The sequence below is a fragment of the Platichthys flesus genome, chromosome 21, assembly GCF_949316205.1.
Source record: "Platichthys flesus chromosome 21, fPlaFle2.1, whole genome shotgun sequence".
Taxonomy (NCBI): Eukaryota; Metazoa; Chordata; class Actinopteri; order Pleuronectiformes; family Pleuronectidae; genus Platichthys; species Platichthys flesus.
In genome coordinates, this window is record NC_084965.1 from 9,553,664 (window position 1) to 9,696,915 (window position 143,252).

Sequence of the window (143,252 nt, forward strand, 5' to 3'; positions counted from 1 at the left end):
ACTGTGTGTGTGTCAGCGGCGCCAAACACACAGTTGTGTGTGTGACGCCTGTAGGTACCTAACTTTTCTTATTGCTAGTAAGGAAAATAAGTGTTTACTTGCTGAGCTTGACCTGATCCCTGTGGTGGAGGAGAAGAAGAGCAAAGAGAGTAAGGCCTGTGTGGTAATCAGCACCGCTTATCAATATCCTTGTTCCCCTGCTTCTTCTCTCCTTTCTGTATCCTCCCCCTCCACTCTATTTCAGTTTGACTGTGATTGACATGACAAATGCAAAGACGTTGCATATGGATGTTACACACACACACACACACACACACACACACACACACACACACACACACACACACACACACACACACACACACACGTATACACACGTATACACACACCATAAGGCTCCCTGTCAGGTATTGAAAAGTCAATGCTGGAGAGCAGAGCTATCACACATGGTTACTCATGTCTGCTGCTGCAGTGGCTCCCAGCAACAACTGTGTGTGTGTGTGTGTGTGTGTGTGTGTGTGTGTGTGTGTGTGTGTGTGTGTGTGTGTGTGTGTGTGTGTGTGTGTGTGTGTGTGTGTGTGTGTGTGTGTGTGTGTGTGTGTGTGTGTGTGTGTGTGTGTGTGTGTGTGTGTGTGTGTGTGTGTGTGTGTGTGTGTGTTTAACTGTCAGTCTGAGCCAATTCACTCACCTGTGACGTCCTCATTCTGTCTCTCTGTAAACCATCACTCTCTCAAAGGCCGCGGCAGTGCACACGTGCACAGAGTGGTATCAGCCATGGGCAGGTGCTGAGATCACTGACTTCTGAAAAAGGATTTCTCCTTCGGCAGTTTGAACATGTGCCACATATTTTCACACTAAGTAATGAATGCTCCCCCTGTCTCTCTGTGTTATTACCTGTGTGTTATGTTGGTCAAAGAGGGAGAAAGAGGCATAATGAACAGAGTGGAGGGAGAGAAAGAGAGAGAGAGGGGAAAAAGAGCTGAAAGTAGAGGTCTCTTTTTTTCTTTTGCTTCCTAAGTTGTGAGTTTTCACTCACAACTCATCTCTCAGTGTTTCTGGGACATCACAGAGTTTTGTCGGAGTGACAGAGATGATGAATCTTGCAGGACACAAACTCCCACACAACTGGGGACACCTCTCGGATGCAGGGAAGATGCATTCTTCCATCTAGTGGCCACACTGTGTGAGTGTGTGTGTGTTTGCACAGATGTATGCACTGATAGACAGATCGGGGTTGGTCGCAGTGTTATAGTTGAAATCAATATCATAGGTTTCTTTTCCAAATTAAGTGAAAATACATTAATATACAGTAAAATGCTTTTATTAAAAATATTAACCAATAAATAAAAGTTTTAATCTGTAAATAGCAGATTTGTCGCAGGAATATTTAAGTATTTAATGGTTTTGAATGTTGAAATGCAATGAATTAGAAAAAATACACATCTATTGCTGAATGTATATAGTTTTATCTGTATTTAAAACTGTCACTGATTTAAACTAAAAATGAAATAACCTTTACTGTAATTTCCCGGTAAGTGAGTTTGCTGGCAGCCTTTTTATTTTTACAGTGTTAAACACTCGTTTTGGTAAAAGATCAAATTGATGAAATGCTTTCATCTGAATCATAAGTTTTCTAACGTCGGCAGAGATATCCCTGATGACATCATAGTTATATCATCAGTGTTAACCTCATTTTGGGACTGCAGAAAATATATTTACAGAATCTATAGTTACAAACTGAAGGCTTTGATTTTTAAGTCTGTTAAGGGTCTACCAAAAATGCCTACAAATTGGCACACTCTTTTCTTTTAGATACTCTCTTGCATGTAGACTAATTCACTAGAGTAGACATTTGATTGATTGTTGTTTTCATGTTATCTAATTGATCATAAAGTATTCCACAGTCATTATAGAAGTCCTGTCTCATGAGGCTGAGGACTGTTTGCGAGCAGAAAGTGCCAGTCAGGGCCCGAGCTGCTGTTGGCAGTTAGAATGACATCTTAATCAATGTGTCTTGATAAATATGAGTTAACAAAGTCCGAACATTTTAATTCAACATCTTGATTCATAATTGTATCAGCAGGCTGGATCCTGACTCCCTGGTGAACTCCAGGCCTTTTGATCTGTTGTCAACACCCTCCTCCGGGGACACTAATGCCCTGGCAACAGATTCTTGCACGGTTGCTCATCAACAGTGTGTATGTGTGTGTGTGTGTGTGTGTGTGTGTGTGTGCGTGTGCGTGTGTGCTCATTTGGTTACAGTCCTGTGTCCAGGCGAATAGTTAACTGTATAATTGTGTCACTGCAGTTATAAGTGACAGCTGCGTTCCTCACTTCAGACAATCAGGAGACAACCAGGAGAAATAATGTTATGGTATTTTTATTTATCACATTATAATTGTTCAATAACGATACAAAAATAATGTGTTTATGGAACAATGAATGACACAGCCTCAACTTTTACTACACACACACTCTTACTTCACATTCACCAGTACCTAGATGTACCCCAAGTATTAATGAACAGCTGTTCCACCAACACAAACAAACAGACCCTAGACGGAGACCTATAGATGCCATATGTTTGAACTCAAAATGCTATACCAGTCATCTGGGGAATGAACAGAAATGCTGGAAATTAAATATTATCCAAAATATCGTTTTTTTCCCTTCTGTCCTCTCGGTTACTTAAAACCCCTCCAGGCCTCCCCTGCATATCTCAGATTCGCCCAAGGACACTGTCATGTCTACCACTTAATGAGCCACTGTGGAAAGTAGGTGGTCACTGAGGTCACAGAGTCACACAACTAGTTTCTCTTTCTCTCTGTTTGAATGTTGCATTTTCGTGTTCTTCCAGTTTCTGCTGCTGTTAAGGCACAGCAGCTGGCTCCCACACAGCAGGTGAGGGGTGGAAACAGGCTTCTTCATTAGAAGAGCTCTCCGCTTGATAAATGCTTCAGGTTCATAGGCTGTGTAGCTGGACAGCCACTTAAATATGTTGTGCCGCGTCTGCAGAGTGTGATCTCAGTGATATTTAAATGGTTTATGGAATGGATGACACCTTACATAATCATTTAGTTTGACATTCTAGCATAAGCTCAGTGAGAGCTTTAAATTGTTCTTTGTCTGTCATTTAACACTTAAGGTGATGCATTGATACTAAACTCATCCGTCGCTGCAGATCCTTTGGGGACACGGTCACATTTCTTGCATTCATGATTTAGTGTCATTTCAGTGGTATTGGAACCACTGGGAGAATTCAAATGGAAAGAAAATGAGACAAGAATAGGATTCAAAATAATGTCATAAATATTGGCAATACCATCAATAATAATTGAATGTCAGATTTATTTCTAAGAAACTGTGCCTTCTGCTGTATCTTTATGTTCCCCTTAATGGTGTGTGTGTGTGTGTGTGTGTGTGTGTGTGTGTGTGTGTGTGTGTGTGTGTGTGTGTGTGTGTGTGTGTGTGTGTGTGTGTGTGTGTGTGTGTGTGTGTGTGTGTGTGTGTGTGTGTGTGTGTGTGTGTGTGTGTGTGTGTGTGTGTGTCCACATTGTATTTGCCTTTTGCTTTGCTGTCAAAACACTTTGTAAACTCTGTTTTTAAAGGTGCCATAAATATCGATATACACACACACTATAATATAATAATACAAAATACAAATACATTGAAATAAAATAAAACAAAAAAACATCATAAAAGAAGAAAAAAAACTAATATTTTAGCAAAACCTCCCATTACTAAAATAAACCTCTAATTTGGTGAAAAACAGTGAATGCAATAGAACAACAGTACATTTAAAGCTTTGACTCAAAGGAAGCGGACTCAGTCTACACATTATGTTTACATTTATATAATAGTTCGATATATGCGCGTTGAAATATGTATATCATAGCAACTCCCTGATTGTGACATCACCTTGGACATCGCGCATGAGAACCGACGTCAGCGCGCTCCCTGCGTGCCCTCGGCGCCCCGACGGGTAGCGCATTACGTCATCACGCATCGTTTCCAAACAATACTGACGGAAAAGCCACGTTGACGGTCCAGACTGAAGTGAGCTCCAGAATAACGCTGCAAGGTTCGAGTCGCGTGCCCACGCTCCGGCCCCATCACCTCGCCTCAGAGTCCCGCTCGCAGCCGACATGTCATCCCCGCCGAAGGAGAAGGAGAAGGTGGAGACCAAAGGAGGACACCCCCCTGCAGGTAAAGATCCACGGGCTGTCCGCGCTGCTGCTCACAGCCTCACTCCAACAGGAAGGCCTTTGCTTTCTGCAGGACCTCGCAGCTAAAAATCACAAATCACATGACGGTGACTAACACAGAGGCTGAAGCGGCTGCTGACAACGTGACTGCGCTGTCACGCACGCGGACACTGGGACATGCTTCGCTCGTACATTTCGTGCATTTCCTCACTTCCTCATCCTAAGGGAGAGCTCTGCAGCGCCAGTAAAAAACAGGGTGTTCCTGTGCTCTTATATAAGGGTTTTATATGTGTAATGGTCTCTGCATGGTGGATGACTGCATGGAGGTCATGGAGGGGGGGGGGGGGAGAAAGATCCTAAGGTGTACGTGGACATGAGCAGTGTGGCAGGGCACTGGGCCACAGCAGCTGCAGGCCTGATACTGAGATAACGAGTGGGACCTCGCTCCTAACCTGTGATTACAGAGGAGGCCCGGGGAAGCAGTTTAACCAGGCCTGCAGGTGTTCTACTGTCTGTGCGTGGCCACTGACATTATTACTACTATTAACTGGGGAGACGTCAGAAGTCCTGCAGCTGCTCAGAGTTCAGTCTCTTGCTCAAGGGCACAAGTCTTTTAGATGAGGGACTCGCTTCACACTAGCTATGCCTCCCTGTTGTACTATTTACCTATCTAATAGTATCTGGATAAAACATAATACAAGAGAGAACAAACATCACATAGAGCCTCTAGTGAGGGATCCCTCTCCCTTGATGGAGGCGCTGCGTGTAACAGATCATATCAACAAAATACCAGTATTTACATGATTCCTGTGAAAAGACGGAGTCCAACGTGCATGGAGAGATTTATTAAATTCATCAGTCGTAATCATAATCCAGGATCAGCTGTCACCACGATCCACACAATTATGATTCTATTTTAGTAAGTATAAATGATCTTATGTTACTCATCAAGTTCTAATGTTCCCTTGACAAGGAAAGCACAAAATGCTATGTTCTATTTTAGTCTCCAGACGCAACTTGATTTAAGTAGAAACCTATAGAATCAAAAATGTTATAGGCTTGTATCTTTATTAAAGGAGATTTGGACAAACTACATTTAGAACTTTTTTGGGTTAGGGTTAACCCTAACCCTAACCCTCAGTGACTTTGATTGCTCATATCTATCTTTCCCTCACAATGCTTTTTCAGATCCATTTCTCTGTGACCTACATTAAGGGAGATATGACCAGTCAAAGTCCCAGAGTCCCTCCAGAATGTTTCTTAGCCCATGTCTCCATTGATTAGGATCAATGACACATGACCTGTTGCTTCCATGGGTTTCTCATGTGACCAAATCAACAGTTCAAATGTCATTAAGATCCACGTGTCTGTTTAATATCAATATCTTTGTACTTCCTAATTTTTCTACATTTCAAATGAATTACGCTTATGAGCTCTTGAGGTACTGGCCTTTCTTGATGGTTTTTCTCTTCTTTGTTTGTGTGTTGCAGTGAAGGCAGGAGGGATGAGGATAGTGCAGAAGCACCAGACGGCTGCCATCCCAGAACCACTGCCCAAAGAAGAAGAAGAAGACGACGAGGAGTACGTCACCACCAGGTAACAAACCCATGCAGTCCTGCAGAATGACCATATAACACCACCAAAAACAAACACAAAACCAACCACAAAGAGCTAAAACTACTAGAAGAGATGTCAAACGAACAGAGAAAAGACTGGAAATGGCCACAAAGATTTTGAACATTTGCAGAAAGAGAGAAATGACCACACATAGACACAAAATAACCATAGAGAGATGTAAACCAGTTTGACTTAAAACGATGGCAAAGAGACACAAACAGCTGCAGACATTTGCTAAGTGTTTCCGAAAGGACCACAAATAGACTCCGGGACTACAAAGAGAAAGATACAAGATGCGCACAATGACTGTGAAGAGACAAGAAAAACAACTGCAGTAAGAAGCTTATGACCACAAATCACTGCCATGTCACCTTCAAGTTTGAGTGTCTCGATCTCAGGAGAGGTGAGGAGCACATTGTGTCCCAATCCGTCTGTGCACAAGTAAAACTGAGAGACCATCGAGTGCAAGGTTGTTAGTAAGATAGAACTCCCACACATATAATAAACAACACCACGGCTGCTCTCACGTTTCAGTGGAGCTGCACTGTATGGCATCCTGCTGCAGACCCCTTGTGTGCTGTTGCCACAGCATAGACGACTAATTGAGTACACAACATAATTGGTGCATAATTACAGAATTAACATCTACAACCCATTTAGCAGTTGCTGTTGTTTCTTACAAGCAGTCTCTTTTGCATGTTTTGCTCGAATCCATTGTTTGTACCGAGGTAGAACAACTGTGTGATTTGGGTGGCGCACGTTCATGCTTATTTTCAGAGTGTGTGGGTGTGTGTGCGTTTTTCCTCCCTGAAACAGATACGAAGAAGAAATCAAGTCTTTTTGTTTTTTAAGATGAAGAATTCATATTTTATATAACACATAATATTGGAAGAGAGAAATGGAAAAAGGGGTCACCTATTTATATTCTTATTCAAGTGTCCTTCCAGTAGAAACTTCTGGAAATTGTAATGACTTTTAATTTTCTATTTAATTCAATGCCTTTATCACCATTGCACAGTGGAATGGGAAATTACGTGTCCCAGTAGTACAGATGGCAACATAACTCACAGTTTATAGTCTAACAAATCAATATGAAAACCAACAATTAACAGTTTAAAAACTTACACCACAAACAACACATAGTTAACTAGTTCAGGAAGAGCAAAGTGGCTGCATCTTTTCATAAAAAGCCTCCTGTGGACAGGTGTTGTAAACTAGCATTTATGCTAATACACTGTAAACAATGCATCTGGTTCGTCCAATGACATTGTCATGTCCATGTCCAAATAAAAAAAAAAAAAAAAAAAAATATTGTATTAGTTTATTTCATTATTAAGTCTTTTTAAATTTGTGTTTATGGAGTTTAATGCTTTATGACAATCCAAGCTCACAGTGTAAAGCACATGGAGCATTTAAGAAGTGTGCAAATCAAATTTTGCTGCTTTAACTGTGGAAACGTCTTTGATTCTAAAAAAGAAAAACACTGTTATGTTAATTCTCATATTTGTCATTTTAAATGAAAATCAAGTAGCCACTGTTCTTTTTATAGAATAGTGATTACGCCCACATACGTCTACTTAATATTCATGACAGCCCGTCGGCCGTGTGCGTATTGGTACAGGTGGCATGTTCACACCACATATCAGTTGGTGTGTGTATTAATGAGAGGTGATAAATGGGAACTGACAAGCAGTGCAGCGAGCAGAGTTCAAGAACATTGCCAACTGTCAAGAGTTTTCCTGTGTATGTACTTCATGCGTGCAACCTCACATACAGATTAGATTATTTATTGTATGTTATGCTCCCCTTCTCTTTGCCCCAAGATGATTGACACAAATATAAGTAGCATTTACAAGTACAAGTTGAAAGTTTGAGGAGGAACTTGTCTTGTTTTGTCCCAGCAACAGTGCAAAACCCAAATATATTCAGTTAACAGTGATATAAAGCAAAGCAAGGCAGCAAATACTCTCATTTAAGAAGCTGAAAAAGACTAAATCATTAATTTAAAGTTGAATTAAATATAAACTTTATTATTTGTGAGTGGGAAGACATTCCAAAGGGCAGAAACTTCATGAATCAGCATTCACATTTCAAAGAAATGGCTCCCTACTGTTTTTATGATTGAATTATCTTCTTTATTCCTTGCTTTGCTTCTCACTTAGAGATGCAACGATAGAGCAGCCAGCGAAATGCCTAGTGTAAAAATTCAATATAGAATTTTGTGGGTGGGAAAAAAACAGTTCTGTAAACTGGCTACAGAGCCGTACAGTGTTTAATAGCAGCCTGAATATTTATTCTGCCAAATATTTCCTCTTTATACGTTGCAGTCAGAGAAGAAGAATCATGACTGGGGCTGTGAAAATAAATTGTATAAATAGTGCGTTTTAATCACAGAGGAACCCCATTTTAAATCGGCCTTCAACTTGATTAACTCCCTTTGGCCCGGCTAGTTTACCTTTTCCCCGTGAAATGCTCATCTTGAGCTAAAAATTATGTGTTGGCCCCTCCAAGATAAAATGCAGAGCACCTGCACAGCATCAATAAATAGAGTCAGTGAAACTCTCTCACACACACACACACACACACACACACACACACACTCTGTCCCTCTCTGTGTCACGGTGATGGACGTCTAGCAGGTGGCTGCTGGGTAAATTTCACATTAGTAGCAGCCAGTGAAGCGTTGTAGTCAGGGGAAAACCTGCCGCACCCAATCTAGCTGAGATGGACAGATGGGGCAAAGAGGGAGAGATAGGTGGCTGGATATGGCAAGGAGGAGAGGGAAGGATTATTTTGGTATGGCGGCCAAGGGATGCCATGGAGATTGAGATGCAAAGAGGCATTCCTCAGTACGAAAGGGGGTAATAGAAGAAGGGAAAGATTGGCTGGGGGGGTGCTTGAGATAAGGGCAAGATGGCATATATGGAAGCAAGGTGGTGCCCCAGCAGATGCTTCTTGCTCACCACCCCCCTTTTCCATTGGTCAAAAAAAAACTACAGAAACAGACCAACAATGGGAATGGATTCAATCGGATTTCCCAACCGGGTCACATGACGGGTGTAAATGGGATCCAGTTCCGATCGGCAGGGATGGAAACATGACACCCCTGTGAGCATGCTTCTACTGGCAATATGAAAGATGACAATTAGCTTTTTTGGTGGGTTTTACCTGCATTTGTGATACATTTTTTGATTAAGATGCATTTATTAGTCCAAAACACGTGCACAGACATGCAAAGGCACACTCATGCAGATAGGGAAATTTAATCTCTGCTTTTGACCCATCTGGTGCAGGACACACAGAGCAGTGAGCGACCATGTACGGCGCTCGGGGAGCAGATGTTGGGGGAGTAAGGTGCCTTGCTCAGGGGCACTAGACAGGGTAGGGAGACTCTTGGATTTTTGGACAGATCAATCCAGGTTCGTCTTTTGTTGTCTCTCTGTGGAATCGAACCAGAGACGAACCAGAGACCTTCTCTGCCCATAGTCCAAGTTTCTGCCACTAGACCACCGCCTCTCCACCAGTGATGTTACAGTGAGAGTTTGAGAAGAAGGAGATGGTAAAGGAGCTAAATAGATTGAATGTGGTTGTTTCTGTGCAATGTGTAAAGACAACCTGATCATGGGCCACATGTCTGTTTGCGCTGTCACCTCCCCTACATGTTTGGTCGGGAGGTGAATCTATTCCCAGCGTTCAGAAAAAGACGGGCTGGTGCTGCGTGTGTACGCTTTTCACGGTTAGAAATTGCAGTCGAGTGTGCAGGAGGCCGACGGCTCATGGTTAAAAAATAAAGTTGAGAGGAGACAGGCAACAGGCGTAAGTTTCTATGGCAACCACCACCTCGCCCACGACAGCAAGATTCCTGCTCTGCTGAGGCGGACGGAGAGACGGGTGGGGCAGTGTTGGTGGTGAAGCTAAATATAGACACAGTGAAACCAGGAAAAAAAGGCATTCATGTACATTTGACTCTTTTTGAGTTATTTGTTCAGATTTGGATCTTGTGCTGTGTCTCCCTCGCTCTTCCTTTGTCTCCCCCGTTGGCCTCCTTTCCTCCAACTCTTCTCCTCCTTCAGCACAAAGCAAACTCCTCACCAGGATTCCCCACAGATCTCTACTGCCCCCTGCAGGCCCCCCTCTGTCTCCGGATGTAGCCACACAACCAGAGCAGAGATCTGTCACTTTTGCTTTGTCTCGTGTGCCCTTCTCGAAGTACGGCTTTCTTTTTGAGAGGTGTTGGTTTTCATATTTCTTATAGCAAATGCTTTTGAGTTGGGTCTAGATTCCGGTCTGGCAGCACATCGTGCCATTTTCTTAATCTGGGATTAAATGTCTTCAAACTGATTGTCTGCTGTCTGTTTGATAACCACCAAACAGAAATATGTAATGTGTCTTTACAGTATCTATACATATTTAACCACCAGTCAAGTGTAACAGTCTGTCTTACTTTAAATAAAGTGCTTCATACTTTTGATGGAGTCTCTCTGACAGGCTGACACATCACTCATGTTTTGTCTCTCGAGACAGATCTGACTGCTCCATCTCTCAGACCTTAAAAACCCCTCCAACAAAAGGCAATGTTTGACACCAACATGACTAAAATACAGTAGTTTCACACCTCCCCTCCCTTTCCAGTCAGTATTGCAGGATTTTTCCTCAGATTGATCATGGTGCCAGACCTTCACTTTAGATGCTGTTACTCTACATATGTAATATACGATGTACAGGTTTTTGTGATCCGTAGAAAACCAGCTGACTGGGCTGTTTTCATCGTTGTAGGAGCTGAATGTTTACAAGCTAGTTTACAGCTTGAAGCGCTCGTTGGATTAAATGAGGATCTCGTAATGCCAGCATGCCATTTTTCTCTCAACCACCATGGGTGTAATAAAAGCAGAAACTCCTATGCAGCATGATCCTCCACCAGATGAAAGTTTTTCTACATAAACATACGTGATCAATCTCTCATTTCTCAGATTGTTCTTCATCTGACTTCATCTATTCTCTAGTTCTGTTGCTCATATATATTTTTGTATTATTTAAGATGACTTTGTAGCCAAATGTTCGCTAGATGCTTCAGAATTAAAATGAATGAGAAAAAACATTGCTTATACAGTATTTGCTCTGGCTTGGTTACGTTAATTGCTCACAGGAGGAAACCATAGTGATACACACAGCACTTCTTAACAAATTAAGGCTGTGGAAATTCAACAGGTCTCTTCTTTGACGTGTTCTCAGAGGATCCCACGATGAGAGCATGTTTTGAATTAACAACTTTTTCAAAATTGCATTTACTCAGTTTAAAAATAGAATATACTTGTAAAATGAATGAGCCTTATAATGAATCTCAAGGCCAAGGGCCCCCATGGCTACAGGGTGAGGGGCCCGGGCCAACTTTGTACTGATCCACCATTGGATGTGTTAATGACATGATTCTGATTGGGATCCGGCAGAATCAATATCACGCCCATGATTTGAGAGTAAGTAGATCGTCTAGCATGTAGATACCAAAGGTACCCGCTTACTATGTGTCCATGTGTTACTGTCTGTACATCTTAGCTAAAAAGGTTAAAGCATTTGTTTCGTCCAACTTAAAGGCCTTATACCAAACCATATGTTAAGGTGCGTGTGTGTGCAGGCAGCAATAGGAGCTGTCGAAATTGACATCAAGCACTCGATTTGATAAGATTAGTTTATTTCCCAAACCCCACATTCACAAGCGGTTATTGAGGAATTCAACTTATCCGAGCCTTAATCTATCAGCAGGGTAAATACTCTGAGATAAGCGGCAGAGAAAACTGCCAAGATGTTGATTGAAGAGATCCATTTCTAAGTGATTCGCAGATGTTTTGGAATCCGAAGTTGTGTGGATTCCGACGGCTGAGGTTGCATTTTGTCGTCCGTGTCCGAAACTTTGAATCTTTTCAGCATATTTAGGTTGTTAATGGGGTAAGCTCAGAGCTGGACACGCTTGCTGTTATAACTAATGTCTTTGACTGGTGTTTTGAAGGTGGCTACCAACCGTACTCTTTTGCCCGGGGGGGGGGGGGGGGGGGGTGACGATGTCATAAATTTGGACGCCGCTCGTTTGTCATGTCAAGGTCGATACTTACCTCGGGTTCCACATTTCTCCTTCTCAAATTTTCCCTCCCTCCATCCTTTCCTCTACGTCTGAGTGAGTGCTCGGCTCCCTCTCTCCCCCCTATCGTTCCCCCCTGCCCTCCTTCTATTTGCTCCCATGTCCCTGTGCCCTCTCATCTCTCCTTGCCACTTTCCCCCCTCCTCTCTCCGCCCTGACCTGCCTTCAGCCTTTATCTCCCTTCTTCTAATTTCCCCTTCTCTTTCCCAAATCCTTTCTTTGTCATCACCTCCCTTTTTCCCTTTTTCCCTCTCTCCCCTCCTCTCATCCTGTCAAGCTTTCATCCAGAGGCAGTGAGCCTCGGTGTCTGGCCAGGATGATTTGGAGCTATTTAAGCTACTGGCAGGTCCATCCGAGTGTGTGTGTGTGTTAGTGAGAAACACTGTGGGTGTTATTTGTGAGGACAGGTGTGGATGTTCGTGCTTGGTGTTGGGCGACTTCTTGGGGGAGCCTGACGTAGCCAGATGGGTAACCTTTCAATAGCACACAATCACCAGAGAGAAAAGCCAAAGATACACACTCTGCTCAATGTCCACCATGTTTTTCTACTGATATGTAATTTTCATTCTTTCTCTTTCTCTCTCTTTCTTCTGTAGCCCGCCAAAGGCTCCTGTTATTGTGTCTGGAGTGGTAACAAAGGTAAGAGACACACACACACACACACACAACGCCAGTAATGTTGAAGTAAGCACTATGATCTGGTTTATATCTGGGGCATGAGCTCTACATGGAGAGGTAGAGGCTCAGTGTTGTGATAATACGAGAGAACGGTAAAAAAAGGAAGAGAAGGGACTTTTTTCTCTCCACTGACGCCAAGTGCTTGATCACTGTGGGAATGGTTTTGTTTCACTCTATAATATTCTCATAATAATAATGGCTATTTTATTATATGTAATAATAGCTGTTGTAGTCTGTATTGTGTGTAGTCTCCTAAGACATAACACCTTACAAAGTTACCATCACAACATTTGCAACTTCAAAAATGATTTTAACCGACACAGCGTCAACGAATTGTATATGTTACAGTGGCACAGCCACACTTTGAAAATCGGGTTAAAGTCTGTGGACAGCTTCAGCCATTTTGCACAGTCGCATATTGACGGCTTGTCGTCCTTATTGGAGCAAAAAGCTTTAAATCAATACATGCTTGGGGTAAGACGTGTTTCAAGATTATGTTGGGGTTAAAACGCATTGATAAACACTTAGAAAGTCCCTCATTAGAACCATAATTGATTGGTTAGAATCCCATCATAAGAAGGCATAAATTAATACGAGAAAGTTTTAAAGAGAAAATAAATGTTGTTATAATGAGTGTGATAAATAATAAAAGCTATATGAATATAGTTTTCCTAATAGGAGAGATATATTGATATCAAACCAAGTTTAGTTTTATGGATTTTTGTGCATGTAGTGGAAATAATTTGATAAATTATCTTATATACCCATCATTTGATTGATAAAATATCATTAGAACAGAGTTAATTTAGAATTTATTTCAGTTGTTTTAAGATGTAGGGTTGGGCAAGTACGAGTAATGGTTAAAGTAGAGCGAGGAAATCAAGGAAACGGCAATGTAGTGTCTTTCCTCAGAAGTCATGTGGGGGTGCGTGTGTGTTTAGAGAAGCGTCTGACTGGCTGAATGGCCCTGTGTGGGTCTCTCTGTGTGAGTGTGTGTCTGTGTGTGCTTGCAGAAGATAGCGTTGATATCAGTAAGTTGGCAGGTCTCCCATTTATCCCCCTGATCCTCCTCTTGCCTTCCCATTTGCCCCCCTATCACTGCCATCAAACCCAGAGGCAAGCAGTGCACAAAGCCTCAGAAAAGCCTCGTAGGAGCTAAGTGAAACCCTTGTGTGTGTCCCCTGGGAAAAAAATTTCTGGATATGTATTTTCTGTTTTTCTCTTGAATGGTAGACTGTGTGAGGCACTAGATCTCTGTCGTCTAATAAACGCTATGGGATGAGTCTGGTCTAAGTTTAGACCTGGAAGCTGGTAGTCCTGCTGAGACCTAAAAGGAGTATTTTCATTCTTTAATTTTTTTTTTGGACTTTAAGGAATTGATTCTATAAAAAAACAGCAAATATGCTATTTCTTCTCCAGATAGATTGAAATAGTGAAAATGAGGTAGGACACCAGGAATCGTAGTGTGCCGTAGTAATGGCGTTAATTTGCGGCATTCCCTCCTGTACGTCTGCATCAGTGGGATGGAGATGAAGAGAAGGTAGAAGCTTCAGAAGAGAGGATAGGGCCCTAATGGAGGTCGGATGCTTCCACGTCCCCATACAGTTGCTATACAGTAGCTGTGGAATTGGCTTTAAATCAAAAGAACACACATGTGCACACTGAATGTTTTGTGCCCACCTACACATATTGTGCAGACATGCAGGGGGAAAAAAATTGCACAGCCGCCCATACAGAACACAACCGTGCAGAGGGAGGATTAGGGTCAAGCAAGGATAGGGTGGGCGAGTAGAGTTCAGGGAAAGGCTTAAAGACGCAGCCAATGTGTGTGTCTGTAAGTGTAGAGCATCGATTTAAATTGGCTATATAACTTTATCCAAGTGGAAATCCGAGGAACTCAGAATATGAATGAACGGCGTGTCAGGTTATATTAATGGTGGAGTAGTGACCTTCACATATGGCAACATCTTGACAGATGTACTGTAGTTCACTATTATAAATTATCGTCAATAATAATGATCTTAATTGTGTATGCAGCATACAAATGTGTGTTTATTATATGAGCATGCTGTGCCGCAGCTGTAAACTCTATTTATCCACACAAACTAATGTTTCTGAGAGGAGCAGATATAAAAAGAGGGAAAATCCCAAAGAAAGCTGGTATGTAGAGATTAAAAAAAAGAAGTAAGGATGACTAGGAAACAAGAGGAACTGAGTCATAATCGTTGCAAGTCCATGAATAAAAAATCAAATGTTTTCGAACCTGAGCTGTTTAGGATCCTTTTTCTCTGAATGGGAGGTTGAGTATGCAGAGAAATTGAGCAAGGCATTTCCTCATTGTTAATAGATTATCAGAGGCATCATATTTGTACCTCATATTCATTTCACACGTAACTTTTCTCAGACCAACATTGTTAAAGCTCTGAAAAGAAATGTATTCGAAAATTTGTGTTTCGGCCGTTGATTAAATTCCAGATGTTTTGTCTGTGTTTGATGGTCTTAGTGCAACAACCACATCACTACTCTACTGTTTAGTAGTAAAGTGGATGAATATTAATGGAGCCGTACGTTGTTGCAGTGGCAGATTCTTTGCAGACGAGTTGCAGCGAAGCTCATGGGACATGGGTGGTGTCAAGAAGAAGTTCAGATTCAATCAGCTGACAAATGTATGATCACCGGGAGTGAAGCGAATGTTTTCCCTCGAGGTTTGAGCGCCGAGTCACACCATAATGAAAATAATCTAAAATATGAAGCTCTTCGTGTGCAGTTAGTTTAGCCGCTGTTTCTTTACGCTTCATGTGATGGGGAAACTGCTTCCAAACTTCCAAACTGATTTGGTCTCATGTGACGTTTCAGCGTTTTACTTCTGGTCATTCTGGGATCAGCTTCATCTTGTTTAGTGAACACAATATGCTTGAACTAATAATAAGGCTAGGGCCTGTGAGGATTAGCATCCAAGCCTTTTATACCGTGGCCCTGAGAGCTCACACACAACACATTCACATGGAGAAAATATCTTGAGGGCTTTGATCTCTCAGGGCCCACCGTACTTTTGTGTTGAAAATCTAAGCTTTAAACGCAGGCGATTCTCCTCTAACTGACTCTATTCTGTGCAGGGTGACAAGGACTTCACCCCGGTTGCTGCCCAGGTGGCCCACCAGAAGCCCCAGCCTGGTGTCCCCAAGCTGCCCAATGTCCAGCAATGCAACCAGCACATCCACCAGCCCCGCAAGTGAGCCAGACACCAGGCTACAATGGCTCCGCTAACTCCACCAGCCGGCCTTCCCAAGGGAACACACATGATGAAGACGTTTCGCCACTTGGCACAGAGCTCCCCCTAAATAATTGAAGTATAATGTTTTGCGAGCCTTTTGTCAGCAACAGGCGCCTGATGCTTGTATAGCCATTTTAGAAGTCCCACTCTTTATACCCTTGCTGCAGTGGTGCAACTAAGTTCTGCAATTTTGGATCCACTTCTTAAGAGAGGTTGTTATAACAGTTGTACAGTCTTAATATGATATAAATGGGCCAAGGGTCTTCTAAAGTGGCTATTTTACTTGGATTCAATTGCGGAAAAAATTTGTCTTATATCTGAGGCAACTCCCACTCCACCGATTTGCTCACAAACACCACGTCACCGCAACCAGCCAATTACAACAAATCTGTCAATCAGGCCAACTAACCAACCAATCACCTCGCAGTGATGAGCCCAGGCTCCAGCCTTCTACCAACAAGCTTCCCACACCAAAAGAACCAATCGACGAATCCAATAGGTGGACAGACGTCTTGCACTGTTGCCACAAACCAAAGCATCTATCTAAATTGCAAGAATCAGTTCGATGCCAGTGCATCACTGAGACCGTTGCCAAAGTGCATGTGCACAGCCTGGACCAGAGGTAGTAGAAGTAGAGCGTTGCATGAGAGTCCTAACCCGTCATTAGCCCAAATGCTGAGGTTACCAGCGACTGACAAGCATTCCTTATGATACCTCCCCCCGTATTCCCAACAGAAATATCCATCAAAATATAGATGTGATTCATAAGCAATCAGAGTTTAGAAATATATCCACACTAGAGAAGCAACTGATTTAATAAATGTCCAGTAAGAATAAAAGAGACGACCCATTTTTCTGTAATGATGGACGTCATTACCCAAGTAGTTTCCTGATGCATGTCCTTAATGTTGTGACTCAATATGGCTACTTACAATTGTAGCAGAAGTAAACAATGCTAATTCCCTCTTGCTACAGTGTCCCCCTGTTCTTACCTTTAACACAGGAGAGTCTCTCTCTCCTCTGATCCGCTGTCCTAGCAATGTCTGCTAATATTAATGCAAACCTGCTTCGTAGCCAAAAATGTCCACGCTGTGCAGCGCACGCAAACATGCACCTTCCCTTTCCCTTAAGCACCCATCCCCTTACACTCAAGTGTCATTTGTTGCAACAACAAAAAAATGTTCAGGTTTCCAAGAAGGAACAAAAGGAAAGAAAATTACCTTACCAAGAATGAATGATTTCGTATGTTAATTTAATTCAGTTTAAAAGAGTTTTATTTTTGTTTTGCTTTCTGTTCTTTTTTTTAATTATGAGTAAATTGTTCAAATTGTATAAATCTTTAGTCGACGAGTGGACTTGGGTAGTAGGTGTGGTTGTCATAGTAAATAAAGATATTGACTATCTTGACATTTCTTTTTAAGCTTGTCTTTGGGTGAAAGGGGCGATGACTGAACAGAAATCTTGTTTTGTCACTTAAACAAATTATTAATAGCTCACTACTACATAAGGGAAGTTCCAAGCTGGGACATTTTATACATTTTAAAGAAAAAAAATGTTTTCATAACGTTCAAGCTCGTCCTCTTGAGAATTTGAGCATCCTGTGGTGAATTAGCACCCTGCTCCAAGGGATGAGGGCTCAGCTGGTGTTTTCAAATGAAAACAGAAGCATCTCTCCAAGAGCTGTGTGTTTCCCTTCAACACACACACACACCCACTGGGGACCAGGTGTTAGCGCATGTAATCCATTTTTACGCGAGCATCTGTACCAAGGTGTTCTGTCAGCTTGTGTTAGCCCAATAAACCAGCCAGCGCTGGCTCAGTTGGTACGAGTGTGTGGCGGCAAGCTGAACCCCCCCCCCCCCCCCCCATTACAGCAGACACAATCTCCTTGACTCTCCGTGTTTGTATGTAGTTCTCTCAATGTGGCAGACCTCTCATCCCCTGCCGTGCTCTTAGACCGACTGGAGGAACGCAACAAGAGTATTACCGCTAGAATATGTCGTACAGTCCTTGCGCAGACATTTCTGGTTCTATGAATTCCACAACAAAGGACCAAATTGGACCCACATGTCGTCTAAATGACTTAGCTTTCATAGCTAGTCTTGTCCAAAACACTGAGAATTAGGATCACCCTTAATTTCAGTAGCAGCAACAACAACTATCTGCCCATGAGCAAGGCACTGCCATGAAATGTAAGTGTAATTGGGTAGGTTTATCCAAAACTCCTTGTAACCATGACTCCGCAGGTAAAAGAGATTCTCTATCTATGGCGTCAGTTTGACTCCAAAACAAGTTTTTTTTCTGCTCGTCTTCCACCGACATAAAAACAATCAAGGTTATAGCACTTCACTCTCAGCACTGAGGCATTCTCGTTTAGCTGCACTTTATAACATTAGCCTTGAGTACGCACCACTAGCCGCCGCTGGCCATGTGGACCCTCAGGGAACATTAAAACTGGCTTTGACTAGTTGGGACTGAAGATCGTCCATCCGTGCCTCGGTTTGCTCAGGCAACAGCAACAGCAGCAGCAGCAGGAGGAGGAGGAGGAAGTGTTGTTTCAGTCAGGTCAGGACCACCTGGGATGTGCACATATTCGTGTTGATAAGGCAGCAGGGCTTACGTCACAGAGTTACTGTGACATTTCAGCTACAGTGTTACCAAAAACCAAACAGTTTTCTCCTCCTACTTTTGAATATTTTTAAATCAATGTTCCAAGCATCACACAGAACCGTGGGTGGCACTCATCAAACAGCATATTTTATGTCAAACTAACCCATTTGCTGTCATGTTACTGTTTACAATATAGACGGTAGACGACAGTACTTTTAATTTTTTTCCCCTGGGAGACGTTTTTTTTATGTGTTTGCATCAGAAACATATGCTCTGCTAAGTTTTCCCTACTTTTTATCGATAAGGGCCCCCCCACTTTTAATATAATTTTCAGTTTGTACGTTGCAGAGTTAAGTTCAGGACGTGATCATTTATTCATACTTTTCAGCCTTTTCAAAAATGGAATTCATTAATAAGGACCTACTTTATCCTTGATATGTCAGAGTATAATTTCAATACCGAGGGGGGGGGGGAAATCTAATTATTTTGCACCCACATCTTGAAGAATGGGACGAATTACATTTGAGGTTTGATAAGATACAGAGAAACTCATTGTGACTATCAGAATAAGAAGTCTGACTATAAGAAAATGGCTCGGGTCATTTATCCTGCATTCAACATGCCAACTATTGTCCATCTACCCTCTAACGTATGTATTGTAACACGTTATTTGTTTCACACATAGTCACAATACTTTGGTTCATTGGCGTTAGAGATCACATTCAAATTGAAATTTAACTATAGCCCTCTCACGTTTATCAGGATCTATACTCCTGCTCATTCATGTAATCAACCAATCACAGGGCAGCAGTGCGGTGCATGAGCGTGCACTGACACAGGTCAGGAGCTTTAGGTAATGATGTGATTGTCTGTGCCGGACCGGTTGTTCTGTGTGTCTGAAACTGCTGATGTGCATGTGAGACTAGTCTAGAGCTGACGGAGAGGCTGCGGTGACTCGCATAACCACTCTTTACAACAGTGGGTGGGCAGAGCAGCCTCTCAAGAATGCTCTACATGTCCAACCTCGGGGCAGATGGGCCACAACAGCAGCAGACGATGTTGGGTTCCAGTCGGCTGCCAGCCAAGAGCATATGTCTGAGGCAGCCGTGTGGCCCGGGCTCTCCGACATGGACTGGACACTTTAAGACGTTTAGCCTGGTCTGCTGAGTCTTGATTCCTGCTGAGGCGCACAGATGGTGGTGGTGGTGGGGGGGGAGATGTGGTGTCGACAGCATGAATCGATAAACCTCACCTGCCTTGCATTTTAATTAAGTTGTATACTTGTTTTTTGGACTTATGTTTCAGCTATTGTATATACTGTAGTATACATGGATTATATACTCCTACTTGATAATATAATGCACATATCCCTGCCTACCACATATATCTTATTACCTTTCACCAACGAGGATACATATGATTCCGTCTGCTTTTGTTTATCTGTCTGTCTGACAGTTAGCAGGTTTACGCAAAAACTACCACGAGTGGGCTGGTTCAGAAAAGAATCCATAACATTTTGGTGTGGATCAGACACGTTCAATGGACTGATATCTGAGTGGGCTCAATTTTTTAAAATTTGAATGTGGCTTCATAAAGGGACTGTTGGGCCCAGGCAGAGGTATGAACCCTTCATAGTGTCATTATAGTTTATATTTTATACTTCAATTAAGATCTGAATATGTTTCTATTCTTGATGGGAGTAAGTGTAATGAAACACAGATTCACCCTGGTTATCGCTAAAGTATATCTGGTTTTGACTCTGCCAGTGGTGTCATGGTGCGGGAAATGTTTTCTTGAAAAATAATGAAATACATTTACCAAGTGTCAGTGGTGTTCTTAATAAAGTGGTCAGTAAGTGTGCTGTAGCCACTGTAACTACTGTAGTCATGTATGTGATGCAGAAGTTGGATAGAGATTTGTGTCATGTGCACGGTCGGGGGCGGATCCAGGGGAGGGGCCAGGTGAAATCTGGTTGTGCCTAACAGAATACTCTCTCGTCAGACACTGTAAAAATTCTAATAGTAAATATGACAACTTTTATTTTCTAAATTTTGGAATTACAGCATATTTTTTGAAAAGAAACAATATCTAAGTAAATATTCAATGATGTGGTGCTCTGTTCAAAGCTATGGAGGGAACTGTAAACAAGTATTGACTTAAACGTGCACATTACTGAATCAGGAATTGTGCATGGATGTCCTTTATGAGGATTATCATCAATACCACTTACATGTACTGTATGTAACATGCAGAAATCCTCATATGTAGTTCCAAAACAAAACCAGCAGGGGGCCCCTGACAAGGATTCCCCCTCTCCAGGTTTGACAGAAGCATCCAGTGGTGATATATAGATTCAGATCATCCTGTCTAAACATCGACCAGCAGCGTCACAGCACGATGACATAACGGACATTGTGTCACTGGGTGGCGCCCCGCTCACTTGGCCACTTCTGAATTTCCTGTGAGGGGGATTGGGGTCGCGGCGGCGGGGAGGAGGAGAGGTGAGTGGGAGGTGGGTGAACTGCTGAGCAAGGCTGTAGCGCTTCATAATCTCAGGTTACAATCTAAGCCAACAGCTGTTTGAGCTACAACGTGACCTAAATATCATCCAATGCATTCAGGGGTAATGGCCTCTCTCTCTCTGTCACTCTGTCTCTCTCCTCTCTCTCCTCTCTCTTTCAACTGCATTCTGCACTTTCACAGGTTTACAAAAAATATCGTAAAGGTTTTATGGAAATGCTGTAAACTCATTGACAACACCCTTAACGAGTAAAATATTGCAAATAAATAAAGCTCTTATTCATGGTGGGAAGACCTAGGATGTTTCTCGACGTTAAATATGTTAATCTCGCAACCACTTGTTCAGTGTGGGACTTCCGCAAATGTGCTTGACTTTTGTCGCGTTCGAATGACTTCCTCTAGGCAGAGTGCCACTCTGAAGTCATTGAAGTTTATTTGAGGAAACTATTTTGGGGACACTATTGCCCTTAAAACCCCCTAAGCAGCTCATCACCATATATATTAGACGCACACTCTTGGATGGTACTTAAAGTGCAATCACCACAATGAGTCAGGACCGTGAAATTGTGCTCTCGAAAAATCCAGACAATGTCACATCATCTGCTTTTTCCCCAATTCTGGTTCTGTGTGTTTAAACTTACAGCTGAATTATTTTCACTCTTCTAATGTTAAAACAGGGAGACAAGCTCCCTAATAGGAGAGCCGTTCTTATCAAAGGGTCCATGAGCTACTGATTATTTCTTCAGCTCTACTGCCACACTGACTCTGGTTCAGCAGATTCTCAAACTGGATTTTTCTCATTAATTACTAAATGCTGACACAGCAGTCACACTATCGTTTTACTCTTTCTTTATTATTCTGCAATTTTGGGCCTTTGGTCGCCAGGGAGGACTTCATGCTTCACCAGGTTGCAACCCTCGTCCGTGTATAAAGATGGATGACGCGACTCCACTATCCAGAAATGAAGCCATTTGGAGCCAGAGTCTGCACAGTAAATCAAAATGTTTCACCTTGTTTTAATCCACTGTAAAATGAACATTTGATCAAAGTACCTAGAATGACAGAAATCTTCGTTGACAAAAATGTATACGACAACCACTTTTGACTTTTTAGTTTGGTCCATGTCCCGTCTATTAATGCGGAGGAGGTGGGATTTATAAGGTAAACTGCAGCCAGCCACTAGATAGATGTCGTCCATCTTTATATCCTGTTTATGATTCAGACATCGAACCGTTCTGGACATGGAGGCTCATTTTCCAACTCTTCATTTTTTTTTGAATTATTCGTTTCTATACTTTTCCTAACATTTTTGGGCTTTGATCCCAAAACAACTATTGCAAACTTAAAAAAAATACTGCATATTAACGACATCAGTGTTTAAGTTTTCCTTTTTTCAACTCTTAAATACTGCAATTTCTGGATTTATAATGGCTGTCTACTAGAGTGGTGACATTACGCACCACAGGCCTTACTGTCACATGGTGTGTTTCCATTGTGACTCAAGCAAAGTGTTTCAGTAACCCAGCATTCACACACACACAAGCATTTTCAGCTGGATAAACATCATTTCGTCTTTTCCAGGATTTTCTGAGGCATTTGAAGTCATGATAATATTACAACACATCCAATGTTACTGTCAGCAGAGGTGTTTTATTTCGTTCACCTCCTCCTCATCGCCTCTACACCGAATGCACACATCTGGGAGTCGTCGTTGCATGATGCCCAAAGAGTCACTGATATAACCAGTGTTAATGGTTTTTTTGCAATGTAAACAGTTCATGGGAGAGAATTTTGAAACTTTCTTCCCCCCTGGCGAGATGCAACAGCACAGCAGTGCTCTACATGTCAGTCTTGATCCCAAAAGTTAAGACTAGAAAACACAACTATTTACACGTCAGTAGGTGAAAAAAGTTCAAGTTGAATAAAAAATAAAGTTCTCTAATATCTAATATAAAATATCTATAATCAGTATCAGTAAAATGTATCGTAAAGCTAAACAAAAAACATTAAATATTGCTGTACAATGACATTCAATTCTATAAAAGTTTACGTTTCACATTCTCAGGCCATATGAAATGCCCCTACCAGTATTCTCCACTGTATATTTTAAAGACATTATTCCACAACATCTTCAATGAATTGCTTCTGTTCGTTTAAGAAGAAAGATAAACACATTCCTGCTGTGGTTACAGTCTGAGTGAGTGTGTTTGTGTATTGATCTTCTGCTTTACAAAAACACTGGTGTATCAAGCATCCAAAGAGTAACAAAAAATAGATTTGACCGTCCATTACAAAGCAATAAATATGAAAAATAAGTTACCTAAAACATTTCAAGTATTAAATCCCCCGGGTGTCGCTAACAATCTAGTGTAAAACCCCTTTTGAAGAGGCCAGCCTGCATCTCTGCTCAGAAGATTTCAGGATGCCACACAGAGCAGACTACTGCAACCTTCAGTCTACCGTCCTCTCCAGGAACACTGCTGGTAATTCGAGTCTCCTCCTGAGCGTGAAGATGGTTGCAAACACCTTGAGACCAAACAGTTTAATTTTATGGCTTGTCCAGCATAAAACTCTATTAAGTTTAGGTTTACTGAACATCATCACATCCTTTGAGGCTATCATATTATTTCCTTTTCCCTGCAGCGAGGTGTCTCTTGGTTATGGCCTCCAGCCTCCTCCTCTCTGCCTCCTCTGCTTTCTTCCTCTCTTCTTTTAGCTCCTTGTACCTCCACTTTGGTATCTGCAGCAGGTGCCCACCTCCGTCTTTGGCGCTGCTCTTCCTCCGGACCTTTTCTGGTTCGTAAGTGGGTGCGGGGGCCTTGGAGACCCTCAGTTTGGGGATGCTGAAGCCGGGCCTTACGCTGCTTCTCCTCAGCACCATGTGCACAGGCAGAAGGCTGGTTCTCCGCAGCTCCAGGGCTTCATTGTAAGCCCCCAAGCCCAGGCTGGAGCTCCTTTGTCGGGGCACCAGGCTCTGGGGTTGGAGGCTGGCTCGGCGGTCTGCAGAGTTCTTGGCCACGAGCGTGATCCGGGAGTTCTGGAAGAGTTTGAGGTGTCCATCTGCCCTGTCCGGGTTGACGGAGCGGAGCTCTTTGGCGCGCTGCTGGCGAATGATCTCAGGAACTGCATAGTGCCGTTTTCCAACACTTGGGGGACTGTCAGGACACACCTGAAATAAAAATCAGTCTCTCAGTGGTTTGACTTACTCACTATAATCTGGTTGTATAATATCAATGGCACTGCAGCACCAATAGCAGAATTCCTACAGAGGTAATTTTGGATAAATAACCTGCGTATCGGAAAAAGACTGCCGTTAATTATATCCTTTAATTAGTATCAACTAATCCCATGAAAAAGCTGTTTTTTGGAATTAAACAAAATGTTGATTAATGCTTTTTAATAGCATTATTACCACAATAGTATCAGTTAATTTGCACATCACTTCTCTGAAACAGCCATGACAGACCCACATTAATGCTAAACACACAAACATAAACTGTCAAATTTCAAGCCTGTAGAAAGGGATTTTCATACCGTGCAAGATTGACTGGCTCCTTTATAATGGAAATGAGCATGTATAAGAAAAGAGCAGGCACCTCCTACTATGTATGTGTGCAGATGCCACCAGGAATAATGCAGAGGGAGACCTATTCTTCCTTATCCCACACAGTAGTGTTACTCATTGGTTCACTTTATCTCAGCCTTTGTTTCAAATGTGCTTGTCGTTGTGAGGCATTAAGCAACAAACATGTGTGATTCCTCAATGCTGAGGAAGGGATCTGGTGCTCCGTAACTCACTGTATGGCACGCCACAGCAATGGCGGGGCTCCTCATTGCCGTCGTGATAGAAACCATGTGGTCGATGACCCCCTCCTCTTCGGGGTTGGTGACATTCGCGATGCTGAAGACGCTCCGAATGCTGTCGGACAGGCGCTGCAGACAGCCCCGGGGCTCCTGGGATTTGGTCACCAGTGACGTCAGCGGGGGCCACTCTAGACTGAGGGGGAGCAAGTTTAGACATAAATCCGCTGCACAGAGACACTGAGGGTAAGTGACTCTGACACAGGCTGTGCTTATGATGTGGCTTACAGCTGACTAACCCCTTTTACCTGTATGATTCACAGAATTGGTAAGGAAAAGGCCGCTCCATCAGACGTGTCATCACCCAGGCGGTTTCGTAACGGCCCGTAAATAAGGCCCAGTCCCTGGCAGTCATGTGGCGCCCGAAGTCTTTGGCATTCAGGGCTGCCCCTGGTGGACGCAACAGAGGAGAGGGTGGATACACAAGTATACAGGTTAAAAAGGATAAAAAGGCAGACAATGTGTTGGTGGCTGTGCTTAGAAGTGATGACGAGGGGAAAAGATTGAAGATTCAAAAATGTGTGTCTAATTATTCAAGAGAACTCGCACACACCAACATGCAAATCTCACAGGGCCAAAATACACAAACATGTAATCTAATCTCAATCTTTATCTTGATGTCAACATTTGCAATTTAATATATGTAGTATGATGAATGCATGACAGCCAAAAGGAAAAGTTAAAAGCCAAAGACTGTAAGCCAAACTGAATAAAACAGAATAAATGAATCGGAAGGTGTTGTGCCCATCGTCAAAGTTTAACTGAAATCCTGTTTATTTTAAAAACCTTGGCCTCTTATAATTTAATTTGTTCCAAAGGAGAGTTCTCATTTTATAACTGCTAAAACATTTTCTAATCGTCCATCTGAAAATCGGTTTCCTGAGCTGCTGAGATTTGATAAAGCAAATACTTCTCTCGAAATCTGGCCAGGGAATCGAGGCAATGGGTTAAATTTAGAATCTGACAGTGCAACACACTCGATTCCGACACCCAGTCTGTTTTTGTGTTTGTGTGAAGGAAATCCGACAGCTGCAGTTTTGCACATTTGCCTCACCTGCCATCATGAGCGAGCGCACACACTCCACTCTGCCCTGCATGGCAGCTTTCATCAGAGCGGTGAAGCCGTGGCAGTTCCTCCTCTCGATGTCCAGCCCAGAGTAGTAGTTCAGCAAATAGTTGGTGATGGTTATGTGGCCTTGAAGGAGAACACGACAGAGGGAGGTATTAATTATTGGTCACATTTCCACATCGTCCACCAAATTTTGGACAAAACCACATTCACAGCAGTACCGACGTGTTTTTTTTTATGCTCGTCTGTGTGTCTTCACCCGTGTCAGCATTAGTCAGCATGCGGTGTGTATTTGTATCTGCGTGTGCATGTGTTCACGCTGTACTGTAAATGCCTGTGTGACTGTGTATCTAAGCCTGATATATTACTGTGTCCGTCTGCGTGCGTACGTGTGCAACTTACCTGCTTGAGCAGCAGTTATGAGAGCCGTGTTCCCCTCGCTGTCCTGCCAGTTGACATCCAGATACGGACACTGACACAGGGCTATGACAACATCCACATAACCCTGGTAGCATGCGACCAACAGCCCTATCTGTGATGAATAGGAAAGTGAAAGGACACAAAATAGAGATGGAGGAGTTAATATACAAGGCAAAGGGTGAAAGGCTTATGTTAAGATTCAGCAAAAAAAATCCGGAAACAAACAAAACAAATTGCCATAGGAGATAAAGCCAGGCTGCAGTAAAAATGCTGACATATAGAAGTTCCAGGAAATAAAATGTGATCATAGCGGTGCATCTTTTAAAAGTGCGACATCTGCTGTGTTTTCACTGAGAACCTGAACTACCCTGAACTCGGTGGAAAAATAAGCTGTCTCTGCTTCTGTTGCTGTCTTTTCAGTGAGCGTATGTATGTATGCGTTTGTTTACCTGCGTGTGTTCCTACCAGAATAGGAACCCTTTCATGTGTTGTGTGTGGCAGGATGTGTAAATGTTAGTCCGTGAATGGGAGTTTATGCCCGTTTTTGGAGGGTGTTGGAGTCGTGGAAATTTTTTGTAAAAGTTGAGTACCTTCCAGAGGGTGCACACAGTTTCATCGGCCAAAACAAACAAATTTACCACCAGAGGGTGAAGAGAGATGGGGGTGGGTGGGGGGGCTGCATGTAGGATCTGGGAACACGGAGTTCTCAATAGATATGTTATGTAAAATGTATTTCTACATACACAGGAAGAAATGTCTTTCATTATAGATGGTCAAAGCATCAATGGAATCTGGAATACATGTTTTTATACAAGAAATCAGTTCACAATTGATGATTTTATGTAAATTATAAGAGTAAGAGTTTAATAAGAGAGTATGGAGAACTAGGGGGTTTTCAGAGAGACCATAGCTACACCTAGGCTAATGCCCGATCTCACCATGTCAAAGAATCAAATCCACTTCAAAAGTTATTCCTTAAATAAGTTAAGTTACTCCTTTTCTTCTGATGTGTGATTTTTCTTTATGTTCATGAATGTGGGTATGTAAATGAATGGTAGCGGCATTAACTTTTGGAATCGGTCCAGTATATGGCCTCTGCCAGAAGCCACGACGTGACACGGCAGTGGCTCCAATGCATTCTCATGGGGCAAAATGTCCACTAAAAGTGCTTTTTTCACCAATAAAATGGTTTATTGTGGCTCTTTGCTAACAGTATGGAAACATTAAACATGTCTCACTCAATGAGAAGTCTCACTCTCAAGTCTCCTGACGTCTCAGTTGATCCAGGTAGATGGAGGTGGAAAGGAGAGTGAGAATTAAAGAGAGGACTTTGGATTTTTATCAGAGATATTCAGAAAGTGTTTCTGATTGAATGTCGATGAGGCTTTGGACTTCAATGAGCTTCTTGTTAGAGCTGGAGCACATGGACGAGGAGCTCATGGACGAGGAGCTCCTACTAACTGAAAACCAAACAAAGAGAGAGAGAGGCAACAAGCAGAACTAGCTGCTGCTCAGTGGCAAAGCTCAGAATCTCAAACAATGTTTCCAGACTGGTAGTAAAGACCTAGACTAACAATTTGAGTCTTGTATTTCTAGCTACTGTCTCAGATGCACCTACACATTCCAAGAGAACTTTATCAGGGCCAACAAATCTACACACCCACATCTATAAACACAGGGCCCAGGTTGAAAAATATGAGAATTCCCCTTTAAGAGGCAGCAGGTATACAGGAGCCTGCAGCCCTGCTCACTTATGTGTACACATCACCACAAGCCACTGCAGTGGAGCACTGAACATATGTTACACAACACTATGTGATTATGTGTGTGAAGAATATTTTACCATGACAAGTTAAAAACTTCAAATTTGTTCCACATTTAATTTTCCTTCAGCAGACTTGATTTATGAATTTACACACAATGTTCTCTTCATAAATGTATTAAATGTAACCCCCTTAAAGAATTTGTATTCTTGGTTTCTAAGCACACTGTGTTACTCCACTGAATTATTTTTCCAAATTCTGGTATGAATGTGATGAAACGTTCTGTCTCTCTGAGAAGAATAAAACAAAACAAATGAACAGGATTGACACGGAGAGGGCCTGAAGGTGAAAACCAGTTTACAAAGTTTGTGCCAGCCTCTCCCGTGTCTTTCTACGACTCCTACACGCACGCACACACACACACACACACACACACACACACACACACACACACACACACACACAGAGCTATCCTTATTAGGGCTTTGCATTCATGGTGAACGGCCAAACCCAAATCTAATCCTTAACCTAACCAGTAACCAACATCACCACTTACCTTAACTATGACCTCAAAAATGTAATTTCGCCTGATTTGTACCAGGCTTCGGTCCCCATGAGGTCTACTGGTCCTGACAAGATCAGTGATTATCATGGAGAATGTCCTGAGGTGGTAACAAGAACAAGTACCAACGCAAACACTGAAGTATGTGAAATTATGAAGCTAAATGTGGAACTCCAAATTCTGAATATCTCCTTTCACCAACGTTAAACGTAAAATAACCTATAGTGTTATTTAACAAACATCAAGATTGTATGTCTGCATCATGTCACATCAACATGAGACCAATCTAAAGCACATTTTTCAAGACAATAAAATATCCCCATAACATGTGATGGTCTGATGAATCCTATTACCACAGCTTCTTGTCCAGTTGCTGTAGGGACTGCTTCCCCACCGTCTTTATTTCTGTTAATCTGTATCATAATGAAAACACTGTTTCTTATAACAAGCTTTTACTTTGCTCAGCGGCACAGGCTCAGTTAAAAAAAGATACAGGATACAGCTGCAGTGGCCCTGTCATGTCAATAAACTTAAAAGGAAAAAGTCACTAACTAATAATACGAAAATAAATTGTGTTGCAATTTCTTTTAAGCTTTTGTGTAGTCGGGTTCATTGTTTCCCATTATTGTCTATTCAGTGGTGGCCCGCCATATTCCAATTTGTCCTGCCAGGGTTTTAAGGTTAAACAAAACTTGTATTAAACATCTCTTAGCGAGATCTGTGCCACATGCTTGTGGTCCGTAAAGTATTCACCATACACGCAGACTGTCAGGCCTCATAGTTTCAGCTGCAGTTGTGGAACTCTCATACGTTTGTATCTCGCTCTTTTATCTGAGTACCTGTCACTCATAATCTGTTGAGCCTGAAAGGGGCATTCATGCTTGTGCATCCCAGTTATCACAGTAGATTTAATTAATTCTGTAGGAAATGCTGATAATGTGCTCAAAGCTACACATGACACGCTTGGTGTCATGTACACATATAACTTACAATTGGCCCCCTGTGTCACTTTTGGCGTATTTATGGCCCCTGATTTAGAAAATCCTCAATCTGTTTACCTGTAAAATGAAATGACAGATGTAAAACCTGCCTGGCTGTCATCCAGCTCCTGATGCAGTCCCGTTAAGTCTTCTCAGCCCTGAGAGTTCTAAGGTGGAGAGAGGTCCTGTGGAATAACTGGCGGATTGTGTGGGAGAAATTCACAGTGGCACCGCGCCAGAGAACTCTATCTGGTTAAACCTAGACACACACATGAAGACCTCGTATGTCTCTCGCTCACTGTCTCACAAGCACGCACACTCATACTTGGCAGCCCTCCAGCCTGGCAGTGTTGTGCTTCAGAAACATGCCCCGCAGCGCGTCTGGACCAATTTCATCACAAAACGTCCTATTTTCTCTGTGATAGGAACATACACACACACACAGGCCCTTTTCTTCAGTTTTCCACTTGGCACACCTTAATCATACAACAAACTCACAAACTACAACAGAATTGGTCATCATGTTTGGCTGCAGAGGGCGCTGTCCCTCAGTAAAGGTTACATAGTGTTGCTTTAAAGCTGCTGAAAAAAATGTAGTTAAATATTTTGGAACACTTATCCTGATGCGAAAAAGTATTCTGGTTGAAAAATTTAAGTATCATTAGTATTACTTCAGTGATCTCTCATTCAATCTGAACACAGATACATACACACAAGAATTCTGAACATCTTATGATTAGCCCATGTCGACACATAAACACAGGGAAAGACACTAACATACACACACACCCTCAGTAATCTGGGGATATCCAGGTCTAAGAATAGAAAGGCTTAGCCTTATCAGTGAGCCAGACACAAAGAGAGGGGGAGTATTTACTGTTAATGTGAGAAGGCTGTAATGATAATTGGCTCCAACAACAGTGACACACTGCATCCCATATATATATATATATATATTATAACTGATAATCAATTTACAGTTTCCTATAATGGGTTTTAAATTGCAGATAATCACATACTTGCCCAGAAAAATATTTTTTTTACGAAACAATTTGCAGTATTATCCAAGACAGCATCCCAAACAGGGAGGAGCCTGCTCTATCTCCCCATTATGTCTCATATTGGTCTTTCACCATGTTACCAAGAGGCTGCCATTTTTCCTAAATAAAGACTGACTTTTTTCAAGTAAGGACTGGTCTAAGCCACAAACTGTATATAAAGATTGAAGACATCTATATCGCCACCTGGTGGCTGGCTGCAGCATAGATCATGAATCCTGCCTCCTCCATGTTAGTGGGTTGGACATGAACTGAACAAAGTAAATGGTTTCTGTCATTTAAGGTTGTTCTTACCACAGGTTTAATTTTATTGATACTATAGAAATGCGGTGAAACATCATGAATGAGAGCTGAGACCGACTTGTATTGGGTAACGCGTCGTCCATCTCTACAGACAGTCTATGGTCGCAGCTAACTCCTGCAAGTCATACGAGCGACCAACAAACTGTCCCTCTGTACAGACCGAATACAAAACCTAGCATCCCTTTAACAATCTATAGCACATCTTTGTCTTCAAATAAAGGCATCAAACACACACACACACACACACACAAGCACACACACCCTCTAGACCACCCTCAAACACACACTAAAAGCGTCACAGATACACTGGGCCGTGTTTCTGTCAATAGCCTCCCTGTAATGTTGTCTTTCTGTCTGCAGCTGGGCGTTCACACGGCTGTATCAAATCAAATGTGTACGACTGCCGCTTTGATTTTTCCACTTATCTATATTGGCTAGCAGCATCATGCTCGCCAGACCTCTGTGGTGCCAAATTTCTTTCTTTCCCCCACGTGTCCCTCATTCAGTCTGTCTGCCTGTTGACGTGATGGTCGATCCGCGCTGGTCGGCGCTCTCTTTGTGCATCAGACACTCTGTGGCCGACTCTGTCACATGCTGTCTTAACAGGCAGGGCTGCAGTGTGATGTATCTGTAATGGTTTGTCACTGTGTGTCGGCCTATTTGCAGAATCTGGTGTGTGTGTGCGCGTGTGATTGACAGAGAGAGAGAGAGGGGGGGGGGGTTATCAGACAGCCAGGGTGGCCTCATTCAAGTTGATTGGATTCTGTGTGTGTCCGTGTGCATGTGTGTTTGTGTGTGTACGTTTGCATTGGGTTTAATGCTTATGCACTCCACGAGGAACACATACTGTCCTGAACAGGGTCAGAAGTGCCAGTGGACACCAGTATTCATCTGATGCATTATATTTAAACTCACACACACATGTCATACTTTCATCAGGGATAACCCCTCATGTTGAGTGACTTGTTCTCTTTTTTACATCTGACAAGACATTGCCAATTGTTGTTGCATCGCGGCAGACACAACGCTGAGAATTGAGAGATTCTGAAGCAGAACTAAATTTACATACCTCCATACGAACTACATCATGTATATATTGTTAGGTTTCTTGTCAAATTTAGTATTAATGCTTTGCTTAGTGGAAACTTCCTGTACTCTAATAGACAAACCTTTCTGCTAGATAAGTAGTTAAGTAAGCCTAGAAAAAGACTCTCAAGTTAAGATTAGAATGACATTTAGAAGAGCACATATTCCTCTGCCAAGGCCCCAAGTTCCCTAAATATGCCTTATTTGTTTCAACAAGATCCATGAATTATTCCCTGTGAAAATTTAAAAAAATCTTAGAGATTATATTACTAAAGATTCAAGTCATTGGTTTTAGCTGGACATAACCCTTGACCTCCCTGCTTGTATGAAACTGTGAACAGGGATAAGACATAATTTTGCATATCAGATATAACAGATTAGCCAGGCTATAACACTTAATATAATTTGACAAAAACCCAGTTTTTTTCTCTTGAAAGACTAACAAATCATTATACTGAAACACTCCCTATAAACTGCCGACCAGAGGAAAGGGAAATTGAGCACATGCTGTAAATGGTCACCGCCGGGCCTGGGATGTACTGAAGCACCTCTCTTTGTCTTACACACATCACATAGTCGACCTGTCTGCTATATTATGATGTTTCAGGATGTGAAACACACACACATACGCATGGACACTAATGAGCCTTGCAGATTCATATCAGCATGTTTCCAATATTCTTATTGTGTCTGAGGTCAGCAAGTGGCGAGTACACTATGGCAGACATCCTGGTTATCTGTGCAAACATGGAACCTTCTTGCTTTGCCTCTCAAACTGAGACACACATTGTTTGCAACCATTTGTTGTGAGGGGGCTTGCCAAATTAATCCTCGTGCCTGTAGGACCCTTGACCTTTCTCTGTTGGTGCATTATGTGCATCTTTTTATATTCTGAATAAACACTTGTATATCTGCACACTGCCTATACTACATACTCTACAATCACAAGGAATGAAAAAGCTTAAGAATCAGGGGGATCTCAACAGGAGAGATTTTTGGGCATTCCAGTGATGTCATGTTACTCTATCTCCCCATGAGTTCATTGGTGATTACATCCAGTACATTCAGGGAAGAGGTCGGTTTGTAGAGAAGAGGAGGTGAAACGGATGAAGAGACAAAGATAGATGGGTGGGGGGGGGGGGGGGTAGCCTCCAGGTTAGAGGCCCAGATTAGTGATGTAAGGTCAGGACTATGAAAACAACTCAGCTTCACTGAAGAGCTGATGTTCCGGTAACGACACAGCATTGTACAACTGCACCAAAACAGCATTTACACTGTACTGCCACTCAAGTTATTTCCAGTCGTGTAGCATTAGTCACAACTAGTTAAGATGTCAGCAGTTTGGCTATAGTCCATGCCGAGTGTGCAGTTTAACAGCTTTTAAAAGAAGTACTTGTTTAGTGTTCCTACATTTATTTATATGTGTTATTTTTCTGTTATGTCTGTCAAACTAGAATATACAAGAAGTTCCACGGCATTCATTCTTTGTGTATATTTGTTTTTCCAAGGGATTAACAAGAGTCAGGTCAGACAACAATGATAATAATTGTGACTTCCATACAGTGTTAGTAGCACACAGATTTTACAATATAACAACATTGTATAAGTTAAATGGTATTTTTTTAATGTACTGGTATACATGCAAAGTGCAGGTATCTGATTCTGTAATTAGTATAAAAGCTAAGCGATGTATAGTCAAGTGTGCACGGTGATGGTGAATCTTGCTCTCTCAGCTTTCCCTGGATAAAAAGGAGCCCAACGCTAATGTATAATAACACAACTACACTGAGTCACAACAATGCACATTAATAAGAGATTCAGCACAGGCCCCAGTGTCAACTAATTCAATTAGTATTAGCAAAATGTCCAGATGAATGAAAGCTGGTTTGGCAGTCCATAATTATGGATTTATCTCTCCGCCCTGGACTACAGTTCTTTGGCTGCAGTGACCTTTTTCTACAAGGTGCAAATGGAAACATGCTTTACATATATTGATGTTTTTTAAGAAAGCAGTAATTATTAAATTGATAAATGACCTTCAGTGAAAAATATAAGATATTCAGTCATTGAGGGGAAAAAACAGCAGAGGCCTGGAGTTTTTTATCATGAAATATTGCAGATTATCAAGATTATCCCCTTTTTCCAGGCAGTGACTAAACTAATGTATATTGGTAAAATTGTAAATGGGAAAAAAATTCCCTCCTGGCTCTATACCTTAAGTTATTAGAGAAAAGTGCAATTATTTTATTATAAACTTTTAAGTAATTGCCTTTAAACTGTAAACTCTCCTGTTCATGAATTCAGACGTATAGGCTACATTATGCACATACAGTATAATATATATACATATATATAATGTACACTATATACACTACAACTATTTTTGTGGATATCAGCATGGATGATGGAGGAAATTAGTTCCCTCGTGCTTCTGTAAACTGCTACTCAATACTTCATTGAACAACTTGATACGTGGGTCCTGGGTCACAGAGGGTGGGGATGGGGGGGCAGGTAGAATACGCCTTTTCTTTCCTTCTTCTCTTTTTCAGAAGTGAGTGTGTTTCCCATCCACTACCTTATATCCTATATGTCCTCATTCAGACTTTAGGGAGGGAAATGGGGAAAATGTGAGCTGCTACTATCATTACTGTGGTTTGTGAATAAGTAAGGTGGCAGCTGTGACCCAACTCTCATGTACCTTAACAAATAAAACAAATAAAATCCCTCAGATAGCCCGAGATTAGTGTAACAGAAAATGCTTCATCCCTTTTGTGGAGTTCAAGCTTTTACGAAATGTTTTTATCCTGCCCTTAATGACATTTTGTAAATATATTACACAAATTGAGTCCAAATATAGAATATGAAAATGCAGTCTCACAAACAAAAAACACACACAAAGTTAGAGTACGCATACTTTCACACACACAGAGGAGTGTGTGTTCTCCTGACCTTCGGAGACTTCAGTTTGTTTTTAAAAGCGCTTGTGGTGGCTCGCTCTCTGAAAACTGAGGTGGGTCATTGCAGAAACATACAAAGACAACACTGATATTGAGCAGATTATTAACAAACATGTACAAGTTGAAAAATGTAGCATTTTCAAGCCAACTGGCAGAAGAGATATAGAATTATTAAGATGTAAATAACTTGAGTTTTCTTGAGGGTTATCAAAATCACAACTATTTCAAATAGAGGTCAAATCAGATCCTCCTCCAAGGCCTGGGAATAGGTGAGTAAGTAACTGCAGCAGGCTCAGGCTTAATTATTCCAACGCAGACTGACTGCGAACTTCTTGTCTGAACCTGTTGTACCGGGTGGCCGAGGCTTCAGTTTGATAAACAGATATAGTGTGACACATTTAGTGTCCAGCCGAGGAAGAACACTTTATAACCTTACCTGCTCCATAGTCGATCAGTTATGAGATTAAATATGCTATGATATGTAACCGGAGCCAATATAAATGAACCTTGTCCAACACACTGTTCTTACAAGATAAAAGATTCATGTTGTGAACAGCTGTGGTGTGTGTCTGTTTTGTGTATGTTTACGTGTACTCGTTTTTGTTGCCTATTTGGGAGCTTTACTGCTGTAAATAGTGACCTTGTTCTGACCAGTAGACCATGGGGACCAAAGCCTGGTTTAGGTATGAATTGGACATGGTTGACATTAGGGATAAAATGTGAACTGGGGTTAGGTTAAGGTTAGAGTTAGGTATTGGTGATGGTTGAATTTAGGGATGCCGTTTTGGTTAAGTTGTCCACAATGATTGGAAGTCAATGCAAACTTGTGAAGTGTATCTGCTGCAACCTGTGTGTGTGGATTCAAGATGTGTGTTACATATGAATTTCCTCATACCCTGTTGTTCTTGTCCGACTCCTTGACCTGCTCCTCCTTCACTCCGTGTCGGATCATGATCCGGACGATGGCCGCGTTGTTGGTGCAGCACGCCTGGAGGAGGGACAGGGGCTCCGGGCTGTCCGGGGACGGGGTGCGCTCCGAGTCCGCAAACGCATCGTCCGGCGGGTAGAAGGAGTCGTCGGACAGGATGCTGCAACCGTCATCCAGGTTCTCGAAGTCCACTTCTTCGAATTCGTCCTCCTCTTCATCATAGTCCCCATCCTCGCTCGGGTAGTCATCCTCGGAGTTGGACGGGGGCTCCTCCTCTATGGTCGGGTGGACCTGAGAGACGTTTCCCCCGACCTTTTGCTGCTGATGCTGCTGGAGCTGGAGCTGCTTGACCCGGACGCCTCCTCCATCCCTGTCGTCGGTAATCAGAACCATCTAACACCGGGGTCTAGGGCACCGTCCTCGGGGTGGAGCGCAGCCTGGCGCGCTGGGGGCGCACGCATGGGACGAGCTGTCTTTCCAAAACCAGACTCTGGTGAAACTATTACATCGTCTGCGGGAGCTTTAAGTACACAAACCCCTTAATCTGCTGAACCATGTACAGTCAGAGCGTGTTCCCGATCATCCCCACAGAGCCGCTGTCACCTGAGATCTGAAGCTCCCACAGAAGTGAGATCTTTGCGCCGAGCGGTGTTTTGTCCGGAGGAGACATGCATGGAAGTAAAGCCTCTGGAAAGTGGAGTCAGAGCAGAAAATAAAGAGCAGGATACACGACTGTCCCACGTTGGGTGGAGAGAGACAGTTCTGTGTCAACCTAGAGTCGTGTAAGCCGATTAGATGCGCCTGGGACCTCTCTCTCTCTCTCTCTCTCTCTCTCTCTCTCTCTCTCTCTCTCTCTCTCTGATAAGGGATTATTGCTCTCTGTAGAAGCACCAGTGAACTTTAATATGTATATATGTGCCTGACTAACTTTACTGTTTGGCCCATTACATAATTCATAAATACAATGTTTAGCATGTCCTCCAGGGAGGTTTCTCTTGTCTGTATGCCTGTTAGGTCACATTAAGGGTCAAGAAATCTTTCCTCCTGAACCCAACATGGAGCTGGTTCCACAGGAGTCAGGAGAGGAGCCCGGTTTGGTTCTATCTCCCATTCTACTCTTGTAGAAACGCCAAGCCCACGTTCATAGAGAGGAGATGATATGGGGGCTATAACATATGATGGAGCTTGATCATTAATGGCTTAGTATAAGGAAAATACTTTTTCAAATCTGGATTTTACTGGAATCAGTGAAGCAAACACTAAGTAATATAATCTTTTTCTAATTCCTGTGACTGCGCTGATTTTTGGAACATCCTGATAATAAGTCGTCCACGTGGATTGTAACTTACACAGAACATTACATGTAATTAAATCATTCACTTTGCTGACATCAGCTGTTGTGGAAAGAAATCAATTGCATAATAGTCCCAGTGTGTGTAGCCTTATTATAACTTCATCTACCCCCTGCTGAGAGCTCTACTCTCTTGTGACTCGTCCATCTCCATGGTACCATTCTGCTGCCGTGTGGCTGACAGCCAGTTTCCAATCCTACAGATAGATAATTATCCGTGGAGAGTTACAACTGTCTGGTCGAGCCACACATACAATCAACAGAGTAAAGATACATTTTAATTCTCCAGTATTAGAATTAGTTGAAAGTTTGTTAAGTAAGAGTTCAGGTTAAAGTCAGCGTCCTAATTTTAGTAAAAAGCTCATGAAGTTGGTTTCAATCCATGATTCACTTATACATATCTCATGAACACTGCGGGTATGGAGATGTTTCGCTGTGTTTTATACTGTAATGCAGCTGCACTGTAATGTTATCACAGAATATGTGCTCATGCAAGTGAAATATTAATATCAGGAGAGACCAGGAAGAAAAAGGAGCTCCAGTCTGTGTCTAAAGATGGACGACATGTCACCACTTCCTTCCACTATCTAGAAATTAATCTAATCGAATTACTGTTGGGCTTTTGAATTAGACTGCATGTCTTTTAGCTAAATGGAACTAAATATTGGAGAAACATTGGAGATACACATGAGTCTAACATGTCCTAAGCAGTATGCAGTCCAGACAACGCCCTTCATTTTGAACACTAATATTTTCTGTTGCCTAAGCCGAGCCGTGTTTTCGTTTCTAGCAGCTTTGCTCAGTGAAATGTTCAGTGTCATAAAGCTGCCGTGAAGCCAACAATTAGCTGTCTTAGTAAAAAGGAAATATGGCATTAACCGGTATTTTCGGGGGAAACGAGGGAGTAACTAGAGTCGATTGCATTGCAGAAATCCATCGACATTTTAATATAAAACCCTGCGAGCAGCCCGGAAAGCACTTAACAGTTTCCATAAAAGCGGAGCATGTTTGGCTTTTACATTAGTCAGTCGTGTTTTTATTTTCTTTCTTGTTGAGGAGATGTGTGCAGACAGCTGTGTTGTGAAATAAAAATCAACCATTAGCGTTTGCAGCGGTTTATTTGACACCGTAAACTTGCATCAGTGGCTCCTATTTAGCCCCAGCAAAATTGGAGGAAACAATTTATACTTATTAAGGAGACAGGCGGGTTGATTTTAAAATGAGAACTCCTCAGTTCAAACAAGACCTCTCACATGTTCGTGTTTGCTCCGAGGTCTGTTCTGTGACACAGCTGGTGGGTTGTGTGTAGTTCATTCAAGGACTTCTAACATGTAGATTGAATCCCCCGCTCATATGTCCTGAGTAAAATATCCCTCAATGCGCATGCTGTTGCATTTCAATCTACTGTACATCATAGAGAAGTACAGCCAATTGAAAAAAAACAGATCTGTCCATTCACCTTGATGTAGGTGGATTCATATTCTGTGATGTGCGTAGGAATTCACGTGAGACTGAGACACAATGTAAATAGCAGAACATTTGCAACACCCTCAATTGCAGAGCCAATTGCATCAGCTCCACCCGGGGCTCAGAACAAGATCTAAGTTGCGTGGACAGATTACCACAGGGATCTGACCGGAGCCCTTCTGTGAACGAGAGAGTTCTGTCTTTTTATTATATATTCACAGCTCTTTCAGACAACTATACTTACCGAGAGTATGTCACTCCAAACTGTAAGGACTATTTTTAACCCAAACCCTTTGCAGCAGATTCAATAGAGAGGCAAAAATAGGAGTGTGTAATTTCTATGATTGTTTTGTCTTGTCTGTCTCATTTGGGCTGGGAAGAAGTAATGTTCAACAGTCATCACAAACATGAGGATTTCTTACAAATCCAGCTGTCACCCAGGGCCACACAGGTTTAAGCTTGTTGCTTGAGATGTCCACTCAGTCACTACATAACCCCTCAGATGTAATGAGACTTTACATATATAGTGCTTTTACAGTTAAATCGTACAAGTCACCAATTTCCCCGCAAACAAATGTGCAACGCCTCTATCCGGAGCACTTTTTTGATCAGGGGAAATTTGGGGTTTTGTCTCTCTGTTTAGTGGACGACCCTCTCTGCCTCCAGAGCTACAGCCACCATTACATTAGAAGAACTTCTAAGACATTATCCTGGTTGTTGTAAATATCTTTGAATAAGCATTAGCCGTTTTAGATGAAGAAATTACTAGTTTGTGAAAGGTGGAGATTTAAAATTAAACTTCTCAGTCGATCTTATTCAGGCCACATGTACCTCACGAGCACAACATGGTGGGTTTAGACCGGCTCCTGTATGGCCTCCCTCATTCAGTCATTCATGTATTTGCCCTAAAACCACAAACATCCACAGCACTCCAACACACCATGGACTCTTCTGTGGCATACCTGGAGCAGGGCGCTGCACAAAGATCTGTCTATGAGTCTCCTCTATGACACAAGCGCCGAACTGTTAGTGACTGAATAAGTGACCAAAATCCAGAGTTTATGTCTGGGTTCTGAGGGGTTTCTGTTTGTTTCTGAGAGGATTTGCTCGAAAGTGTTCTCCTCTCATATCTCTTCTATTAATTTGAACTGATTAGAAAGTCTCGAAATCACAACTTAATCAATTAAGACAGAAAGTTGTCCAATGCGCGAGTTAACAACGACAGTTAAATTCAGGGACAGAAAAATCCATAGCTCTCAAGTTAAATGGGAGAAAATGAATAATTCACAAGTGTTGATTAATCCATTTTCATCAGCCTGCAACGTTTCCTTAATTAAGTGCAGTCTGAGATGCGTGCTCACGTATGAGCACAAGACCTTTGATTTCGTTGGATTATTTTGCAGATGCTCATAGATAAAATAAGTATTAAATAATCTCACAACATTTATTAAATAGGATTAAAGAATATATACTTTTACGCTAATGAAACAAAACAAGTGTGGTTTGAAGGCAAAGAATTTCACGAAATGATAAAAGTCCACGGCACTTTGCAGATGAACCAAAGTCCACACGCCCACACAACCTTGCATGAACGCTGGTAAAGCCAGTGTGTAGGTGTCTTAGAATGTAACGGCTGCAGGATACTGCCTTGGAATTCACAGACTTCTCTTGAAAACACAGTAATTATCCTTTTTTCACAAGAGATTACAAGGTTTATTGTTCCAAGATGATTAGACTTAAAAGAAAGGGTAATGCTTTGGAGGTGATTGCTTGATTGACAAGTGTCTGTAATTTTAGGCATTTGGTTGATACTGAGTGTTGAACATAAAATCCTCAGTTTAAAATGCATTTTGGACAAATAGAGGTTGTGCCAATGGCAATACAATCCTTACATCGCGGTTCAATGTTAGACAAGCCACTTTATTTTGAAATTCACTTTGACTGTTCTTGTTCAGGCCTCGATTTGGCTCTGGCGAGGTCTGATGAGTCAGGAGGTTCCGTTCATGTGGTCCTGATTGATGAAGTCCAGAGGTTTTATCATCCCAGTTTGGAGCTCCCTGGAACATTGACAACACAATATATATCATAAGTCAACGGATGGATAATTAAAGCAAAATTAGTCAACACAAACACCTCACAATACAAAATAAGTGACACATAAATAGTTAGAAAGAATAGGCTTGTTAAGAGGCAAGGTAACTAACACACCATCATGTCAGAAGATCTGTGTTCTGCAACAGCACAATACGCCATGAATCATGTTTCCCCTGGTCCTTCCCCTTGAATCTGTTACACAACAGCTACAGGGAGGAACGCTAAAGGGGAACCTCTGTGTCCACTCTCTCTTCTCCCATCTCTTTCCCACTGCCCCGCTACATTCATCGTGTCCCTGGGGAAGTGACGTTACGTGCCAAACTGTAAAGGTTGTGCAACGAGCACCCTGGAGCTGAGACTCCTTAACCACTAACACCTTTGCAGTGACATCATGTTTCCATTTCCTGCATCCTACAACAACGGAGCTCTAAGAAAAACTAGCCCTGTTTCTCACTGTTCGCCCGACGGTGTCAGATCAGAGAGGAACAGATTGGTGATTCATCTTTATCTCCTGCTAAAATTGTGCTGATCAATGAATGATAACATGGTTTATGATTTTCTGGGTGACTTACACATGGATAAGAACTAGAATTGACTCTATTAGATGTATCTACCAGGACATATGTAACTCATAGACTGTTAATATAGATGGACAAAATGACAGCTTCCAAAAGTGAAGCCAACGCATCTCGATTGCCACCTGGTGGCTGGCTGCAGTACAGGTCATAAACCCCCTCTCTATGTTAGTTCATGGGACATGGTCGAGGGTGTGTGTTGATGGGTTCGTTAAAGCAAAACAGAGTTCTTTGAAGATATTTTGGGACTTTGATGTTTAAAACTATGATTGTCAACCCGAGGTATGGAGGGATATGAACTAAGTCCAAAAAGGCACAAGTGAGGAACTGAAGGAGACATCAATGAAATAGTCTAATTTGCCACCGCCTACATCCACTCTGTTTATCGCAAGATACATGTATACATCTCAGGAAAATACACACACACACACACACAGATGACACCTGCACTTGTGGCTGCAGGCTGCTGAGGAAGTCGTCAATGTGGTCCTGTGGCACGTCCCCGTCCAGGCGAGCCAGATAAGTGCAAATTTTCACAAAGGTGTCGAACGGGATCATCGCGGTGCAGTCCTCCTCATCCTCTGTCAGGATCTCACAGCAGGCGAACTTCAGAGAACTCCTGAGGGTCTAAGAAAGAGAACCCGACATTCAAAAAAGTGACACACAAATATACAATCAGCAATTAAGGACGAGCACAGGCCCACTTTGCAAATACACTTACATTAGACTAGCTCACTGACAGTGACCTTGTCATTACAGAACATGACTGCCCTCATGTGGTCAAAGAGTTCAATGAACCTATTCACAGCAGGAAAATGTTCCTCACTCCTCAAACTGAGCACATGAAGTTGTTAATAGTGATCTGCATTCACAGTTACAGAATCTAAATCATTATCCGCCAAGTTCTTCAAGGTATTTTCTTTGATCAATTGCTGCTGCTCTATATGCATCTACTGACCAATCCTTGGCTTAATAGAATTGCAAAGACTCACATAGTCAGAGAAGGATTTATTCTTTCTTTGCAGAGTCTGGGGACCCCGATAGAGAAGTCTGGATCACAGACGCAGGGAGCTAGTTTAAACACTATAAAACAAGATGACAGCAAAAACGCAGCTGTACTTGGTCTCACATTGGGCTTTGAGGCTCAAATGAGGCTGTATAAAGTGGTATTAGCATTTCTTTCTGGCCTTATATAACATCTCAGCCCTCCCAGAGAGCTGCAGCCCAGGAGAAAAACTCCATCCACTCAAATTCTGAGCTGAAGCTGCCCAGCGACAGCAGGGTCTCCATCTGATCCCATGCTAATCACAGACCCTCCCATTTCTTCTGCAGCTCCTCCTTGCTGCAAGTTGTCTTCTGGGACAGCTGTGGATGTAGTGAGTAGTTGTTAGGGGAGTTGAGGAGAAAGAAATCATTCAGTTATTGGTTTAAATAAACAGCAGTATTGGTTCTGGGGACCAGTGATAATGACTTTTATAATGAGCTATGTAAATAAGACACAGCAAAGATTCATACAGAAGAAGAGGAGTTGATTCTTGCTCCAAGCTGGAATATTTATGAGCACCGTCTCAAATCAACAGGACAATTTCCTAAAATAAACATCATTTTAAGAATTACAAAGCTAGTAAGTCTTATAGTAAAATCTCTTTCGTGAAGAAAGGCATCCTCACAAAGACAAGACTGTTGCTTAGGTGTTGGCCTTAAGGAAATATTAATTATTCATTTATTTGAATGGTTCCACCACAAAACGATTCCACAGGTGAGGGGAAATGGGTTAACAATAATGTAAAAATGTAATGATCCATAACCATTGCATATTGTTGCAACAATGCAACAATATGCAAATACAGGATAGATTGTGTCAATAAATGTGGATATTAAACATACATAACCGATAATAACAGACTGGAAAATATGCAGTGCACTAAATCCATTGCTTCCCTTCCAGCAGCAGCAGTGTGAGTAATTGATCATGTGATCGGTTCAATAAGGTTTGGTTCTGCTGTAGATTTGTGAAGAGCCTTAAGCAGATCTGGAGTCAGCCCAGTGTCTGTCTTCTTGGTGGCACAGTTCATCTCAGAATGTTATTCAACAGGCAAGCGCTCTCCATTACACAGTCCATTAAAGTATCTGGAAAAACAAACACACATCATGCAGTGCCTGTATATTATCTTATCAATTCAACCCAATCTGTCTGTCATTTAAATTCATCCCTAAACATGCCAATCAATGCTAAAGGAGAAAACAGTTGTTTATTGTACTTCACAGTCTTACAGTGAACTAGTGAGAGGCAGCAATGTATTTAGTGGTTTTGAGCAGCAAAAGAAGCTGTGATTACTTTAAGGGCATCCACACATGCTGTAACCCAGGACACATTTTAATTGTTTCTGTTCCTCCATGTGACTCACTTAATTGTCTTTTACGGTAAACACTACCAAGCTACAACAGCCAATAGAAAACCAGAGGATAGAAATGTCCGAAGGGGGACATAAAAGATATATTCTTGATATACTTTTGAAGTTGTTGTCTTTGATAGAAATTTGTTTAACCCCTTACAATAACATAGAGGCTCACGGGATCCAATTACAGCAAGTCAGTGCCAGGAGGAGAGATTCCTAGGTGAAAAGGGCCGACCTCTTTGTACAGTGATGCTGCCCGGAGACACTGTTTATGGTGTTGTTTAAGAGATCAAGATCAAAATGAACACAAATCCCTCTTCCCCCATATGCCTAAACCACTGCTGACAGACGCTGAGGCTTACGTTGAAGACCACAGCAGCAAGTCCTCGGGCTGCGTTTGGATGGCTGCCTTGGTGAAGCACTGGAGGATGATGGGCAGATCGGACGGGACGCTGATTTGCTGGGAGCAGTACATCGTGTCTGTCTTCTGGGGGGCAACGTTCATCTCAAAACGCTCTTTGACGGGCAAACGCTCTCCTCTATACAATGCATGGAAGTATCTGGAAAAAGGATACAGTCACATACATGTAGTGTCTTAATTAAACATCACTCAATCTGTCTGTCATTTAAATTCATTCCTAAACATGCCAATCAAATAGGCCATCATGTAGAATGAACCACAAGTTGCTATTTGAACAATGTCTCGGGAGTAGGACCAATTATATCATTATGTGTTGTATTTTTCTTTGTGTTGTTTACTATCGTTCTATAAAAAAATGCTAAAGGGAAGACACTGGTTTATTGTACTTTTACAGTGAAGTGGGAGGCAGGATTGCATTTAGTGTTTTTGAGCAACAAAATAAGCTGGTGTCATTTTAAAGGGATAGTTCACCCAGAGAGGAAGTTCCACTCATTATCTACCCACCACTATGCTGATGGAGGGGTGGGTGAAGTAGTTGAGTCTACACAATGCTGTTGGAGGCACAGGGGTAAAAAAAAACAACTGTTGCAGCAGAATCCAGTACAATTTAAGAAATTAGTGACCTAAGCTACACAAGTCAGTGCCAAGATGAGAGATTCCCAGGTGAAAAGGGCCAACCTCTTTGTACAGTGATGCTGTCCGCAGACACTGTTTATGGTGTTGCTTAACAGATAAAGATCATAATAAACACAAATCACACGTCCCCTCTGCCTGAATCACTGCTGACAGACACTGAGGCTTACGTTGAAGACCACTGCAGCAAGTCCTTGGGCTGCGTTCGGATGGCTGCCTTGGTGAAGTTCTTGAGGACGTTGGGCAGCTCGGGTGGGATAATGATTTGCTGGGCACAGAACATCATGTCTGGCGGCAGCATGTCTGCAAGATGAAACAAAGCAGTGGAGCACTTTGAGATCCAACCAATATCAGGTCTCACAGGACATTTTTGAGAAAGTACCTGGCCACGTAAAACAACCCTCACTGCCAATAGCTAACCATTAACATATAAAGGACTAGGATTCTTTACACTTCGCTATGTATTGAGGCTGTTACACTGGGGGAGTTTATGAATATGGATGTAAACAACATAAAAGCATGAGATACAAGCTCAAACAGCAACATGAAATGTCAGATCCAAGAAATGTGGTAAGTAACTGTGTTGAAATAAAGTTCCTTATTAATTACTGTATTCATTTAACCTCCATGACTATGAAAAAGAACTTAGAACAAAGTCATCAGAATTTGTTCATTCATGTACTAAACGTTCTTTAACTTACGACCTCAAACTAACTTTAGAGTTGTAAATGCCTTTTTTTCTGACGGAAATACTACAAAATAAAATAAACACAGTAACGTTACCTGTACGGTTTGGTGGTGAAATGACACCTTTTCGTGAAAATATGTGATGAAATTAGCTTGTCTATTTTAATAAGGATATTTATACACTTATGGATGTAATATCAGCAGTAAGGGCAAGCTTAAATCGTGGCAGCGGCAGATCGTAGAGACACTTCCAGTGGCAAAGGAAACGGCCACCGATATGTTAAGGCAGCTGCCTTTGATAACAAACAGTTAAGAGACAGCTACCTTTGATGATAAAATGTTGGACTTTACTTTGAAAAATCTCCAAATATACACAGTAAAAATGTCTGACATTCAGTATTTAGGTAATCAGAGAGGTCCTGAACGCAGGCATATCAGTCTCTCTCTGAACTTATTGAGCAAAGTGTTTTTACAGTACTTTGAAGTATCCTGAAATGATCTATTCCATAGGGAAAATGTTGGACTTTACTTTGAAAAATCTCCAAATCTACACAGTAAAAATGTCTGACAGTCAGTATTCAGGTAATAAGAGAGGTCCTTAACGCAGGCATATCAGTCTCACTTTGAACTTATTGAGCAAAGTGTTTTTATAGAACTTTGAAATATCCAGAAAATAACTGATTTGATTGTACACATGTTGGACTTTACTTTGAAAAATCTCTTAATCTATAAAGTAAATATGTTTGATATTCAGTACATTGATAGTCAGAGAGGTCCTGAAAACAGGCATATCAGTCGCTCTCTGAACTTATTGAGCAGAGTGTTTTTACAGTACCCTGAAGTATCCTGAAATTATCTATTCCACAGTGTTAATATTGGACTTTACTTTGAAAAATCTCCTAATCCATACAGTAAATATGTTTGATATTCAGTACATTGATAATTTGAGAAGTCCCGAACACAGGCATATCAGTCTCTCTCTGAACTTATTGGGCAAAGTGTTTTTATAGAACTTTGAAATATCCAGAAATGAACTGATAAGATTGTACACATGTTGGACTTTGCTTTGAAAAATCTCCTATTCTGTATACAGTAAAATATTTGATATTCAGTACATTGATAAATTGAGAAGTCCTGAACACAGGCATATCAGTTTCTCTCTGGAATTGTTGATCAAAGTGTTTTTGCAGTACTTTGAAATATCCAGAAATTAGCTACTTGAAGCTAAAAATGTGTGATTTTTATTTTGTAAAATCTCTAAATTGATACACTCAAAATGCTATTCAAAAAAATGACACGTGAGACGATATATACTTCTTGTGAATATAATCCAAACCATTTCCTTTTCAATTATGCATTTTGTATATGCTCCATGTCAACAGTTTATTTTGAAAAAACGCTTTGGATGCGTTTACCATAAATGTCAGTATATGCGCGCAGTGGAATTTCTGCGTCGGGTGATCTGACCACAGAGACGCGAGTGTCGGCTGGCTTCACCACAGGAGCTGGAGCTGCTTGACCCGGACGCCTCCTCCATCCCTGTCGTAGGTAATCAGAACCATCTAAGCCCCGGGTCTAGGGCACCGTCCTCGGGGTGGAGCACAGCCTGGCGCGCTGGGGGGCGCACCCATGTGACGAGCTGTCTCTCCAATCTCTGTTGTTAAATTTATTGTTTCACCTATTTGCAGTAGCTCTATTATGACATTGTCTTATTGGCAGATAGCTCAGTGTTTGCACTGAAAAATGATAAATTAATTTGATTTAAAGGTAAAACAAATAAAATGTCCAACCTAACATCTAACAAAAATAGTTCTGGTCGATCACACGTAAGTCTCAGCTGTCAATCACATCAAACTTATCAAAATACTGAGCACTTGAACAAACTCTAGTGTGATTAGAACCTCTGTAATGGAACTGATATAAAGAAGACAAAGTGGTAAAAACCACCAACAATAGATAAGCATCAAAAGCGCAAGATGGCAGCAACTGTGTCGGCTCTATTTGAGCTTCATATATGAAAAACAGGAAGGAGTGAAGATGTGTCGTCCTACTTTATAAAGACTAAAAAAAGTTGAATCAGCATGTTTTGACAATGGAGAAGTGAACTGTCATGAAACTAGGAATTACTTCTGGGCTTTGAATCAGACCTAAATGTTAGAGTAGCAACTCAACATCAAAAGCTTCCAACTGCATGAATATAGGGTTTGAATATATCAGTTACGCATACATGTGTCTTTCCCTGTTCTTGTTCAGGTCTGATGAGTCAGGAGGTTCAGTCCATGTTGTCCTGATGGATGAAGTCCAGAGGTTTTATCATCCCATGCTGGAGCTCTCTGAAACATTTACAACACAATATATATCGTAAATGAACAGAAGAATAATTACAGTAAAATTAGTCGACAGAAACACCTCCATACAACATATGTGACACATGAATAGTAAGAATGAAAAGAGGCAGGTGCTGGTCAATGCATGATGACATGGTTTATGAATTTCTGGTTGACTTACACATGGATAAGAACTAGAATTGACTTTATCTACAGGGACAGATGTGACCCAATATAGATAGACGACATGACAGCTCCCAAAAGTGAAGCCAACACGTTTCGGTTTCCACCTGGTGGCTGGCTGCAGTACAGGTCATAAACCCCTTCTCTATTCTTACCAAACAAAAAATTAAAGACAAGCATCAGATCATTTTTTCTAAAATATGGTTTCTGTCGTTTGAGTTTATTCTTATTAAACTGATGCTTGTTCAAGGGTTCATTTTCCAGCAGCTTTAAATTTTGCTTTATAAATAAATTTGACTATATAAACTAGGAGAGACGTCATGATTGACAGCTGAGACTGACTCGTGATTGGTCGAGAGTGTCTGCTGATGGGACCAGTAAAGCAGCTCCATCACCAAATAGCTAGTCTTCAGAAATGTTCAGGACTGCACTAAACTAAATCCCAAAGTTACTGGGCAACTCGAAAGTACCAGCTGATGAGCAGGGACTTTTTTTAGGGAGAAAAAAACTTTGGGCTTCATTTTCAAATAACCAAACTCAGCCTCTATGATTCTGTTTGGATGATTAATGTTTAATTTATCTTGTTTAAAACTTTCTTTGAAAATCACACGAGTAAAGTTTCTGTCGAAGTTTGTGCTAAAAACTGGGTCATGCATATCCTCATGCATGGTCTTTTGAATAATAGCTTGTGGTTGTGTGTTGTGATTGAATAAACGAATAACATCATTAATAAATTACAAACTGCACACAGCAGTTTTGATGGCTGTGATGCCAAATCTTTGATACCCAATGTCTCGATTTTCATACGCCGCCTGAAAAGAGAACTATCTATCATTATCTGAAAGTATTCTGAACAGATTAGAGATATTTTCAACACACTTTTGCGACTCGACTGTCACATTCACAGGAAGATCTGTTTAAGCTCTGACAACTTTCAATCTTTGCTGTGTCATATGGGTGGAGAGGCGGCAGTCATTAGGTTATCAGGGATTCTGTCTGTCCTCTGATCCCCTTCGACTCGGCTACAGCTGCAATCCTTTAAGGGCTAAGCTTCTCCTTGTGTGTGTGTGTGTGAGAGAAAAACAAGTTTGTGAGAAAATATGAACATCACATTGTGCACTTGCCCATTTACAGTATTGCATGGAGGAGTGAACAAAAAAACCCACTGGAGGTTTTAGGCCTTTCACACCGATTGAAAATCACATTCTCGTGCCCCTAGAGCTTATCTCTTTACCTCTCCTCCTTTTTCGTCTGCTGAGTGAAATGAATACGCCGGCGGAGGAGAGGCCAACTGCTGCGAGTCTGAAGCAGTTGGCAGAATGAGAAGTGGTGCCTATGATAAATGAACTTTGGCTAATCCCGACACAAGGGAACAGGCGATAAAAGAGGATACACACAGTCCACCTGACAGCCTGTTTCGGGCAGCTTTGTGCCTCTCTCGCTGCTCATTAAAATATTCTACACAGACTCAAAAACAGCGGCGTCGTTCAGCTGGACACTGATGAATAACAACCCACTGTGCCTGATGCTAACAATTGATGGAACCAATTTCCAGGTAATGGGACAACAGCTGTGCTTGAAGGAGCATTAGTGGGCCCATTTATTAATTGAACACTATCATTTTGACTCCTTCCTTCCTGTCGTTCGCTGCTTTCCGTCTCTCTTTTCCTCACGCCCTGCTGGAAGTTAGAGACCTGGATCGTGCCGTAACTGACATTGACTGGCAAAAAAGTGGGCCAAATACAGCATATCGTACCTATGGCTTGGAGTATTAACATCTTCCAAGAAGGTTACATTTTCATCAGCGTTTTTTTGTTTCTGTGTCCGTTATTTAGCAGCATTCAAAAACTACAAGACTGATTACAATGAAACTAGGTGGAATGATGCACTCTGGGTAATGGAAGAACTTGTAGGAGCTTAGCATTATAGCAAAATGCCTAGAAATGTTATTTTTCCTTTCCTTTAACGTTCAGAGTTAAGGTGATTTTCAGGGAATGATTCATAGATCTTGATGAGGCATGTTAACTTGTTGGGGCTTGGTTGAATTTATGGAAACTGTTGGGCCTGAGAGGAGGTGTGCGCTTTACTCAGAGCTTTTCCAGTGTTATTATTCTTGAAATATATCCCCTGCCAATCAAACCATAATGTTGACCTAATCAAACCCCAGGATAAATTTAAGAATAAAATATCCAGTAGTAAAATAAAGGGCAGCAATTGTTATTTGAGGTCCAAAAATGTCATGTCGTCTTGGTTAATACTTGAAGACATCATACGACCGTGATTACTGAAGCTAAGGAGATTTTATAAGAAATGTAAGCAGCTTAATCTAAGAGGAACTGATTTGAATGTGAAAAATAATTAAGACCGATTAAAAAAAGAGAGTGAGAGAAGTGGGAAGCATTTCTGCAGGAGATGTTAAGGAAATAGCCTGATTTGCCACCGCCGACATCCACTCTGCCTATTGCAAGATGGACAGCTATACATCTGAGGAGAATACACACACACACACACACACACACACACAGATGACACCTACACTTGTGGCTGCAGGCTGCTGAGGAAGTCGTCAATGTGGTCCTGTGGCACGTCCCCGTCCAGGCGAGCCAGATAAGTGTACATTTTCACAAAGGTGTCGAACGGGATCCTCGCGGTGCCATCCTCCTCATCCTCTGTCAAGATCTCACAGGCGAACTTCAGAGAACTCCTGAGGGTCTAAGGAAGAGAACCAGACATTCAAAAAAAGTGACAAAGAAATATACTATCACCTTTTAGGGAGGGGCACAAGCACACGCTGGAAATACAACGACCTTGTCATTACAGAACATGACTGCCCTCATGTGGTGAAAGAGTTCAATGGCTCTATTCACAGCAGGAAAATGTTCCTAACTCCTCACACTGAGCACATGAAGTTGTTAATGCTGATCTGCATTTGCTGTTGCCGTGGTATTAGCATTTCTTTCTGGCCTTCTATAACCTCTCACCCCTCCCAGAGCGCTGCAGCCCAGGGCGAAAAACTCCATCCAGTCAATTTCTGAGCTGAAGCTGCCCAGCGACAGCAGGGTCTCCATCTGATCCGATGGTAAACACAGACCCCCCCATTTCTTCTGCAGCTCCTCCTTGCTGCAAGTTGTCTTCTGGGACAGCTGTGGATGTAGTAAGTAGCGGTTAGGGGAGTTGAGGAGAAAGAAATCATTCAGTTATTGGTTTAAATAAACAGCAGTATTGGTTCTGGGGACTCTGGCAGCCAGTGATAGTTACTTTAATTTTGTTTACGGGGAGCTGAGTAATTAAGACTTAATAAGTGGAATGACAACAATGCAACAATATGCAAATACAGAGAAAATTGTGTAAGTAAATTTGGACATTAAACATACACAACCCATTATTACTCACAGCTCTGGAAAATATCTAGAGCACTGAATCTTTTGCTTCTCTTCCAGCAGCATCCTCGTCAGGTAAATGATCATGTGATAAGCTTCATGAGGTTTGGTTCTTTAGTAGACAAAGTACCTGTTTGTGAAGATTCTTAAGCAGACCTGGAGTCAGCCCAGTGTCTGTCTTCTGTGTGGCAACGTTCATCTCAGAGCGGTCTATGACGGGCAAACGCTGTCCATTACACAGTGCATGGAAGTATCTGGAAAAACAAACATAAACACATCAACATGCCAATCAAATAGGCCAAAATTTAGAAATGAACACAAGTTGCTATTTGAACAATATCTCATGAGTAGGACCAATTAAATCATCATGCGTTGTATTTCTTTGTGTTGAGTGATTAACAATCATCATTCATCACATGATTTAAATAGTTTCTGATCCTCCATGTGACTCATCTAATTGTCTTTTGCGGTGAACACTACCAAGCCACAACAGCCAATAAAATGGCATTGGATAGAAAAGCCCTATGGGGGAGATAAGGGGGAGATAAATCTGAAAAATCTGATATATCTAAATATCATCCTCTACTTTAAAAGTTCTCCCGACAGCATCTTTGTGCAGTGATGCTGTCGGGACACACTGTTTATGGTGTTGTTTAAGAGATCAAGATCATGATAAACACAAATCACACGTCCCCTCTGCCTGAATCACTGCTGACAGACACTGAGGCTTACGTTGAAGACCACAGCAGCAAGTCCTTAGGCTGCGTTCGGATGGCTGCCTTGGTGAAGTTCTTGAGGAGGTTGGGCAGCTCGGGTGGAATATTGATTTGCTGGGAACAGTACATAGTGTCTGGAGGCGGCATGGCTGCAAGATGGAACAAAGCAGTGGAGCACTTTGAGATCCAGCCAAGATCAAGGTTGAAAGGAAATTTAGAGAAAGTGCCTGGCCACGTATATCTACCCACACTGCCAATAACAAACCATCAACATTAAAAACACATTAGGGTTCTTTAGACTTCGCAATGGATTGGTGCAGTTAGACTGGAGGGGTTCAGGAGTATGGATGTAAACAACATGAAAGCATGTTTCACAGAGATACAAGCTCAAACAGCCACACACACATAGTGGTAGCAGTCTGTTTCTATAATAAAAAAGAAAATCCCCCTTTCCCCATTTTTCCCTGCATAACAAAATTATAATGTCTTTGAATTTAACATTAGCTGCTGCAGAGGTGGTGTGTTTACAGTGACAGCTGCTGAATCCACTGTAAAGACTGGGGGATAAAGACACTTATTGAGTCTAGTGTAGCATTAAAGTCGTTATCTTGTTTAGATTACGATCAAAGAGGTGGTAAATAACTGTGCATAACATTTCTATTCTGCATTCATGCACAAAACCTGTCAAACGTTTACATTAGAGTTAAAAATAAATTTGTTTCTGACTGAAATACTACAAATACTAAACAAACACACAAACATTACCTGCACGGTACAGTAGTGAATTGTGTTCGTCAAGGGCGCAGAAATGTGAGCTGGAATATGCGTGGCTGGTTCAAATAAAGGGGATTTATACTCCGTGGATCTGATGTCAGATCAGCACTTGTGTAGTGCAGCATGGTCGCCTAGCAACGCCGCTCTCTTCTTCCTTACTTTTCAAACAAGTGCTGGAGGCCGCTTGAAGCTCATCAGCGCCCCCATCAGTTAGGAGCACGTCACAGCAGATACTTTTGACTTGACACGTCAGGAAAGAGATGGATGGATGGGTAACGTAGTTTGTGCTTTTTCTCTTAGTACACCTACTATCATTACCACCCCCAGGAGCTTACGTGTTACAGGAAGCTGTGGCTGCGGGGGTAGAGCAGTTCAGTTCTCTAAACAGAAGGTCAGCGGCTCAAATCCCAGCCCTTGCCGAAGTGTCCTTGGGCAACATGTTGAACCCCAAAAAATTGTGTAATTGTAAGTTGCTTTGGATAAAAGCGTTAGCTAAATGACATGTCATTTAATGTAATGATCCATTTGTACAAACTTGGTGAAAGCACGGTACGTGGGTCGAGAAGGAGCACATTCAATCTTTGAAGGGATTCAAAGGATTTTTTATAAATTTCTTTAACACTGCTTTTGACATTTTCACCAATTCTCCAGGGGAATAATCCACAGATCTTGATTAAAGTGTCGGTAATATTGTGCAACTGGATTGAATTTATGGGGACAATCGGGCCTTGGCAGAGGCATCCACTATTGAGTACTATTCTAGTTATTCTAAAAAAAAAACAATCGGGCAGTTCTTGAAAAGACCAGTATACACAGATGTTCCAGGTCCCTTTCCCCACTCAAACCATTCTAAACAGACGTCTGTGTACCCAGAGTCCAGGTCTGTCTAAGGTTTCTTGCTCTGTAACGTGACTCGAGATCATGTTATAATTTGGCTCTATATAAACAAGAATCAACTGAATTAGATTTTTACAAATTGTTGAGCTGGAATACACACTCTTACTATACATTGAGTTTATGAAACATACTCTACTAGTTGTCTAAGAGGTTTCTTTGTGCAAGGCCAAGGAAAATAAAGTAGATGCAGGCAACGTTGACATAGTTCATTATCTGTTATGAGTCTTTATTGTCAAATTAAAGTTGAACCGTTTGCGAACCCAGAGACACACATTTGGACAAACACATTGACATTCTGCGTCCACACATTTATTGAAGTGATGCCGTAAACGTCATATTGAAGATTTTATTATTAAACAGCTTCTTGAAAATACAGGTTTACACAGACTGATTAGAACAACTACCAGTATTTGGTATCAGAAAAGACTTGGACAGTTTAAAAAAGCAGATTAACCGCCACACAACCACAACAGAAGTCGAGCAACTACGATGGACACACATGCACATTCACACAATCACTGTCAGGTCACATACACCGGCAAGTGCAAACTTGTTCTAGCATGTCTATAAACGTAGTCGCTTGTGTAGAATCTGCTCGTGAAAATCCCTTTTAGATTCAGCTGACTTAACATCTTCCGGGAGCCGTGTAATACAAACAGCGCGGTTTCCTCTCCCGACTTCTTACAGTGGTACACAGGGAAAACAGAATGTGTCTCAAAAGTAATGAAACAATTATATGGATGGAGTCTAGAGAAAAACAAACAACACAGGTTATGTGGACTAGATCCCGAGGTGGTAGCCCCCCCCCCCTTTTTTTTTACCCCATCTCCAATGTCTCTTTCTCAACCTGGTACAAAAATAAAACTGTGCTTCCCCCAAAAAACCCACCCTCGACCTTCTCCTGTGGCTTAAAAAACTATCCAGAATCAGATAACCCCCACTGACCCCAGCTCTGCTGTTCTTAACCAATACCCTATGACCTTCTTCTCCTCACAACTTATCTTACCCTTCCTTGGACAAGACTTGGGCCAAGTCGTCATTTGAAAGGCGTTTCAGTGCAGGTCTCCAGTTGATAGAATGTTTTCGCACTGTCCCTCTCGAAGCGCAAAAAGCGTATCCATCCTTGTATAATGTTGAGACTAAAGCAATTCCTCACAGAGCTGATGGGACGTGTATTTGACCCAACTCTGTGTGCGGCTGGCAACCCAAAAAGCATAGCAGTGCTCCAGATCATTAAGTTTTGAGGTGATCCAACTCTGCAACTCATATTTACATTCATGGAGTCGCTATTCTCAACCTTTCCAAAGACATCTACCGCATTGACCCAGAGTAACTGAATATATAAAGGCCCAAGTAACTGACAAAAAACTGAGAGGACATGTTAATATGGGCAGCCTTTTGTATAGATACTGGAATTTGGAATAATACTCAATTAAATCGAATCAATGTAGAACAGTGGGCCATACACAACAGTGTGAGAGCGAAAGATGACACAAGCTGGTCAAGGTGATTTTATGATCCTGTGTTGCTGTTCGATGCTATGTTCAATCAAGTCCCTGATGATTCATCAGATTTACATTTTCTTTGACTGCTGTTTCTATGAGGACTATTGTATGATTGTATGCTTTTTGGGAGACCAGGCTTTACACTGTGCAAACCCCAAGCTGGTCAGTTGCAGGGCTTCTCTCTGTCTTTCCCTGCTCCTATCTCTTGCCTCTTTTATTACCAGCAGGGGGCTTCTTGAGCTGGAGAAGCGGCCCTCCCGTGCCGAAGCCTGCGGCCGGTGGGTTCGACACGCCGAAGGTCAGGCCGGCTGAGGGGTTGAGGCCGGGGTTACTGAAGTTGAAGCCTGAGGTGCTGCTGCTGCCAAAGCCTAGGAAAGCAGAGACACACATCAGAGGACAGATACAATGTAAGAGAAGTTAAAACAATGGAGCAAACAATTGATAAAGAATACCCAGGGTGCTACAGAGATTCTAGTACTTTTGCTAAGTTGTGTACAGATTTTGTCCATCTGGTGTGAAACCCCGCATCCTAAACTTTCAACTAGGAAACTGCCAGCACACTCAAAGGATGGCGCTGCTGGCTTCTCACAGCAGAAAAACTATAAATAGTAGAGTGGTAGTACATTGTTTTGAAGCTGAGGATTAATTTAGTTTATATAGGAAGCATGTCCAATTTCTTCTAAGTGACATATGCTTAGAGAAATATAACAACTTAGGAGGTAGACTAGTGAAGTCTGTTCCGACTCTGTCATTTCTGGGGGTCTGGGTATGAAGGGGGGTAGATACAGTTTGTATGTACCTGCACTCAGACTGCCTCCTGTGGGCTTACTGGTGGAGGAGAAGGCAAAAGAAGAACCCCCAGTCCCCACCCCACCAAATCCTGGCCCACCACCAAAACCTGTGGGGAAAAGTAATACGGGTGTAAGTCGTGTGGGCCTGACACACTGGAAACGAACACAAGCAGTAGCGCCTCAGAGGGGGAACACAGGCAGGTATTAGCACACACGCACGCAAAAACAAATGCCACAGCCTGATCAATAACAGCACCATTCACACAGCCTGGCTTCTGACAGGGACACTGCAGTGTGACCCATAGAGCACTGCATGGCAAAGCAAAGGTCAGAGGGAGAGGGGGAAAAACAGGGTTTTCATACCAGCCACAAGAGAACACACCAACTATTGTGTGCGTTCAGACCACTTGTTCCCACACTGTCAAGTGGATTTGCCATATGTTTGAGTATACACACATTTGTTTTAGAATAACACGACAGATTATTCTTTTTCAGCCAAATGACTGTTCCACCCAATTAGTCACATGTGAATGTAAACAGTGACATGTTTTTTTGTTTTTTTTTCTTGTGGTGTGAACGCACTTGGCTACCATTGATTGTAACACACACGCACACATACACGTTACAAAATAACACAAAGGCTCTATCAATAATACCTGTCTGACATTGGATAGTAGGGTGTGTAAGGAGAGGGCAAAGTTAAAGGGAACATTCATTAAAAAACAAAAGAACTGAGGTAATACCTCCAAGGGTAGAAGAGCCCAAGCTACTGCCCACTGCCGAGGCAAAGGGGTTTCCAAACCCTGCCCCCAAGGGTGCCTGGGTCCCTAAGGCACGGAGAGAGAGCATATCCTTTACTCCTCTGAATGTGTTGTGTGTGAGGTCAATTGTGTTCCTCCTCTCCTCTGACACAAAATATTTGGCAGGAACGATCACCATGGCAAAAAAAAAAACACAATTCGTAACTTGATTTACTGTCTCTTGAAACTGACTTATTTTTTCACATTGTAAAAAAGCTTACCTCTAAAAAAATAAATAATTAAGGAATCCCAATAAAGCAGGGTTTTAAGAATAGGTTTGTTATTTGAATACCTCAAAGAAACTATTTGCAGTAGATGTAAAACATTTAGCCACCGTGGCATGGCTGTGTTTGCTAAGCAAATGTAATCCCATATATACATCATTACCACAGTGTATTTGCAGAATCACGCAATGCACAATGCTTTCACGAATATATGCCCTTTAAAAATATTGTCTAGACTACTATCCCTGGTATTGCAGTGCAGTTAGTATTGCTGACAGACTGGAAATAAAAAGTTGCTGCTAGTTCTTTCACTCAGAAACTTGTCTTTTTTTTCTCTGCAATTACTTTTTCTTTTTGTACAATCAAATGTCCAATTAGTCTGCATTGTAACATCAACTTGAGTCGAAAAAGAAACAAGGACAAACGTTTCTTTGTTTAAAAATGGATTTATTGTCAATTTAATATGCAAGTCCACTTACATTAAAACACAAACAAACAGTTTTGAACAGGATTGATTGTTAATTGCTAACTGCTACTGCATTAGACAAGTTTCAAAAAATTTAAGAATTTCTGAGAGTGAATGAACTAGCATACACCGAAAAAAAAAATCACACAACTGTTGAATATAGTTTGAAAAGGCACACCATATTATATATTAACTATACTGCATCAACAGGCATTGGTTATATAGGTTCAAACACATTCATCTACAAGTAAAAGCACTCAAGAGTTAGATAAGAGCTGTGGATTTGGCATCTGTACCTGCCTCTCTGTGAAATCATCAAAATAAATTAAACTTATTGATATGTTAGTTTGCCTGTGGAGGTTAATATGGGCCATTCGTCCGACAGGATCACACCAACCTTTGTGGTTTGTGTTTGTTTAAATACTTTCAGTGTATTCATAGACATTCTTTGAGATATAAAAATGACAGAGACAACACCTTGGATAAATGCGCACATGCTTACAGGCTGCAAATACATTGATTAAGTCGGACGTAGGTGAGGTGACTGTTTAACGAAGTAGTGTCGTCTTCAGGTAAACATCAATTAAGGTGTAGCTTGGCACACAACACGTCACAAGAGACTAACCTACTTCCCCACCCTAACATTTAAAACCTCTAACATGAGTCGTAGCTCCACATGTAGAAAAACCACTGCAAAAAAGGCATAATGTAAGCATCTGATCGTCAAAAAGGAGAGAAACATTCCAAACAGTAATAGCCAACCATTCAAAAGACCAGACCGTCTGGATCTTAACGTCACATTGAGCCCATTCTGGTGACCTGCTCTGCCGAAGCTCAACACACACACTAAAAAAAGAAGAAAAATACCCTATAAGCCATTAATGATTCTCTGGTTTCAGTATAACTCACGTTAAGTTGAGCACTGTAGGCAAATTGTGGCGCCAGTACTCAAGAAAGTAATAAAATCACATTGTAATTCCTTCATTTACAACCTGCTGTTGTAATGGCATTCGAGAAAATACAACTGTAAGCATTTGAATGCTGTACATGTTACTGAGAGAGATTGAGAGGATATCTACTAATACCTTAAAGGCCCAACCAGCTTTGACAGACCAATAACTATATCATATAAATCATTACTATTATGGTTGTAGTGTCAAGTGTGAATGTAGAGATTTGGAAGACAATACGTTAACACCCACGAAAGTCAAAGTTTCTGGGCAACTCTGCAATTCAGCTAACAGACATCCAGCTCAGTCGGAAACTATTTCTCAATCCCACATAACTTGTTTAACAGAGGACTAGAATGTCCAAAGCAGGTGTTTTATTAGGAGAGTATCGCCACATGAGTTGCAGCAATACACAGACGAGTGAACGCTAGCCGTCACTTTTTATTCAAAATTGGAAGGGGGGGGGGGGGGGGGGGAATTCATATTTGAACTGAAGGAGGATGCATTGTGATCCAGCAGAGGGCGCTCACTATCAGCATGACAGGTTACGTGCGCTCTTGATTAGGAGAGTAAGGCAGTTATGTTGCATTGTTTTGTTACAGAAATGGAGGATGCTAGCAAGCAGAGCCCTAGAGAGAAATTAACAAATGTTGATGAACCACATTTCTCTGTCCTCGCTCCTGTGTGCCAAAATCTCTCATCAGAATAATCTACATGAAGCAACGCTGTGTCCTTTCGACATCAAACAGTGCAACAATAATGAGATGAGGAAATTCAATCTGACCACGCCCCGTCTGTTTCATTTGACATCAATGGATCTCACTGGCACTGACGGACCACTGTGAGCAGCAAACATCTCTCTCTAAAAAATACCAGACTACCTCACCTCAACTACAAACACTTCCATCTCGCCAAAGTAAGTACAAAGTACCTCCACCTTGGATAAATACCTGAAATTACACCTTGTGAACAGCACTTTTAAGCCTTTTCAGTGAACTTATTGGAAATATAAAACGAACCAGCCCGGTTAAACTTGACAGTAGCCCTTATGTGAAACAGCTTAAATCAAGTAACAGTGGACAAGCAAACCAACACAATGGTGAGATAATACAGATTCTTCATTTTGTACATGAAGCTTAAATGATCAACTTCTGAGCTTTGTTCACAACACTTGATTATATAAAAAAAAAAAAATTGTGTATCCAGTGACAAAGAGATGGGCTAATCTTTAAAATGTTGTCAGTCTCACTTCCACGAGATTAAGTATGTGTGCAGGAATGGAAAAACATTTGTTTCAATTTTCATTTCAGGCAATTAAATAGTTTCTGTCCTGAGTCTTTTGGCACCTTTCAGCTTATGTCTGATGAGAGACAGACTTCAAACAAGCTTTTGGCTGCACAATCATCCACCGCGCTGACAAATACAACGGTCACACGAGAAAAACAGCTTGAAGTAAAGCTGCGTGGTTAGTGTTTTATGTGCTTTGATACTTGCCACTCTGCCGTACCAAGTATAAGCTACAGAAATTTACAAAAATAAATAGGTAATAAATACTGAAGAGACTAAGACATCCACTTGTGATCAGTACAGATTTGCCGTTACCAGCATTGGAAATGCCTCCGATACGGCAGAAAAATCTACATACTATCCGATACCATCTACTTAAAGTAGATAATTTTTTCCCAGATAATACTGCAATTTGCCTTCATTGGAAATCTGAAATTTGTACTTGGCATCAGCTCTCAGCAAAGGTGTCATTATCCAGGTATCAAAATCAGTATCAGAGATAAAAATGGCATCGGAATATCTCTAGTGATCATTCTTTTATGAGTCAAATATTAGAGAATAAAACACTCTTTGGCAATAGGGATTATAACTTATGCTAAATATTGACAGTGAATCTGGATCTTCTTTGTGAAGAGCCTTGTGTGTGCAATCTATGGTTAAGCAATGGATGTAAAGAGTATTCCCATTCTTACTCAGCACTCAGCACTTGCACCAAAATGCTAATTCAGAATAGCGTCTGAATGTCCTGCAACGTGATCAAATGTATTTCAATGCTGTAATGCTATTACACATTTTTTTATGTGGGGAAAACCTGTTTTTGCTTCTGAGCAAATTTTCAGACAATTGTCAAAAGAATGAAGGAGAAATTTGCAGTTTTAGCGAAAATTATTAAACTATGCCGCCTTTGTAACCTGAACCAATTACAATATTGCTTTCAAAGTTTTACCAAACATCATTCAAAGTTTACCAAAAAAACAACATTAGAAACATACTAATATACAGAGTCGCTTCAAAACGGGTGCCCTGATATGCCAATGAAATAGCATTCAAATCAGAGCCTACAAAAAAGGCTGAAAATGTGTTCAGCACATCAATGATGTGGACAACAACCATCATGGACACTACTTTACTGAACCAAGTCATTTGTTAAATGTTTAGGTAAAAGTGTATTTGTGTACCACTGTGTGCTGATGTGGCGGAAACTATAAGGTCATAACATTAGTGTGTAGGGCTCATCTACATACTCTGTGGGATTGTACCCATCCCCAAACAAACCTGTAAAACACAGGAGGCAGCGAATCATACTGCTCAGTCGTCGTCTTTATGCTGGATATTAATACTGTGTTGAATAAACTATTCATATAGATTTGATCTGAGCCTGGACCCATATGGTAATAACGAGAGAAGCTTGAGCTTCTATGAAATGTGGCGTCACAATCTTTATATTAGCTCTGTATTAGAAACATGTTTGGGAATCAGTGAAGAAAACTGATGCCACTTGGCAACATTCAATTGGAGACTCCTTACTTAAGAGCCACATTACAATAAATTGATCATTTAAACATTAACTGATCACCCGACATTCTTTTTCAAAGAAACTGTCCAATTCAACTACATAACTTCCTTCACCGATTCGACTCATTTCAATCAAAACAGACACATCTCGACTCAATGAGATACAGAAGATCTAATAAATAACTTAGATTCAAGTTAATAAAATAGAGATAGTTGGACTCTCTCTTGTACTGTTTAACTTCCTCGATAATTTCAGCCTCATATCTCACATCCCATTAGAGAGTTCACGGAGACAAAGGGAGGAAACCGGTGAAGGGATTTGCTGTATTATCAGGGTATGTATGACATTCGTTGTCTGGATGTTCAGGTTTCATACCAACACTGCCAGACACTGGTATTGAATTCACAATGTGGCCATCTATACAATGTCAATGTGTTACTGTAAGGCGCACTACACAGACAGGCCTAACAGTCAGAGACAATATGGTAAGGCAGCACAAGGGTTTTCTGCTGGAGTTTAGCGACAGATTTCTCTCATCTCTCTCGCTCTCCCTCTTTTCTTTCACTGGAGAAAGTACAGACACTATCTTTGTACCAGCTAAGGCTTTTTTGTTTTTAATTTCCTGTTATCATTCGTCTGTGCCCTTCTGACGTTTTTTGTTCCCAAAATCTTCTGTCCTCTCCAATATTGTTTTTTTCCCCTCCTCTCTCTCCTTCATACTTCTTTACAAGGTGAAGCTGAGAACTTTCTAGAACTTGAAGGCAGTCAGACCTGTAGTTGGCTGCTGTTGCTGGGTCAACGTGGCTGCCATCGCAACCGCTGCGGCGTTGGGCACACTGGAGAATGGGGTGGGCCCGGTTGTGACTCGCGGCGTGCTCTGCCACTTCCTGTTGGAGGCCCGTTTGGACTCGAAGACGTCTGTGGAGTCTTCCAGGAAGGCCCGGCGGAAGGAGAGGTACTGATGCTTCAAGATCTACAATGTGAAATATGACAGAGGATAAAAGAAAAAAGTAAGTTAAACAACATTATACTACCATGACACTGGGTTTGGAATCTGGAAAATTTAACAGAATTTTGTACAAGATAATCACATTTTACTCAACTTAAAGTTGATGAACATGAACGCCTTTGCATTCTGCGTCAGTAAACTAATTTTAAAACAATTTCAGACAAAGCTGGGGGTAGAGAACTGACCTTGACATTTTCATGAACTGACTGGAGCTGGGCAGCCTGAGCAACAAATGTCTGGTACAACTTCTGCATGGCCAAGGTCAAGTCTGGAAAGAAAACATCCCAAAATATCACTATCTGTGACTACATTAGTTTTAAATTGAAAAGTTAGTAAAAAAGAGCAAGAAATAATGATCTGCAAGAACCACTAACTGTAAGTCAATGGCAATGTAGTTCGATCAGAGTTTAACTTGGAAATTAAACACAACTTAACATTAAATAAAATGCAAATGTCCTCTCATCACTCTTTTCCCTTTTGTTATGAGACTTAATTGCAGCACCTAATGTTGACTGCCATTCAACCCTCCTAGGCTGGTCTGAATCCAGGTCACCTTGAGAAAACCCTGCTTACCCTGAGGGGTGATGTGGGAGCCACTGCTCTGCGTCGTCAGGTGGTTTTCTAGCTCCTCTATCTGCTGGCGGTACTGTTGCAACTGCACCTCGAACTGTTCAACCAGACTGCGGAAATAACTACACACAAGACAAAATTTGAATTAACGCAGAAGATCAAATTCGGTCAAATCCAAAAGTTTTCCATCAAAACAGAGTCAAACGTAAAAAGGTTTGAATACATAAATCCATCTGATTGCACTATTCCTAAACCCCTTTTGATTTTCTTGGTTTACTTACTCAGAAGGTGCAGTATTTTCATGTTGAAGTCCAGGGGGAGTCTTTTGTGTCCGCAGTGCTATGTCAGCATTTTTCAGCTCCTTCAGAAGAAAGGAAAAGAGCAAATGATAAAATTTCTGTAACTATGGACTCTGTATAACCTCAGGATTTATTTTCTAGATCCCTTTCTACATTTCAGGTCATGGTGGGAAAACAGCACACAGTTGACCACCTAAACAATTACAGCTCTCTCAAAGAATTAGATTTTTCTGTAGCTATAACCTTTAGGGAAATACCACATATATCCATTCAGGTATAGAACTGGAGCAAATTCAGTGAATTCTATTTATACTTTGAGTGAAAATATTTAACGGAATGTAGACACAGTTTAAAATAGAAATCAAGTATTGTATTTGGGCAGAAACAGCTTGCTGACGTAATCTGGGTTTCTGCAGGTTTCAATTAGTAAAAATCAAGAGTTTTTGAGTGTAACGTTGACCTATGACAAGTACAACAGATGAAGAAATATCAGAGTCCTCCAATTATTTACATTTCCTCATAATTGAAGATAAGTTGAAATAGCCTAACCTTCCTGCAAAGCTGCTAAAGTAAACCACTGGCACGAACCACCAACGCCTCACATGGAATTGTATTGTGTGGGAAACACTGACATCTCCCACTTAGACTTGAGATTGACATGTACGGTTTGTACCTGCGCCGTCTCCAGCTTCAACTTGTCGATGGCCAGAGCTTGGCGCTGCAGACCACTGGCGTTGACAGAGAGAAGCTGTTTGAGACTCTTGATGTCATCCTGGACTTTCGAGAGGCCCTTAGATGACATCCTGCTGATGTCCTCCTGAACCTGTTTCTGCTCTTTCACAAATTTTCTATAGAAAGAAATATAAAGACCATTAGAAAAATACTAAGACAACAGAAAACCTATTTTCCAGTTATACATCACCAGGGCACTACCAGCACATGTTTAGAATTTAATCAAATGTGAATGATGGGTTTTGCAAATCCATGTGCCAGCACTTGGAAAAACACATGGGCACAGGAAGAAGTCATCAACCATGTCTGCATTGAAGCAATAAATGCACACGCAGCAACACTTACTGGAAATTGTCCACATCCTGACAAATGACTGGGGGCAAATTTTCATCTTTTAGAGCTTTACTGTCCCTGAGGGAGAGAGGAAATGTTTTTCAGGATAGGAAGCAATTAAATGCCTCTCAGAAAACAAACAGCTGGTAACATCTTTTTTATACTACTGTACAGTCGATCAAGCATTTCCATTAGAATAATGCTTACTGTGCGTTGGCTCCAGACGATGAATCACTTTTATTCTCTGATGAAGTGCTGAAGTCGACTCCTCCCAGGCCAAGGCTTGGGGCAGGGGCCACTGATACAGCTGTGGAGGTTGCTAATAGAGAACCTAACGTCAAGCTGCCTCCTCCAAGTGTCTGTCCCAAACCTACAAAACCAAGCGAACACCTTATATTAAAGACAGACTTCGGTAAAGACAGTTGAGTTACTATCAAAACCACTGCAGCTACATGTCCTCAAAGTTCTATGTTAAGGTCCCAAAAAACGTTTCTTGGCTGCATTCACAAAACTACAAAAACATTTAAGGATGAGCTTCAGTATGAAAATTAGCTTTGCAAAAAACTTTCATTTAAATGATATGCATTTTCTCGTTTTGCCAGCTTTCTGCATCTCACCCATAGAGCCTGTGTTGGAGAAGAGCCCCCCGCCCAGTGATGGGCCTGTTAAGGCTGCAGTGGTGGTTGTTGTGGCTGCACCAAGACCGAGGGTGAAGGCTGTGGCTGCAGGCTGCTGCGGAGCCATGGATGTCAGGACTGACCCAAACGTTAAACCTGCCCCAGCAGGGGCTGACGAGGGCGCGGAGGCGGTGAGTGAGAATGGTGTTGCTGAGGCGGTGGGTTTGTTGAAACCTAGGCTAAAGCCTGTGGGGGCAACAGAGGTGGCTGGAGCACCTAGGAGAAGTGTAGAGGTACAAATTAAGTATAACTTAGTTAACTTTCAAATTTCCTAATGCTCAAACATCTCAGAAACACAAACATACCTAATGTAAGGCCTGTGTTGGGTGCAGCAGTGCCTGAAGGGGAACAAGAACACATTATGAGATAAGGCTGCAGGTGCTATAGTACAAGGAATCTTTTCAAGGATTATGTTGCTGATGATGTCTTTGACCCGTTCAGGCTCAGTATTTTCATCCATCCTGATTGATCTGGGGTCAGCGCTAAGTAGAGGTCTGAACACAGGCAAGTGTGTCCTAAATGTGTCCATGTGACCGCATTCAGAGTTGGTCTAGAACCTCCACTCAAAAAATAATGAACAACTAGACGTGAACCTGTGGATTTGGATAATCGCTGCAACCCATGTTACTATTCATTGATTTGTTGGATGACATAAACACAACAGCCCCTTCTTTGTAGACCTGTGTGCTGCACATGCATTCATTCATTCAGCCTCCCCTGACCCCACACTTTCTCCCACAACACTTAAACATCAAACATATCGAAATTATCAGATTGAATTGGTTTGGTCTTCGGGAAAACCAACGACAGGTCTGATTATTTGCACACAGTGAGATCTGATCCCGAGCGGTGGCAGGAAATGTCTATTTTCATACCAGGTGCGAACTGGGCCTGTGTCATGGTGTTAGTTTGGGCAGGCGTGTTGAACGACAGCCCTCCTGCGGGCTTCTGAGCGAAGAGGCTGCCGCCCAGGCCCTGAGATTGGGTGGTGTTGGCTGTGGCGGCCTGGGGAGCTGCCGCTGCGCCGAGAGCGCTCCCGAAGGAGAAGCCACCGGTGCTGGCTGCAGGTGCACTGGACGGGAGGAAAGACAGGGAACTTATTTACAGGGTATCAGAATAAAACATAGCAGGGAGGAATCGTCTATCATTGGATTGATGACACAAAGAGAAATACAATTTATTGACAAACCACTTTAGTGATGGAGCTTGTAAATTGCCACCGCATGAGGATTTGAGCTTAAGAGACATTTGGGAACTCAAAACAGTTGATTTGAAGAGCACCTACTGTTTACGATATGCATTGGGATAGAAATAGAACAAACTAAATGAGAATCGGTGACGTGTTATTCAACAAACAGTCACGCAACTTGAAGAGAAACAAGACTTCACAAACAAACACCGGTTTAGTCCGCCTCTGGGCAGAGCTAGCTAAGTATGCTAACTGACAACATGTCATCACCTGGTTACTGCTCCGAAGGCGAACCCCCCGCCCGCGGTGGCTGGAGCCAGGGTCCCCGATGCAAAGTTGAAGCCGGACATTGTTTATTTCACATTAATCACCGAGCAGCTTATCTGGACTTCAGCCTTTAGCCGATGATGATCCAGCATCACAGCTAACACGCTAGTTAGCCATGCGTGACACCGGCGTAAGAGACGAATCTGAGGTTTAATCTAGACTCGGAACATAACAACAGGAACACGGAGGGGTTTAAAACTGAAGTCCACTTTGTTTCCGCTCTTCTTTTCTTCTGCTTTAGCTCTGTTTAGTTGCCAGACGTCACAGTTCGAATCCTCGCGTGCTGCTTCTTTTCCTATTGCCCGCCTGGTGGTATTTCCCTCAATGCTGTTGCATTTCGGGTAAACTTTCCTCCGACTACATTAACCGTCGTCCATGTCGCTTGTTTCCGCGTCGCGTGATTTACATCCGATCTCTAGTACTTCCTGATGTTCACGGCAACTTACTTACGATAGAGGCACACACATTGCTTCCGGTACTACTTTCAAATTAAAATTAATAAAAATATGTGACGTACGAAAATATGGTATTTATAATATATACATGTATTGGAGTAATATCAAGATTGGTATTGTTGTTAACTCAGAATCTCTATGTCGTTAGTTTTTGTACTTTTTGTCATCACTGTAAAAAAATATATATATTTACACTCCATATGCTGCTGATTATCCTTTTTGTGTTTTTCAGAACATTTATTTTAAACGTTCAAACTGAACTAAATGTTTTCTATAAATACTTGATTGCTATGTGTTTTCTTTTAATAATAAGAATAAGAATATGAAGAATAAACTTCATTTCTATAGGCCTTTTCACAGTTACAAGGTGCTTTACAAGTAAAAAATATGAATAAATTAACAAACGATTTCATTTATTGTCACTACTGTTTTTTAAATCATATCCTACATTATGCAAGACTGGATACAAAACAAAATAGGGCGCGAGGCAACACATACATTATTTCTTATTTACTCAAGTACCTTAACACTTACATATTGTGAAATATACTGCTATTTAATCAATGCAAGGTTATTCATATTTACTTGTACAAAACAGTTTATGTATTTGCAACCTTAGTCATCTCAATGCACTAACTTTTATTTTTGAAACCCCACACCTCACACGCTGACGTGAGCACCGGGACCTTTACGCGGATGGAGGAGTGACAATAATTGACAAAATAAACACAGAACCGTGTGTCTGCGAAAAAGTCCGGGCGGTATCGCGCTGCACCTTCAGCTGCCGCGTTCCCAAATGAACGACTCTGCACCGGAGGTTGTCGCCTGAAGCTCTCGGTGTCTCCGCCGCTGTCGTTGTTTCTCACTCGCGGGGGAAAGAAATGGAGCACATCCGGACGCCGAAGGTAGCTAACGTCTCCAGCTAATCGCGAATGGACGGGATTACAGTCAGCTGCTCGGCCTTGTCTGCTTAATGCGGGGAAGGAGGATGTTTGCGATGTGTGTCGTGTCGGTGACGTGATCACCTGATAGCATTGTTCAGACGACATGTGTGTCTGTGAATGTGTGTGTGTGTTAGCCTGGTAGCTAGCAGGTGTCGCCCGCAGCTCAGACGTGACGTGCATGGATGAGCTGTTTGTTTTCCCTCTGCAGCGCTTCCTGTTAATCAGTCAGTGCATCCAGAGTGAGGAAACACCAGCGGGCTGCATGCAAGCTTAATGTCAAATACATTCATTCATTTTACTATCTGTTGTTATCCTAGACATAATCAAAACAACCAAGGGCTATGTTTCTTCTTCTTCTTCTTCTTCTTCTTCTTCTTCTTCTTCTTCTTCTTCTCTTAGTTTACTGACAGATCACAAACAATTTAAGGTGCAAACTGATTATTCACCCTTTTTTCGACTGGCTCAGCCAAATCACATGAGCATCACTTCCTGAACTCCAAAGTGAGGCCAAACAAGCTCCAGAGCAAACCGGAGGCCTCGCTGAGCATCCCCAGAGAAGTCCCCGATCCAAAGTTGAAGCCGGACATTCTTATTTCAAGAGGCGCACATGGCCACATATTTTGTCAAATATAGGATAACAACAATTTCTTCAGTATAAATTAATTTCTCCCTTATTACTTCTGATGCCTGGACCTTGAGTATTGGCTAATACTAATTACCGATCCGTTACGAGTACATTTACAAAGTATTAACTTGTGTGACATATGTTAACAGCTGTTTGCCAGTGATCCTGTGTGTGGAAGTGATGATTGTTTTATGACCTGGCTCAGGTCAAACCCTTTAAACAAATACAATCAGAGCAAGATTGACGTAGAACTCCTTTCGTTACGTAGTTTTACAGTTTAACTACAAGAGAACACAAATGGATAAATCTAGGAATTCACAATAATAACTAGTTACAATCACTTTTTTTAAACCTTAAAAAAGCAGTTCCAAATGAGTTTGATTGTTCACTGACTCGGAATAGACAGAATGATTTCGCTTTATTTCCCACTCCTCACCCGGATGTTTGTTCTTGCTCTATATGAAACTTCAGTGTGCGAGGATGATCTGTGTGGAACTGACGCAGCATAAATTGCCAGAAAATAGACCCAGTAAAGCTGGACTGTAGATCCGTTAAAAAGATTTGGGAGTCATTTAAAACCAGTGTTCGTCTCCAATGTTCAGCAAGAAAACTAAAAAAATATCAAGAATTCAGTGTTTTGTGTATCTGTTACAGTGGCCTCTCCTCTGGTTCCGGGATCATGGGTAATATGGGCTTCTCTGCAGGAAAACCACTTTATCGCTCAAAACACATAGATCAATGTAATTAATCACCACATGTGACTGCAGAGGGAGCTGTTGCTTTTAAAAAAAGATAATGAACAGACATAATGTCCTTCTGATTCAGTCAAACTCGCTCCTCAACTTCCTAATGAGAAGAGCCGGCTCAAGCGTTTCATCATATCTAAGAGGAACCGGGAAATGGAAACCAAGGAGAGGATGTATGTCTCAACAACTGAACTCTCCCTGTGATGAATCATGCTATTGGACAGTTTGCAGCCTCAGCTACAAACAGTTCAAATACCTCCGCCCAATGTTTTTTTAGAGTGAGGGTTACTGTTAACAACCAGTATACTTTCTTCAATGAGAGAACTTGTTCTGATGCCTTTGAGAAGTGAAACGGACTGCACATGTCCATGAAGAGTATTTTCTAACAGTTTCTCAGAGTATATTTCATGTTGGGATCTTGTAAAGGCCTAAGATATTTATCTAGAGGGCTGATGATAATTGGAAAGCTTTCTCTTTAAATGTAACTTGTGTGTTTTAACTTTTAAAACAATTATTGCTAAAGTATGATGTTCAAAACTACCGGGCCGATAATTTTTCTGCCTTTTTAAGGAAGTTGCAAAAGTCGCTAATTGTTAATGATTTGCGGTTGTTCTTGCAGGTGGAGCAGGTGCGGCTGTTGGAGCGTTTCAGCAACAAATCCACGAGCGGCACCCTGTACCTCACAGCTACACATCTCATCTTCGTGGAGAGCAGCTCTAACAACTCAACCTCGGCCGGACAGGAGATCTGGGTGAGTAGATCTCAACATATTATTTGTGTAAACCCACATTAGCAGGATTTCTGCTGTGTAATTTTGCCAGTAGTTTCCCAGAAACTTTTTTTTTACCTTAATCTGCAGCTACTTTAATCTGTTTCTGATCTCATGAAAGACACTGTGTATAGCACTGAAATACATGCAAGTTGTGTGTCGGTGTGTTGGGCAAACAGGTGGAAGTATGCAACATTGTCTGTTGTAAGAGCAAGTTGGGTAGAGGTTCAAAACCTCATTCGACAGTAGCAAGATGCCTTGGGAAGCTCCTGTGCGTGCATGGGAAGTTTGAGTGTGTTAATCGCATCCACCTGAAAGAGGATTACTGTTCTAGCCCCATGAGAGCTGGGTTATCCATGACTGACTGCAACATGTCAAAAGGGCATCCTGATTTGCTGGTGATCACCTCTTTTTTATGGCACAATGGCAAAACACTGGCAGTTAGTGAATGAATTAGAACAACCTTAAGATTATTGGGAACAGTGATAATAGCGCTTTCATTTCTACTAATCGTCTGCTATAATTGTCTAGTAATCCAGTCAAATAATTGGAGGCAGATCCGCAATCCACTGAAAGTAATGAACTCTCTCTCTCTGTCTTCCCTGTAGATTTTGCATCACCATATAGCCTCTGTGGAGAAGCTGTCCCTCACCACCACAGGCTGCCCGCTGGTCATCCAGTGTCGTAACTTCAGATTGGTGCATTTCGTGATACAGAGAGAGCGAGACTGCCACGATGTCTACAGCTCGCTCCTGCGTCTTCTACGGCCTGGTGCGTGTCAGTGTGTCTGTCTGTGTTCCAATGTTTGTTGCTGTCCTTGCCCCATCCTGTCTTATAATGTTTAATATGTCAACACACTACATTATGAAAGCACTCATCTTCTGGTTGTCTTCTCCTCCACACAGTGTCCTACCCGGAGCTCTACGCTTTCTCCTACAACCCAAAACAGAATGACCAACAGAGAGAAGAGGGATGGCAGCTCATCGACCTGAGGGCAGAGTATGAGAGGATGGGTGTCCCCTGTGACCAGTGGCAGCTCACCGACGTCAACAGAGACTACAAGGTGGGCAGTCGGCTATAAGTTGTAAACCATCAGGTTAGTAGTAATAGGTTAAGTAATAATTAACATTTTATTAGCTTTAGCAAGGAAGAATTTAGGAATTATTGACTTTCTTCATCCCCACAGGGAAATTCAGTTTTCTTTCGCAATCGGTTTAAGCAGCAGTGACTGAGACCCCGTTTAGACCTGGAATCCATCGCGACTGATCGGATCCACAAGTGGTTAGCGCTAAGAGTTTCTCAGCATGAAATGTTGCCTGTAATTTAAGGGGGTTCGGGCTACACTCTTGGAAATCCCAGCTTCTTTGCCGCTATAAAAACAGTATCGGCGGCATTTCTGATGCTGGTAGGTTGTAATCAGCTGGGGTGGAATGGCAACCCACCCAAATACACATGCTACATATAGAGCGGGGAAGTGAGATCCAATCCCATGCAGTCATATGAGATGCAGGTTGAGTGTGTAAACAGACGATCTCTGCGCTGTCCACTTTGGATCAGATCAGACAGTGACCCACATCCTTCCTAATCAGAACGAACAGATCCACACCATAGTGGAGGTCAGTGAAAGGACATACATACGTAGGAACTAACAAAGTTAGAGTGACAAAGCTGACCAACCAGGAGACGTCGCTCAACATCTCTCTGTGTCCCTTTGTGTGACTGTAATTGTGATGTTTTCGTGTCTGGTTATTCCAGGTGTGTGAGACGTATCCACGAGACCTGTATGTTCCCATCGCAGCCAGTAAGCCTATCATTGTGGGGAGTTCCAAGTTCAGAAGCAAAGGACGCTTTCCTGTACTCACATACTTCTACCAGGAGAAAAAGGTATATTATATCTGCCATATTTTTTATTCATATGTTTGCTTGTTGTCTTAGTTTAGAGAGAATGTGAAAACTGCTGCTCAGGGTGTAGCAAGTAGGGTATCATTTGGCTCTGCATGAATGTTGGAGGGTCATGACAAAAATAATTTGAATCTCTGTTTGAAACTGATTGAAATTCAGAGAAATTTTCTTTTACAAAAAAAGTGCCTGAGGGAACTGATGAACACACAACATGACTAATATTGAGCCCTGAAAAAGCAAAACCGTATCAAACACATTTTCCAGCACTTAACCACAACATGATTTATTCATTTTAAAATAACAATGATAAGAATTCTCAACTTGTTGCCACGATCGCACACAGACACATTATGACTCCTAATATTCCAGGTTTCTGTCCTGCCCATATTATGAGGGACTTTCTTTAAAGTATCGACTTTGTCTGCACTTAATCACTGTGGTTTATAAAGACTGAGTACAATCACAGCCTTTGTACTGTACCTCAAAATGGCTAGGTGGTAGTTATCGATTACCCTTTAATGATCGGAAAGCTCCAACACGACAAAAAAAGTAGCTGTTAAGTTGCTGTAGACGTTTGGATTCCTTTTCAATTTAGTCAACACAAGCTCAAGTCGTTAAATTATCGATGATACATAAAGGGAAGAAATGAATGTGATCCAATGATCAGTGTTGGCTTATTATTTAGCTGCAGTATTTTGTACAATCCCCGGTTCTGATTGGTATGGACTTGTTCAAACTGACAGGCAGCAGTGTGTCGATGCAGCCAGCCTCTCTCTGGCTTCAGTGCACGATGCTTGGAGGACGAGAGCCTGCTGCAGGTCATCAGCAAAGCCAACCACAACAGCCGATTCGTCTACGTCATGGATACTAGGCCGAAGGTAAGGTGTTGACAGCCAAACAAAGACCCCCGGAATAACCTGTCCAAGGTTCATAAAACCGCGTCATGGTTTGTTGTTGTTCTGTTTCTATAAGCATGAACAAATGAATATCTGTTCACAGGAGTCTTGCGATTATTCTTTTTTTTTTAACTGTACTTTCCTTCCTGCAGTTGAATGCGCTCGCTAACCGAGCAGCGGGTAAAGGCTACGAGAACGAAGACAACTACTCCAACATCCGCTTCCAGTTTGTTGGCATCGAAAACATCCATGTCATGAGAACCAGCCTGCAGAAACTGATAGAAGGTTGAACACGTTACCAAACAGACAAAGTGCAAATAAAAGGGTAACTGGTTAATCTGACGGTTTCTTTCGGTTTGTGCCTCTCAGTGATTGGGAATCGCTCTCTCTCCATGAGTGACTACTTGGTTGGCCTGGAAAGTTGCGGCTGGCTGCGGCACATCAAGGCCATTGTAGACGCCGCCATTTTTCTTACCAAGGTAACTTTCACCGGCCCATTTCCACTTGTCCATCATAGTAATTTACAGCCAAAGATTGCTCCCTGTTCCTTTTAGATGAAAAATCGCTGTCAGAATATTAACTGTCTGTCTTCACTGTCGATCCCAGGCGGTGACGGTGGAAGGAGCCAGTATATTGGTTCATTGTTCAGACGGGTGGGACAGAACAGCCCAAGTCTGCTCTTTGGGAGCATTGCTCATGGACCCTTACTACCGTACCATCAAGGGCTTCATGGTACAACACACACACACACACACACACACACACACACACACACACACACACACACACACACACACACACACACACACACACACACACACACACACACACACACACACACACACACACACACACACACACACACACACACACACACACACACACACACACACACACACACACACACACACACACACACACACACACACACACACACACACACACACACACACACACACACACACACACACACACATTTTGTTCCATGAAAATAGAAAAACAGCCCTAATTTGTTATTTATTATTCATGACATTATACTGAAACGATAATCTTAACTCTGATCAATCACTTTGTCGGGGGAGAAAAAATGAATGCCCCACTGCCCTTCCTGAGTAATAGCTAATTACTATTTTTTAGGTTGGACATTGCCCAAATTTAACCTTTTCATTGAACAGATTTTGCTTTATGAGAAATCATTGTACGGTATTTTTATATGCATTTTCTTTGAGAGCCCGTGCCCTTCGTAGCACTCATCTGTCATGTACAATGAGCAGAGGAGAAATCAGTATACGGGGAGGGGCCCTAACCCACCCTAACCCACCCTGATAAAACATCAGTTGATGTTTTATCAGGGTGGGGTCATCATGGCTTTATTCACAAAACAAAGACCCTTGGAATCTGCTGAGAGGCTCTCAAGCTTCATGAGACCATGAATTTTAAGTCCCTGAGCGATACTCGTAAAACCCTAACTCACAGCTGATCTTTAAGATGAACACATTTGTTAATTCAATCTTCTACATACATGTCTGCTCATCCATTAATCATTACACAAACGCAGAATTTCCATTACAAACCACAGAGTGTAATTTAAATGTCCGCTCGATGTTTATTTTTTGCGTCATACTTGATCTTCCTTTGCATTTTTTTGCAGGTACTGATAGAGAAAGACTGGATCTCCTTTGGTCACAAGTTTGCAGACAGGTGAGCTTTGAACTGGTTCACCGTAGAGATCTAGCTAAATTTCAGATCTAGAGCAAACTCCAGCAGGATTATAATCATAGTCACCCCATTTTATTTTCATTCGATATTCCACTTATCTATGTTCTCGCTTCCTCATCACTTGCCTCTTCTCAGAGAAGACTGCTCAAAACAGCTAATAAAACATAAAATAAATTAGTAATAGTTCTATATTTTTGTTACTGCTGTAGCGCTACAGAATTATGAATAAGATCTTTGCAAAATAAATGTTAATCATCTAACCCTTATATTTATTGATTATTATTGCTATTGTAGGTGTGATCAGTTGGATGGCGATCCAAAGGAGGTTTCTCCGATCTTCACTCAGTTCCTTGAATGTGTCTGGCAGCTAATGGAACAGGTCCCACAGGTTTGTGCTTTGAATGAGCTGTATTGTATTGTAAAGCTTAAGTCAATGTACAGTATGACCCTAATTCGTCATGCAGTAATTAAATGTTTTTAACATGTTTATACAAAATGTGTACTCAGGCATTCGAGTTTAGCGAGTGGTTCCTGCTGCAGATCCATGAACACGTCCATTCCTGTCAATATGGAAACTTCCTTGGCAACAATCAGCGGCAGAGGGAGGAGCTGCAGTGAGTCCAACATGCACACATTTGTGTCAAGGTTTTGTTTCATGCGTTGATTGGTTATTTCGCACGCAACAACATAATCTACAATTATAAAAGGGCGAGAATATTTACGATCTTAAAGTGAAGATCTACAGACGGATCCAGGACCATGATCTATACAGATACTCCTAGTTGAAGTGGTGAAGGCAAACATAAGCAGAATAAAAAGTTGATCTGGGTCAAACCTACAAAACAAACCTCCGTTCAAACATGTCAATAAATGTCTATCTGTCTTATCTCAAAGAAATCAAACAACCACCAACCTCAACTTGGTAAATCAAATATTATCTGTTCATTTAAAGAATGGTCTCATTGTCCTATGTCAGTAGCATTCTAATGCTGTACCAGCCTTTAACAAACATTCCTGGTTTTGTTGGTTGATTGAAAGTGTGATAGATGATATTTCCACATTCCAATCTCTAACCACGTCGTCTAATCTGCTGCATGTTATCAGGCTACCAAAAAAGATTAATGTAACAAATGGTTTTAAATCCACATAAGGTAGTTTTGATGAGAAAAGTCTTTATATTCACTCATGTATATACTTTCTGTGTTTGATCTCATATTTAACCTCAGTTTTGTGGTTCTAAACATTCACTTTGTTTGATGGTGTTCAAATGTCTTGTTTGTCTCTTAAATGTTTTGTGCTCAAGGCTCAGGGAGCGGACGCACTCGCTGTGGGCCTTTCTAATGAGCGAAAAACAGAACTACTTGAATCCGTTCTACAGCCCTGCATACTCTGAGCTGCACCCTGTGCTGGAGCCTTCGACCCTGCCTTACCATTTCAAGTCAGTGCGGCCTTCCTCACCTTCCCGGCTGTTACATATGAATAGTCCTGCACTTTGATTGTCCCCTCGCATTCTATGAATGGAGTCTTATCTATATGTTTTATTGTGTGCGCCTGCGTTTCCAAGGTTCTGGAGGAACATGTACCACCAGTTCGATCGCTCCATGCACCCACGTCAGTCTATCCTCAAAACCATTCTGACTCTGAGGGAGAACAGTCGCAAAGCCGAGAGCACAATGCAAGCACTGGAGAGCGTGAGTTCACAAAAAATGTTGTTCTCTGAAGCCCATATTCAGATTTTATCATTTTGCATGAACACTGTGGATAAATAGGCAACTGTTTATACCTCCGGCAGGGCAGTCCCCTTATAAGGCCAAAGTTAAATTCACTAGGTCCAGTAATTTGGATCTGCACCAAAGAGACAATTAGATGTTGTCCTGAGGTAGAACAATTACACCCACATGATCTTAGTTACCACACATCATGTTTACTTTACAGAAGCATTTTTAGTTCAGGTTCATTCGAATGAAAACCCATCTGCATTACCATCACAACATTTGTATTAAATTTTGAAACATATTTAAATATTTAACTGTTAATTTTCAATTGAAATATGCTGTAATATTCAGAGAATGTGTTGTTTTACTCGCATGGATTTGTTTTCCTACTCCTCTGTCTCTCTTCAGAGGCTTCAACAGCTCGGCGTGACCCCAGTCGCGACCTCTGAGCCCCCTGTGGCTCCCCCCACCAGGGACCAGCACTCCAACTCCCTCCCTCCGCGTCCAGACTCCCTCATCCTGGGGGCACCCATCAACCACAAAGAGGTGCAGCGGCGGGCTGAGGAGGACGAGCAGGAGGAGGAAGAGGTGGGCGAGGAGGCCACGGAGAGCACCAACACAGAGCGGACTGTTGAGGGCAGCAGTGGCAACGATAGCAGGAAGCACAGCTATGGGGAGCTGGAAGGGACATTCAGCAGCGAGCTGTCCAAGGAAGAGCCGGCCGTTGTCAGTCTGGAGTTTGGTGTGGCACGCATGACCTGCTGAGAGCGAACGGGGGGCTGCTGTGGGATACTGAGGGACAGGCGTGGCTTGGCAAAAGTGTGTGCATGTCAAGGGGAAGCTGTTGCTCTGTATGCGATTTTGTGTTGATTACGCAGGGGTCCTGAATTGGCCAAGTGAATGAAGTCGTACGTCCTTGTAGTCTAAATCTCTATGGAAAGCCTCATCATTGTCACATATTGCACCTATTGGAAAAAAGGCTTCTTTTTTTTTATTAATGTTTAAAAGCACTATGAGGAGGAAATGAATAGAGAGGAGAATAAATTCATCTGAAAAATTGTCTGCTTCTAGTTTGTTTTTATAATCAAAATTATATTCCTATCAACGTGTCACACTACGCAAGATGAAAATACACACAGACACTTTTTGGGCACCAGAAATATTTAATTTCATTTGATTCCAAAGGCTTGAGTCCAAACTAATCTGAATGTTGCTAGTGACCTGAGCTCATCTGGCTCAGATTGGACAAACAATTTAAATATTCTAGTAAATAATGCTGAAACAAAAATTGTGTCTCCACTGCTGTATCTGTATCTGGCTCAACTGCAGTTTGATTTGTGTTTTAAGTCGTCAGCTGCCAGCTTGCTTAATTGACAGTAAATCTTTTACAATGGACCAGGGTCCAGCTGTCATCTGTCGCCCTCATTGATCATTTAATCCTATTTTACCTATCGCATTGATCAGATAATCTCTCTTCCTAACGCGCATTGATCCCAAAATCTTATCGGTCACCGTCTCTGCCATGTCGTTGATTTATGCTTTATGGCAGCTGACCATGATCGGGGGGGGGGGCACTGTCTCATACACACACCCACTCACACACAACAGACAAGGCCTTAGGTCATGAGTTGGCTTGTCAAATAAAAGACATGATTTGCTGGACTGTTTTTAAGTTCTCGGATACGTTTTTGAAAGCTTAGCTCAGCAATAACCCCACACAGCAAATATATCACACTAAGTGTATCTGCATAAACTATAATCTATAGGGTATTATCTAATATCATCTATAGTTTTTGCCATGTCTTGGAGCAATACATCATGGGAACATGTATTACCCAGGGGATGTAGCATGTGAATTTTGGCCAAAAATTCATATTAATTTTTCAGCTAAAACGTATTTTGGCTTAAATTTGTTGCTACAGTAATTCTGTGTTAATTCCAGACTACGGTTGTAAGTCTTGCGTCATGTCGAAGCTCAGAAAGGATTTGATTAATGTACTGTGCGAGCAAACACGCTCCACAACCAATCAGGCTTCAGAGGCACATTTGATGTGGAAGCTTGATGGCGTAAGTAATGTCAGTCAAACATGTTTCTGTAGAGTGCAAATGTAAATAGCTCATGGCAGATAACCAACAATATCCATGTTTGACATGTTTTAATTACCATATGGATTTTGTGCTCACAGCTCCCTTCTTCAGAAACCAGTCTTCACCATCCTCCATCACACTGTTGATAAGGGGACAAACTTTAGCCTCAGACAACTCAGTGTCTGAGTTAATAAAGGTGTCGTTCTTCAGCTACAACAGCTTTCAGTACAGATGCAGCCTGACAGTACAGTGTTATGTGTGTTCGCCTTGTGTCAGCTCTATTCCAAAGCTCTGTCAATTGAAAGCAAAAGGGGCCCAGTGGTTGGTGCAATAAGTACCCACACGTAGAAGAAATATAAAGAGGAGGGTTTACCGCAACGATTTGTTTCTACCCTTCCGTTTTTTATTTCCATTTCTTCCGCCAACATCCAGATCAGTAATTTGTATTCATTGTTAATTTGTCAAATTAATTTATCATGAAAATCCTTCAGGGTAATATTTGCTTAATTTTCTCCAGCATTCAAAAAGCCTCTCTGGAGTCCCCAATATCTTTACTTTGTTAAGTGGAGAACCCACGAGGGTTTGAATCCACAGGTTTTGTTCTGATCTGCCTCCTCCAGGCTCTCTCTCCCACTTTCACACTCAAACAAAAAAGATGCTAAATCTGCACCAAACTTTAACAGGCTCTTTCCTGACCCACAGCATCCTTCTACCAAGTTTCAGGGTAAGCCGATTAGTAGCTTTTGCATTATCCTGCTAAAAGCCAGTAAACAGGGTGTAAACACCGTCCTTAGCCGAGGAAACAAATACCAACCAACTCATTTCCGTGTGTTGAATCTCCGCTGAGTTTGATCGATGACTCCACCCAAGTGCTTTTGTTCTTGGAATTGACCTTTCACTGGCCAGCTCGGGTTCTCTGGTGGGCTGGAGGGTTCCCCACCCCTGCTTCACGATAATCCGGTGTTTGTGACAAGGTTGGAATGCTGACCAAATGCTTAGTCTAAGTAAACACACCTCGAGCACCGTGGCTCCTGGCTCTCTGCGTTCAGGCAGGCGTCCTCATGTAGCCTACTTGTGCATATTATCTCCCATTAAACATTGAGAACAAGCTGCTGCTGGGCTCCGTCAGGGTCCTGAATCATTCAGATGTGCAGCACATGCCATGCTGGTAGAACACTGAAGACAAGGGGGAAACACTGCTTTACTTACACTCAAAATAAACACAGGCTCATTTTTTTTTCATATGCGTTGGTTATTGCATAGCATGGCCAACCCTTCCTTTGGGGAGCTCCAACTCAAATGGTATATTCCTTAAAGTTTGGTTCTGAGATGACTGGCTGTGGGCAAGCAGGCCGTTTGAGGGCTCTCGGGTGTGTGTGAGTGTGTGTGTGTGTGTGTGTGTGTGTACAGATTTTGGAAGTGTTTGCAGAGTTTGTTCTAAGAAGGATTAACAACAGTTAGTACCACTCCCTGTTGATTACTAACAGTAACAAAAGGGCAGAGAGGGTAATCCCAGGGGCTTTACTTACTTCTGTACATATGCACAAACATGGCGCACACACACAATATAGCTTAGTTTAATCGGTAGCTGGACGACGATGATGAAGGGCAATCACACACACTCACAATATCATTTATATCTGATTAAATACTAAATGAACACTATCAAAGACACTTCAAAGCATCTCCCAGAGATTAAACATGATGTTTGAGGTTGCACTTCAAAAATCAGTTTATCTACCTAGTGGCAACAATGGGTATCATAAATTGGATGATAACACATGGTTTAAAAAAAGAAAAAAAAAATTGTAATGTAATTTAGACTTTTACAAATCTGTGTAAAGGATCAGGGTTCGGATTTATAAAAGAGTGCGTAGGACCCTCGCTTCCTCCTCATCTTTCCATTCGCATGCACACAATGCGCAGAACCCCGCACCGGTGTCACGTCAGTATTTATCCATTTAGAGCATCTGACCGATTCCCTAACATCAGTGGATCCTCACCTCCTCTCTGGGATATTATTTGCAAAGTTTCTTCATTTCTTGTAAGTGATCTCCTCTGCGTCACTCAGTCACGTTTACTGCAGTGAATTATTGATACACGCACAGTGTTAGAAAAAACTATTAAAAGCTGTTAATGACTCAGCTCCGTAACTCCACGGTTAAATCTAATCTGGACGTAATTTGCTGTCAGTTGTTTCATATATTTTTTTAATTAAAAGGCTCTTGTTGAACAAATATGTCTGCTGCTACCCGTCAGACATTTAAGTGGCCGCATAAACAAGGGACCCCCAGGACACCTCAAAACATTGACTCAACAGTGTGGAAGGATGCTGCTGCTGCGGCAGCTCAAGCTCCCACTGCTCCCACTGCGGGACTGAGCTGGGGAGCTGGGGCTCTTGCAGCAGGGCTCACCGGGGTGAGGGGGGCGGGGCACTCAAAACAGGTACATCTGAGGAGGGCTGTTTTAGACAGGGTAAAAGGGTGCTGTTTTAAATTATTCTGTGGTATTATGACCAAAATATGTTACAGACATTTCATTAAGACCCCAAGGGACCATATCAACTGTGGTAAAATGGGCATAATATGTCCCATTTAAATTCGAAGGAAATTTGAGTAAATTTCTTCTTATATAATATTAGTCATTTTGTATGGGACTGCATTAGTTCCACTCAGTATACCTACGCATTGGTTATTAAATTAGGCATTGCTATATATCAAATAAACACATTTTCAACGTAAAACTGTAATTGAAGACCTCTCACTTAAGATGGAGTATACAAATAAGGGAGCATCTAAATTCTATGATTATATTTACATAGAATTTCCATAGTTGTAGGGCCTCAAAATATGTTGGGAAAGGGACTTTGATTGTGTGATCTCATAAGAAAACTAAATATAATTCTTAGGAGTTTGATTATGTTTTTGTTTTGCTGTGTTGTTTATTGTGTTTTGTATTTTTATATTTTTTGTATTAGTTGTCTGGCAAGATTTGAATATTAGTTGCCGGACTTCAGACTTTTCTGTCATGGTTGTTCAACAAGGCAAGCTAATTAAATTATGTTCAGGTGACAGTGGAATAATCAGAGGAGGCTTTACATGAGGAATCTCTTTTGTATTTCTATGCAAAAACAAACACCTGCGTCACCTTGTAATCATTTGCATCACTGGAAGATTTTGCATTAGAGGCTGGGACTACTTTATTTTAAATGCAAATAGTGAAACACTCACAGGAACAGGCAAGTTGCGTTTGGTCCCTGAGCTCGGAACGACAAGGTTCGACCCCGCGCACATAGTTATTGGTCGCACTCATGTAAAGAGAGTAATGCAGTAGGCTACTTGTAAAGATAAGATAAGATAATCCTTTATTGGTCCCACAAAAGGGAAATTTGCAGTGTTAGAGCAGCAAGAGAGCAGTCAAAAATGTAATAATGAACAGACATGCTATATATTCTAAATATTTGGAATAAAAACTAATAGATACAGTGTGAACAGAATATACACAGTGAAATGGGCTTGCACGCATAAACCATTGAATTGCACAGGCAGGAGAGTAGTCCCTCCAACACTGGATTGTGGATGAAATTCAGTGTACAATAACTACATGTCAGGTCCAGTCCCTTTAAACTCATTCTATCACTAATTTGGGCAGTACTTTGCGATTTGAATGTTATATATCCAGCATCTCGTCATCTTATTGAAAAACATACTCAATCCATCCATCTATCTATCCATCCATCCATCCATCCACCCATCCAACCTCTCCTTCGTTTCTCTGTCATACACACAAACCCAAGTGCTTTTAAATACAACATCAATATTGATATCCAGCAGCAGAGTGTTTGGGGGCGTGAGGACACATTGTGTAGATGCAGACATTGTGCAAAAGTTGCACAGGCTGCATCGCATGCCCACACACACGTGAGCAGCTATATTATTAGAAAAACACAGCGCAGAGGCAAAGAGAAATGTCCTCTAACTGTCCCACTTAGTGTCGGGATTCCCTCAAGGGGCTGAAATGGGAACCCTATTTAGAGAAAAAAAAAGAGAGATGGGGGTGGGGGGGGGGGCTTCTTCTATTGCATGTGTGCACTTTGTCTTCTCTCTTACAGCTGAAAAGACACAGCAGAGAAATTAATCATTAGGGTTGGGAACAATGCACATGTTGCATATTGCAAATGTAAATCAAATTAGAAATGTCCATAGAAAGCCTATAGAACACAGCTGTCTCTAAGAAAATTTTCTTTTCGTGTCTCGGTATCTTCCTCTCAACTGAGGATTTCCCACCAATTTACGATAACGCATGCTTTACTGTCGTCGGAGGGTTTGAAACAAGCATGACAATGTGCACTTCCACCCCTAGGACTCTGCGAATATCCTTTGTCTCACCGTGTGATAACTGAACCCACTCCTCAATCCACCAGCCATCTGCTGCTCAGTGTCAGCTTCATGTCCACCCATCAGCCAGCTGACCTGCTGTAGCAGCCTGTAGCTGTAGCTGCTGGCCGTGGCGTGTTCTGCTTGAGTATCTGATGTACCTGAAAAACTGCAGCCTGGGGGACTGACAGTCTGGAAAGCGGGCAGGCTGAGGTGACTGACTCGAGGGCAATTTATCCTTCTCATTGGCGGGAGAGCACAAGGAAGATATACGCTCCAGCGCTTCACTCTGGGGAAGCCCACAGAATGTGCTTGTGTTGGTGTGAGGACGTCTGTGGATCTGTGTGTGTGTTGTTGCCTTGGGGGGATGAATGCAGACATTGTTTGATAGCAGTGGGCTGGAAGAGGAGAGTCTAAATGCCCACAGCGACTAAGGAGTAGAAGAAGGAGGAGGAGGAGGAGAGAGAGAAAAGGAGCAGGGGAGGAAGGGAAGGTGGGGAGCGGAGGCTTGTAAGTGGGTCGGGGTATCTGGGAGATTCATGGGGGTTGGGAGGATAGAATAGGCAGTGAAAAGAGCACCCATGGTGGATCACTCTCAGCACCAACAACTGGAGAACTCAGAGATGTACCTTCCAAAATAAGTGGCTCAAGGAAAGCTGTGAAGCACCCAATCAAAAAAAATTATCTTTTAAATTAATCTCTGTAATAAATAATGTCAAACCAAACGAATCTCAGAGCCCATCGGCTAAAGTCTGAGGACAAATTAGCCTCTAGGTCCAATGGTCAATATTTTGGGGTATCCAGAGTAGACAGCTTGTAGCTTTTCACCCTAAACTATTTACAATCAGACGAGTCCATGCATCAAACATTTCTCCACACAGAACACAAACATTGAGACTTTTGTAGGTGTCTTAGACCCAGATGACATTTTAGATTAACAAAGCCTGCTCAAACATAACTGGTAAAACTGAAAACAAATACCCAGGAGGCGTTGGTTTATTGTGGTTACAAACACACCGACACATGGACGTACCCAGTCAGCATGACAGTTAAATATAATGTCATCCCTCTCAGACACCTGGCCCTGTGTGTCCATATGGAAGAGGGCCCAAGGCCATATGGCCTATGTTGTGTGTCTGGCCCAAACTGTGTTGGACGAATGTCTGAGCTGGATCTGAGTGTGTGCATAGCAACACTGAAATATAATGGTTTTCCTTTTTCTAAATCCATATCCCGGCTTAAGCCCACTCATTCTGTTGATCAGCAGGTCTTGTATTTCAATCCTCTAATTCAGGATTGTGACGCGCTTATTTAGTTTACTTTGAGCTTTTCCGCTCTCTCTTACACACAGACACACACATCAGGGCAATATGAAGTGTGTGACGTGAAGAATTTGTAATGTCATGCGCCAGTTTGCAAGAAACTTGACCTACCTACCAACTAAAATATTTATTTATGTAAAACTTGTTGCTATTACATAGTTAGCTTTCATTTGTTTTTACATTCCTATATCGATAATCAGAATAAAATCAAATTCTGATCAAAATCAAATCAAACAAACATCCGAAAAACGCGATGATTTGCCATTCCAATTCCATAACTCACTGAGAGAGTTTGCATAAATATATTAAACTCATGTTTAATCTTTCATATTGCATCGGTGAGTGCTTGTCTCCCATTTGCCAAATGCACTGAGATGTGTGCAGAGGGAAACCTGTGCAGAACCAAAGGGACAGATGTAACGGGGTCCGGCCTCGTAGATTGATGAACGGTTAAATGAAATGAGCAAACGGTGCATTGGATGTAGGATGAGGGGAGGACAAGGATGGGGGGAGGGTGGGGAGGAAAGAAACTGGCACCCCGCCAACGTTGACGAAAGCTGCTTAGCCCACCCAGTTGCCATGGATACAGTAGGAGCAGCACCCGGAGAGAGAGCGAGAGAGAGAGAGAGAGAGAGGGAGGGAGGGAGACAGGGAGAGAAAACCAGCAGGCGTGCATTAGAGTAAGTCAGAGTGGGAGTGTGAGGACCAGACAGCAGGGTGGAGAGAGAGGGTGAGTGTGTTTGTTGCCAGAGAGAGACAGAGAGAGAGAGAGATAGAGGGAGAGAGAGAGAGAGAGAGAGAGAGAGAGAAAGAGAGAGAGAGAGAGAGAGAGAGAGAGAGAGAGAGAGAGAGAGAGAGAGAGGATAGCAAGGCAGCTAGAGAGCTCGAGGGAGACGATAGAGTGGGAGCGATAGCGAGAGCTAGATAATGGAGGTGCAGTCTGAGTGCGTAGAGCCTCCTGTGGCCCCTCAGTGTGACCCCCAGCCCACTGGGAAGATCAACAAAGCTGCCTTCAAACTCTTCGGAAAGCGACGCACCGGCTCCGGGATGGCCAGCTTCTTCTCCTTCAGGAACAAAGGGGCCACAAACAGCGGGAGCAACGGGAATTCTGACAATGGGAATTCTTTGAATGGGAATGGCTCGGCGTCGGAGCTCATTAGGAGTAAAACCCACGATGGACTAATAGGCTCAACCAACGACACTGATGGACAGAGAGGGGACGGGCTCGCCAGCCTGGAAGCTGGCCCGGTGAGGTCTCTCAGCAAATCCCTGAGTTTCTTCTCTCTACTCCGACGTGGGAGTTTTAGGTCGACTGAAAATGGGGGGTCGGGACTTGTTAGAAGAGGGAGGGGCCTAAAGGGCTTCTTCAGCAGCATGCGATGGAGACGAAAGGAAAAAACTAACGAGGGAGATGGGGTAGAGGTGGAAGGTCCCAAGGAGAAGGATGGGGATAGTACCCACTCTGAGAAGGTAAAGGATATTACTCTTACCCTTGAACCACCTCCGCATCATCACCAAGAGGATGGTGGGAATGCAGAGGCAGAGCCTAACCTCCGAGCAACAGAGACTCCGATTACTACTGTTACCATGACACCACCACACTGTGTTGCCATGACAGGGCCATCTGTTGAGCCAGACTCCCCCGTTCCTTACACACCCACTGACTCGCCGCTGCGGCCGACCATTCAAAAAGCCAAAGCCTCAATTTCCAGCCTCACCCCCTCTCTTGCTTCGCCCCCCTTGGACCGCTGCAGCACGGGTGACCCACCCTCGGAACCTTCGGTGGACAGACTCTGCTCTCTTCTCTTCAATGACGTCACATCCCTGAAGAGCTTTGATTCACTGACAGGCTGTGGGGACATTACTGCCGATGCAGACGATGAGGGTCCGGCAGGTAATGGGGGCAGTGGCACGAGCAGCAGCAGTAGTGGCGGAGGAGGGGGGCCTGTGGGAGCAAGTGTTGGGAGAGCGGTTGGTGTCGCTAGTGCCACATCCCGTGGATCCCCGTCCAAACCGTCTCTACCCTCCCAGCTGAGCCAGCCCATCTACTCTGTTTCCTTAAGCTCAGGGCATGCCTCCCTCCCAGCCAGGGCTCGGGCTCCACCTCCACCACAGCAGCACCCAGCTGGTAGTGGTGTGGTGGCTTACATGGGTGGAGGGGAAGAAATGGCAAGTCCAGAAGGAGTGGACGATGCAGACATGCAAGGGCTCTGGCACATGCTGCCCTCCACGGGGGACAACTCTCCGGCTTTGCCCAGATTGCATCAACCTCCCTCCACCACCCCTACTTCCACGTATCCCCCTCGCTCCAACCCCTCAAGCAGCCACCTTTCTCTTGCCTCCAGGATTTCAGAACGGAAGGTACCCCAGGTGAAGGCATTGGGGCTGAGCAAAATTCCAGTCGTCGGCGGAGCTGCAGTCCGGCCAGCTAAAACCTCCCTCCCTCACCCACATGGCCGCCATCCAACATCACCTGGGGAGAAAGAGCCACTCAGTGATGAGGGCTACTGGGACACACCCTCAGCAACCCCCACAGCGACGCCTGATGAGAGCAGGCTGCAGCGTAACCAGAGGATGGCCCTATCACGCGACAGCTACTCTGGAGACCAACTTTATGACCTTTATGATGACCCTGAGGAGCATCGAGATGATGAAGAACTGGAAGGAGATGACGATCTAAACAGTACCCCTTCTCCATCTACTGAGTACAAACTAAGCCCCACATCCCAAACAACTCCTCCTTCTTCCTCCTCCTCTTCTTCATTTCGATCGATGAAAGGCAGCGCCAGCCTTCCACGTGACTCCAAAATCCCAGTAAGCAACAAACAGTCGTCACCACCCCACTCTGTGAGCCAGTCAGGCCTTTCGTCCGTCCTGGAGGCTGAATCCCAACCACCAAAGACCGAGGCGCCTCCCCCAGTCCGCACCAGAATTCCTGTATCTAAGGTGCCTGTCCGTCGATCTGGAAACAAACCCGGCAGCAGAGGAACTGCCCACAAGAAGTAGTTTCTGTCAAACTGGTAGTTCTCCCCCACTATGGTCTGGGCTTGAGTTTGTACCTTGCTATGGTGCGGTTTATGCACAGCCAAAAGTTTTCCCACACGCAGAAAAATGTTGAGCTGTGGAGTTAACAGCCTATAAATTCCTCTCAAATCTTAAAAGCACTCACTCCTCAAGTGTTTTGGCTTTCGACGACGAGAATGAATGGGCTTGTTCGCTTGAGAAAGTCACGAGGAGACTCCAAAAAGCTGGGTTCACACTTCATGGCCCCTCGCAGGAACATTGGAGGTTGACTCTTGACAATCCATGGCCATGCAATAGACACATTTGCCTTGTAGCTTCCTGGAAAAGCTCCTGACTTACTGACACTTGGATTCAGCTCAAGACTGCACACTGCGATAAAGAAGGAGAAAAAACAGCAGAGCACCTTTTTTATATCTCCTGTTTTCTTATGGAATTCCAAATCACATAACTCAATTTACTCAGAAGGACCTCATCTAAATGAAGTTTTTCTAGTTGTTTTGAGTTTGTCATCTTGTCTAATCAGTAACAAAGTACCTCCTAATCCTCTGAATTTAGAGCCAAAGTTTGACGTTCTCTAATAGTCTGGCATAATCTCAACAACATCCACAGCCACATTTTTTGTTTTGCTGTTGTATGTGTATTTTACTTTCAGCTCTCCTAGTGACTGCACAGTTTATTCAAACTAAACGTGCATATTTCCAAATGAGTTCTTAGATCTGAACTGGTTGTAAAACTTTGCAGCTACAAATACAGGAACGCTTCTCTGCAGAAGGCTCCAGTTTGTTGACTGGTAAAAAAATGTATTTCGGAAGTTTGGATTAAGCCTGTGATATTTGGATCTGCATCACTGAATCACTGGAAGTACATCCATCCATCAACCTCTGGGATTTACAAGTGTTAAGCTACAGATGGAAACCTGGAAAACTATCGCAATATTCTACCTGGAGGGATCCGGTGCACTGACATAACACACGGACACACACACAAAAACCTTTTTTCTCCATCTCTGCATGCAGTGCCACACACATGCACCCGGCACAAAGGTCAGGAACATCATCTAACAAAGAAGGATCTAAGACACACACTGTGCAGCCTTTGGCCTTTTTCTTCGTAGCTACACTTGATGACTTTCTTCTCTAAAGACACATGCACTAACAACTGTTTTTTTTCTAGCTAGAACTTTCTCTTTCACTGTATTTCATACTGTTTTGTAAGCCCTGTTTTCCTAGGTCACATTGCACAGATCTTAAACTGTGATTGCACCAGTTTGTCTATAGTCCGCCCTCTATCTGTAAAATCTGGGGACTGATGCTAACACAGAGCAGAGTCCTTCACCCCCATTTCCTGGCTTTTGTACTTGCCGTACAACCTCATTCTAGGATCCGCTGTTAGCTGCGTGTGAATCGGAATGTAGTTGACATCATGGTAGATCATTGGTCAGCATATATTTCCCCCTGTGTTGGTGTGTTTTCCTCTTTGTCCCTCTTTCTGTGGGGGCAAGACAATGGGCGGAATCCACTATTTTCTAAGACCCCCAGTGTTTTGTAAAACGGAAACAAGCTACTGCACAGTGTGTGCACTTGTATTAAGAATGAGTAGTGTGTGTTGCAGTCCTAAAGGGCCTTTGTCAGTGGCTGAGTGAGGCAAGTTACTGGGGGCAGAGTGTTCTCCATCCATTAGATGAGAGAAAGGCGAGTTTTCTCTAATCCGAGCCACAAGGGGTTCCAATGACATTCGAGGGTCGTTCTAGTTCATGATAGCTTTCCATCTGGTTTAGGAGCCGAAGATTGATCCAAAATGCTGCTCCAGGTTCAGGTATCTTTTCATCCTCCTGATGGTTGAGCATAGAACAGGCCCCGGAGTAACCTCCCAGGTCTGCGGTGAGAGTATTTCTCACCCAGAGGAAAGGGGAGAGTAAAGGTCACTTGGATCACATCTGTTCCTGTCTTTTTGAATTTACAGTAGCATGCAATCAATTTCATTCATCCTTCCTCCGTTGAGGAAGGGATTGAAAGGAATCAGGAGGGAAAATGGGTGGAGTAATACAGGGTACAGGGTGGACAACAATAAAAACCATCGCACCTGGTAAAAATGGGATGATACTTTTGGACTGCTGATGAAAACAGTTGGCTCAGTGGTACAAAAATCACAACTGTGAATGGGAAACCACACAATCAAATGGTTGAACTAGACAAGACTTTATAGTGACATTTTATATATTTAACAGGTTTTGTTCAAATCCTCCTTGGTTAATGAATTTGTTGACTGTGATGTGTTTTGCCGCTGCACAGGGATGACATCAAACATGGAGGCCAGCAGATTGCCAAGTTGCTCAGCTCCCTCTGTTTTTGTTTTCTCTCCTTCCTCTCCTACAAATTGAGCCTCCATGTGATCACTGCATTGCAAACAAAGTTATTTTTTTTTATTTGTTATCTTTATTTAACCATCTGTTCACGGTGTGAAATCCTTTCACTTTTCTTATTTAATGAATAAAACTGTGTTTGCGCCGACAAACAAGCTCATGACTCTTTGTAACCACGTTTAGGGATTCCATTAATGCCGGCAGCTTCATGTGCTTAATCATGTACTTATAGAAAGAGAGTAACTAGACTGAGCCCTTCTCTCCTTCACTCCCTCTCCTCCATCCTTCACACCAACACATCCTGGGGGCTCAGATCCCCCAAGGGGCCCAGGCTGTGGATGGGAGAAACAGAGATGCTTTTTGTTGATGTGTGGCGTGTTGCATTTTTGTTGTGGAGCCACACTTGCAAAGAGCGCCGCTTGGCTTGGGCATAATAGGTTATCGATACATTTTATTGATTGCTGGGATGAAAGCCTGATGGATGTGTCATTGTCTGCTGTTGGACTCCAGAAGGGCAAAAGGAAAAATATATGCGGGAACGAGGACGAGCAGACGAGCAATATGACAACAAAGAAGCAGCTGACACACAGCTGATTCATGTGGAAACGGAACATGTGCATATGTGTGAGTGTGTTTGTGTGTGTGTGCGTGTGTGTGTGTATGTGTGTGTGTGTGTGTGTGTGTGATTGTGCTTAATCAACATGAAATCGAAGGTCTCATCATTTCAAGAAGACACATGTTGCTGGAAACAGATCACGTGCTGTTGTGTTGTGGGTGCAGCACATGAAGCGTATTAGGAGGAGGATTTGGTGCAGTGCGAATCCCCTTTGTAATGGTGCAGCAACACCCCCCCCCCTCCCCTCTTTCTACTCAGCTTCCTCTCTGTGTTCCTGCACCCTGAGGTCTGTGCAAAAGCCCTTACGTAAGACCATAACACTCACTTTTTACCAGCCCACCACATCAAAGCTACAGCCATGCTGACAGGGAGGACGGTGCACGCTGGTGTGCGCATGTGTGTTTGGCTGATCTCATCATTTAATCCGCTGCTGCTTTGGTGCTGCGTGTGGACATCCATTCTCATTGTGTGTGTTTGTGCATTAGTTTTTGTGCATAAATCTGATGTGCGTGCACGACAGGGAGGATTTACTGTGTGCTTGAACATAGAACAACATGTTGTGTAAAGCACTGAAGAAGAGAACAAGAGGTTTGTTCAGTTGGGAGTAGGCATCTGCGCTCTTTAAATGAAGTCTTTACTTAGCCTTTGTGACTTTTGATAAACAGCAGCCATAGGGGACTAATGATGAGATGGTTTTCACATTTAAACATACACTATAAAGCAGATGTTTCTAGAACAACCCCACATTTTGTGTTACTTCTGACGCAACATGATTTCCATTGAATTTTCACATGATCTGACTGTCAAATATAACACCATGTGTGATCCTAATACAAACACATTGTTGCGTTAAAAATGTGTTAATTCTATTGCAATGATTTGGATTGATATAAACACTCAACTTAAGTTTTTTTTATTGTGAAAGATTTGCAGGAGCAGAAGATGCACGGCTTCATTTTTGTAGTACTGGTATTTATTTGAGTACAAGGGACTTTGTTCATACAAGGCCATAATCTCAGTTGTGGCCATATTCAAATCAAAGCCTATATGTTAAAGCATTGAGCTGCAGTAGCAGCTCCTCTGTAGAACATGATGTGGAACTGAGAAGCTACATACTTTGCATCGTAAATATTAAGTGATATTAATTTGAATATTGTGCATTGAATAGAAACATTTGCAGAACTGCCTTTCTTTGTGTATATTAATTTCTTGTACATTCAGCCTTTAACAGAAATGCAAAAAATAATAAGTATGACCCTCCTAGTGTTTTTTTTTTTGGAAGATATCAACAAAATCACGACTGTTTGCTGCCCTGGCTCCTAAATGGTGGAATGAGCTCCCCAATGACATCAGGACAGAAAGTCTACACATCTTCCCCTGCAAACTTAAAACACACCTCTTACAACTATACCTTGAATACAAGTTTACACAAACAATTTAGTAGCACTTAAATGGCACTTTTAGTTTTGCTTTTTTGAAGAAATTTTACTTTCTTGATTCTTGTTGTTCTGGGTTTGTTCCTTATGGTCGATGCACTTATTGTAAGTCGCTTTGGATAAAATGTCACCTAAATGAAAACGTGATGTAATGGTAGATCTCGGCCTAAGTTTGGAATTAAAAAGGGATCTTAGGCTCGAAAAGGCTGGGGACCACTGAACTGGAGCCTATAAGAAGCATTACAAAATACAGGATATTTATATTTTACAATAGGCCGCAATAAGTCAAATTAAGATCATTTTAAATAAAAACCACAGGAACCCATTTTAGTTTAGTTCATGTGTGTGTGTGTGAGATGGAGCCTTGAGCACCATTAAAAAAAAAAAGCTGTACCCCACATTCTGCATGGTAGCCTGTCTCCAGTCGTTCCCATAGTTACTCCACTAGGTCAACCAATGAAAAGAGGGGGCTGGGCAGGAAGGAGGATGGGAGAGTACTGGGTCTCTGTTAACTGCCAGAGACGTGACTGGAGTTGGACTGGTGCAGCTTTTTTCTACAAATAAACACACAAAAACATGGCGTCGCCGATGCTGCACCGCCATATTTTTCCAGTATCATATTTGTAGGTTAATATACATATTTGGAAGTGGAGGGTGAAGCTGAGGGAGGTAGTGTGCAACTTCACCACTAGATGCAACTAGACCTTACACAGGTTCTTATATAATCCATAAACAGAATCTTTCAGTAAATGAGTAATGGCATCTTTCATTTCATCCTTTGAACAGGGTTCTGACCTTTAGCACACATCCTCCACTCTCAATCAATTCCTCACTTCTTCTCTGCACCACCTTAAACCTCATCAGCAGCCGCCACCAACATTTCATATTCTGTCCATTCTCTCTCTGTTGGTGTTGTTTTGTTTTCATCCCGTTTCCTGCCTCTCCTCTCTCGCTCTCCCCTCCATGCAGCATGGTCCCTCTCAGAGGCTGTGTTGTGTAATCCTCCCACTTGTCAATAATTCATCAGCATACAAGCTTTTGTACACACTGTACACACACTGTGATAGAACTGAGCATGCAGCAGAGTGCGATGCTGGGCAAAGGTTTCCTTCTTCATAGGGGAATACAGGTAAAGCTGGTTTAGACTGGTGCACAAGCGCGGTAAAAACAACACAGGACCAGGGTCACTTGGCTCTAGGTGCATCTCTATAGTGAAAGATTTTCTGTTTTAAAAAAGGTTTAAACGGCAAGAAATTATATTTCAATTAAGTTCCAATACTGAAAGGGAGCATGTGAGCAACAAAACAGAATGTGAATTTAATTATGAGTCACAAGATGAATGATGAGAGCATTCTACAATTTGAGTTCATAGTTAATGTTCTGATACGTTACCGACTTTCTGCTGAAACATTCGTGAGATGCAGAAATGGTCCTGTTTTTTTATTAATCCCCGTACTGAACATTGTAACAACATTTCACTATTGCAACAACACAAATTGAAATGTTTCACATTCAAGGAAACAGAATCGTCTTTCTAAAGAACACTCCTCATGAATTACGACACTCCATCTGTATATATACAGAAACAAACCTGACGACGGAGGACAATGGGAAGCTTGAAAAAATAGTTTTGGGACCTCCAAACTGGTCACTCCGGGTCTCTTTGTCTGCTGTGAAAATAACTCAAGGCAACCGTGAAGGAGGTGTAGATTTCATTTGTTCTCTCTATCTCATCCTCAGGTGCGCAAATACTCAAAGGAGGTTAGATTCCATTCTATAGCACGCAACGTGAAGAAACTTTATCCAACTTCACTTCCCCCACCCAAGATTTGAATGTCTTCTTCTGTATTTATCTCAGAATTCTGAGAAAAGATTTCGAAATAGGCTCTCTCGGGTATTATGAAACACTCAAGCTGATATATTAGTTTCTCCAATGAGAAAATAGTCCAATCTTGATTCTTGTTGTTCTGGGTTTTTACCCTCATGGTTGAATGAACTTACTGTAAGTCGCATCATGCTTCCATGCCTGGTTTCAGTTAAGTTGCAAATAGAAGTTATATCTGAGTGCGATCCCAGACAATCTTAACTGCAGCAATCAGTGAATTTTCAAAACTCACCCAGAAGACATTTGTCATTGTTGATAGGATGAGGGAATGCTCGCTTTCTACACCAGTGATGTTCCAGTGTGCAAGAACAAAATGCAAAGGTTGAAATAATTTTTCACTCACAGTTTAATTGCCTTATGTTCTAATCACTGTAATCACAGTGCTGGACCGTACAGGGGTCATACCTTTCATTGCAAAACAAGTACAATAACAACACAGCCATTCAAATGACATTTTTTATCATTCTGTACCCAGAGAATTATAACAAGCCCATTAAAGCACGCAAAATAAAACTTTTTATTGCATGGATTTTGTCATCATGGCTATATCATAAAAAAAAAGGTATTTGTATGAATCAGAAATAAAACATCAAAGCCCTCCCCCACCTTATTGACCATCTTGTCACCTACTTAGGAGCTTTTTCACATCAAGTTCGACTTGTGGTATAGCTCAAGCAACATCCTTCTCAGAAAGACGTCTCTATAAATCAGTTGCACAGCGATTTACTTCTGTATTTAGGTCTTATTTCCAGTGGATTATGGGCGAAATTAAGGCCGTTTTTCAAAACCAAAATAGATGGCTGCGGTGGCTCTTAGCTGTGCATTAAAAGAACTTAAATTCAGTGTATCTTGAGTTTTGATGAGCGATGTGTGATATTTTATGGATTCTAGGACAAACTGTCCCTTGTTTCACTCTACACACCAATGGAACACATGAGAATAGTCTTTTAATCCTCTGCCATTGTGCAACCGTCCATAGAAAGTGCGATGACGGCACAGCCACCGCCCAAACCAAACATGTATCCACCTTGTTCAGGTTTGAGCACTAAGTTATATCATGAGCAAGAACAAGAGATGTGAGACAGTAAGAAATTGATGGATGATGTCTTATCAAGTATAAGTAAAATAAAATAAACTCTGCACTTCATCGTGGTTTTCAGTAACAGTTTGGCCTCTTGAACACACACAGTGGTTTATTAAGATGCTTGTGAGAGACGGTGGTTCAGTCCAGAATCTACAGGTTCCCTTTTCGTTCAGCTTGGCGGAGCGTGAACATCCACAGTGATATAAGTGTACAGAATGTCCTTCACAATCTCCTTGACTGTGAAGTTGAGGGAGTTAAACCCATCTTTATCCATGGTCCCCCCGATATGGCTTAATTTGCCAGGGTTCGCTGGATTTTGCTCATTGTGCAAGTCTCTCGCGTGCTTGATCATCTTGTACTTTCCCGTCTGAAGGTCGGGGCGAGAAATCGACATCCCGCGGAGGCCGATCCGCCCGAAGATATCGTCGTCCTCACCGCCCCAGCCCCAGTAAGTGTTCGGGAAGCCGTTGATCTTTAGGTATTGCTCCTTGGACAGCGAGGAAACCCCACCAAAGAAGGTATCGTACGGTAGCTGGAAATTAAATTTGTCCATTGCCACAGCCAGGTGTCTGGGATTGTCAAAACACCTGTAAAGGTTCCGGTCGTTCATGGGAACCAGGTCTATGTCAGAGAAGACGAAGCAATTATAATCGTAATCTTTAAGGGCTTCCACATAGCCCACATTCATCAGTTTAGCCCGGTTAAACACTCCATCCCCATCCTGGTTGATGACATACACGCCATAATCCAACTGCTGCCTCATCAAGATAGGATGGAGGTAGTAGAGCCAGTAATTCAGGTGCTCGTGTCGGTTTCGGAATGGAATGACAACTGCAACCTACACATGGGAAATGAAATAAAATGTATGTAACTTAAATGTACAAATATAGTCTACATTTTTTTACGGTTTGTAAAAGTTTACTAGAAATATGTAATTTAGCAGTAAATTGCAGAAGTTATTTTGTAGGTAGTAAGTATCAAAGCGCAAATATTTAACGGCGAGTTTTGGTTACAGTTTTTTTTATCTAACCTGGGAAAGCAAATACAAATAAAATAAATACATTCAACATAAACCTGACGTGACACACCAACTTGAACTTCACAGTTTTTAATAAAAAACTAAATCTAAATATATCGATCGGTCTGTGTGTATAGAGGTTAGACCTTATCGAGCACAAACCTTTTCTGTGATTTCTTTCTTTAGAAACACTGATCTCGTGACATGAAGTCCATTGCTGATTTGCTCATCACGATCGCAGATGGATGATTTCCCAAACAAATTTAAAATCAAAACGTGACCACCTGAGTTTTGACACCTGCTGGTAGAACTACTCTAGAATATGGAAGTCTTCACCTACCTTGTGTTTGGAGACACAGTCCGGGGGCTGGTAGCGGCCTCCCTCCCGCAGAGAGGAGCTCACCTTCCGCCGCACCTCATCAAGAGTCAGCTTCTGACTGAAGTCCACGCCGAGGGGACCGACGAGAGCCGGGGGGTCATCGGGGCACGGCTGTGTCCTGTCCGCTGGCGTGGTCCCCTCCTCCGGCGTGGTCCCATCCGTCGGCGTGGTCCCCTCCTCCTCCTTCCGGGGGACACTCGGGGCTGGGGTCGTCATGTTCGGCTGCACCTGTTGAACAACTGCCTGTGTCTCCAGCTTGTCGTTCCCAGTGGACCCCCCGTGCTGAAGCGGGGCCTGGGGGCTGGAGACAAGGGTCCCGTTGTACAGCAGCAGCACTCCAAAGTAAGACGCACTGAGGAAACCAAAGAGTGTGAGGATTTTAAACACTTTCTTAAGCGTCGTTGAACTTGACGTCTGCATTTCTCCTTGCAAGTCAAACACAATGTCCCGAGACACCAGGCAGGTAGGTGTCTTTTATACTCACCTGCTTCCTGGTTCAAGTAGGCAGTTGAGGACCCACATACTCTTCACAATTATAAATGTATTTATAAAAACAGACTGGTTTACTAAGAAAAATACTTCAGTGTTTCTGAATGAATAGTATATATATATATAATTATTTAATCAGTTTCTAAATATTCTCCAACTACTTTTAAACTTTTTTGTTACCTATTTTATTTAGCAAAAACAAAACAAATATAATGTAGCCCATATACAGCCTGATTCGGTTATTGTTGACATATTTTTAAATGTTCACAGTAAAGTCAACTAAGAGGAAAGTATTGGTGAAATAGTCCCGTAGGTAAAAAGCAATGTTAGGACTGATGCTGTGAATTCAACTGCTATTTGAATAGTCCCTGTGTGTAGCCAAACTGCGCCCTCTACTGGTGTGAGATTGACTATGCTCCTTTTCATTGGGGACTTCTGTTCCAGTGGAAGGACAAGGAAGATCTTTTAAAAAGTTCAAGTAGACAATTAAAAAAAAAGAAAACCATTAAAAATATTATTTTACTGCACAGCAAACAATTGTTTTTACGCGGGTCATGAATAAAGGTAAAAAGGAAATTGAATAAGCAAATTCAATATGTGAAGAGATTATTCGAAAAGATAAAGGGAAAAATTTAAATAGGTGAAAATTTGCAATTGTCAAACTGAAAGATGAAATTGTACATATGAAGTGGAAATAACAAAAAGTGAAACATCTAAAATGAAACTCTCTTTACTGATTGACATTTCACATTTTGAAACTACATCTTTAAAATTTTCCACCAAGCATTTTCCATTTGGCTTTTCAATCTGTGTGTAAATAAACAGTTGTGGTCCAAAGGCTGGTTGGAGGGTTTGAAATCAAAATTTTAATAAGTTATCCCCTTAGAACATTTTCATGAAAACTTTTCTCTTAATTCTGTGTCAATAACCTCTGCTTGGTTTTGAGTGGTCTCAGATGTGTGGGACGCAATGCAATGACAGCCGATCAGAGCTACTTCAGAATCAGAGTGGTTTTGATGGCTCCACGTTCTATACAAGGGATCTGTCTGTCTGTCTGCGTGCCTCTCAACCTTCCTCTAGTCCACCTGCTTCTCATTGCCCAAATGGTCTGGAAAAAAATCTGCTTTTTGAAATATTAGCATTTTTATACCACAGCTTTTATTTCACAGGCCCCAAATGATAGAAATAAAGCTGAATTTGAATAGAAAATAATCAAATCAAATAAATTCAAAAGCTCTTTTTGTCTCCTTTTTTGAGGGGAATGGATGTTTCTCACTTTTCCTTTTCAAGTTTAATATTCAAGGCACGGTTGTCAGCGGTCAGTTTAAATGTGAACTGTCATCCTTGGTGACAAATTTAACGGCAAAAAAAACACAAAGTGTCATGGTGATGTATTTTCCACAGAACAGCCTCACTGGCCCTCGTCCTGGTTTCTACGAGTCACTGAAATTCTGCTGGAGGTGACGTAACACGATTCTTCCTAAAGATATTCTCATACATAATGTTATAACGATGAATATGGAGAGCACCACCTAAAATCTCCCATGGGTTTTTCTTTCAGATCAGTTCAAGTTCAAGCGTCGGCTAAATAAAATGTAATTTAATGTTAAAATGAATGCCACACCCTTCCATGCCTGGTTTCAGTTAAGTTGCAAATAGAAGTTCTGAGTGCGATCGCAGACAATCTTAACTGCAACCTTCAGTGAACTTTCCCCCAGTAACGATCAAAACTCACCCAGAAGACATTAGTCATTGTTGATAGGATAACGAAACACTCGCTTTCTGCACCAGTGATGTTCCAGTGTGCAAGAACAAAATGCAAAGGTTTAAATAGTTTTTCACTCACAGTTTAATTGCTATATGTTCAACATTTTTGCTTTCGTGTTCACCGGTAATCACAGTGCTGGACCGTACAGGGGTCATACCTTTCATTGCGAATACTTCTCGATAAAAAAAAAAAAAAAAAAAAAAAAAAAAGGAAAAAAAAGTACAATAACACCATAGCCATTCAAATGATATCTGTGATCATTCTGTACCCAGAAAATGATAACAAGAGCCCCTACAGCACATTAAAGCACACAAAATAAAACTTTTTAAATCAAATGGATTTTGGGATGTCATCATGGCCACACCATAAAAATAAAAGTATTGTATAAATGAGAAATAAAACATCAAAGCCCTCCCCCACCTTATTGACCATTCCATCACCTAATTAGGAGCCGCCTCACATCAAGTTTGACTTGTGGTATAGCTAAAACAACGGACTTCTATTAAAGACATCTCTATAAGTCAGTTGCACAGCGATTTACTTCTGTATTTAGGTCTTATTTCCAGTGGATTATGGGCGAAATTAAGGCTGTTTTTCAAAACCAAAATAGATGGCTGCGCTGGCTCTTAGCTGTGCATTAAAAGAACTTAAATTCAGTGTATCTTGAGTTTTGATGAGCGATGTGTGATATTTTATGGATTCTAGGACAAACGGTCCCTTGTTCCACTCTACACACCAATGGAACACATGAGAATAGTCTTTTAATCCTCTGCCATTGTGCAACCGTCCATAGAAAGTCCCTGCGATGACAGCACAACCTCCGCCTAAACCAAACATGTGTCCACCTTGTTCAGGTTTGAGCACTAAGTTATATCATGAGCAAGAACAAGAGATGTGAGACAGTAAGAAATCGATGGATGATGTCTTATCAAGTATAAGTAAAATAAAATAAACTCTGCACTTCATCGTGGTTTTCAGTAACACTTTGCCCTCTTGAACACACACAGTGGTTTATTAAGATGCTTGCGAGAGACGGTGGTTCAGTCCAGAATCTACAGGTTCCCCTTTCGTTCAGCTTGGCGGAGCGTGAACATCCACAGTGATACAAGTGTACAGAATGTCCTTCACAATCTCCTTGACTGTGTAGTTGAGGGAGTTAAACCCATCTTCATCCATGGTCCTCCCGATATGGCTTAATTTGTAGGGGTTCTCTGGATTTTGCTCATTGTGCAAGTCTCTCACGTGCTTGATCATCTTGTACTTTCCCGTCTGAAGGTCGGGGCGAGAAATCGACATCCCGCGGAGGCCGATCCGCCCGAAGATATCGTCGTCCTCACCGCCCCAGCCCCAGTAAGTGTTCGGGAAGCCGTTGATCTTTAGGTATTGCTCCTTGGACAGCGAGGAAACCCCACCAAAGAAGGTATCGTACGGTAGCTGGAAATTAAATTTGTCCATTGCCACAGCCAGGTGTCTGGGATTGTCAAAACACCTGTAAAGGTTCCGGTCGTTCATGGGAACCAGGTCTATGTCAGAGAAGACGAAGCAATTATAATCGTAATCTTTAAGGGCTTCCACATAGCCCACATTCATCAGTTTAGCCCGGTTAAACACTCCATCCCCATCCTGGTTGATGACATACACGCCATAATCCAACTGCTGCCTCATCAAGATAGGATGGAGGTAGTAAAGCCAGTAATTCAGGTGCTCGTGTCGGTTTCGGAATGGAATGACAACTGCAACCTACACAAATGAAACGGCTGAGTTAGCAGGGCAAAGAATGTGGCTTGACGCGTCCTGTCCAGCATGGGAAATGAAATATTAAAAAATGTATACAATTTAAATGTACAAATATAGTCTACATAAAACTAAGTTTTATAGAAATATGTTATTTAGCAGTAGGTAGTAAGTATCAAAGCACAAATATGTTTCTGTTGAGTTTTGGTTACAGTTAGTTTTTTTAATCTAACCTGGGAAAGCAAATACAAATAAAATAAATACATTCAACATAAACCTGACGTGACACACACTTGAACTTCAGTTTTTAATGAAAAACTAAATCTAAATATATCGATCGGTCTGTGTGTGTAGAGGTTAGACGTTATCGAGCACAAATCTTTTCTATGTGATTTCTTTCTTTAGAAACACTGATCTCGTGACATGTTATCCATTACTGATTTGCTCATCACGATCGCAGATGGATGATTTCACAAATAAATATAAAATCAAAAAGTAACCACCTGAGCTTTTACACCTGTTTGCAGAGCTACTCCTCTAGAATATGAAAGTCTTCACCTACCTTGTGTTTGGAGACACAGTCCGGGGGCTGGTAGCGGCCTCCCTCCCGCAGAGAGGAGTTCAGCTTCCGCCGCACCTCGTACAGAGTCATCTTGAGTCTAAAGTCCACCTGGAGGGGACCGAGGAGATCCGGGGGGTCGTCGGGGCACGGCTGTGTCCTGTCCCCCGGCGTGGTCCCCTCCTCCTCCTTCCAGGGGACACTCGGGGCTGGGGTCGTCATGTTCGGCTGCACCTGTTGAACAACTGCCTGTGTCTCCAGCTTGTCGTTCCCAGTGGACCCCCCGTGCTGAAGCGGGGCCTGGGGGCTGGAGATGTCTGTCCCGTTGTACAGCAGCAGCACTCCAAAGAAAGACGCACTGAGGAAACCAAAGAGTGTGAGGATTTTAAACACTTTCTTAAGCGTCGTTGAACTTGACGTCTGCATTTCTCCTTGCAAGTCAAACACAATGTCCCGAGACACCAGGCAGGTAGGTGTCTTTTATACTCACCTGCTTCCTGGTTCAAGTCGGCAGTTGAGGACCCACATATTCTTCACAATTATAAATGTATATAATCCTGAGACTGGTTTACTAAGAAAAATACTTCAGTGTTTCTGAATGAATAATATATATATATATATATATATATAATTTTTTAATCCGTTTCTAAATATTCTCCAAGTAGTTTTAAACATTTTTGTTATCTATTTTATTTAGCAAAAACAAAACAAAATTATGTATCCCTTAAACAGCCTGAATCGGTTATGGTTGACACGTTTTTTTGATTTTCACAGTAAAGTCAACTAAGAGTAAAGTATTGGTGAAATAGTCCCGTTAGTAAAAAGCAGTGTGAGGATTGATGCTGTGTGAATAGTCCCTGTGTGTAGCCAAACTGCGCCCTCTACTGGTGTGAGATTGATTATGCTCCTTTTCATTGGGGACTGCTGTTCCAGTGGAAGGACAAGGAAGATCTTTTAAAAAGTTAAAATAGTCAATTAAAAAACTATTATTTTACTGCACAGCAAACACTAGTTTACTTAGGTCATGAATAAAGGTAAAAAGGATATTGAAAAAGCAAATTCAATATGTGAAGAAATTTTTTTGAAAAGGAAAAGGGAAAAAATTTAAATTGTCAAACTGAAAGATGAAATTGTAGAGATTAAATAAAAATTGAAATAAGAAAAGGGAAACATCTCAAATGAAACTCAGATTACTGATCGACGTTTCACATTTTGAGACTACATCTTTATAATTTTCCACCAAGCATTTTCCATGTTTTTTTTCAATCTGTGTGTAAATAAAGAGATGCGGTCCAATGGCTGTTGGGAGGGTTTCAAAGTGTAATTTTTATTAGATATCACCTCAGAGCATTTTCATGAAAACTTTTCTCTTAATTCTGAGTCAATAATCTCCTACAGTAGGAGAATACAGTAAGACAGAGCAGATTCTTTTCTCAAGTGAATGCAATACACTTCATTCCTCACGTATCCAGTCTCACTATTAAGGAGCAAGTTCCAAACCTACTGTAATTCAAACTAATTCAAACAAACTTTATACGTTATAATACTAGTTTGATATGGTGAAATCAAGATCACTGTAATCATGTTAACACCCGGCACACATATATATGTGAATATTTTAAAATCATATCCGCTTACCTTATTGAATATGGACTTAATCATTGTCTCCTATCAAAAGTAACATATCATCTTTTAGGCTGTATTATAAACCTGCCACATTATTTGCACTCCCTCCAAAGTGCCCAGATCGGGAACAACCATCAAAGCGACTTGCCCCACTTCCCTGACACCCACCAGTGACTGTGTGTTAGGGGTCTGCTGGGGTCAGGGCCTTCTTATGTGGACTTCACCTTTGGCGTTAGCCATAGCAAAGCCTGTAAGAGGATAGATTCATACAAAACAGAAATAGTTACTAGGCCTATGACCCTTAGTTAGTCCCTCTTACTACAAGACCAGCAGGCCCTCTTTTTTGATAATCTTTGCTGAGTATCAACAAGAGGTGAACATCATATCTGCTGAGGTCTTACAGTTTGGGGACACTACCCCCTGATTGGACAGTTAGAGTAAATATGTCTCGGTCAACCAATAACAAAATCCGTCGGAGGCCTTCGCTCACACTCATGGTGCAGGAGTTACATCAAGTAACTACTATTTCTTATGACTTGACATCATGTCCATTCCAGGGTTCACTGATGCTAAGTGAGGCCTGCAGTGTATTCCCATGCCCCGTATTCTATCTGCTGATTATATGTACATAAGCCGTAGCATTAAGTAATAAGTAGTGTTACTGACACTAGTAAAATAAGCAAACGTTCCCACATTCCCTGACATTTTCCCAGGACTTTGATGGAATAATGCTTTCTGTCACCATGGGGATTCCGCTTTGTTTTCATTACTGCCTCAGTTATGTGATATGCAGTACACGGTTAATATGTTGACATTAGACTCAAATTAACTCGGGTTCTCGGGGGTGGAACAGCCTGAAGAGCCGAGCCAAGATGTTACGAGACGCTGTTTGCTCAAAAAACGCAGTCTGGTGTAACAGTTTTCTTACAGCAACTGTAAAAGCTGAACTATTTAACCCCTTAGAAACCAGACTAAACAGGCACTTTTTCCAACCTTGTAAATTGCATCATCTGCTTGAGGTCGATGTCCCAGAGGTTAGTGGGGAGGAATTTAATTTTCAGATTATCAATCTGTTGTAAATGTAAATTTTTTTTTAGTTCTAAGAAAGTTTTGCTGGAAACAGATGTGTAATTACAATAAGAAAGTGTAAATTCACGAGACACCTAGGGGAACACGTGGGGTTATTTCGTGGGAGGCCGCAAGTGATTCTGCTGCCAAACCTTGAATGGACAACATGTGCGAGTCTACCTACGAGTGCAGTTTTACATATAACCACTAGAGGGTAGTCTTGTATCACCAATAAACAATTGAAATGAGCCTCAATGTAGTGAAAGGGAATTACAGCATCCAACACAAACACACACACACACACATACACACACATACACACACACACACATATATTTATATACACACATACACATACCATGCACACCCATTTAAGTGAGTGTTCCTATACACACACACACACACACACACATCCATCTTTCCCTTCTTAACCACACACTTTTGGGATAAATGTGCCACTGTTAGCAGAGAAACCTGATCCCAACGCCTCTATAGAAGGAATCCAGCTTTGGTTTGAACAATTTAATCGAATTTCTTTCTTTCTCTTCCACCTCCACCCACTTCTGTCTTTTGCTTATTTTTGTTGCTCCCACCGATTTGACTTTTAAGAAGGAGGACATACCTACGGAGAGACGTTCACATGCAGAGTAGGAGCTTGTTGGTCGGACTTCCAAAAAAAAAATGAAGCTACGCAAGACCGGTGCACCCCTGCTGCTGATTCAGCCGCACGCTGTGGCATCTCCTTTCGAGCGGGGTGGGCCTGCTTTGTTTGGGACGTTTGTCTTGGCGTGCATGCTTGTGGTGTCAGAGGGACATCTGGGCCTGTGTCACTTCTTAATTAAATAGGTGAGACAGAATCGTAAAACAAGTGCTTTGCCTCTTTCATGCAACCATTGATTTTCTATTTCAGGCTTAGACGAAAAGTAGTTTCTTTGAGATAATTATCTGTTCACCACTGACATGCAGATTCAGTTTATTTATGCAAATACCAGGACTTTCTCACACTCAAACGGACTTACTTTGAAGTGGGTCACACTCAATTTGATACTGAAAGAATTGTGAATAGCATGGCAGAGACGGCGGTGGTGCCAAGAATATAGTAAAAGCACTAGGGCTGTGGTGGAGAAGACACATAGCATTGTTTTAAAATATATATACTGTATATGTAACATGCTTTTGTACATTTTCTTATTTTAAATGTCAAAAGTATCAGTTGCCGTTTTAGTCGAGAGTCGACACTCAGAAAATATCCAGAGCAAGAGCCAGGCCAACGCATCTATTCTCCCTCACCATTCACTATGTGAATAAATTGCATACATTCAGTGTATTATTATTTGCAGTCATATCGACAGACATGAACACACACACGCATGAACATTTATACTCAACCACAGCTCTTAAAACAGCCCTTACAGCCGAGAGAACTCAGCAGTTTAGTGAAACATGATGCCCAGACCATAAAAGTGTGTCTGTATGTGTATGCGTGTGTCTGTGTGTGTGTGAGTGTGTGTTTGCTTGGTTTTGAGTGGTCTCAGCTGTGTGGGACACACCGCAATGACAGCCAATCAGAGCTAATTCAGAATCAGAATGGTTTTGATGGTTCCACGTTCAGGGAACAAAGCAGTGTGTGCGCGTGTGTGTGTGTGTGTGTGTGTGTGTTGTATGTGTCTGTGTGCGTGTGCATGTGTGCACACCTCTCAACCTTCCTTTAGTCCACCTGCTTCTCATTGCCCAAATGGTCTTGCAAAATCGGCTCTTTGAAATATTAGCATTTGTATACCACGGCTTTTATTTCACAGGCCCCAAACGATGGAAATAAAGTTGAATTTGAATAGAAAATAATCAAATCAAATACATTCAAAAGCTCTTTTTGTCTCCTTGTTCGAGGGGACTGGAAGTTTCTCACTTTTCTTTTTCAAGTTTAATATTCAAGGCAGGGTTGTCAGCTGTCAGTTTAAATGTGATATGTCCTGCTTGATGACAAATTAAACGGCAAAAAAACACAAAGTGTCATGGTGACGTTCTTTGCCGCAGAACAGCCTCACTGGGCCTCGTCCTTGTTTCTACGAGTCTCAGAAGTTCGGCTGGAGGTGAAGGAACACCATTGTTCCTAAAGATATTCTCATAAGTAGTATTTTAATGATGAATATGGCGAGCACCACCTTAAATCTGTCTAAAATCTCCCATGGGTTTTTCTTTCAGGTCAGGGCTAAGTGCAGATGTGGTGACTGTGAAGGCCATTTCATACTTTGTCATCTTTCTCTGGAAGAGGACATTTATAAACGGTCAAGAGTGAAAATTTATCAAATTAAGTAAACACAGTAAATTTCACACACCTTTTGGGTCAATGCAGCCTCAGCGCAATTCTGGATTAACTACACCCAAGGGTAAAAAGACAATGGATTTTTATTTTATATTTTAATATTACTGTTGGGTTATTTGTACAAACTAAGGTATATAATTTAATGTTGGAAACACTTTTTATTTACTCTAAGTCCTTGTAAACATTGTGTACATGTCACTGTCTTACTGGTGTAACTGATTGTTTTTAACATGCAAGTCCTGTGCAGGTTTGAATGTCCTACGCCTTGTAGCACAATGTTTTAAAGTAAACTTGTGCATGACCTGTTCTGTCAATAAGTGAACCAAGCCTAGAACATTAAGTCATATCATCTGAGAGTGAGTGTGACTGTTTGGAAGACATGTCATCCTGCATTGTTAGCGCTGCACCGACATTAATGACAAGGAAAATCAAAATAAAGTCTATTTTTGTTGACCAACGAGTCATGGTGTGTTACTGTCCCCAAAGGCTGTATTTATCTCCAGTGGTCTGAGCCGCCAAGACCCTAACAATGACATATTTGGACAGGAACAGGAGACCTCATCCTTCATGGTTACAGAAATGGCTTCTTGAAAGAGCAGGAGGAGAAGATGGAGACCACAGCTGATGAAATGACAAATGTTCTTAGAGGGAGAATCAGGAAAATGGGTCTATTTGAGATTTTAAATTCATACAGGTGCCAAACGTTCATATAAATGAACCTAAAACGTGAAGTAGAGCATATTTGTCCGCCCAGGCCCAACAGTCCCCTGGAGTTCAATCAACCTGCACCAGTAAAACCCCCTCACACACCAGTCCTCGAGATGGGCCTCATTTTTCTTTGAGCAGATCCATGAATTATTCTCTGTGAAATCTGATAACGCATAATTCTCTCTCTTACATCACCCAAAACAAACAAATAAATAAAAATAAATATGTTTTCCTTTCTCCGCCTTTTAACCTGTTACTTGAAGCAATTCTTTCATCTATTTATTTATTTATTTTGTTGTTGTTTTGTCCCCCTTTTTCTTTGTCATCATTTTTGTGTTGGATTTTGTGTTACTTCTTATGTGTTTTTTCGTGAACTATGCAAAGTCTCTTTTGTGAAGGGAGGAAAGCAGGAGCAGGTGTAGTAACACCAGAGGACAGAGACAAACGTGAGGAAACCAGACGAACCCAAGAGGAGGAAACTTCACTTTCACTCCCGCGAACCAGAAGTAAAACCTAATCCACGTGTTGCGACACAGCTGTTGTGACACGATCACTTTCAACCCGCGTATGAGTTTTGAGATCGTCGACACGTGGCTGATCTGAGACCAGGCCCCCGAACATCCAGAGCATGAAACTTCTCCCCGGTAAGAAACTGTCTGCGCGATTTATTTCCCCATTAGAGTTTTACTAGTTAAGGAGGCAGCGTTTCATTCACTGTGTGGAAACAACGAGGTGCAGGTGGATGTGCGCTTGCGCGCGCGTGTGTGTAGTGTTGCAGTTGTCTTGTTTGGCTTGTTTACATATCCTCTTACTTCTTCTGTCTTCATGTACACACACACGGTTCAGTGTGCGTTGATCTGACTTTCTGACATCGACCAATCAATCAATCAATCAATCAATCCTCATTTGTACAGCAACCGTCATGCAGATTATTTCCGTGCAGTTCAAAGTGCTTCACAAACAAAAACCCTAAAACCTAATTTAAGAGCTGTTTTATCCATATTTCATGAATAGATTGAAGTTTATAGTAAAGTGAATCACAGGGGAGGGAAACCTACTAGATTGGTACAGACAGTGCAAACCTCTGCCAAGGACCTAAAGTCCAGTTTGTGAAAATAATTTCTACGCCCAGATTTAAATCTGTATTCGCACCAAATTGCATGCACTAATACACATCTGTCATCGAGGCTGTTATAAAGATTCTTGAATCATAAGCAAAAAAGATTTCGCAAAGATTAAGAAAAGTGGGGGGTCTTGTTCATGAAGCAGTCTACTTTTTGCTGGAGGACCATTTGATTACATTTGCATTCTTGTAGTCGGGTTTCTTATTTCAAATTGTTTCTCTCCGTCTTATTGACACTTCTCTCTGTCTCTCTCTCGCTCCCTCCCTCCCTCTCTCTCTCCCCCTCTCTCTGTGTTATCTGTAGTGTACACAGAAGCTTTTGCTGCAAATCTCAGCTTTTCAATGACTTTCTTTATCTGTTTTTTATTTCATCCTGTTTTTTTTATCAGATAACTATATTGTTGCCATGTAATAAGTATTTGCTTATAAGTCGGATATTTATGCTTCCCACACAACACAGCTGTGGGTGTGTTAAGTCTAACAAAGGTAATATAGTCAACATATGGTATATAGGGCTGTCAGGTTTTACAGCAATCAAGTTCAAACAAATTTCATATGAAGCACAATTTATGCGACTATAACCCCCGGCTGATAGTAGGCGCCCTCTGCTGGATCCCGAGGTAAACTAACTCAGACAACTAAGGAGGACATTTCACATTTAAACCGACCGCTGACAACTGTGCCGTGAATTATAAACTTGAAAAAGTAAAGTGAGAAACATACATTATCACAGTGAGAATATGATCTCGCCCCCATTTTCGACTGAATTTTGGATGAAAAGATCCAATATGGCGGAGGTGCATAGCTCTGTGGTAAAAATATGGCCTGCAATACTGTTTTACCTCATTGTTTAGTCGGACTTTGTGCAACATCTTAAAAGACAGGAGCGTTAGTGCTGTGGATGGTACAGATATATCTAAAAAAAATTTCTTCATGAACACTTTGGAACATTTTTGTGTTTCAACAAAAATTTGGGCTCGGTCATGTTGGCTGATCCACCTTTTACATTTTTTCATGCTGTGGGGAAAACACTGTGCTCTGTTCGGGTTCGGACACAAAAAACAAAATGGCTTTCAGGTTCAGGATCAGGCGCGGCTGTTGCAGTAACTCTTCAAAAACACTTGTAATGCATCTCCCAGGACCTGGGTATCTGTCTTCCTTTTGTGTATTACTGCGCTGAATTAATTTCTAATAAATAATGGGAAGTGTTCCGCGCGGTTAGAATCTCTGACAATCTTTGAATCGTGAAGCAAGAAACGCTTCTATTACTGCTCCTCTTCTTCCCCCACTTGTTCTTCTTCCCCCGTTCTCCCTCCTTCCTCTTGACATGTGTCACATTTTGGGCTCCTGCTCTCGAGGGATAAATGCCAGATTACATGGTGTAGTATTTTTATCCGTAGTACATTAACCGGCGGAGCTTACAGCATCAAAGCTTGGAGGAGATCAGCACACAGGCGCGTGCATGGAAACCCACACACATAGACACATATACACACAGATACACACACATGCACACATGCAGATCCACACTTGTATCAGAACTGAAACAGAGTGTAAAGTGCTTTCTTTGATCTCTCCCACCCTCCTGTTCCTAATTACCCTGGTGACACACATACATGTCAACACACACACACGCACAGACACACAAAGAAATTAATACATCCTGTGAAACCACAAAATCTAAATCATTGAAAAAGTGATGAATTAGACATCCTATATTCCAAACTTTGCAGGGTGGGTGATTGCATATCACTCATTCCGAAATTATGGAGACATTACATGTGTGAGGCAATGATTTGCTTGTTATAGTAGATTTTTGAGTATGAACAGTAAACCAGTCTGGATAAGTATGTTTTACAGGGTTTTGACGCTATACTCTATTTTGTGTCTTTTTTATGTGTGACTCTAGTGGAGGCAAGAAGAAATGTGGAGTAATTTTCATAGCGTGTCCTGTCGTGTTTAGTGATTCATCTAAGTAGATTCAGTGGGTTTACCTGCTTGTGACAGGTGTGGAATAAACATGGTTTGTGTTTCAAACTGTACAATGGTAGCAAAGGGGATTTTTTATTTACATCAGCGGGACACATGTGAGCCATGTCGTGGACCCATTTTTCACAGTAACGTTACTAAGAAACTGAAAGATATTTATAGCCTCTTGATTGGACATCTTTATATTTTTTACACAAACTCAACAATGCCTGTAGGCGGCATTTCGGGAAATGACACAACCACTAATGATTTGGCATTTTAAAATGATCCACTATGTTATATTACCCACTGCTAAAGCTCATACACAGCGATAAGCCATCGGATATTTCCCCCAGTTTGAATCCGATTTACTTTAATTATTTCTTTTACAGCTTTTCTTAGTGCTTTTTTCATGCAGTCCGAAGAGGAAGCATATCTCATTAAAGTTCCAAGCCAAATAACAAAATAGCAAAGCATTGACTATGGAATACAGTCCAGAGAAATTATAAAATGGCAGCAACATTCCGCTGCCTAAACCAATTATTATCTATAGATTGTAAACTCTGAGGTTATTGCTCGTACAATATCGATGCCCATCGGCTGTCGTCTAACAATGAATTAGTCTCTGGGGGCAGCGGACAATATTTTGAGACTTCCTTGTGTATAGCAGATATCCGGGGTCGAGATTTATCACACATGTGCAGTGATACTTTTTGATGATGTTTTAGGTCTAGGTGTCATTTTGGCTTGTCTCTATTAACTAATATCTGCATATATATGTAGATCTATTAAAAGCTCTAAGCTGATGCATTTCAGTCGAAGTATTCCTCCTCCTCTGCTCTCCACCCGGACTGTTTACCTGCAGGCATCCTAAAGCCCGCTCAAACGTGATTGGTTGAACTATGGACACCTGAAGGCTTCCTCACCTAAAATGTTGTCCCTTGCCGACAGGCTCTGCAATTGCACGAGGAGTATATTGCTTCTATGCTTAAAGTCATTAAGTCACGGTTATTCTATGGTGAATACTGAATACATTCTGTATAAATCGGATCAATAGCTGAATAAAACATAGACCAAAGAATAGTCAAATGTATTGAATAAAAAAAAAAATTATCTGTTACCTTAAATCACCAAAGGCAAAATACCATTCCAGGAAATATGAAAAAAACTCTCGTTCTTAAAAATTGCTAATTGGCTACTTGTCCATTTCGTTCCAATGCTGAGAATTTCTCACAAGCTCTCTGATCGACGGCAGGACTGGACGTGGGCCGCTCACCTCGTCCACAGCACTGCCTGCTTGAATTTGGGGCCTTTCAACTGATCAATAAGGGCATCTTATTTTTGCTTTGTTTCCAGCAACGTGAGCCTGGCCCGATTTCACAAGGTCAGTCAGAGCTCGGAGCAGTGTGGAGAAGAGGGTTTTTCCCTGGCTGTGTGTGGTATGTTGCAGATTGAAACTGTGTATGTGTGTGTGTGGTATGTTGCAGATTGAAACTGTGTATGTGTGCATGTGTGTGTGTGTTTGGATGGGGATAGCGGCTTTTGGAGACGATGCAGCACCGGTGAGTGGTTGAGGGGCTGGATTGTCCCTCCAGTACACGGTTTTTGGTGAAATCATTAAGGATCTACTCAATGAGGGCCTCAGGCTTGTTTCCATATCGATCAGCAGGTGGAGAAAGTAAGTAAGTAAGTGTGTGTGTGTGTGTGTGTGTGTGTGTGTGTGTGTGTGTGTGTGTGTGTGTGTGTGTGTGTGTGTGTGTGTGCGCGCTTAAAGGTAGGAAAGTGTGTATCTGATCACCTTATAACCCTTTGAGGCTAACTTTGACCCTTTAGTTTGACCTTCACCCTTCGAGGTCAACTGCTGTATAACTCCAGGCTTCACCCGTTGGCTCCAATAAATCACAAGGCCTTAAAAAACTAAACTTAACTGATTTATCATTTTATTTATCATTAAAATGTTTTTGGGGTTTTTGGGTTCTTGAAAATGTGAAAGCGGCCAATCTTGAAGAGTTCCTTTGTCCAGATCCATGTCACAATGTAATGGGCTCCTTCTTGGCTGATGTCGCAATCCTTCCACCAAGTTTCATGGTAATCCTTTCTTAACCCAGTAACCAACAAACAAATAGACAAGGGTGAAAACATGACCTTTTGGTGGAGGTAACTGGAAGGGCACTCGGAGACTACTCACCTCTTCAATGGCAGCTTAATGTGCCAAAACCAAAAATGAGACTGAGCAAATGAATTGATGATGAAAATGGTTCAGTTTGGTTAAATGATCTATTTTGCATCACCAATTTTCGATAGGGTCTCTTGCTGTTGTCCAGTTTCTTTGTGGTGCTTGCTCTTTGGGTAAATGAGAGTCATCTGAGGTGGAGCGGCGTGTTAACGTCTGTCTCTGGTTCTCTGTGTGGGGTACGTGCTCCCACCAGGGGTAGCTGACAGGAGAAGTCTGTGGCTTACCACACACTGAGTGTGCCGCTCTTCTTTAATCTCCCTCCCTCTCGTTTGCTCTGTGTTTCTCTCTCCCCCTCTTAATTTCTCTCAACTCTGACACGCAGAAGCCTTCCCTCCCATCTTAAACACTGAGCTAATCCTTCAGCAGGTTTTCGGGGGGGTATCATGCTGTTTTTGGACTCTTCGACTGACTCAACGGTTTAGTATCATAATGGCTGGTAAACACCTGTCCAATTAGGCTGATTGTGATGCACCTCAAACTGCCAGACAGATCCTGTGGTACTGCACCGAGATTTAGCAAAACATATAAGTACCTCTGCTCGAGTGGGGTGTATTTTTTTATTTTTTTTGCAGTTTCGTGACAAATGTCTTTCTGTAAATCCAGGTTTAGTGAAGGATAATTGAGGGGACTTCAAGAGTCAGTTGTCAGAGAAGGACAAAAGCCTTTCCACTAGAATTAAGTCCCGACGTCAGTTTGCTCCGTGTCACAGAAGTGAAAAAAAAAAAAAGTAGTTGTCCAAGGTTTATGAGGAGATTTTTCTTTCTTCTTTTTTTTTTTTTTAAATTCAAACACGTCTAAACTTAAAAGTAGTTCACTGGCTTTAAGATTTTTATGTTTTTCATTAAAAAAAGTAGCTGACGAAGAGGTGACAAGATGATAAGAGACATTTTAGACAGAGTATATTTGGTAACAGAAGATCACTCGGTTGAAGAATTCATACGCAGGGCTTTTTGACAACTCAGTCGCAACGTTTTGTGGCATATTGTAGCACTGCTCTTTGAACCACACAATACAATTATAAAAACCACGCTTTCTGTCACTATCACCTTATTCATATTTTTCCTCCCTCGCCTCGTCGGCAGGCAAACGTACAAAAGGGTTTTGTATTTGATCAGTGCCAAGTTGTCATGGCTCACGTGTGCACAGGAATGGGACGTCTGGGGAATGGAAAGGGCTGAGCGACGTGGACCCGAAAATCATGTCTCTGTATGTTTGTGGTGATAGACAATGTATATCGTCCTACTTTCTGCGAATTAGACTTAATGTTCAGTTGTAGGTCTGTGAAGCTGTAGGTGTTAATGGTTGTTTGTGTATGTTGGCCCTGTCCAGAGTGTACGCCCCCTTCACCCTGTGCCATCTGGGAGTGGCTCCAGCTCCCTCCCCCTACAACTCTTAAAGGATAAAGTCTATATATCTTAAAGTCTTTTTTTCCCTGTGTCTAATACAATGTTAAAACGGCCGAACAGATTTGTGCTTTCTCAAATGTGGCTGCCCTCGATCGCATTCCTGGTATATTTGATGTTATTTCTTAGCTGCAAGTTAAAAAATATTCCAGTTGCAGAAGCTGTGCTGTGTTACTGATGCTTCCCTGTTTAGTTTCACAGGGAAGCATCAGTTTTTTTTTCTTATGGTCGTTAGGCATAAGACTGTAAACGGTTCATACTGCAAACAATTGTTTTGGATCATCTATTTTTTCCTTAATCAATTTCTAAAAGGCCATATTGTAGATAGTCCGATTTTCATGTATTGTTGGATTGTAATAAAGCAGTTATAGGTATCACGTAAGTAATAATGAAAATGTTTAATCCAATGATTCACACAACCAGCAATCTGAAACTCTAGCCCGAAACAAGCTGCCAGGACTTTGTGTGTCACAACAAAACCCGAAGTTGTTGCCCTCAGCAATGCCCCCTGCAGGGCCCTCCAGGACCCTCCATATTTTCTGATATCTCAAAATCAGCTTGAGGCAATGTCTTCAAGTTTATTAGAAACATTTATTTGGAGTCCGAGATGAACCGATTGGATTTTGATGTTCAAAGGTCAAGATTATTGTGACCTCACAAAGCACATGTTTTACCTATTTAATTGATTTTTCTTCCTGCAGATCATTAGATTACATACATTTTTCTGTTCTGAATTTCCTGTTTTATCAATTGTGTTTTATGATTTAGACTTCGACTGAAAACCAGCCATTATTGTGGCTGAGTGTGAGTGGACTACAAACTTGCTTACTCCCAGTTAGGGGATCATATCCACAGCTCGTTGACTGGAAATGGAGTAGGTTGCTTGATTGCTTTATCTCGGTAGCTTCTATCCAGAGAAAGCATATTTCTGCCATAATTGCTCCAAATAAGATGCTTTTGAAGTAATGTGAAAGCCAATGTTATTGGATTTTGCATTTGTTTTTATTCCTGGTGTATATTTTGTTTCATTTATTTAATATTATTGACTTTAACCATTTACATATTTCACATTGGCCATGGCTATTTTAGACTGTACAATTTGTTTCTAGTTACCAGCCGCATCTAGTGTTCCTTTTGGCCCGGGGCACACGTGATCACTATAATTGGTTTCCACTGTCCAATAAATGTCCAAACAACTGAACCACAGATGTAGTAGTTTTTTACAAACCAGTTGTTTTTCAGCAGCAATGGAACGGCACTGGTCTGAGAGAGGAGAAATGTAATGAAACAACACAATATCTTAATAAAATGGTTTTGGGTCAGCCTACATTTCATGAAAACATTTAAAGTGTATGTACTGGCTCAGGCTGCCATTACATTTAAGGAAAAAAAATTAATTGTGTGTCAGTGTGCATAATTATGATTAATGTAATAAATGATTCAGCTGACCTATGTATGCTGCAATAAGTGCGAAGGTGGTGGCGGCTGCCCTGCAGGCACTGGTGCTGCTTTAGGAAGACATCACTCTCCGGGCCAGGCTCATAATGAAGCACAGAGCACAGACGGACAAGATAAGATGGCAGAGTTATGAATATGTCTCTCCCCCTCTCTCTCTCACCAACACACACACACATTTCCTCCCCCCTCTCTCTCATTTGGTCACCCTCCCATCACACGCACACATACCGTTAATGCAATCTGTTTCTTCCTTCCAGCCAAACACACTCTTTCTGAGAATGATTAGACAAAAATAGTGGAGAGAGAGAGAGAGACGGAGAGCGAGAGAGAGATGAATGGAGACATGAAGGGACATGTCACACCATGCACAAGCACTAGGTCTGACAGGAACCCTCAGGACATGGCACTCGTTTCAAGTGGGGTCTGAATGGAGGTGGCACAAGGCTGTCATTGCTCTCTATTTAATTAGAAGACATTGTCGTTGTGGCGCAGAGAGGGCAGTTGAAAATCACAGTCAATTACGTCCAGGCTACAACACGAGTTTGGCACCGCGAGTCAGCTTGTCACTGCTTGTCACAGCTTATCTGATGCTGACAGTAATGGCTTCATACTATATATTTACAGGCAATGATGGCAAATGGAGTGAGGGGATGTTGCTTTTCTTTGAAATAAAAATGAACGGATGTTGTTTAAAGCCAATTGGTGTGATTTTGAAATAAGAGAACGAATCACGCATCGATATTTTGTTTACGATATTTTTTTAAAGAAACTGCATCGTTAAAAAACTATTTTTACCCCATAGTGATGTGTTTGGTGAGATGAGAATCGTCCTAAAATACCCAACAGTCACCTTCCAGTTCCACAACTTGTATATGTACCCTCCTGTTCAATATACAGAAGAATATACCCAACAAACAAAACAAGAAATGCACAAAAAGAAGTATGAGAAGCACCTTTATCAGTCGCCTTTGTATTACCTTTGTTTGTCCAGATGGGAAACTGCGCTTGAAGTCTCACTACATTTGGCCTTTTCCAACAAGTTCAGGGAAAATGTTTCTACTCTGTATGCAGAATCTTTCAACAACACCCATCACCTGCGAACCACTCAGTGCCTGAACCCCATCTCTAAACACAAAGGAAAATGCCTGTCAAATCTTGAAAGAAATTGCGTACCTGCATTTGAAAATCCATTAGGCAAGGCGAGGAAGCTGGAGCAGTGGAAGGAGATGAAAGGGTGACTCACTCAACGGTGCTGCCGTGTGATTTGAAGATGGAACTCTAACTTGGCCGCATGGGTGAAAATAGAAAAGTTTATGGACACATGGTCACACTCCTGTGTAAAGATACACCGGCACGGGTGCATGCATATGCTCTCCGTTGTGGATGGGGACACGCGCCTACACGGAGCAATGGGCAATGTCCTCTGCCACTTATACCCCCTGGTGTTAAAACCCCCCCAAAGCTACTGGAATGCACACAAATCACTGGTCATAGCCAGAAAGAGCGATGGAGGAGGGCAGGAGGGGTAATCAAACAAGAGAGCACTTGAGGAGGAAACGGCGGGCTGTTGTTCTAGTGCCACCATCCCCATCCTCTCTAAAATGAAAGTCTGTTCTTCCCTTTCCATCATCTTTTGTTGTGTTGCTCAATTTCGCCGTCCTTTTAGGCAAAAATCGTCCACCAGAAAACCGCTCTAACACTATCACAGATTGAAAGTAAAATGCCTGTTGTTTTCATGTACAGCATTTGCTACCCTGCCCGTCTGCTCCTTTTCTTTTTTTTACAACAGAAATGTTCGCGCCAGCTTTGTTCCCTTGAGGAGAGCCTCGCTCTGTTGAGATCACTACACTTATATCCATAAGGACAGGGAATTCTGAGCCATTTGGGTTTGGCCTCATCTCGAGTTATTCTCTTCTTAAAACCACTAAAAGCCAAATTATGTCAGTCAAGGAAAGATAATGCGAGGCTTGCAACAGACCCTGTATCCACTTGATTTTAGCTGGAATCCAGACATAGGAATGAACAGGATGTGTTTTCCATCTTTTTCTACCAATGTGGGTGTCAAGTGTACCATCACAGTTCTGATATTTTTCAACCTGGGCCCTGTACTTAAAAAAAACTGGATTCAGACCAGTCGATCGCCTCCACCGGCAGCTGGTACACGGTGGCAGTGGCTACAATGCAATCTGATGGGGCAACTGCAACAGTCCACCAAATGTCTAAAAAGGGCTTTTTTACACCAATAAAAGGCTCAAATCAAATGGTTATTCCGTGTCTTTGCTAAGAGACACATATCTCGCTAAAGGAAAAGTCTCACTTGCAACCGTGCAGTAGCCAGCCGTTGTCCCCGCCTGACTCTTGACTCTTGAACGGAGTGAATAGCCACTTGTTTGTTAAGTGTTGTGTCTCCTCAAAGTACCGATGCGAGGATATAAACCACAGGTCTCTATGGCGATGATCAGGCAAACTTAACCCCCGCACCACCTGTGTATCCCACTGAAGCTGTGTGATCCCACATTCAGGTGTCGTAGGGTTGGGTCCTTAGGAAGGCTAATGCGGTACCTGACATTTACATGCACCCATTTGATCTGAAAGAGCATTTTATTATAAATGCACAGGTAACCCTCTTGACTTTGTTTTCCTGCTTGAGTGCATGAGTCAGGTAAAATGTCACTTATTTTCAGGCATGCACTGATCCGACCTGTTTGATACTGATCCGTTACCAGTGTTTAACTAATAAGAGGTATGCTTGCTTCACTGCGTGGAAGTCTATCAATTCACTTATTCAATGTTATTAGCCCATAGCAGCTGTAGTCACAGAACTTTTTGACCTGGAAATAAATCCAAATTGCGTCTGACCCATTCGTTTTACCTGCCTCATTGCTGAGATGATTTTTATTGAGAGAATTGGCATATTCATGGTGACAACATGTATTGTATTCAGTATCCAGTATGAAAAGTTTTCTGTTCCATATTTAACATGAGAGAAACATAATATGCTGCACCTTGCTCGAAATGTTTAAAATTTTGCTTCTCTCATGAAAAAAAAAAACAACTTTGGAACCTCATTGTTTGTTTATTATGTTTTATATTCTATATTTCTAAATGTACTATTATCAAATGATTTATTGAACTTCATTTTAAAAGTTAGATATATCCCACGTGGTCACTAATTTACTAATTTAGTCACATTTCACATGAAACCACATAATAATAAGGGGCCGCTCTTTCTGACCCTTTTCCGCATTTTGCCCTGGACACAAAAACAAAATATAATGTAAATAAAACAAAATAATATTTTTAAATATCTCAGTAAATGATCATATTTGATAAATAATATGTATTTATCAGCATTTTCTATGTAAAAATAGTTATAATTTATCAGTCAGATAAATATAGAGCAGTGAAATGCACAGAATTTCCCTCTGGATTGTAGTGAAGTAGTAGAAATTGTTTGTACTAGGTGTTTTATCCCTGATGCGTTATACCTTTAAAGTATCTCAATCCCAGTTTCTTATCAATTTCAGAGGACAGCGACACTGAAGGAGACAGCTACACACCAGCATGGATTATGAACGTGTGGTCTGCAATGTTGGATGAGACGCAGAACAGAGAGATGCTAGAAGCGGCCTGGGGAGTATCATAGGACCAGTTAGACTCCACAAACAGCTATACACCTGCTCGAGAATGGTCCCAAATGTTAAACTGGACTGGATTTGGTGCGGACACCCCTCCATTAGCAGCATCCAACTGAACCCCATGTTGAACTGGCTGCTCCAATTAACCACCAGCAGCAAAGTGTCCTGCAGTCAGGCCCCGAGTTTAGCCAGGCAGAGCCTTACAAACAGTCACAGGTAAGGCACTAACTATAGGTTAGAGAGAGATTCAGAGGAACTTTATCAATATCTGTATCAAGAAAGATACTTATTAATGGAGGAAGTGGTAATTCATCAACAAATACATAGAAAATGCTGATAAATACATTTATCAAATATGATCATTTACTGAGATTGGAAAAATATTTTGTTTTATTTACAACAATCAGTCCACAGATGCGTATGTTAACAGATCAGTTCTTCTAAATTATAGAAAATAAAACCTTCTACATGAGAAAACAACATGTTCAAACAAAAATATCGATAAAACCTGTCGTCACTGATAACGGATATCTGTATCAGTACTGGAATCCTTGCAACCCAACATATTAACCACATTTAGCTTATTAGGCATTACAACTTTTATTACAAATGATTTGTAGTTCTAAAATGTACGTATGTATCAAATATTTTATATATATATATATATATATATATATATAGTTGATATTGATAGTTGATCAATATTTCAATAAATACATTTTCACCCCTGTCCATTAGTTTGTTAGTTGGTTACATGGTTTGTTTCGTTGTTGGTACGATTACACAAATAACTTTTGAAACGGATCATGACTTTTTATATCACTTTCTAAAATATGGCGCTTTTTGGACATTTTCACAGATTTCCTAGGAAATAATTGGTGGATCTCGATGAAAATATTTTACAGACTATTATTCTGTGCAATTTAATCTCGCTTGTTGGAATGTAAGGGGACTGTTGGGTCTTGGCAGAGATATGTGTTCTACCCCTGCCATCTCTGGTTATTTCATCATATGCATTAAGAAACCCATATTTGTCCTCTATTCATTACATATAATAAATCTGGTTTTGCCAGCTTTGTTGATTTGTCCAAAGAGCACATTACAGTGGTGTAGCTCCATGAGGTCGGGTCATCCTCCTCATGCTCAGGTCTTGCACACCTCTCTATTACTGCATCCGTGAAGCGTCGAGATTTGTTTATTCCCTTTGGCAGTCCATGAAAGATGCTCTGAAAACACCCTTGTGTGTATCTTCCTCTCATTTCATGTTATTATTTGGAACTTCCCTCTTTAGTGGTTGAACGATCTGCAGGATGGTCTGCTGGCAAAGTAAACACACATACGCAGATCATAATTGTATGTCTGTCCTCGTTTCAAACACTCAGCAGCATTTACATTTTGCCCCGACCGCATCCACCGCAGATCCGAAACATCAATTATTCCAGCCATGTTTTGAGTTACCTTCTGATTGCAGATGTCTTGTGACTTGTTCGCGTAATCTATACATGACTGTAATGGAGCAAGAACTAAGAGGCGAAGAGGAGAAATGGTAATCATCAAATATATACAGTATAAAAGATGCACGATAAGGCTGAAAATAACATTAAAAATAATATTTATGGACATATTCAGGCCACATGAACTGCCTACGCAGCAGCACTCTCCAATGTAAATGCACATTAGCATATATTATGACTTGGTGAGCTATGCAAATAAGCTGCTTTAATTAGGGATAAAAAAGTAATCTTTGCCTCTCATGGAAGTTTTCTCCAGGAAAGCGGGGCACTCGGCTGTCAACGGGGAATTAACTAAACAAAAGCTCTGTGGAAAAGCACAACTTTTCCCCTCATCGGACTAATTCCCAGTGTTTTCTTAGTTAATGGCGTCATGATTCGCGCCTCACTCAGTCGGTCTCAAAGCTCCTCAGCTCGACTCGGCTTTGAGTGGCTTCAAACCCGCAGCTGAAACACTAAATGTGATCGGACGTTTCTGGGTTGGCGAGATGGCACGTTGGATTAGTCGCTGTATTAATTATGCTCTTAAACAATCAACGGCTAAGACTAAGGTTCCACTTTGATACCGAGCTCGGTTTCGCAGAAGTGAAGTCCCGCCTCGCTGATACGCGCTGAACCTGAAACATTAAGTGTTTTTAAATATAGCATGTCGTTTGCATACCAAAGGCCCTCATGAAACTTGTCAAATTAGCAGGAGTGGCTTATATGACTTATTTCAGTTTAGTATTCTGGAAGCACACACACACACACCACGACATCATCTGTCAGAGACAGTTTGTTTTTTAGGTCACAGCAAGTGGAGCAATCAAGAGGATTGCATTTATGAAATAATTTAACCTTTTGAAATGTTTTGCTCGTCAAACTAACAGATTTATGTAATTACCTATTGCATAAAAATACTGATTAGTGCCAATCTCAGGTTGAACTTGTGGTTAGTGAGTGATTCTGGCTGGGCTTTCAAAACGCTTCAACCCTAACTTTGAATTGGTAACTTGATTTCGACTAATGGTACGGAGCCAGTTTTGTATATGTGGATGCAGATTGTCTATCAAAGCATGCACATCATTTGACCCTCATTTTACACTCATTCCTCATATAGGAGGTTTTAGTTTTTTTAACAAATAAACACCATTGTCACCTAGTCAGCATTAAACCAAGAATTTATCATTACAAAAAAAAAATAAGAGAACAAATTTCCCTACAGATTTACATACATCTCCCAGGCTTTCAACCAATGAGCCATTAACTCCCACACTTCTCATTTACAAATTTAATTAAATTTAATTCAAATCTGCACAATATACAGAGTGAGCAACTAATATATGTTGAGGAAATAGAGTCAAACTGGCAACAATCATTCATTTGAATGCCAAAGTGTAAGTTCTGTCTGATTCTTAACTAGGAGCATAGACTCATTATAAAGATGGTCAAAAAAATGACGAGTGGATGAAACGTCGTGATTGACAGCTGAGACTGACTGGCGATTGGTCCAAATGTGTTCCGTCTCCATCCCCCGATCCCGTGGAACATGGTGGCGTTCGTATCTGGGATGAGTTCAGATCATTTCTAGTTAGTGGGAAGAAGTGGAGACGTGTCTTCCATCTTGTCTGTGACTGAAACAAAGAGATAAGCTGCACACAGAGGACGGATATGTTCCTCAAGCTGAATTTCCTTTACTGGTCCCTATATTTCCTTCCAGCAGCTGCAAACATGACGATAAGTAGGAAAATTCAAAATATGAATGCTATCGTCAAAGTTTCATTAATTCATCCCTTGTAATAATCTTTTAATCAGAAATAAAAGCAATCGTTTAATCAGATTTCTCCCAGTAGTTTTGGATTTTAGAGAAATAAACTCACTTCAGTACCAAATCCTATTGTCACATATTTCTAGGTTTTTCCTGCCACTTGGCCTTTTGGTTCAAGCGTCTCCTGCTTAGGTGACGTGGCAGTTATTGATTTTTTTTTTTTTTTTATGCTACAGGCTACCGTGCATCACCTGGGAATAAGGAGTTGTGTGTTTGATTTCATGGAGTTATTATATAGACACAGGGGGGCTCTGGGTATTTTGAGGGGCCTATAGCAAGCGCGCAAACACAAACACGCACACGCACGCGCGCACACACATCTGCTTGGTGGGGGCCGATTGTTTCAGATGATGGATGTCACACTCTCACCCGTCAACACAGTGCCCCTGCTGCTTTTAATTGCCCAATCAGAAAGGTGGAACATTTGTTATTGTGGGGCAGTTAGGGCCAGATGGCAAGCTATGCACACGCATGCGCACACAGACACACACATAAACAAGTGCACACACACACACAGACACAGAAACACACAAAAGCATCATCTACCTGTCTTTAATCACTTTGACTGGGGAGGTGCACAGTTCTCAAAACAAAACAAGGTGTCTGTATCCGTATTGATGACAGTGCCGCGCTGTTGTCACGACACATTAAAACGCTGTGACACCTGTAAGTGCATCCTCTCTTTTTGTAACAGTCCACTTTAATCTCAGGAACAACAAACACAATCTTAGGAATGAAACCTAACAGCGGGGTTGTCGCTGCCGACGTGAATTCACGACAAACTCCGCGTTTTCAGTCACATGAAAAGGAGGGAAAAAATGAAATCGAATCAATTTTTACTTCAGCTTCACACGTTTCCTCCTCGGCGATGACTCTCTCGTCTTTGTTGTTGAGCGCCCTTTCCACTGGAGAGTCAATAAACTCAACCAAATCTAGTTTACACTGTCATACCATGACCTCGAATCAAAGTTATACATGTCATCTCGATGCCGTGTGCGTGTTCGGCCCGTGTGAATCCTGCTCTCTGAAGGATGTGGGACAGGAGGTCTCTTAGTACACACCCACACACACACACACACGCAGGCTCAGCTGAGTGATGGGCAAATGCTGTTCTGTGCACGAACAGTAGGAGGCAGTGCAATACCAGAGAAAAGTAGAATCAATCCGTTCTCTCTGTCTGTCTCTCATTTTATCCTCCACCTCAGTCCTGTATTGATATCACTATTTTCCACCACATTCTGCTCCATCTTTTCCTTTTTTGCACGTCTGTCTTTCTCTGACTCACTCCTTTGTTCACACACATGCATATATATATATATATATACACACACACACACACACAGACACACACACGAAGAAAGACACAAGCAAAAGTGTGAAGTAATCTCAAGTCTGATACACCCCGCTCAATTATGAGCTACAATGCGTGTAATTAGAAAAGAATAAAATGCATTTCAGTTTTCATTAATGAATTTCATTGATTGGCTCTGTCTCTTTGTTCCTCGTGTTTTGATGAAGTTAACTTCGAGGGGGATAGACACAACACATCCAGTGCAATCAGAGCAGCCGCCGACGTGCATGTGCGCTCATGTGTGCGACATCGGCCCCGCCTGCTGGTGTGTGTCTGTGTTGTCGTTGGCCGATTTTTTGACGCCGCGTCTTTTTAATCTGGCCAACAGGAGAAAATAGAAATAGGCCCCACCACTGGAGAAGGAGAATTAAAATCAGAGGAAAGAAGTAATAAATCACGGGATGAGATGGGAAGGGGGGGGGGGGGAGAAAGAGAGCGTTAAAAAAAGGAACGAGTGGTGGAGAGCAGGCCAGAATAGATGAGGTGAGGGGAAAAGACATAATTGGTAGTGTGTTTGGGGACATCTTGCTGAAACACAGTAAAATAAACCACAGCTGGAATAAGAGAGGAGGAGTTGAACCAAGAGCACTCACATATATATATATATATATTTCAGACTACACAGAACACTGTAAGTCATCAGTGACTTACAAGTGTGTTTGTTGGCAGGAGTGGATGCCAGCTCCTCTGCATTTTTCTTATGCCAGTGGCCGAGCCTGGATGGACGGGTACACTTAATGCCCACACCTTTTGTTTCCTTGCATTTTGTGCGTATGTTTGCTCCGAGCTTGTGTGTGTGTTTGTGTGTCTGCCTCACTAGCTCTCCCCAGTGTGTGGGTGTATGTGCGCGGTGGAACTGAGGCTCTGTGTCAGCAGCGGTGTGCCCTCAGTGAGCCTGTCTCTAATTACAGTCTAGGGTTTCAGCGTTTCAGCCCGTCCATCTCCCTGTTTAAACTCGGCTAAGGCTGCCAGGCCCCACTGAGCCAAGGTAAACCATACAGCTAATTAGACAGACCGGCTTCCATCTCTGTACCAACCAGGGAGGTGGGTGGGAGGTGGCGGCGGCGGTGGCGGTGGAGGGAGGGGCATAAATGGAGAGAGGGAGTAAGAGGGCTGAAAGGAATAAAGGAAGTATGGGTGGAGGGTGCAAAGGCTGGAGAAGGAAGGAAGGGAGTGAAGCTTACAAGACTACAAATTTTAATTTTGTTCCTCTTTTGCATTTTGCTGTGTAAACTCAGTGTCAGGAGTTAAAGGTCCAGTGTGTGAGAATTAGGTGAAAGGGATCTATTGGCAGAAATTGAATAAAAAATAATCCTAGTCATGGTTACACACGTGTGTTTTATCTAAATTGTACAAATTGTTGTTTACCTAACTGTAGAATGGGGCTTTTATATTTAAATACTTTGTATTTACATCAGGAGTGGGTCCTCTCTACGGAGGCTGCCATGTTCTTTTTACAGTAGCCCAGGTTGGACAACCTAGACGCCTTGTGAGTTTTTATGACGACGGAAGGCTTCCACAGGTTCTTGTTTATGTTTGTAAGGGGAGGGGAGGGTGAGGTGAGGGCTGTTCAGCTGCAACATGCAACTACACCACTAGATGTCACTGAATTATACACACTGAACCTTTAAGAGCGACACCCTGTCATTGTCGTCGCACAAAAACACCCCCAAACACTTCAACACGTGCATCAAACGACGTCTCCTACCAAGTCGTTTGTCTCATTTGCATGTGTTCACTCGTGTGCATGAGTGTGGGGAGGGGCGCTGGCAGGGGGGTGGCACGACAGATTTTGTGTCATTACAGTGTTTAGTCTAAAGATGTTTTGACACCCACTAGTGCGTTTTTGAACCTGGAGGAAATTTGCATATAGTAAACAAATGTAAGCGGGGGGGAGAAGGTCATTGGTCAACCTGGGGCAAGCTAATCTGCATAATTGGCTCCGGTGGTTCAAATTATAGCCCCGCTGCTGCTCTGCTGAGAGAGGGAAACAGACGGGGAGCAAAAGGGAGGGGTGCAATTACAGTCATATGCAGCCAATGAAAAAAAAATAAAAAAATGGCTTTTCTATTTTTTTTTTTCCTCCGGCCTTTGCCTCTCCTCCCTGGCTCCTCCTGACCAATGAGAGTACGCCGTCCTGCCCGACAGCAATCAGAAATTCATCTCCCTCCACGACAGCTAAACCCCACCCCCCTCACCGAAGAGAGAGAGAGAGAGAGGGAGGGCGAGGGCGAGGGAGACAGGAAACGAATGAATGAGAGAGCAAAAAGAGAAAAGAAGAAGGAAAGAGAGAGAGGGCGAGGGGGGGGGGATGGCATCTAGACTCGCCAGTCTGGGCGGTGCAAAATGTGAGAGTGCAAGGCGCAGGGAGGGCGAGGATGGGAGAATGGGGGTGTGAGGCAGACCTTGGCTCTGGGAAAGGAGCTAAAACGAGAAGAGGACAGCGAGCAGAGAAATGGAGGGGGAAATAAGATGCTACTGCTTTGCGAGATAGGGTGACAGATCTGTTCTGCTCGCCCCAAACACCATTTTCTACTGCCCGTCCTGTCCCGAGTGGGAAAAAAAGCCACATTTGCAGATCCTACACCTTATCACTGAAATACTAGAAATCATGTGTTTGTCCGTGTGTGTGTGTGTGTGTGTGTGTGTGTGTGTGTGTGTGCAGGGAGAGGTTGGATAAGGGCACAGTAAATAAATCATGTGGGGCTCATTGGAAGAAGGTCACCGGCTGGACCCTGCCTGCCTGCACACACATATACACACACACACACACACACACACACATCTACACGTGCTGACAGGCCCCTGCCCCTCATTTCGGGGTGCTCTTGGTGATTCTCCCAGCGTAATGGCTTCTACCCCATTTCCAGTCTCCTGTCTGAAAGAAATCAGACACAGACCCTCCAACAGTAGCTCTCACACAAACAGACCGACACCGACACACACACACACACACACACCTGGCCAGTTGGGCATTGGGGAAAGGGAAACGGATGGAGACAGTCGGGTAAATATGTTCTTTTGTAGATATTTGGTGTTTGTCTGGTGTCGGCATTCTGTATGTACCATGTGGCCTTATCTCTTCTTATTTTTTTCACACTGCATTGTCCACGGCGTTGTGTGTTGCCGGTCTTAGCTGTGTGTGTGTGTGTGTGTGTGTGTGTGTGTGTGTGTGTGTGTGTGTTTTGTCGTGTCAGCTTCTGATTGTAAACACCCTCTCATTCTTATGCATGTTTAAAGAGGCCAGTGCTCGAGGTTTGGCCTCCCCTCCACAGCGGTGGGGTCTCGTCTCTTCACTGGCGCGCTGCTTTGTCAGGGAAAAGAGCGGCGGCGTGAGTGCACGCACAGGTGTGCCGCCGAGCCGCAGTCAGATTTATTGCACTGAGCACCGAGCTGAGTTTCGCTGTCAATCGGGATGTTGCAGAACCAGTTAGATGGATTTTTTTCAGCAGTTACTTGTCACAGGCTGCGGCTCGAGGTGGAGGGAAGTTGACACCTTGAGGGATTTGAAATGGCTGCAGTGACTTATTGAAAACTCTCACGGTCCATTGAATTGATTTATTCATACCGCCCGTGTCCTGTAGTCGACAGAGTTGACGCTCAACTTCTCGGAGAGCGGCTTGTCAAAATATTTCCGCTCTTTCTGGCACTTTGGGTCATAAATTAGGGCAGGGAATGTATTATGATGATATTCTGATTTTAGCAAACATGGTGGTGGTGTTGGTAGCTGGCTGAGGCCTCCGGTGCATGAGATCAAAACATGGGGTTGATGTTGTGGCATTGACTGGTTCTCCCGGCTCACAATGCTGAATTAAAGCGCCGTTCACTGGTTTATAACTTGTTGACAATCGGCACGTTTTTATGTGTTGAACTGTGTGACGGACCGGATTTAGCGGGCGAGCGAGGGAGAGACGTGCAGCGGGGGAGAGGGAGAGATGCATATGTCTGGATTTCTATCTGTCTGCGGAGGGCGGCGGGTGGGAGGGTCTATCAATCATTCCCAATCATTTATATTCAGCGGCTCATATCACTTTGCCACGATTGAGAGTGGGAGCGAGTCATTTGCATAAGGAAGAGTAACCGTTGAAGAGCTGTCAGAGTAAACAAAATGTATGGCTTTATTGATGTATACGTTTGGTGTCTTTTGTTCGGTGTGAAGAGCCGAGGATAAAATGTGTGTGAGTGTGTGTCTGTGTGTGTGCGGTGACGGATACACTCGTGCCTGAAAAACGGGGCCTTTTTTTGACAACTTCCGCGTCGCTTTTGTTCCATTTCTTCATTTTCCTTCCCATGCCTCAGTCAAGACAGTAATAACAGTAATGAAAGTAATGTATGAACGCCTTTTAAAACAGACGTCTGAAAACCCCCCCCCCCCAAAAAAAAATAAGAAATTGCTCTTTTTGGACTGTTTTGGGAGATTATGCTTTGGAAAGGGAGAAAAAAGGGTGTAGTTTCAAGTCCACAAAGTAATGATGGGAAAATTGAACAAAAGAGGAGAAAGTGTTTTGTGGAAAAGGCTGCGGATGCTTGAACTTGAGAGTGTAATAATAAAATCGTTCGCTCACTTTTTAAACTTGAGATTTTTTGGTAGAAAAATGAAGGAAAAAAAATACATTTCCTCTTGTTTGCTCTATTCAGACTTGTTTTATAAGGATGGTTGCATGAATAAAAAAAAATACCACTCATGTGCTTATATACATGCAAATATATATTAGCTCATGTAATATTTTGTGGTACTCATATAGTTACATTTTATTATAATAACAGAATGATTACTCAGAAAAGAAACAGGCAGACGTGTCTGTTTTATTGTTGTCCAAGTTAAATGTATTGGAAATGACATTGACATTATTGTCTGATCATCATATCATTGTATGAGTCAGTAATATTATATACACTAAGGGCTGCAACGACAATAATAATAGAAAATATTGACTATTATTTATTCTGCAGATTTTTTAAATAGATATTTTTGACTTTTATCAAAACATGTGTCAAAAAAGGTCTTCAGCAGCTTTCTAGATCCAAAGAGACCGTCTAGTTTTCTAACAAAACACAAAGATACGCAGTTTGTGAAATATGTGAGAGAAAAAAGCTGCCAGACCTCTCAGCCAGTGAAGGTCTAGTGTTAGTTTAACAGTTTTTGCTCAAAGCAACGACTAAAAGTATTAATTATTTATCACAGTTGCAGATTATATTCAAGTGTAAAAATTCCAGACATGTTTCCTCAGCTTGAAGTCCTTCGTCGTCTTCTTCTCCGGTGTTATTCCTAAAAGTAGGGTGTCTGCTAAAGTAAGGAGGACAAGTTCTTCATTCCGTGATCACTCTTCATCTCTGACACATTGAGGCATACACACGCAGGTTATCCATTATCTAGTTTGTAATGTGTCTTTTTTTTTATTAACCGAGTCACAAGGATGTCTTTCTGGAAGGTGGAACAAAAAAAGAAAAACGTGGTCATGCTACTCCTCCCCTGTGTCTCTGTTCCTTCGCTCTCTCTCTCTCTCTCTCTCTCTCTCTCTCTCTCTCTCTCTCTCTCTCTCTCTCTCTCTCTCTCTCCTCTATTTCTGCCCATTTCTGACTCAATGTGTGACCTTGTGTTTCCTGCTCTGGTAGTGTGTGGAAATTGGGCACACCTAACTACAAGGGCTTAAGTGTAATCATCTCTTTAACTGCAAAAAAAAATAAAAAATGTACGGATGCACTGTTCCTCCCTGGAAAAAGAGAACTCCCAACATTAATTGAGGGATATTACTGTTGAGATCAATTTCCATGTTTCTGACAGTGATATTCATTCCCCCAGACCTGAACAAATATTTATGTCTGGGTGCAAAAGGAGAGAAAATTACAGAAGAAGAAGAGAAAGAAATCAATATGAATACTGTTCCCTCATTTCAGATGGATTTAAAAATCAAATACATATACAGTTGTCTTATATCCATGCAGAGATTTTATAAGGATTATAATCTTGTCAAGCCATTTATCTGGTATTTATTATTTATTCCTTTTATTCAAATAAAAACAATATTTATATAAGATCAAAATAACTTGTACATAAAACCAGATTTACCAGAATATTGAAAATAAAATATTTAGGATATATCCAGATATGTAATTCTGCCATTTGAATGCATCCCTCTATATTTGTCCAAGTGTTAAGACTGCCAATAGGGGCCAGTGTGTAACCAAGTATAGGGCCTCAGTGAGGCCGGCATTCATTGGTGGAAGAGAGAGACACAGAGAGAGAGAGAGAGAGAGGGAGACAGGCTGGGGGTGAGAGAGGGGGGAGCAGGTGGGGGAGGACGGAGAGAGGAGGGCCATTGTTGGAGGGGTTATTGTGAAATGGGAAACGGCAAACAAGGCGGTCTTTAACTCTGCTTATAGAATATGTTAAAGCGACGTCTGTGATGCGCCGCGTGAATCATTTGCTTTATCATAAAGTGCATTTGAGACGCGCACGTCATAAATATGCATCAGTACGAGTGTTTTCAAACTTGCCCCCCCCCCCTCCGTCTCTTTTCGCTTTAGTGCTAATAACACAAAAACAACATTTTTAAAATGCAACCCACCAGTGGATGTTTTGGAAACATTTCCTATTCCCTCCCCTCTCCTCCCTTTTATTCTCCCCCTCCCATCGCTCTGTCTCTCCTCCTCTCTCTCTCTCCCCTGGTAAATCTGCTTATTGTATTATCATGTGGGACGATTTTGAAAAATATCTTTTTGAAGTTACAAAGTAATTAGAAAATACCAGGAATTGCTACGATTGTACTTATAATGTTGCTACTGCAAGTACAGACATTAACTGCTCTCTTCCTCCCCTCACCCTCCCTCGCCCTCTCTTCTTCCCTCCATCTAAATCTCTCTCTGCTGTTTCATCTTCATCATCAAAATCCTGTTTCTAATTTCTATGGATTTCCTGCCAGGAGCAGCCACAGCGCTGACCCCCTTAACTCGGACATATAACGTTCTTAATATCCAGATTAAAATTTCTTCTTTAAGCTCTTTCGCGACAACATGTGAAATTATTTCTGCAATCAACCACAAAGCCAAACCCCACCCACACCCTCTGTTCCTCCCTCGCCTGTGGCCTGGCCGGCACAAACATAACTTCTTATGCAGATGCTCTGAATGCACCCACCACCCACCTAGCCTCTCTCTCTGCACGCACACACACACACACGCACACTCACCTCCCCCTGCTCTTGTCTCTGTGCAATTAGAAAGTGAAAGACTGCAATAAAGGTGGCGCTGTACGAGGAGGGCAGTTAATGAAAGAAAGGATTATGGGTAAAGGCAGCATCAAGGGGAGATTAGGAGAGGACAAACAGGGCTCGCTGAGACAAAAGATCCCACTGACGAGAGCTGCTTATATAGCATACATAAAAAAATAAGCACACACACACACACACACTGTGCGAGTGCGACAATGCCTTTTATGTGTAGATATGCACAAAACCCCTTTTTTTACCACCAGCCCAGATGTGCGGTTGCGTCTCTGAATTTTCAGGATCGTGTTCTTAAGGAAAAGTACAATTCCGTCGACATGTAGTGAAAACACAGATCCTACAGTACAGGATTTAGCCAAGATGTTGTCACGTAATCCTTGTGAGCTCAGAATTAGAGGACCGCCCCCTCCGAGTTCAGAGGAGTCTAGAGATACTAAGCATTAAAGTTTTTCCAAATCCAGAAAGCAATAGTTGTAGGTGGGGCACTGATATTGATAGGAGAGACATTTAATCCGCAAAATCCAAAATCTCCTGACAAGACAGGCGGGGCAGTGAGCAGGGGGACGGACTCCTTTTTATTTCCGTTTAAAAAGGAAACATGTTTGGATCACAGATCGTCATTAACAATGCTAATATAAATGATGATGTCCCCGCTTTCTAGTCCACTGAGTGAGACCCTCGCCGGTCCACCTGCACGGCCCACCATGATAGAGGCGAACGGCCTCTTTAAGTAGAGTGATAAGCACTTCGGCCTCGATGCTGAACAGGGAGCAAATTGAAAGTGAAGATTGCCTTCCCATAGACTTTATCTTTTCCCACTAAAACAGGGAGCGGGCGGCTACGACTACACCTATTGATTTTGCAATTTCAGCAAATTAAGAAGGAGACAGCCGGGCCTATTAGAGAGCTGTCTGTGGCTCGGACTAGCATGGCCACTGTGGTCTGTGATGGTATGGATACTGGAGAGAGAGAGGGAGGCAAGGAAAGGATGTTCATCTATTTTGGGGCTTTTGTATAATTATGTTTTTAACCCTACTTAGCAGGATGTGTATAAATACGTGTAGCGCCATGAAATCTCTTAATTTCATGGCGTCCAATATTTCACCAGCAGCTGCAACAGCAGGTTAGCCGAGGCTTACATTGCTGACGGATAAATATAACACGAGGCAATCAGGGTGAATGAATTACCTACGCATGTGGCCAACCTCAGGATTTCAGTAATAAAAAGAAGCTAAAGGCCAATCTGTACCACTGTAATATCCACAGCAATATCCACGGCAATATGAAGAATAATGAGAGGAATACTTATTTCTATAAGGGCGAGAGAAAAAAAAACGGGCAAAATTCAATTACATACATCAAATAATGCGAGGTTGTATAAAAATAAAGCTGTTGGTTTGCGTGGACTGTGTTTATATATTGGAGGTTGGTGCATTGAGGGCTTCCCATGTCGAGCAACAAGAGTAAGCACCAATAGGTCAACATTCTCTGGGTTTTCTTTTTTTTACCCTGGAAGTAACCATCCAATCGGTCTAATCCTTGATATACATTCATTGGCAGGAGCTGGATTTTTCTCAATTTTCAATCTGATTGCGTTATCAGCCTGTATGGCTTCCATATTGGAGTTTTAATATGGGGAATTCAATAGGAGAGGTGATGGATGATTTCTCTGCCAAAGGGTGAACATTTTTCATACTGATGGCTTTTTGGGGTCTGCTAAAAATGATGAAATATGAGTTTTTATTTTATTGATCATTAGTCTCAGGACTGCACCTGCTTCACCAATTTGTTTCCAATCAAAATTGGCATTAAGATTCATATTTGGTATCACAGCGGCGAAATGTTCTCATTATTCATTCGATAACGACGGGGGAATTACGAAGACGAAGAGCAATACAAGGCTCCCAATTTGTTCAATTTCCTCTATTGTGATTATTTTTTTAATGTTTCCCTCCTTCGGCCGGTTTTGCATTGAATTTAAAAGCGCTGCCCTAAGGCGTTGGGGGGCGTCTATCAAGTGGGAGAAATTAAATTCTTGACCACTTTGCTTACTGGAGGTGCAAAACGGTTTTACAATCCACCTTGGGATATAAAAATGCGCTAATTGGGCCAATTGTGAAGTAATTCCCATTTTCTGTGACATCTAAGTTATGTAATGCCCTATGTGTTGGCCCTGTGTGTGTGTGTGTGTGTGTGGTGGGGGGAAATGTCAGAGAATAAGTGTGAGAAGTGAAGGGAGCGTGAATGGGAGGGCTCGGCTATAGCAACTCATTATGGGAATCACAAGCTAATTCATTGATTGCCCCTCGGAAAGAGACGGCTGCTAATTGTTAGGTAATTAACATGGCAAGCTGTAATTATGTCCGCCTAAGGACCCGATTAGTGTTTCTGAATGTCTTATGGGCTCTGAGGGGCTGTATCTGCGTGTGCGTGTGTCTAAGCCTATCTGTTGGCTCGAGGACAGATGGCACATTGTCAAAAGCTGACATGTTTTGTTTTCCCTGATGTGTCTGTGCGGAGAGGGTGGGGGAGAGAGAGAGCGGCCAATGTACAGAGAACCAGAGAGAGAGAGAGAGAGAGAGAGAGAGAGAGGAGACGAGCGGCGCCCAGGGACTTGTCCTTTTGTTTCAGCATCGTTAATTAAGTGCTAATTGAGTGTAATTATTTACATCATCACACACAGCGAATGGAGATGTCAAGTGGCAGAGGCGCGGAGGCAGTTGATGGCAGAGGCGGTGGCAGCTGAGAGCCTCAAGCCTCTTTGACGGCTGCATCGCGGCTCCAACCCACCGGCAGCTGAAAAGGAACAATTAGCAACAAGCTGAAATCTCAATCGCCAACCGGTGCCATGAATTACGGCAGCGTTTGAATGGTCCACATTTGCTGAATTGACCCGGACGTATTTCAGCGTCTGTCATAATAAGAGCAGTTGTGCAAAGGATGAGGAAAGGAGCATGAATGCTTCCTAACACCCTAAGCATAGGAAAAACTGGTCCGTCCTTTAGAAGAGGAAGGGAGGAACGGCCGTAGTTGCACCTGGACAAACCTGCGTTATAATAAAACGGTTGTTTTATTCTCGTGACATGATCCACAGCTGAGGTAAATCCTCACATTGGTCTGATCTCCTGATTTCTTCCCACATCTGTGTACAAAAAGTGTTTTGATCTTATAGTTCATGCCAGAACTAGATCCAAATGTAAATGTCATTTCAATCCCCCGATTGTTTTTTCCCCAGCTATATTCCTCATGCTTTCATTTTATTTGAACATTTCAATTATGTTTTATTTGTATTTTCAATCAAATCTGAACTGTTGTCACTGGGTAAATAGTAAAATCCCTCTGCACGACTGAAACATCCTTTCCTAGGACGTGTCATTCTGTTCTGGACAACTCTTCTATATCCGTCAGCACACACTGTGCAGCACACTGTACCGTACAGTCTGTGCGTGTAATCTGTTTTAAATAAAGTCAGTTTTTTTTTTATGTAAGTGGAGCCGGGTTTGCTCCTCACCGCGATTCTCCTTTCATAACTCCTTAAGGCCTCTCCTTCACATCTTTCCTTGACCACACGGTGTTTTCCATCAGGGTCAAGGAAAAGTGGTTCGGAAAGAAGAATTTTTTTTGACTCTCCGACCGCAGCCCCTCTCTTCCACATGCACACTTTACATGCTCATGTGTGCCGCTCTCCCTTTTGCGTCATTAGATCCACTTTCAGTGCATTTTTTGAACTCGTGAAAATGAAAGTAGGAAATGTTGACTGGAGAATCAAGGGGAGAGAGGAGAGAGACGTCACGTGGGACATAAAGTGACAGTTATCAGTCGGGCAGAGAACGAGTCCAGGCAGTATATCTAGCACGTTAACACCTCCTGCTAATCAACATGACAGAGTTTCGACCTGCCCCAGAAACAACACACACACACACACACACGCACACACACACACACACACGCACACAAACACTGTGGAGGGGCACACACACGTCCATGTTCTCACGCAGTCACACACATGTACTCACACTTGTTTCAAGCGCCTCCACTATGTGAAACTATATTAATTCTGTCTGCGGCTTCCTGTGGGTAAAGACTGCACTGTATGTATATGAAGTTTGTCAAATTGTTAAGAAACCAACAACACGCTACACCCCTCGCGTCCTCTACATCTTCATCAGAAAACCACCGAACCCGGACACGAATCTGGCAGCGGCTGAACTCCTCTCCCTCCGGTTTTGTGAAGACAAATGAGCGGCAATGAATCTTGATCATTTGCTACCTCTGTCTGCACATAAGCACCTTAAAAAGGCCGCAGCCGGCGCGGAGGGAGCCGGCGTTGGCTCGATGATTGCTTGAAGCATGAAGAGCAGCGATTTGAATAGCCGCAACCCCCAAACAAAGACAAAGTGCGGCCCCGTGACAGGAGAACGAATGTCACTTAAATGTAAGTCGCCAAAAGGTCACTTAACGGCGAGCCAGAATAAAACAGAACCCGAGGGGTCCTGGCGGGCGCGCGTCACGCCGCGTCTTTTTGGTTCCCAGCGTGGTGTTTATTTTGCAGAATCGCAGTCAAGTAGCTGTGACATATCGCTGTTTTTAGACTTTAAATGTATTAAGAGGGAGCCAGCCTATATTGATGTTGTAAATCAATACCGCTGGAGAGGGGAGCTAATGCTGCGGTGTCAAGTGTTCCATTCAAAACTTACACATTCTAACCGGCTACTTGCAGAGCAGCAGCTTAACCTCCTCACAGAACAGTGTGTTTCAGGGCTTTTTTTATATAGTTTATGTCGCCCGTGGAATATGTTGCGTTCAACCGTCTATGTTTGGGTCGGTTCAGGTCAGTTTGAAACACAGATAAACGAAAAGAGGTGATGTCACACTCCCTTTTATTTCCCCCCCCCCCCCCCGGTTTCGTCTCTATCACTTAATTCTCGTCTTAAAATGTCCCCTGTCTCCTCGCCTGTGTGCAATTAGCAAGTTCTTTGTTACACATTTTCAAAGTTCACAGCGGAGATTAGAGAGCCAGATAAGAAGAAAAAGGGGAAAAAACGCTTTGCTTAACCGCACAGCTTAGTTGGGCCAAACGCTGCAGCGCGGCGCACACTGACAGCCTTGTGATCAAGACTGAACAGCGAGCGGGCGAGAGCAAATAAGGACTACTCCATATTCAGTGTGTGTGTGTGCTCATGTGCATGCATGTATGAGCCTGCGTGTGTGCGTCGGTGTCAAAGTGTGTGTGTGTGTGTGTGTGTGTGTGTGTGTGTGTGTGTGTAAGAGCTTAAGTGTGAGTTTTGTGGGTGTGTGAGTGTGTTGAGGAGGGGCGGGGGCGGGGGGGGGTTAAGCAGTGGGGTTTTCTCGCCTCTGGTCAGAGGTGGAATTAATTTTAGCTGGCAGTCCCATGCTGCGGTCATTTGGTTTAAAGGGAGGTGTTATTATCCTGATTTGGCCGTAACGGCTGGGGATTGGATACCCAACTGGCAGTTAGACACTCTCCTTTAAAGACAAAGGAACTGGAGAGTGTGTGTTCTTTTCAGGAGGAATAAATAAGAGTGGAGAAGCGGCTCGGAGTGTCAGTGGATTCCGGACGGGTGCGAAGAAACTGCCGAAGTCTAAAACAACATAGTTTAACACTCATTAATCATTTTGTACAAGTTTTTCTTTAGCTGCTGCTTGTAGAAACTGAAATATTGTGATTTTACAATAAACTTCAGATTAAACGGCATGGCATCTACACATGCTGACACAATAAATACAAACGGATACCGAGCAATTCCCAATAAACAAACGGGGAAAGACAATACACTCAATATAATTAAAGATGCTGGCTAAAGAGTAATTCCATTGTTTATTCTTTGGTCTGAATCTAAGCCCCTATTCCATTCAATCAAAGATCCATCTCATGACAGAAAAACCCAAATGACCACATACCCCCTTTAAAACAGCAGCCATCTGCCAAGGAGGGCCTTTTCAGCGGCCCAATCATTTGCATAACCAAAGGATGATTATTTTTCCCCCTATGAAAGTTGAAATGACTGAATAATTATAATGTAGTGGATTAGAATGAGGGAAAAACATGCCTTGATGTCAGAGAAGATTGCTGAGTAGTCACTATAATCGCCGCTTAGGTTTTTAATCAGAGTGAAATATGGGCCATAAATTATTGCCTTTCATGCAGACTTGTGTTTATGCACCGGCGCATCACAAATCTAATTTTTCAGCATTTTTAAGAGGCTTATAAGATAGTTATTTTTGTTCAGGAACTCCGAATTAAAAAATCGTTCGAGTATACTTTCACTCATGGGAATTATCCTTCCATACTGTACATTCTTTTTCCCAGAATGACGTTATAAACTCGAAATAACCTGCCTCTAACAACAACAGCCTCTGCTTTCACACGCGCCAGCCATCTGAAATACAGATATCATAATAAATACATGACATGGACCTTTAAACTTCCAGCTCGCATTGTGTAATACCTGGAAACCGTCTCCTTGGTATCCTAAAGGAGCCTGCTGAACATGTTGCATCACCCTCGACAAAACTCCCCAAAAAACTACTCGCTGTTAAACCTTGTAGCCGATGTACGCCACTGTACAGCGTTGTGTAGCGCGGAGGCGAAGAACACATACATTTATTTAAAATACCTTTCAGCCAGAGAGTGAAAGATGGCTTTAATATTAAAAAACACCTCGGGATACAAGCGCGGAGATAAGATGCTCTGGGTCTGGGGAGAGGGAGGGGAAAAAATGAAAAAACGGCGCCCATACGCACGCCGGGTTTTATCTGTGAGCCCCGTTCTCGCCGCTCACACGCTAAACACGGCAAAGTCTCTGATGCCTGCTCGCCCCTTATCCTTAACTAAGCAGCAAAGCCAATCCATTGTGCCAGATCCGCCTGTAACAAATTCATACATCCATATCGACACACCGGGAAACAAGACACCTAAGGAGAGAGGGATAGAGGGATGAAAAGAGAGATGGAGATGGATATATTTCTCCTTCTCATATTTTTTTTGTGTGTGGGGGTGAATTAGCAATCACAGACCGCCCCCCCCCCCCCCCCCCCCCCTTGGTCTTTCCAGCTGTAAATTGCTTTGCCATCTCTTCCCCCAGCAGTGTGTCTTGCCAAATCTGCCCATGATGTATCATTATCACAACTTTGGGTGGAAATCCATAGAATCAATAGGTTTGTCAGGGAAACTCACGCCCGGGATTGCTTACACGCTGTGAGGCTTGTTGATCCGCTAGTCGGGCCTATTCTGCCAGAGGCAACAGCAAAACAATGCACACAAGGGTACGCCCGGGATGCACGTGAACGCACGGACAGGGGCGGGGTGGGGTGGGGGGGTCGGAGGACACACAATCCCTGCATGCACTTATGCAAAACCAACACATAAAAATGCACCGGGGCAGTGACACGAGGACGGAGGAACCATCAATCCACGTCTCTATCGCCGGGGTCTAATTACGTGTGTGTTTATGTATGTGTGTGTCCTGTTCCTCCCGTCTGCCCCTCAGCTCTGCCTCTCCGTCTGCCCTGTAGTTCATTAGGCGCGCTGGTCAGCAGGAGCTGGACGGACGTCTCTTCCCATGTAATTACTGTCCAGTAAACAGGTCAGAAGGGTAGAGTCCAGCCACAGCTGCTGCAGCTTTCAGCAAGTCACACACATATTCACACATGTGCACGTACACATGCAAGCGCGCGCCCACACACACACACACACACACACACACACACGAGCGCACAGACACACACACACACACACACTGGCTGCGGGTCCTGAGCTTTCAGAGTGGTATTGATTGGTTGGGCTGTGACATCTCCTAAGCCATGTCACCCCTGTGAAAGAAGCCTCCAAATTGACCAATAATAAAGTGGTGGAAGTTGTAGTGGCACTCTCCTGGGAGCTGTCCGTGTGGACTGTGTCACTGTGTGTGTGTGTGTGTGTAAGTGTGTGGGTGGGTGAGGGCCCTGTCTGTGTATGTATATGATCGTGTGTGTAGTTGATATACAGTATGTGTGTGCCCTCTTTCTTCGCTGTCCCTGTGAAACCACAGTGATAATGACCGTTGCAACACATTAATGCATCTTTGCAGCTGCTGTTATAAAGCGCAACCGGCAGTAGTGACAGTGGCTTTGCGTGAACACATAGTTTTGCGATATCATCAGCAGTTAATATTTCAAAAAATATTCAGTAAAACGCAACAAGAATACAAACCAACGCAGGCTCATTTCATATTTATCAGTGTCAACTCCCGTATCAATATCTGTATGTTTAATATACTTACAAATAGAAAGATAATTCAAATTTAAACTAAGTAAACATGTTTTATTTTTATTTTTTATATCTGCAATTCATCTAAGTTTTTACAAGTTCCCGGATAATAAACCTTACTTATATAGCATCTTTCAAAACACGGTTACAAAGTGCTTTTAGTTAGTTCAGTTAAAAATGAAGGCAAAGCAATTTGAGGATCACACAGCAAAGGGCACAGATACAGAAATTATTCTGATGGATGGTGAGATGGTGCCTGTAAGAGAGATTTAAGACAGGAGTTTGTCAGACGGCTCACCGCAGGGAGACGATCCCACAGAGTGCGGGAGCCCTGCAGCAGAAAAGGCCTGGTCACCTCTGGTCCTCAGCGGGGACTGTGGAGTGGCGAGCAGGGCCTGAAGTCTCTGAGGGCCTCGTGTTGCGACATGCGGAGTCAAGAGAAGTCCAGAAGCTACCCACAAAATATTTAAATCCCTTTTGAAACAAAATGAATCTTTCGACAGCACGTTCTGAAACAAAAACATAAATTTTTACAATTTACAAACATCGCATACACCCACCATGGGTTCCTGTTGATCAGAGCGACTGTGTAAGAACTGCAGTGAAGCTATTACGGGCACAAACTCTGCTCTCACCACAGTTTCATTTACAATGGCAAGAATCCCACATTTTGCCTTTTGATCTCTAATTCAACCGTTCGCTGCAACCATGTCTGGTTAAGTGGCCAAATAGCAACAGCAGTGTACAGTACACATTATGCAAATACACTCTGCTATACTTGGCCCAGCTGAATGTATGCTTATTAAAAGCTCACATGCACGTGAAAGAAAATGCACATTTATGAACACGAGTGCGTAGAAGCTTCACGGCGCTTTTATAATTGTATGGCGGACATGTATTTCAGCTCAAATGGGAATTCATTTGAAGCACAAACAGCCGACACTGTCTATTATGTGTGTTTGCAGAGTTTCCCGCTCGCCACTCAACCCTTGACGCTGCAGCCGTTTCATCTCCATTTAACATGTGCACACGTGCGCTCTTAAAATCCTCCGTATTAGAGATCTGCCAGCGGAGGATCTGTTCGGATTGTGTGAGTTGTCTTCGCAGAAACTGATATCGCCTCTGAATGAGGCAATAAAAGTTCAAGGTACAAAAAGTAGCCCCTCTCCCCCCCCTTCCTCCAGCCCGTGTCTCTCTCTGTATAACATATAAAATATATGCTAATATATAATATGACATTTGCCTGTAATGGCCAGAATCCCCCATAAGTGCAGCTTCACACTGTTGACGATTGTTTTACGCGTGGAGCGAACACACTTCCACAAAGACGCTTCATTTACGGAGTCGTTAATCTTCGCTTTGAGAGCCAGATCTAACTCTATACTAAAAACAAGTGTTTGTGTGTGTATGCGCGTGTGTGTGTGTGTGTGTGTGTGTGTATGTGCATGCACGCATTCCAACACCAACCTCATTATAACGCCGCCTTATGCACAAAGACCGTGGGGTCACATTGATTTGACTCCCCGGAGTATTAGCATGGGATTACAGCGCCTTCATTGATGTGTGTGTGCATGTGTGTGTGCGAGCGGGTGAGTAAGAGAGATGAGAGAGATGAACCAAGGGTAATTAGTCCATAGAATGGTCTGACATGCTGCGTCTCTGCCATGGAGAGTGTGTTTGAGCGTGTGTTTGTGTGCGTGCGTGTGTGTGTGTGTGTGTGACAATGTGAGTGAGAGGGCGAGTGTATTTGTGCGCCCTCATTAATTCTTTGTACTAATACAACCACCACCCTGCTTGAAGTGTTAGACTCTTTGAGAGCTTCTCATCTCTGTGATTTAACACTTTGATCTGAGAGTTTGATTGTGTGTGGGCGGAGGGATGTTGGTTAATGTTAGCGTGTGCGTGTGTGTCCCATTTGTGTTAACTAGTGTGTGTCTGTTACTGTACTTGTATTCATTAACTTTGGATGAGTTAGGTTAAATATCAGCACATTTTCATCTTTGGGCTGATGTGAATGTTCTGGAACGCGACAGATACTGGGGCAGATGCAAATTTTAGGGTTAGGCATGTGTATACTTATTTTAAATGTATACACACATAGATTTACTGTAGGTTGTTGGTTGTCTATCCATTTTATGTGTTTTTATTATTTATAGCAGGGGACTAGAAATGGAAATTAGCAAAAGTTCCATTTCTAGATGTTGGAATTAGAATTAATTGGCCAAATTTTCTAAAAAAACGACATCTTTTGTCTTTGTTTGAGATTCACCTATTTAATGTTAACTGACAAGAGACACGTCTGCCATACGCAGATATCGAACCAGCGATCTATCGGTCATGATCTTGAGTGTACCAATCAGAGAGAAACATATCCAGCACTTCACAAGCAACTGTGTGTGTGTGTGTGTGTGTGTGTATGTGTGTGTGTGTGTCTAATGACAGCCATTTCAAACACTTGGTGGATTATTCATCATCACAATTTGCATAACTTTGAAGTATTTATAGCATTAGCGCAGCAATTACCGTAATTAACATGGGAATCCATGTCAATGGGCCACTGCCACGAGGCAAGTGCAATTACAGCTATGCTAATTAGGGTTTGATTAAGCTTTTAAAGAACAATTGGCTTATTTAACTGAACATATTCAAGAGGCTGTAGAGACATTGAACCCCCCCACGTTCCCCACCACACACACAAACACACACACACACACTCCTGTTGGAGTACTCCTTCACATCCGCCTTTTGAGTTTGAAACATTAACACAGAAAACACACATGTGCATGTACAAGCACCAGGTGTGCGAGTGGTGGAGTCGCACACAACCCCCTGTCGACACAAAGATACACGCGTATACAAGTCTCTGCCCTACATGCACGTACACACATGGCTGCACACTCACTGTGCCCCCACCCCTTCCCTCCCTCCTCCTTTTGTTTTGTCCAGCAGTCTTTGCGTCCAGACAAGAAGACAGGATGTTTTTTTTTTTTTTTTTCATTGAACAAGAACAATTTGCTGTCTGATGGTGGAAGCCTCATTGCAGTGACGGGGCCTAAATTAAAGTGTTGGCTTATTAAAGGCTGTGTGTGTGTGTGTGTGCGTGTGTGTGTGCGAGTGTTCCTGACATTGATCCGCCCAATAAACTCACTGTCCATGACTAAGAGTGCGCTCGCAGCAAGACAGACACAATTGCCTGTTAAGTCCGTGTTGCTTTTATTGGGCCTCCCTGACTTCTGCCTTGATGTGTGTCACCGCTCAAACCAACATCAAGACACGCTGAGATTATTTTAATGAATCTAAGTCTCCTCTCTTTGCTCAGAGGGTATTTCCTGATTGGTGAACTCTGCACGTGTTTTAACACCTAACAAATACCTTGATTTTGACGGATCTTCTGTTTATCTCTATTTTCTTTTCGAATTGGATTTACTTTCTTTTGTTTCTTTCACCACTGAGGGAAATACTGTTCTTAAATATTTTGAATGGCAGGTAGTGATTGGGATTTTCTTTCTCACTGGATCCGTGCTAGAAGCTTTGGTCTTTTTAGTCAAGTTCTGCAAGTCAGATATAGAACAACAATTTAAAACCTAAAACGTATTTGATCCAAGTCTGAGTAGAGGCAATTCAAATGTAATCCAGAGTTCTTGAAATACTTTAAAAAGAAGATATAAAGAAGAAATATGATTTTAAGAAACACAGTAAACTCCTGGTAGTTAATACTACTTTACAGAGGCATAGACTAATTAAAAGCTGTCCTAATAATGCATTAAACAGGGCAAACAATAGTGTTTGATAATGTTTACCTAAAGGATATAAGGTTTTTTTTGTTCAGTGTATTTTTACATGTGTTAAAATTCAAGTTGTAAGTACCTCATGATTTCTCATTTATTGTGAGACCTTCGTTTCATTGATTTACTGAGTTTAAGTTCTTTATTGATTTCTTCAAAGTATTTATTCAGAGAATGTAAGGGACTGCAGTTTATTATGATCGTTAGAGTTTTGTGTCATGGACATAATTAAGGCCAGTGATCTCTTGATATTCCACAGTCCGAGCACCTGGGAGAGATGTAAATGTTGAATAAAAGAAGCCCAAGAGTGGAACCTTGAGTGACGCCACATTTTCTTTTCTTTTTTTCTTGCTGCTCAAATTCATAATAACCAATTGACACAGTGTAGTCTCTATCTTGTAGTTAACCCTGAATGTTTTTATACCACACTACCAGAAGGTCATATTTGCTCAGTGTCGAGCAGTATTTTATGGTCAACGGCATTGAATGCAACACAGAGTTACCAAAACTTAAACTTTTTACACGTCATTGCTAAGTAATTTCTGTCAAGCCTGCTAAAAGAGTGAAAATGTGCCAAATTAGGTGGAGAGGCCTGGTGATGTAGCCATTTGGGCCAAGATTAGAGATTGTATGTTATATCCTTCGAACTTTATCCATGAAAAAAGAACAGCCATCCACCGGCTCACATGACTTTGTTGATAATGCTCAGCAGGGATGGAGGCGAGGCGTTCATTATTTTTATTTTCATTAATATTCTCAGGGAAAAGGCCGGTCTTGTCCGCTTTAGTTATTATCCCTCTTTAGTTTTAAAGATGTCATTATGAACCCAGAGTTAAATTTATCTCCACTTGTTTTCAGCTCGTATACCCTCTAGACTTTATGTTTCAGAAAACACTTGTGAGCATTTTAATATTTCTGTCATGATGCAGGGGCCCATTCAAATATATTGCTTCATTACCAAAAATAAAGACCCATGGCCAAATTGTATTTGCTCCAAACTCATAGTTGAGGCCAGCTCGTAAAAAGCAGGACTTCATTTTGTCTGCGAGCCTCTATAATCACAATTGCAAAGGACGAAAAATCAAAGAAGCAAAAAAAAGAAAAAGAAGAGACTGATGGAGTCAAATTGTGTGTCTTATGGTCTGAGTCACTCCGGGTCAGCTTGTCAATGAATGTCACTCACTGCCATGTCAGGGTCACTATGGAGCAAATAAAGGGCTGCCTTGAAAAGTCTATAA

The 143,252-nt window shown here is 42.1% G+C and overlaps 9 protein-coding genes and 1 long non-coding RNA gene across 15 annotated transcripts; 4 read left to right on the top strand and 6 right to left on the bottom strand.

Annotated features, from left to right (window-relative positions):
- The first annotated feature begins 3,998 nt into the window (after positions 1-3,998).
- On the top strand, positions 3,999-17,314 carry dap (death-associated protein). The gene is made up of 4 exons (XM_062379349.1): positions 3,999-4,206; positions 5,696-5,801; positions 12,552-12,594; positions 15,750-17,314. Exons 1-4 carry the CDS (start codon positions 4,146-4,148, stop codon positions 15,867-15,869), a joined length of 330 nt encoding a protein of 109 aa, XP_062235333.1. The 5' UTR covers positions 3,999-4,145; the 3' UTR covers positions 15,870-17,314.
- Positions 17,315-22,888: 5,574 nt separating this feature from the next.
- Positions 22,889-36,792, bottom strand: ankrd33ba (ankyrin repeat domain 33ba). The gene is made up of 6 exons (XM_062380057.1): positions 35,992-36,792; positions 26,370-26,499; positions 25,953-26,093; positions 25,147-25,288; positions 24,836-25,034; positions 22,889-24,206 (listed from the first exon to the last, which is right to left on the bottom strand). Exons 1-6 carry the CDS (start codon positions 36,415-36,417, stop codon positions 23,661-23,663), a joined length of 1,584 nt encoding a protein of 527 aa, XP_062236041.1. The 5' UTR covers positions 36,418-36,792; the 3' UTR covers positions 22,889-23,660.
- Positions 36,793-40,614: 3,822 nt separating this feature from the next.
- On the bottom strand, positions 40,615-45,265 carry LOC133933097 (ropporin-1-like protein). Of its 2 annotated transcripts, none has more exons than XM_062380061.1 (4): positions 45,135-45,265; positions 44,273-44,470; positions 41,956-42,138; positions 40,615-40,899 (listed from the first exon to the last, which is right to left on the bottom strand). In XM_062380061.1, exons 1-3 carry the CDS (start codon positions 45,263-45,265, stop codon positions 42,120-42,122), a joined length of 348 nt encoding a protein of 115 aa, XP_062236045.1. In that variant the 3' UTR covers positions 40,615-40,899; positions 41,956-42,119. The 2 variants fall into 2 exon arrangements, with proteins under 2 accessions (XP_062236045.1, XP_062236044.1); XM_062380060.1 differs by having other exon boundaries at positions 41,956-43,641.
- A 1,695-nt stretch (positions 45,266-46,960) lies between these two features.
- LOC133933096 (ropporin-1-like protein) lies at positions 46,961-53,163 on the bottom strand. Of its 2 annotated transcripts, XM_062380059.1 has the most exons (7): positions 53,023-53,163; positions 52,274-52,406; positions 51,672-51,795; positions 51,143-51,304; positions 50,698-50,873; positions 47,879-47,984; positions 46,961-47,305 (listed from the first exon to the last, which is right to left on the bottom strand). In XM_062380059.1, the coding sequence occupies exons 2-6, from the start codon at positions 52,402-52,404 to the stop codon at positions 47,924-47,926; spliced, it is 654 nt and encodes a 217-aa protein (XP_062236043.1). In that variant the 5' UTR covers positions 52,405-52,406; positions 53,023-53,163; the 3' UTR covers positions 46,961-47,305; positions 47,879-47,923. The 2 variants fall into 2 exon arrangements, with proteins under 2 accessions (XP_062236043.1, XP_062236042.1); XM_062380058.1 differs by having other exon boundaries at positions 46,961-47,984.
- A 961-nt stretch (positions 53,164-54,124) lies between these two features.
- nup58 (nucleoporin 58) lies at positions 54,125-66,937 on the bottom strand. Of its 4 annotated transcripts, XM_062379466.1 has the most exons (14): positions 66,547-66,937; positions 65,963-66,159; positions 65,393-65,425; positions 65,028-65,303; positions 64,618-64,780; positions 64,423-64,488; positions 64,019-64,193; positions 63,328-63,407; positions 63,050-63,168; positions 62,662-62,744; positions 62,239-62,440; positions 56,968-57,051; positions 56,233-56,331; positions 54,125-55,801 (listed from the first exon to the last, which is right to left on the bottom strand). In XM_062379466.1, the coding sequence occupies exons 1-14, from the start codon at positions 66,624-66,626 to the stop codon at positions 55,632-55,634; spliced, it is 1,827 nt and encodes a 608-aa protein (XP_062235450.1). In that variant the 5' UTR covers positions 66,627-66,937; the 3' UTR covers positions 54,125-55,631. The 4 variants fall into 4 exon arrangements, with proteins under 4 accessions (XP_062235450.1, XP_062235451.1, XP_062235452.1 ...); XM_062379467.1 differs by lacking the exon at positions 56,968-57,051; XM_062379468.1 differs by lacking the exon at positions 56,233-56,331.
- Positions 66,938-67,738: 801 nt separating this feature from the next.
- Positions 67,739-77,432, top strand: mtmr6 (myotubularin related protein 6). The gene is made up of 15 exons (XM_062379615.1): positions 67,739-67,963; positions 69,993-70,124; positions 70,751-70,913; positions 71,048-71,205; positions 71,898-72,026; positions 72,788-72,922; positions 73,093-73,225; positions 73,310-73,419; positions 73,547-73,672; positions 74,592-74,641; positions 74,954-75,047; positions 75,167-75,273; positions 75,963-76,097; positions 76,224-76,350; positions 76,783-77,432. Exons 1-15 carry the CDS (start codon positions 67,940-67,942, stop codon positions 77,137-77,139), a joined length of 1,980 nt encoding a protein of 659 aa, XP_062235599.1. The 5' UTR covers positions 67,739-67,939; the 3' UTR covers positions 77,140-77,432.
- A 7,463-nt stretch (positions 77,433-84,895) lies between these two features.
- On the top strand, positions 84,896-91,343 carry amer2 (APC membrane recruitment protein 2). The gene has a single exon (XM_062379028.1). It carries the CDS (start codon positions 85,088-85,090, stop codon positions 87,164-87,166), a length of 2,079 nt encoding a protein of 692 aa, XP_062235012.1. The 5' UTR covers positions 84,896-85,087; the 3' UTR covers positions 87,167-91,343.
- Positions 91,344-93,491: 2,148 nt separating this feature from the next.
- Positions 93,492-96,407, bottom strand: LOC133933102 (beta-1,4-galactosyltransferase 1-like). Its single transcript, XM_062380067.1, has 2 exons — positions 95,926-96,407; positions 93,492-95,405 (listed from the first exon to the last, which is right to left on the bottom strand). The coding sequence occupies exons 1-2, from the start codon at positions 96,382-96,384 to the stop codon at positions 94,737-94,739; spliced, it is 1,128 nt and encodes a 375-aa protein (XP_062236051.1). The 5' UTR covers positions 96,385-96,407; the 3' UTR covers positions 93,492-94,736.
- A 971-nt stretch (positions 96,408-97,378) lies between these two features.
- On the bottom strand, positions 97,379-100,953 carry LOC133933103 (beta-1,4-galactosyltransferase 1-like). Its single transcript, XM_062380068.1, has 2 exons — positions 100,518-100,953; positions 97,379-99,961 (listed from the first exon to the last, which is right to left on the bottom strand). Exons 1-2 carry the CDS (start codon positions 100,938-100,940, stop codon positions 99,293-99,295), a joined length of 1,092 nt encoding a protein of 363 aa, XP_062236052.1. The 5' UTR covers positions 100,941-100,953; the 3' UTR covers positions 97,379-99,292.
- A 5,825-nt stretch (positions 100,954-106,778) lies between these two features.
- Positions 106,779-118,285, top strand: LOC133932955 (uncharacterized). Its single transcript, XR_009912011.1, has 2 exons — positions 106,779-106,883; positions 117,955-118,285. It is a non-coding gene; the product is annotated as an uncharacterized LOC133932955 (long non-coding RNA).
- Positions 118,286-143,252: the final 24,967 nt, after the last annotated feature.

Bases quoted from the DNA above. Each gene is read 5' to 3' on its own strand.
- dap (XM_062379349.1), top strand. From the start codon at position 4,146: ATGTCATCCCCGCCGAAGGAGAAGGAGAAGGTGGAGACCAAAGGAGGA. The intron at 4,207-5,695 runs GTAAAGATCCAC...TGTGTGTTGCAG, and splicing joins AGGAGGACACCCCCCTGCAG to TGAAGGCAGGAGGGATGAGG. The intron at 5,802-12,551 runs GTAACAAACCCA...TTTCTTCTGTAG, and splicing joins GAGGAGTACGTCACCACCAG to CCCGCCAAAGGCTCCTGTTA.
- ankrd33ba (XM_062380057.1), bottom strand. From the start codon at position 36,417: ATGGTTCTGATTACCGACGACAGGGATGGAGGAGGCGTCCGGGTCAAG. The intron at 26,500-35,991 runs GTATGAGGAAAT...TATTCATCACAG, and splicing joins AGTCGGACAAGAACAACAGG to ATAGGGCTGTTGGTCGCATG. The intron at 25,035-25,146 runs GTAAAAGGGGTT...GCTCCCCCTCAG, and splicing joins CAATTCTGTGAATCATACAG to TCTAGAGTGGCCCCCGCTGA.
- LOC133933097 (XM_062380060.1), bottom strand. From the start codon at position 45,265: ATGCTGCCGCCAGACATGATGTTCTGTGCCCAGCAAATCATTATCCCA. The intron at 44,471-45,134 runs GTAAGCCTCAGT...TCCTTTTTCCAG, and splicing joins TTGCTGCAGTGGTCTTCAAC to ATACTTCCATGCATTGTATA. The intron at 43,642-44,272 runs GTAAGCCTCAGC...TTGTTTTTCCAG, and splicing joins TTGCTGCTGTGGTCTTCAAC to ATACTTTAATGGACTGTGTA.
- LOC133933096 (XM_062380059.1), bottom strand. From the start codon at position 52,404: ATGCCGCCTCCAGACACTATGTACTGTTCCCAGCAAATCAATATTCCA. The intron at 51,305-51,671 runs GTACTTTGTCTA...CTACATCCACAG, and splicing joins TTAAGAATCTTCACAAACAG to CTGTCCCAGAAGACAACTTG. The intron at 47,985-50,697 runs GTAGGTGTCATC...TAAATGTTTCAG, and splicing joins AGCAGCCTGCAGCCACAAGT to AGAGCTCCAGCATGGGATGA.
- nup58 (XM_062379466.1), bottom strand. From the start codon at position 66,626: ATGTCCGGCTTCAACTTTGCATCGGGGACCCTGGCTCCAGCCACCGCG. The intron at 63,169-63,327 runs GTAAGTAAACCA...TCTTGTGTGTAG, and splicing joins GAAAATACTGCACCTTCTGA to TTATTTCCGCAGTCTGGTTG. The intron at 57,052-62,238 runs GTCTGACTGCCT...TCCGTGCCTTAG, and splicing joins GCAACAGCAGCCAACTACAG to GGACCCAGGCACCCTTGGGG.
- mtmr6 (XM_062379615.1), top strand. From the start codon at position 67,940: ATGGAGCACATCCGGACGCCGAAG. The intron at 67,964-69,992 runs GTAGCTAACGTC...TTGTTCTTGCAG, and splicing joins AGCACATCCGGACGCCGAAG to GTGGAGCAGGTGCGGCTGTT. The intron at 74,642-74,953 runs GTGAGCTTTGAA...TTGCTATTGTAG, and splicing joins GGTCACAAGTTTGCAGACAG to GTGTGATCAGTTGGATGGCG.
- amer2 (XM_062379028.1), top strand. From the start codon at position 85,088: ATGGAGGTGCAGTCTGAGTGCGTAGAGCCTCCTGTGGCCCCTCAGTGT.
- LOC133933102 (XM_062380067.1), bottom strand. From the start codon at position 96,384: ATGCAGACGTCAAGTTCAACGACGCTTAAGAAAGTGTTTAAAATCCTC. The intron at 95,406-95,925 runs GTAGGTGAAGAC...TCCCATGTGTAG, and splicing joins ACTGTGTCTCCAAACACAAG to GTTGCAGTTGTCATTCCATT.
- LOC133933103 (XM_062380068.1), bottom strand. From the start codon at position 100,940: ATGCAGACGTCAAGTTCAACGACGCTTAAGAAAGTGTTTAAAATCCTC. The intron at 99,962-100,517 runs GTAGGTGAAGAC...TCATTTGTGTAG, and splicing joins ACTGTGTCTCCAAACACAAG to GTTGCAGTTGTCATTCCATT.